This window comes from Colias philodice, chromosome 31 (genome assembly GCF_061535455.1).
Source record: "Colias philodice isolate Cphi_HAF_F1 chromosome 31, ilColPhil1 Martin Lab GWU primary, whole genome shotgun sequence".
NCBI lineage: Eukaryota > Metazoa > Arthropoda > Insecta > Lepidoptera > Pieridae > Colias > Colias philodice.
This window is the reverse complement of record NC_143116.1, coordinates 3056714-3175894: the sequence shown is the minus strand read 5'-3', so window position 1 is coordinate 3175894 and position 119181 is coordinate 3056714. Positions and strand designations below refer to the sequence as shown.

General features: G+C 33.8%; 7 protein-coding genes, 1 long non-coding RNA gene and 1 other non-coding gene across 18 annotated transcripts; 5 read left to right on the top strand and 4 right to left on the bottom strand.

Annotated features, from left to right (window-relative positions):
• Window positions 1–2435: 2435 nt before the first annotated feature.
• Window positions 2436–41309, bottom strand: LOC149475152 (tubulin beta-1 chain-like). Of its 5 annotated transcripts, none has more exons than XM_089713631.1 (13): window positions 41243–41309; window positions 29714–29906; window positions 25886–25997; window positions 23845–23967; window positions 22088–22189; window positions 17808–17935; window positions 16126–16293; window positions 15054–15168; window positions 14196–14266; window positions 6656–6795; window positions 3995–4154; window positions 3360–3461; window positions 2436–3215 (listed from the first exon to the last, which is right to left on the bottom strand). In XM_089713631.1, the coding sequence occupies exons 2-13, from the start codon at window positions 29768–29770 to the stop codon at window positions 3126–3128; spliced, it is 1368 nt and encodes a 455-aa protein (XP_089569757.1). In that variant the 5' UTR covers window positions 29771–29906; window positions 41243–41309; the 3' UTR covers window positions 2436–3125. The 5 variants fall into 5 exon arrangements, with proteins under 5 accessions (XP_089569757.1, XP_089569756.1, XP_089569758.1 ...); XM_089713630.1 differs by having other exon boundaries at window positions 29714–29954; window positions 41243–41303; XM_089713632.1 differs by having other exon boundaries at window positions 29714–29887; window positions 41243–41289.
• On the top strand, window positions 30571–34957 carry LOC149475153 (transmembrane protein 267). The gene is made up of 2 exons (XM_089713693.1): window positions 30571–31070; window positions 32502–34957. Exons 1-2 carry the CDS (start codon window positions 30792–30794, stop codon window positions 32829–32831), a joined length of 609 nt encoding a protein of 202 aa, XP_089569819.1. The 5' UTR covers window positions 30571–30791; the 3' UTR covers window positions 32832–34957.
• Window positions 41310–45672: 4363 nt separating the features above from the next.
• LOC149475151 (venom protease-like) lies at window positions 45673–63162 on the bottom strand. 4 transcript variants are annotated; one of them, XM_089713652.1, is made up of 11 exons: window positions 56126–56262; window positions 55718–55814; window positions 52605–52694; window positions 51942–52029; window positions 51340–51444; window positions 50821–50885; window positions 49559–49719; window positions 48358–48555; window positions 46977–47166; window positions 46479–46648; window positions 45673–45878 (listed from the first exon to the last, which is right to left on the bottom strand). In XM_089713652.1, exons 3-11 carry the CDS (start codon window positions 52657–52659, stop codon window positions 45705–45707), a joined length of 1206 nt encoding a protein of 401 aa, XP_089569778.1. In that variant the 5' UTR covers window positions 52660–52694; window positions 55718–55814; window positions 56126–56262; the 3' UTR covers window positions 45673–45704. The 4 variants fall into 4 exon arrangements, with proteins under 4 accessions (XP_089569778.1, XP_089569776.1, XP_089569779.1 ...); XM_089713650.1 differs by lacking the exons at window positions 55718–55814; window positions 56126–56262 and adding an exon at window positions 63047–63162; XM_089713653.1 differs by lacking the exon at window positions 55718–55814 and having other exon boundaries at window positions 56126–56261.
• LOC149475147 (uncharacterized) lies at window positions 56361–106709 on the top strand. The gene is made up of 3 exons (XR_016318107.1): window positions 56361–57028; window positions 105885–106263; window positions 106517–106709. It is a non-coding gene; the product is annotated as an uncharacterized LOC149475147 (long non-coding RNA).
• Window positions 63813–63885, bottom strand: TRNAV-UAC (transfer RNA valine (anticodon UAC)). The gene has a single exon. It is a non-coding gene; the product is annotated as a tRNA-Val (tRNA).
• LOC149475149 (uncharacterized) lies at window positions 66074–76458 on the top strand. Its single transcript, XM_089713596.1, has 14 exons — window positions 66074–66162; window positions 67690–67833; window positions 68254–68343; window positions 68815–69021; window positions 69528–69617; window positions 69934–70131; window positions 70998–71117; window positions 71571–71738; window positions 72408–72554; window positions 72951–73070; window positions 74203–74331; window positions 74958–75098; window positions 75533–75661; window positions 76320–76458. The coding sequence occupies exons 1-14, from the start codon at window positions 66135–66137 to the stop codon at window positions 76391–76393; spliced, it is 1785 nt and encodes a 594-aa protein (XP_089569722.1). The 5' UTR covers window positions 66074–66134; the 3' UTR covers window positions 76394–76458.
• On the top strand, window positions 84449–104593 carry sosie (oogenesis-related protein sosie). The gene is made up of 5 exons (XM_089713699.1): window positions 84449–84491; window positions 94606–94845; window positions 99386–99526; window positions 103787–103957; window positions 104371–104593. The coding sequence occupies exons 2-5, from the start codon at window positions 94677–94679 to the stop codon at window positions 104439–104441; spliced, it is 552 nt and encodes a 183-aa protein (XP_089569825.1). The 5' UTR covers window positions 84449–84491; window positions 94606–94676; the 3' UTR covers window positions 104442–104593.
• Window positions 106710–109963: 3254 nt separating the features above from the next.
• LOC149475146 (co-chaperone protein HGH1 homolog) lies at window positions 109964–112098 on the top strand. Its single transcript, XM_089713656.1, has one exon. It carries the CDS (start codon window positions 110043–110045, stop codon window positions 111132–111134), a length of 1092 nt encoding a protein of 363 aa, XP_089569782.1. The 5' UTR covers window positions 109964–110042; the 3' UTR covers window positions 111135–112098.
• A 1386-nt stretch (window positions 112099–113484) lies between these two features.
• On the bottom strand, window positions 113485–117820 carry LOC149475145 (uncharacterized). Of its 3 annotated transcripts, none has more exons than XM_089713707.1 (4): window positions 117662–117820; window positions 116517–116692; window positions 114787–114915; window positions 113485–113890 (listed from the first exon to the last, which is right to left on the bottom strand). In XM_089713707.1, the coding sequence occupies exons 2-4, from the start codon at window positions 116688–116690 to the stop codon at window positions 113753–113755; spliced, it is 441 nt and encodes a 146-aa protein (XP_089569833.1). In that variant the 5' UTR covers window positions 116691–116692; window positions 117662–117820; the 3' UTR covers window positions 113485–113752. The 3 variants fall into 3 exon arrangements, with proteins under 3 accessions (XP_089569833.1, XP_089569836.1, XP_089569835.1); XM_089713710.1 differs by lacking the exon at window positions 117662–117820 and adding an exon at window positions 117331–117457; XM_089713709.1 differs by lacking the exon at window positions 117662–117820 and adding an exon at window positions 117296–117444.
• Window positions 117821–119181: the final 1361 nt, after the last annotated feature.

The following is a 119181-nucleotide window of genomic DNA, read 5'->3' as shown; positions in this document are numbered from 1 at the left end:
GCGACGATTTTGTCAAATCTTGCCAAAGAAGTTTCACTTCTTACACGTGTGCTCGGCGCTCTTTTTCTACATTTGACACATAAAGGACATTGGTGATCGTATTCTTAGTTGAATTGCATTATATGTATATTATGTCACGGTTAATACTCATTATAGTCATTTATTTTGGTTATTATTACTATTAACTAACTGTTCTCCGCGGTTTTACCCGCAGTGCTCCGCTCCTGTTGGTCTTAGCGAGGTAATATATAGCCTATAGCCTTCCTCGATAAATGGACTATCTAACACCGAATTAATTTTTCAAATCGGACCAGTAGTTCCTGAGATTAGCGCGTTCATACAAACACACTCTTCGGCTTTATAATATTAGTATAGATATTGCAATTATCCGACTGTTTAATCAAATAAAAGTACCATGGGAATGAAATGTTTCACCGTGGTAAAAATATGCCTATATCGTTCCAGACACAAAAATAATATAAAATCGCTCCGTTGCGACTGGACAGAAAGACAAACAAACACACATTCGCATTTGTAATATCTATACTAATCTGCTGTATCATCACGTTAAGACCAACAGGAGCGAAGCCACGCGGGTGAAACCGCAGGGCGCAGCTAGTATTTTTGTATATAGTAAGGATGCCTCAAGCCTTTTTATAAAAAGTACATGACAGTGTTTCCTATTATACATAAAAGTTAGATATAGATTATTGCTATATTTTCACAAATTTTCACCAAAATCGATACAGCCGTTATGTAACTTTTAAGTAGACATGTAAGATGTATGCATAATGTATGAAAGATGCTGGATAAATTATTGTATGAATTTTAGTAAGTTTGTATTGAGTGAAATAAATAATTTTGTATTATTTAATTGTGGTTTTTATTTTCTTTACCACCCATATTACCAACTTCAAATCAGATAGCTAGTTGATTATGGGCTGAATAATGTCTTATATATAAAAATGAATCGCAAAATGTGTTGGTAAGCGCATAACTCGAGAACGGCTGAACCGATTTCGATAATTCTTTTTTTATTATATTCCTTGAAGTACGAGGATAGTTCTTATGTAGAGAAAACGTAAATATTATGTACCACGGGCGGACCGCTAGTAATGTATAAAACTACCATTTTAAAAACGTATTCTAATTGCCCGCATTTGACATTTTACGGGATATTTTAATATTATCGCGTACCTAATACTTTATTGGACGGATAAGTTTTAACCAAGCATTGAAAAATCGGCCCTAAAAAATATACTAATTCGAGTCATTGATTGTATCGGGCGCAAAACAAAACGATATATTTGACAATACATATATACAGGGTGTAATCGTTAAGTGTGCACAGGCGATTATTCCGTAACTATTGCAGATATCAAAAAACTTTAAACTGATATCGAAAGTACTTAACCTAATGAGTAAAATGGCCATAATAAATTTTTTAAAATAAAACGAGAAATGTCTAAAAAAATTATTAAAAACCTAACCTAACCAAAAACTTTGACAAAAACCTAACTTTTCAGAAACCTTACCTAAACTAAACTAACGTTTCCAGAAAGCTATACCTGACTAGTGCACACTGCACCATCGAGATCGTCTTGTTTTCCGTTAGAACTGTTATTAGGCTAGATAATAAAATAAAATAAAAATTAACGAAAGCGATGCAGGATCTTTCGCTGAGCTTTTAAAAATAGAGAAATTTTTCACAGTTCTGTAAACGATGTTATTTTATTAAAACCTGACTAGTGCATGACCGAGATCGCCTCGGTTTCTATTACAATTTACAACTGCTATTAGGCTAGATAATAATAATAGCTTAAAAAAACTAAAAAACACGCTTTTAGTTCGGTTTTCTATAAAAAGCGTGTTTTTTATTTTTTTAAACTATTATTTATTTTATCAAATTAGTGTATTGTCATCGGTCCTCAATAAATCTACAAAGTTTGAACGAAATCTGGCCGTTTAAAGTGGGTCAAAATCGCGCCCAAAGAAGTCGGTTACAAACATACAGGTGAAGCTTATATAAAGCGTGTAAAAATATAGACAAAATGATGCGCGATCTTTCGCTCAGAGCATAGGTGTATGCAAATAAAAATTTCTAGGTGCGTTAAAAATAACCGAATTCTAAAACTTAGTTAAAAAATAATACTTAAAGATTTTATATTAATTCTTTACTACCAGCTATTATTTAGATGTGCCATTTACTAAAATATAGGTTTGAGATTGATTCCAGGCCAATTTAATACTTACGTGTAAATTGTGTTTTTGACGAAAAATGTAATTTTAATATGGTTTTTAATGTGGTAATTGCTACAGTTTACCGTAACTTTAAATTAATTTAACAAAAATAGATATAGTAACAGCACAAAACAAAATACATAAGCATAAAAAATACTGTCCAGGTTATAAATAAAAAGAAATGAAACAACACATTAAGTATAACAAAAGGTTTATTAACAAAATGATTAAAATTAGTTCTACATTTCACTAATACTTCTTAAATTCAAGCATTATATCTTATATTATGTTTTTCAACAATAAAAATCATGTAATTACATCAACTAGCGTTCATAAAAAAAACTATTTATTTTTTAACACTTGGAAAAGGTTAGTCGAATAAATAATTTCTAAAAACTTATGTCTTTTGACACTCGATTTTTTTTTATAATGTACTTATAAAAAATAGGATTAGAAGCTTAGCTTTCTTGTATAAATAAAATTATTAATGAATAATTTTTTGGCTTATTTTTTAAGTTAATTTAAAGCAGTGTGAAAATGCAAAAGTGAATTTATTCTATAATATATGTAAGATTTGAAATATTTACTAAATTCCCGCCAAAAGGATAAAAAAAATAACTTTTTTATTATCAGCTGTCATTTATAAAATTTTGAGGGATCGTTGAATGGTCAACAAAAATTAACATTTAAACAAATTAAAATATTAAATTTGTTGTCGTTCATAAAATTATATAAAAAATACATACATAACGTAGTACCTACAGATAAAAAAGAAGTTTAGTCACAATTTTTTTTATTGATTAATTTATTTGTTTATGGTCTATTGTCAATATAAATTATAGTTATTTAACGGCAGTGATATTTGGAATGATTTTTAATATTATTTAGTCCATGTCGACCATGGCGCTAGTGTTGTGTGGTTGATCAATTTCTTCATCGTCCAATTCGATTTCTTCATCATCAACTTGGGCCTCCTGTGAAAAAAATTTTGAAAATATTATAATTATTTTAATTCATTACACAAATATTTGCCCCGGGTGGGAATCGAACCCACGACCTCTGGCTTGGTCACTACCAACCAAGCCAACCGGTCAAAAGTCAATTCATATAAAACGAACCTGATATTGTTGATATTCAGATATCAAATCGTTCATATTGCTAGATGCTTCTGTGAACTCCATTTCATCCATACCTTCGCCTGTATACCAGTGGAGGAAAGCCTGGAAATAAATATTAGTGTTATATTTTATTTATTTCTATTTAAAAACTAAGCAAATCAGTATTTAGCACACTAGTATCTATATCTATATATAGTTTCTATATATATAGTTGTATATAAAACTAGTGCAAACAAACTCTTCACCTTTATAATATTAAAATAGTAATTTATATATAGCTGAAGAGTTTGTTTGTTTGTTTTAACGCGCTAATCTCAGGAACTACTGGTGCGATTTGAAAAATTCTTTCGGTGTTAGATAGCCCATTTATCGAGGAAGGCTATAGGCTATAATATATCATCTCGCTAAGACCAGCAGGAGCGGAGCAGTGCGAGTGAAACCGCGGAGCACAGCTAGTAAATTATAATGCCACTAGCGGTCCGCCCCGGCTTCATTTACGTTTTCTCTACATAAGAACCATCCTCGTACTTCAAGGAATATTATGAAAAAAGAATTATCAAAATCGGTCCACCCGTTCACGCGTGACCAAGGAAAACGGGTTTCATTTTTATATACATAGATTGATTTTAACTTACCCGTCTCCTAAACATAGCTGTAAACTGTTCAGAAATACGTTTAAATATCTCTTGTATAGCTGTAGTATTGCCAATGAATGTGGCGGCCATCTTGAGTCCGGCCGGCGGGACATCGCATACAGAAACCTTGAGGTTATTTGGAATCCATTCTACGAAGTATCTGTAAGAAAAAAAAACACTACATAGTAAAATATAAATATTTCAGGACAATTTTCACACACGGCACGATCTGATTCCATACTGAGCTTTCGCTTGTGTTATGGAAACCAGATGGCTGATAAACATACATATATAATTTTAAATAAATATTTATATAGATAATTATTAACACTAAACAAAATTTTATTTTTCGTATTCCTTATGATTTAACATTAGTATAATAACTGAATAATTGAAGTAACAGTAGTATTTGTACATACAAGAAGATAGTCAATAGTCAAATAGTTAATACAGTCATATTGCAGTTAAAGAAAAACCCGCTTATTCCCGTTCCCGTGGGATTTCCGGGATTGGGTCATTTTCCCGGGATAAAAAGTGGCCTATGTCCTTTCTCGGGTATCAAAATATCTCCATACCAAATTTCATGAAATTGGTTCAGTAGTTTAGGCGTGATTGAGTAACAGACAGACAGACAGAGTTACTTTCGCATTTATAATATTACTAGCGGTCCGTCCCGGCTTCGCCCGTGGTACATAATATTTACGTTTTCTCTACATAAGAACCATCTTCGTACTTCAAGGAATATAATAAAAAAAGAATTATCGAAATCGGTTCAGCCGTTCTCGAGTTATGCGCTTACCAACACATTTTGCGATTCATCTTCTTATATATAATCTTATATATAAAATTCTCATGTCACAATGTTAGTCTGCATACTCCTCCGAAACGGGTGGACCGATTCTCATGAAATTTTCTGTGCATACCGGGTAAGTCTGAGAATCGGCCAACATCTATTTTTCATATGTACCACGGGCGAATCCGGGGCGGACCGCTAGTATTATACAGGGTGTCCCAAAAAGTAGTGATGAACGGAAGCTGGGAGGTAGAGGACCTAAAGGGCTATCCGAATCACCCCCATGTATATTATGCGATTTTTCGTATTTTCGGAGTTATGACGTTTTTTTCAATTTTTCATCTATCGCTGAGTACGATGAGATTTTTATTTATGGTGACGTGACTTATTGCGCTAGATGCTTGATTTTTTTTTGTGTGGTAAGCTGAAAGATAGGCCAATTCAGTATGGTAACATTTACTATCGTTAGATCTTCGAATGGAATAAAAAAAGAATTAAATGCCAAGAAAGATAAAATTACCCAGTATGTTCACAACTTCAAGGGCCCATAAAAAAATAAAATCACATAAAAAAAGTTTTCCATTTGGCTTTTAAAAACTCGCTCTATCTATCAGGTAGCTACCCTAAAAATTTCATTTTATTATTCAGAAGGCTTCAATCGAAAAATTGAAATCTAAATGTGGTAAGTGCAAAAATTTTATTAACATGATGATCATTAAAACCAAATTAAAACCCATAAATAGGTGTTTAATTACCAGAAATTTTTAAAATAACCCCGCTGTTGCTCAATGCAAGTGCGACATCACTGTAAAAAGTTGTCTTTTAAATGTCTGAATGCCCTTTTATCATTTTTAATGGTTTCTTCTGCTACTATGAATTTCCGGGTTATTTCGTCCAAATTGTAGCATTCTCTCAAGTAGCCGAGGTCTTTTTAGTATCCCCATTGAAACAAATCAATGGGGTTTAGGTCGAGGGACCGTGCAGGCCAGGCTTTAAGGCAGGCGTCACCGGCGCATGCGCAGGCTGCAACGACCAATCCATCTTTCAGGGTATCTTTGCCCTTTAGCCTGGCCTCGACGGTCCCCGGACATAAACCCTATTGATTTTTTTCCGTGGGGATACTACAAAGACGAGAGACTGCCACAATTTGAACGAAATAACCTGGAAATTCATAGTAGCAGAAGAAACCATTAAAAATGATAAAAGGGCATTCAGACATTTAAAAGACAACTTTTTACGGTGATGTCGCACTTGCATTGAGCAACAGCGGGGTTATTTTAAAAATTTCTGGTAATTAAACACCTATTTATGGGTTTTAATTTGGTTTTAATGATCATCATGTTAATAAAATTTTTGCACTTACCACATTTAGATTTCAATTTTTCGATTGAAGCCTTCTGAATAATAAAATGAAATTTTTAGGGTAGCTACCTGATAGATAGAGCGAGTTTTTAAAAGCCAAATGGAAAACTTTTTTTATGTGATTTTATTTTTTTATGGGCCCTTGAAGTTGTGAACATACTGGGTAATTTTATCTTTCTTGGCATTTAATTCTTTTTTTATTCCATTCGAAGATCTAACGATAGTAAATGTTACCATACTGAATTGGCCTATCTTTCAGCTTACCACACAAAAAAAAATCAAGCATCTAGCGCAATAAGTCACGTCACCATAAATAAAAATCTCATCGTACTCCGCGATAGATGAAAAATTGAAAAAAATGTCATAACTCCGAAAATACGAAAAATCGCATAACATACATGGGGGTGATTCGGATAGCTCTCTAGGTCCTCTACCTCCCAGCTTCCGTTCATCACTACTTTTTGGGACACCCTGTATATAAGAAGTATGGATGTATATCCACTCACCCGGAGTTCTTGTTCTGTATGGCCAGCACCTGTTCGTCCACGTCCCGCATGGACATGTGCCCACGGAACATGGTCGCCACGGTCAGGTAGCGCCCGTGACGGGGGTCGCACGCGGTCATCATGTTGCCCGGGTTGAACATCTTGACAAATTAATTAATTATTATAGACTAGCTTTCCGCCCGCGGCTTCGCCCGTGTTTTCAAAGAAAAACCCGTTCCCGTAAGATTTCCGGGATAAAACCTATCCTATATCCTTTCTCGGGTATCAAAATATCTCTATACCAAATTTCATGCAAATTGGTTCAGTAGTTAAGGCGTGATTGAGTAACAGACAGACAGACAGACAGAGTTACTTTCGCATTTATAATATTAGTATAGATGGGCCGAATATTCGTTTTATATTCGGTATTCGGCATACTTTACCGAATATTCGGCTGAATCACATTCGGCAAATTGATACTCAAAGTTTTTACTGTTAAGACCCGTATATTATCGTATTTTAGAGTGTAGCTTTCTGATTTCTGTCACTGAAGCTTTATTTTCAATTAAAGTTGGTTGGTAATAAGATAATAACTTAATGCAAAATATAGGTATCTAGCTGTACCGAATATTCGTATTCGGTGAAACCGATCCTTGATAAGTGTACAAAGTTTAATATGTCCGTTATAGTAGGTCAAAATATGTCCGTTATAGTAGGTCAAAATATGTCCGTTATAGTAGGTCAAAATATGTCCGTTATAGTAGGTCAAAATATGTCCGTTATAGTAGGTCAAAATATGTCCGTTATAGTAGGTCAAAATATGTCCGTTATAGTAGGTCAAAATCGAGTCTACAGGTGATCAAGGCGGTTCTAATAATCTATGACCTATGATCTATGAGAAATCCATACTGATACTATAAATGCGAATGTAACTATGTCTGTCTGTCTGTTACTCAATCACGCCTTAACTACTGAACCAATTTGCATGAAATTTGGTATAGAGATATTTTGATACCCGAGAAAGGACATAGGATAGGTTTTATCCCGGAAATCCTACGGGAACGGGTTTTTCTTTGAAAACGCGGGCGAAGCCGCGGGCGGAAAGCTAGTTACTAATTGGTAACGCCAATATAATTAAAATAGTAAATGTAGAAATTAAACGTTTATTGTTTGTGGTGTGTTCCTTCATCCTTCCCTACATACGAGCACAACCAATCATCGCGTGGTCACTAACCACGTGACACGTCCAATAAGACGTGAACGCGACGTGCTTGTCGCTGCAGTCAGTCGGGTTCGCTCCGTTCCTTCGCGAGGTTCGGGACTCGGCCACCGCCGGAGAGCTTCCACGAGGCTCTCTAGATCATCAGGCATTGTGCCCTTGTAACATCACCGGGGTGTCCCGTTACCCGGCCCTTGGTCGCGCTCACCGCCGCGTGTGTGTTTGTGTGGAGTGTGAGACTGGACGCCGTTCGTGCCCGCCGCGAGCTGGAGGACCCTGACCGCGTGGCGGCGCGTGTGTTCTGGACGCTACTCCCTCCGACGAGGTATGTGCCGTATGATCCTGTCTATCCCTCTTTGCTGACACCACGTAGATCTAAATACAGTCCACTTTCATATCGAGAATATATTTACGTATATTTTATATTGGCGCGACCATTGAGTGGTACCTTCGACCCGGATAGTAACCATTGTTTGGTCATTCCGTATAAATACCTGATGATTCCACCGCCCTTGTTAGGATACTCATTGTGTAGGCCCTAATAAGCGATTAGTAGTATCTTCAATGCGAAATACTATTTAATATACCGCATATAATAGAACGACAATGCGTCTTCTACTATTCATATAAAATATATTTTAAACCCGCCCTTATTAGGATACTCATTGTAGGCCCTAATAAGTGATTTAATAGTACATTCATTGTGAAATAACTATAACCGCATAGATCGACATTGCGTCATCTATTATTTTTGCTTAAAATATATTTTATTCCGCCCGTAACATTAAGTTACGCGTATATTATTATTAAAATAGTTAATTAAAACTATATTCATATCGTTTATCCGCAGTTATAACGCTAAAATCATTATAAATCGAACATATTTCATCATATTTATTTATCCGCTACCCGCGCTCGAAATTTATAACGTTAACTAGGTCATTCCGCGATCCGCTGTTATAATCCGACCATATTGAAAATTCATACTCGGTTCATATTACGCTTGCGTCGCTGACCTACTTTATTTAGTCGTATTACTTGTTATTGTAACTTGTATTGTAACATTCTCTGTTTGAATATATACTTTTGTTATTAAAAATGCCGCCTAAGAAAATGACTAAGTTACCTGATAGTGACGCTTCGGATGTTAATGATTCGGAAGATATAAATGATTCGCAGTTATCCATGTTATTAGCTAAACGCGAAATTCTATTCGAAATGGTGCAAAGAATTTATGATTTGTCTTTGAACATTCAAAACAACGCTGCGCTTATGGAAAGTTTCCTTGACGAGTCCGCGCAGGTAGAATCATTACGCGATGATTATAAACAGTGTTTAGACGAATACAATACTCGCTTATTATTATTAACACCTACCGCGAAACCTGATTATAAAAGCCTCGTTGCATTCGAGTCTTTATATAGCAGGATTAAAAGAATTAAATCGCAATATTCGCAACCAAGTCCGTCACACGGAGATATTAATAATTTGCATAAAAATAGGCCTAAATTACCGCCTATCGAATTAGTACCATTTTCGGGTGATATTCGCTCATTTCCGCTGTTTCTTTCGAATTTTGAATCAGTTGTTCATAACAATCCCGGCCTTACAGATGCCGAGCGTTTATATTATTTACTAGGTAAATTAACGGGGAAGGCCACAACTGTTATAGCTGGTATAACCCCCTCCGCTGAAAATTATAATTTAATTTTACAAACTTTAAAAAATAAATATATGATGATAAACGTATGTTGGTTTCCGCGTATTTAAATCAAATGTTTGATTTTAAACCTTTGCATTCTCCGTCCGCAACAAACTTTGATTTATTTACAGATAACTTTATTAGCGCAGTGCGCGCCTTACAGAATATAAAGTTAGATAATATTACAGATTTAATGATTGTTCATATCGCGTTGAAGAAGTTAGACTCAGATACTGTTCGCGCTTTCGAGACTAAGTTTGGTAGTGAAATGCCCACTTTTGATAACTTAGTTCAATTTATTCAAACTCGTGCGAAGGTATTAGAACGCATTCATCCTTCCACAAATTCGGGAATAAATAATCCGCCTCGAAAGAATAATAATTATAACCGCAGTTCAAATAATACTTCTTCCGCACCGCCTAAGACGTATCAGTCTTACGTAACAACCGCTGATTCCGCTAGTTGTCTTTGTACAAATATTACGCATCAACATTTATTTAAATGTTCAAGTTTTCATAAAATGAGTCCGCAGGAACGTTTAAAATACGTAAAGGATAGAAACGCGTGTATAAATTGTCTCAGTATTAAACATCGAGTTTCTAGTTGTTCGTCTAATTCTAATTGCCGCATTTGTAAATTAAAACATCATACGCTGTTACATTTGAAACGCGAATCGTCCATTCCCGCGCCTGCGTCTCACCCCCCGCCGCGCAGCACACCGCCGTTGCCTGCGCCGTCCGCGTCGGGCGAGTGCGTCCGCTCCGACATTGCGCTATGTACCGCTAGCTATACAGCTGATACTGATAACGCATTTCAATGCAACGCGCCCGCGAATAAACAATGTACTATTTTATTATCAACCGCTGAAGTCGTATCTTATAATTGTAAAGGCGAACGGCTTGTTATTCGCGCGCTTTTAGATTCCGCTTCGCAAAGTCACTTCATTACGAATGAATGTTGTGAACGTTTAGGTATTAAACCGCAGAAAACCGAACGTACTATTATTAAGGGGTTCGGTGGTTCAGAAAAAATTGTAAATAGCAATTCCGTAAATATAAAATTTTATTCGCGTCTTGACAACAACATATCTTTTAATATTTCACCGCTAGTTGTTGATCATGTTACGGATTTACTACCTACCGCTGTTATAGACACTTCTGTCTTATCGCATATTTCGCATTTACCGCTCGCAGATGAGAGTTTTGGTACGCCAAATAAAATCGATTTATTAATCGGTGCTTCTCTGTTCCCTCATCTGCTTCTCCCCGACGTAGTTCATGCATCTCATGACTCGTCGGCACCCGCTGCATTGCGCACGGTGTTAGGCTATGTAATAATGGGTTCAGTACCCACCATACCTAACATACATAAACCGCCCTTGACGTGTTGTCACGTTCAAGAGACCGCCGCTATTGACTCATTAGTCAGGCGTTTCTGGGAGCTCGAGGAGCTTCCTACCGCACCGCCCGTTCAACATCCCGATGATGTTGAATGTGAAGAATATTATAAATTAACTACAACCCGCGACCCCGTGAGTGGCAGATATATTGTTTCGTTTCCATTTAAGGATGATTTCTACACTCTCGGTGACTCATTTAATATTGCCCGCAAGCGTTTCATGTGCCTCGAAAGAAAGCTACAGGCTTCACCTAAATTAAGGTTGGCATATGATGACGTCATAAAAGATTATCTAACGAAAAATTATATTTCACCCGCGCCTCCGTATGATCCGCGTGACCCTACACCTATTTATATTATACCGCATCACGCTGTTCTGCGCGAGGATAAATCGTCGACTAAGCTGCGCATGGTTTTAGATGCTAGCATGCCAACTTCTGGAAGCCAGCGTTCGTTGAATGACCTTCTGCATGTTGGACCGAATTTACAAGGCAATTTGTTTACAATAATTTTAGGTTTTCGTCTCCACGCGATTGCCATGACCGCCGATTGCCGCCAACAGTTTCTGCAGATATTCGTGCGTGAGTTTGATCGTCGTTTTCAATGTTTTTTATATCGTTTCAGCCCGCAGGATCCGCTACTTCTTTATCAATTTAATCGAGTTTGCTTCGGCATCAAGTCTAGTCCTTATCATGCACTGCGCACGGTAAGACAGCTCGTAGAAGATGACGGCGCGAAATATCCGCTCGCGAGTGGCATTGCGTCTTCCTCGTTGTATGAGGATGATATCGCCTTCTCTATTCTCACGGAATGTGAAGCAGTTTCCGCGTCGCAGCCGCTCATCGATTTGTTTAAGGGAGCTCAGTGGGATCTAGTTAAATGGAATAGTAATAGTAAAAATGTGTTAGATAATCTTCCCGCTTCGCACAAACTTTTACCCTCCGCGGTGGAGTTTGATAAGACCGTGCAACATAAATTATTTTGTCTGCATTGGTCTACTGTTCATGATTGTTTTTATTTTAAAATTACCGCTCCCGCCGATGTGATGTGCACTAAGCACTCCATCTTGTCAATTACCGCCCGTCTGTGGGACATGATGGGCTTCGCTGCTCCCACAGTCGCGTATAACATCCCATCAGATAATTTCTACCATGTTTCTGGTATTGAAATTCCCGCTGTCATTCTTTCGCGTGGTATTACGCCACAAAATCTCGTACCGCACCCTCTGTGGTTCCACGGACCCCAGTGGGCTCGTTCGGACCCATCTGATTGGCCTCTTAGGAGTCTCGATGGTGAGTCTATTGCAGACATTCCCGAACGAAAATTATTAGTGCACACTGTGTGCCCGCCTATAAAGCATTGCGCTTTATACGATACCGCCCTTCGCGTCTCGTCGCGTCGTGTATTTTATATTTATAGGTTCCTTATATTATTAACCCGCCGCGGTGTTATGATGACCGTAGAGGAACCTAATTTCGCTGAGAATAAAATTATTCCCGCCCTGCAAAATAAATATTTTGCAGAGGAGTATTATAATATACTCTTTTATAAATTTTATTCACAGGCTTTCAACCGCTTGAAGCCTTTTATTCGCAACAGACTTATCCTTATCGGACGTCTAAGCGATTCCGCCCTGGAATATGCACATAAGCTTCCAGTGATATTACCGCGCAATGATCACATAATTATCATGATCATTGACTATTATCATATTAAATATATAAATATTATAACGCATTTGTTTCGTGTTATTTTAATTACCGCGCCTTTATTATCATTACCCGCGCCGCAAGTCAAATCTGATCACGTCAGTTTGCTTGATAGGCATTCGCTACTGGACAAGTTAGTTCAGTCGTTTTGGAAACGTTGGAGAATGGAAAACTTACACGGTTTGCAGGTTAGGCAGAAATGGAATACGCCTTCGACACCTATTACTCCTGGAACGGTCGTGGTTGTAATAAATGATAATGCACCGCCCCTAACCTGGCCTTTAGCCGTCGTAGAGAAAGTACATCATTCAAAGGACGACGTCGCGCGCGTTTGTACAGTTAGAACCGCCAAGGGAACTTACCTTCGCCCGGTCGTTCGTTTATGTCCGCTTCCAAGACAATAGTTATATCGCATTAGTATATTATCGCAGTTAGTTAAGTTTAATTTTAAGTTTTGCACCGCTTTCGTTTATAATTTCTTAGTTATAATACCGCCGTGACTTTAGGAATTTTTTATACCCCGCTCGCTTTACGCGATCCTAGAGTCATAGAATTTGTTAGTTGTAATACCGCCGTGACTTTAGGAATTTTATACACCGCTCGCATTACGCGATCCTAGAGTCATAGAATTAGTTAGTTATATTTCCGCCGTGACTTTTAGGATTTTTTATTATCCCGCTCGCATTTTGCGCTCCTAGAGCCATAGAACTTGTTATTTATATTACCGCCGTGGCTCTTAGGACCTTTATCAACCCGCGCGCATTATGCGATCCTAGAGTCATAGTTTTTCGCTGTATCTTATGATTGGTTTTAAATGGTGACCCATTTAGGGCGGGTGGATATGGTAACGCCAATATAATTAAAATAGTAAATGTAGAAATTAAACGTTTATTGTTTGTGGTGTGTTCCTTCATCCTTCCCTACATACGAGCACAACCAATCATCGCGTGGTCACTAACCACGTGACACGTCCAATAAGACGTGAACGCGACGTGCTTGTCGCTGCAGTCAGTCGGGTTCGCTCCGTTCCTTCGCGAGGTTCGGGACTCGGCCACCGCCGGAGAGCTTCCACGAGGCTCTCTAGATCATCAGGCATTGTGCCCTTGTAACATCACCGGGGTGTCCCGTTACCCGGCCCTTGGTCGCGCTCACCGCCGCGTGTGTGTTTGTGTGGAGTGTGAGACTGGACGCCGTTCGTGCCCGCCGCGAGCTGGAGGACCCTGACCGCGTGGCGGCGCGTGTGTTCTGGACGCTACTCCCTCCGACGAGGTATGTGCCGTATGATCCTGTCTATCCCTCTTTGCTGACACCACGTAGATCTAAATACAGTCCACTTTCATATCGAGAATATATTTACGTATATTTTATATTGGCGCGACCACTAATAAATGAATTAGAATTTGAATTAAATGACTCAGTTACACACAAGTGAAGCTAATACAAGCGCGTTTAAAGTGATTGAACAAACAAACCAACACAGGACTTTATATTTTTTTTTACATTTCTAAAAAAAATGAATATTATGTCACTTACTTGGCTCATTAGCTCCGACACGTTTTGAGGTCTGTAGTCGAAAGAGTTTCTTGCGGTCAATGGAGCGAATCCTGGAAAAGAAAATTGTTTCATAAAACTTATTTTAACCCTAAAAAGAAGTCTCAAGCAGCGCTGATTTCTTGCCCACGCATGCATTTCTAGCATGGGCTAGCATGCATGCATTTCTAGCATGGGCTAGCATGCATGCATTTCTAGCATGGGCTAGCATGCATGCATTTCTAGCATTGGCTAGCATGCATGCATTTCTAGCATGGGCTAGAATTCATGCATTTCTAGCATGGGCTAGCATGAATGCATTTCTAGTATGGGCTAGCATGAATGAATTTCTAGCATGGGCTAGCATGCATGCATTTCTAGCATTGGCTAGCATGCATGCATTTCTAGCATGGGCTAGAATTCATGCATTTCTAGCATGGGCTAGCATGAATGCATTTCTAGCATGGGCTAGCATGAATGCATTTCTAGCATGGGCTAGCATGAATGCATTTCTAGCATGGGCTAGCATGAATGCATTTCTAGCATGGGCTAGCATGAATGCATTTCTAGCATGGGCTAGCATGCATGGAATGGGGCATTTCTGTAGCCCATGCTAGAAATCATCGCATTTAAAGTAAAATTTTTATAAAGTTGAATTAACATGTTTGTTTGAACGCGCTAATCTCAGGAACTACTGGACCGATTTGGAAAATTCTGTGTTCGATAGCCCTTTATTTATCGAGGAAAGCTATAGGCTATATATCATTACGCTAAGACCAACAGGAGCGGAGCCATGCGGGTAAAACCGCACAGCACAGCTAGTGTTAATTATAAACAGAAGTTAAAGATAATAATAATTACCAGGCATAAAGAAGTGTAATCTCGGGAAGGGCACCATGTTAACAGCTAACTTGCGTAGATCTGCGTTCAATTGTCCCGGGAAGCGAAGACATGTTGTTACACCTGACATTGTCAACTGTAAATATGATATTATAAATATGTTATAAATGTTATTATGAAGTGAATAGTGTATAAAAAATATTAGAAAGAAAGAAAGAAAAACGTTTATTCAATAGTACATATCCCCACAAGGACATTACGAACACAATACCTATTAAAAATACTTAAATGGTATTAAAAAATACACATTGATGTGTGTGTGTGTAGTCTGTGAAGCATGATGCCATTAAAAGGGGAAATCACTCGGTGAACATCTGTGACGTAAAAAACGTCGCAGCACCGATTTTCGGTGATCATTGAACATAATATGTAATTGACCAATCGATCGAAGTTGTACTAATGGTAATGATTTACAATCCATCGAACTCATTGGTCTGGTAGAAACTATCGATCGACGTCAATATACCTTACCCTTCTGTTATCGGCCAAACCCGATTTCAGGACATACTAGTTTTGCCTAGGCTAAACTAGTTCGTCCTAAGACCAATAGGATAAATCAGTTTAGGCTAGGCCATACTAGTTCTTCATCCTGATATAAGTACGCACACATACAAAAATCTTAAAAAATTGCGTTACGCAATACTTGAACGATCCCTATAATATAATGTATTATAAGAAATTACACGCGAGGCCGGGTTAAATATTAGTTTGAATGTAATAAGAATATACTGCGATTCTACACAGCTACCTAAATGTAAATTGATGTAGGTAGTTGATAACAAATCGCAGCAAGTCAACGACTATTAGCAAAGTGAGGGTAGTTGGGTCGAACGTCGTATAAACAACGTCCGAGCCCCTAGACACGATTCGTACGAATGCGCCATGGATCAAATGTAGATCAGTATGGGATCAGATTGTGCCGTGTGTGAAAATTGTCCCGAAATATTTATATTTATTATTAAAAAAAAAGTTACGTCTAATAGTATAAATACGCTCACAACGAGTTGCGAGTAGTGAATTCAAATAAACTTACCGAAATCAAATGATTCAGATCGCCATACGTAGGGCTGGCCAGTCTCAACGTCCTGAAGCAGATATTATATAGCGCTTCGTTGTCTATACAAAATGTCATGTCCGTGTTTTCGACGAGTTGATGTACGGAGAGAGTTGCGTTGTATGGCTCTAAGACTACTTCTGATACCTGTAAATAAATTGTTATATATATAAGGGTGTCTTCCGTTATACACTGCAACCACTGCACAGTGCTATCACTGTAGAAAAATTCGTTCCGTTATGGACTGCCAGTATACTGCCGCAGTACCCTAGGGAAATTTATGACGTCATTAATCGCCGCCATATTCTACTGTGAGCACTGGCGTTTTCGAGGTAAGGTACTCGCAGTACTTTGATCACGTGATCAGTCCACAGAGCAAGTAATATGATCAGTCAAAACCACTCGAGTGCCTAACGTCTTATACAAAGCTACAGTATAATCAGAAAATTTTAAAGTTCTGTAATTAGTTTGGATTAATAAATAAAACAATGGAAGAATTGCAAAAATTAACTTTATTAGACTGTGTTGAAAATGTTCAATACGAGCTGAAAGTTCTTTTTTATTCTTTTTTATGAAAAAGTACTTACTTTTATTATATTATAAATTCAATTTACAATTAATATTAATTAAAATATTTTTAATTGGACAGTAACTACTCCAAAACAGTTTATTTTTATGTTCTAGAAAACTTTAATACACTCATTTGAATGCTGCGTCAAAAAATGCGGCTGACAGTATACTGGATTGCGTTCCGTTTTAAATCGTAACCAGTATAACTGGCTATAAAGGAACGGCTTCACAGTATACTGAATTGACGTCACACCTTACAGTGGTCGCAGTGCATAACGGAATACACCCTAAGTATTTTTGTTTTTTTTTTTTTGACGTGACAACGTCTTATAATTCGATAGAGCTGGCTGCACGCACGAAAAAACATGACTCATGCGGCGTTACCTCGCACTGAGGCGTTCCATGTAAGGCTTGAAGTGCAAGCGAGAGCGCGGAACGAGCGACAAAGAAGCACAATCGGACGTTGTCACGTTCAACTATCGTCAGTAAACCGACTTTACAGACAACCAATTTTTTCTTGGAACAAAGGTTTAAAATGAGTACATATTTATAATATGTATTATAAATGCGAAAGTAACTCTGTCTGTCTGTTACGCTTTCCCGCTTAAATCTCTCGACCGATTTTGATGAAATTTGGCACAGACAATCTTTAGACCCTGAGAAAGAACATAGGCTACCTTTTATCAAAACACCACGCGGGCGAAGCCGCGGGCGGAAGCTAGATTAGTATAAAAAAGTACGATAGTTTTGGGATTTTTATTGATAGAAAGGCTTTTTATGTGTTTTGATTAAACATAAAAAAGTAAAAAATAGTTCTTGTTGTATACTGTATAAAATTAAGTATGTTGTTAACAATCGAAATCAGTTTGTTGTTGTATAGAATTGTGTATCGATAACCATCGAAGTCAGGTTGTTGTTGTATAGAATTGTGTATCGAGTTGTTGTTAACCATCGAAGTCAGTTTGTTGATGTATAGGATTGTGTATCAAGTTATTGTTAACAATCAAATTCGGTTTTGTTTGCTTTGTTTTTTTTTTTGTTATCTTTTGCCCAAAACCCAATATACGAACCCCCAAACCCATCCTGCATACCTTGGGGGACGGCACCACACTGAAGGTAGTCATGATCCTGTCAGGGAATTCCTCTCGAATCTTGCTGAGAAGGAGTGTCCCCATACCAGAGCCTGTACCACCTCCAAGGGAGTGGGCTAGTTGGAATCCTGGAGATAATTTATGGTTATCATTATTATATTAGGTTATATTATATTAATTTTTACGTAGCTTTATGCCATTACAATGATATTCCGTTGGAATTATAAAAATTCTTAACATTTACGAGAAATTATTTCAATCTGACTTTACGTTCCTGGAAAACTTACATCGTTGGTATTTATCGACTAGTGCGGAAAGTATCGATAAACAAATGGCGATACTGGAAATGAGTACATATTTTTAAAACCGAAAAATCAAACCAAATAGTGAGACTATACCTGAAAAAATATCCATTTACCTATGACAACAATAGTTTTACAGACAAATTAAATGGAGACATCCATTTTCATAATAAAATATACACGAGCGCATACGTGTTTAACGGGTTAAAAATTACGAGAAAATGATAAGGTACATTTTTATGTTTTGGAAAACTTTCATTTTACTTACCTACTTAATCTATGCTAAAAAACTTAAATCAATACAACAACAACATAATAGACGTTAAAAATTTTAGTTTATAATTTGTAAAAAGTTGTTTACCGACGTGGCTGAATGCAAGCCACGCCTTTGCCTATAAAATAGTAAAGTATCGACACGACCCATTACACGAGCAATCACTAAGACGAACTGTCATAGGGATCAAGGTTCGCCGTGCCAAGTATAGGTATATTAAGAAGAGCTGGAACGTCAACACATTTACACATTGCACATGTTAGGCCGGGAGATACTGACACAAAATTTCGGGTCATTTGTAACAGGATGGCGGTCTAGATGGGTCTTAGTACGCAATGACAAAAAGAATAAAACCGGCCAAGTGCGAGTCGGGCTCGCGCACAAAGGGTTCCGTAGCAGCAAATATAATAAATTACAGTTAAATCAACCTATCTCAAAAACTATAAGAGATACTTTGATCAAACCAAAAATCGTTGAAAGAGTTAATTAGCATGCATCACCTCTATTTTTTTTAGAATTTTATACCCCGTAGTTATAAAAATAGAGGGGGGGGACATACTTTTTACGACTTTGAGAGCTGATATCTCAAAAACCGTTCACTTTAAGAAAAATGTTTTTTAGAAAACTTTATATCATTTTAAAAGACCTTTCCATTGATACCCCACACGGGTATGTACATCGAAAAAAAAAATTTCATCCCTCAGTTACATGTATGGGGGGCCCCACCCCCAATTCTTTTTTTTACTATTTAGTGTCATATTTTTGTAGCGGTTCATACAACACATATTCCCATCAAATTTCATCACTGTAGTACTTATAGTTTCCGAGTAAATCGGCTGTGACAGACGGACAGACGGACAGACGGACAGACGGACATGACGAAACTATAAGGGTTCCGTTTTTGCCATTTTGGCTACGGAACCCTAAAAATGATGGTCAGAACGCTGGTACCGGCGGACTAGTCGCGTGGGCGTTAGTCACACTCGTCGGATAAATAGCGAAAGTCCAACGATTTGAAACACAAAAATTTTAGAATTTACCGATAGCCCTTAAAAAAGATGTAGGCGGTAGTGTCATGCCATACAGTTACGATGTGACTTACAGTCCGCCATACCGACGTGAATGCGTTGATTTAAAAAAAACAATTCAACCATTTGTACCGGGCTCACTTTTGCACAGGTAACCATCGTCGTGCAGCCATTTACTAAAATCGCCATGCCATACTTTTCGGACGATTCCAAATGGTCGCCATACCGCGGAAAATCTGCAAATTTTTGAATTTTTTTTTCTCGCCAAACGATTTGTACCACCCTACATTTTTTTTTCAACAACTCCTGAATGATTATAAATAGAAGTGTGATAATGCCATACCTGTGGGAGGTGGCGAATGTGTATAAGATTTTTTTCTTATTGTAAGATTTTATTCGTAGTTTGAACGATTTGTAGCAGTATGGCACTAATTTTTCCCTCTATTAAAAGTATGGCAAATATAATAATGGTCACGTTGCATCATATACTTTCCAAAAATGCCGTACTGGTACAAATCGCCAATTCTTTTCATTTTTTTTTACGTCTTGGCTTAAGTCTTACAATCATCCGCCCCATGTTTGCAATCTGCGATATTTTTTTCTAGGTAGAATTGTATACAAACAAACAGAATATAATGACCCCATACTGTAAAAAAATATTTTACGTATTGTACAGTCGTATTTTTGAAACGTGACGAATAAATTAATTTTCAAGTATGGCAGCACTTTTTCCCCCTACTAGAAGTATGGCAAATATAATAATGGTCACATTTTATCAAATACTCTCCAAAAATCCAAATGCAATACTGGTACAAATTGTTTGGCGAAAAAAAATTTTTTTTTGCAGATTTTCGGCGGTATGGTGGCCATTTGGAATCGTCAAAAAAGTATGGCATGGCGTTTTTCGTAAATGTCTGCACGATGATGATTACCTGTGCAAAATTTAGCCTGGTACAAATGTTTGAATTGTTTTTTTTTTAATCAACGCATCGCGTCGGTATGGGGGGCTGTAAGTTACACCGGAAAAGTATGGCATGACACTACTGCCTACATCTTTTTTATGGGCTATCGGTGAATTCTAAAATTTTTGTGTTACAAATCGTTTGACTTTCGCTATTTATCCGACGAGTTCGACTAACACCCACGCGACTAGTCCGCCGGTACCAGCGTTCTGAGTTGTGACCATCATTTTTCTTTTAGTCATTGAGTAATAAGACCTCTGTAGAACCGCCATTCTGTTACAAATGACCCGAAATTTTGTGTCAGTATCTCCCGGCCTATGTATGTGTCATATTTTGCAATTGTTTATAAATACAGGGTGATGTAATTGGTGTAGTACGAATATCTAAAAATCTATGAAGAATTTTGTGATACAGTAAATGGAAGAATTATAGACTATTTTACAGTATTTAATAAAATCATTTAATTTTTTGTTCATTTTCATTAGAAATGTCAATTTTACTCTCCAAGGTGGAAATTTGGATGATAAGGATCTTGTTAGAAAAATATAAATTTTGACTAAAATCGGCATTTTTTTTTTCAAAAATCAAATTACTAATTAATAATCAGAGTTATCACATTATTAAAAAAAATAAGCCAAACTATACACAATTTTTACCTACTTGATGCAATCCTCAAAGATCATGGACATAGTGTATTGCGCCTTCCACCATACCATCCAGAACTCAACCCAATAGAGTTACTATGGGGCATAATTAAAGGGAAAGTAGCATCACAAAATGTGAACTTTAACTTGAAAACTGTGGAAGAATTATTTAGAAAGGAAGCAAATGCTATTAGTCTGGATATGTTTAGTGACGTTTGGAGAAAGACGCGAGAACATGAGGAAAAATATATTCAATTAAACCAAAAGTAGATAATTACACTGACTCATTTATAATAACATTAAGAAATTCCGACAACGAAACATCGAGTTCTTCGAGCGATGAAAGTTACAGTGAAGTAGAAGATTACGATTATGATTAAATAGATTCTTCTTCTTCTCTATAGATAGGTACTGCTTTCTGAATTGGTGGTAAATGTTAAAACTGCTAAACTGTTATGACGATTCAAAAGTGCTTCTAGAAGAAGTCTAATTGTATAAATGTTTGAGTTTGAGTTTAAAACCAATAGTGTGAAAATTATACAATAAACATGTAACACATATTTGTTAGCGCGTATTGGTAGGTATTACATGGTATTACGTACTTACTACAAATATAATATTTCTTAGATATCTTTACTCGACCAAAGTCAGGAATTTAATTATTATTTGATAATTGAATGATTATTAATACTTTTATCCAATTGATTATTATTAGAATAAATAATTAACTTCATCAATTGATTTACTTTTAAATTATAATTTTACAGGTAAATTATGAGAGCTTTCATAAGTAATTATATTTGCATATATATATCTACAACGCACCCATTTTACAATTCAAGTCTAAAATGAAACTAGAGTCGCATTTATTTTTGAACATACTGTAAGTGAAATTGCATAAGTGTGAGTACTGTGAACATGCCAGCTTTCCCTAATTGACCGATATAATATAAAATTAGTAATATCTAACACACTACAAAAATAACGTTTTTCAAAATGAACCTAAATCATTGAGTTACTATGTACTACGTAATAATACCTCAATGAACCTAAATACAATTTTATATTACCTTGTAAACAATCACATCCCTCAGCCTCTTTACGAATAACATCGAGCACTGCGTCGACCAATTCAGCGCCTTCTGTGTAGTGACCCTTGGCCCAGTTGTTACCTAGAGATAATATGATTATTTAAAATTATAGTTTTTTAAATGGTTATCATGTTTAATGAGTGTGAGTGAATCGAGTAGGTATATTACCTACAAATAAATGTTTTGAAAAGTTACGTAGGTACCATAGTACCATGCAGGTATTAAGTTACAGCTACGCTACGTAGTTTCTACGAGAATTAACTATAAGTAATTTTATCGATAGAGTCTGGCCAGCCAAAGCTGAACCCAGTAAAGGGCGGCAAATTTAAAAAAAAATATGGGCCTGGTAACATCGTCTTTAGTAGGAAAAAAACATTTTGATACCTACTTTTGATATTCATAAAGGTGATCATAGTATATAGGTACATTAGGTACACAACACAGCAGGATTTAAACGTTATTAAAGCAAATGATTTGAACCGTTTTCAACAAAACTGACAATTATACTACGCAGAAACGCCATGATGACATTCCATAGTGTGGCCGCTACAAAAAACACTGGGTTCAGCTTTGACTGGCCAGACTCTACCCTATAATGTTGTACTCAAATGCATGGAACTTTAAAAAAAAATACAATTTTATTTTCCGTTTGTTTCCGTCAGGTTCTTCCTCGTAACATTTATGATTTAACTAACTAGAAAGAAGAAAGAAAGAAAGAAAATACATTTATTTTAATGTCTTGCCACACAGGAAAAAAACAGAGAATAGTAAAATACAATAAAGTTTGGAGTACGAAGAAAACAGAAAATTATATTCAATACTGATTTTTAACATTAACACATAGGGTCTGTGCAGCATCAAACATTAAAAAAGGGAACCACTCGGTGATATTCTGTGATGCAGAGGCATCGCAGCACCGGTTTTCAGTGGGCCCTCCTCGACAGTCAAAGGAACAGTGTAAATTTTTAAATAATATATTTATATAGTTAAGAGAAAGCAATAGGTATACATAAATAATTAATATATTAAAAAAGAAAAACATATTACATAAATATACAATATACATAATTACATTATAATTTGTATGTTATAGAATTATAGAAACTTTACTACATATATATTGACTAGGTTGTAAGGGGAGCAAACAATGTGAAACATTTAGTTACGATGCAACTAAAGCTGGCCTACCTGCCTTATGATTAGATAATTTTTATATTTATTTTTAAAATTTGTCACAGATTGAATGTTACGATAAGGAGGAGGCAGGTTATTCCAACATTTAGTTGCATTGTACTTAAAACTGCCTCTGAATGCGTTTGTATGAAATTTTTGAAAATACATTATATACGGAGTTGCCCTAGTATTATACCGGCTGTTTATATTACGCCCCCAAGTTATTTTATTATGGAGATACTCAGGTTTAGTAGACTTTACTATTCCAAATAGTAAGGTGGCAAAATGCATGTGCCTTCGATTTTCCATATTTAATATTTTGGCTTTATTAAGATAAGGTGATATATGATGCCTAGAAGGTATGTTCCAACAAAATCGAGCACATGCATTTTGAACCCGCTGAATAGCAATGAACTATACATTTTCTCAAATATTTTATGTCTTTACATAATAAAAGCAGCCTGTTAATGTTTCACTAAAAAACTGACAAAGCATAATAAAATGAGCAAAATAAAAAAAGCGTAACTAACATATTTTACTCGTAAATTGATGGTATAACTTACCAGCCCCACTCTGTCCAAATACAAAGTTGTCCGGTCTAAACAGCCCTCCATAAGGGCCAGATCTCACGGAGTCCATGGTCCCAGGCTCCAAATCAACCAGAACAGCGCGGGGCACATATTTCCCTAGAAATATATAACATTAAATATTTCAGGACAATTTTCACACACGGCACGGCATCCCATACTAAGCTTTCGCTTGTGTTATGGAAACCAGATGGCTGATATATTATATAATACTAGCTTTCCACCCGCAGCTTCGCCCGCGCAGTCAAAGAAAAACCCGCATAGTTCCCGTTCCCGTGGGATTTCCGGGATAAAACCTATCCCATTTCCCGGGATAAAAAGTAGCCTATGTCCTTTCTCGGATATCAAAATATCTCTATACCAAATTTCATGCAAATTGGTTCAGTAGTTAAGGCGTAATTGAGTAACAGACAGACAGACAGAGTTACTTTCGCATTTATAATATTAGTATGGATATATGGCAGATATATAATTTTCAATGAATACTTACATATAGAGCAGGCTCCAAGGAGATGTTCGTTTGCAAAAATAGCGGACCTAAATCTGACTTCTAATATATATTGTATAGGTCCCAGACATCCTATAGACAGATGTTGCCAACCAGTTTTGTGGTCCCCCTGCCCGCACCCCGGTAATTAAATATGGCATACAAAGAAAAAAATAAAAATTTCCAAAACATGCCGTGTGGGGTATCAAATGAAAGAGCTTATTGAGTAGATCACGAATATATAGCATACTATATACATTTCTTACACTTTCTCTAAGATTTTTTAGAAAATTTACGAAAATGGTCCATTTTTGAGTTAACTTTAAACCACTATAGATTGAAAACTCATGAATATATTTTTTAAATTATTATTTTAAATAATTAACAATAGTCCATTGTTTATGATTCAATAGTTCGTAATATAATATAAGTGAGCTATGTGGTGGATTTGATGAAAATAACTATATACTATATGAACTTGAAAATATACTCGCCATCTTTGAATGCTCCCCCCACTCCCCCATGCAACTATTTCACTGTACGAAATATTGAATCGTAAACAATGGACTATTGTTAATTATTTAAAATAATAATTTAAAAAATATATTCATGAGTTTTCAATCTATAGTGGTTTAAAGTTAACTCAAAAATGGACCATTTTCGTAAATTTTCTAAAAAATCTTAGAGAAAGTGTAAGAAATGTATATAGTATGCTATATATTCGTGATCTACTCAATAAGCTCTTTCATTTGATACCCCACACGGCATGTTTTGGAAATTTTTATTTTTTTCTTTGTATGCCATATTTAATTACCGGGGTGCGGGCAGGGGGACCACAAAACTGGTTGGCAACATCTGTCTATAGGATGTCTGGGATCTATACAATATATATCAGAAGTCAGATTTAGGTCCGCGATTTTTGCAAACGAAACTCCACTGAGAGTCCGGTCTAATAGATAATTAACACCCAGACACAGAGCAAACATCTATGTTCATCACACAAAAATTTGCCCTGGGTGGGAATCGAACCCACGACCTCTGGCTTGGAAGGCAGGGTCACTACCAACCAAGCCAACCGGTCAGTCTATATTTTTCCATATTATTTATATTATGAAGTTTTATATACCGGGTGTAATCGTTTGTGCACAAGCGATTGTTCCGTAACTATTGCATATATCAAAAAACTTTAAATTGACATTGCAAGTTCTTAACCTAATGAGTAATGAGTAAAATGGCGATAGTATTTTTTTTTAATAAAACGAGAAATTTTAAAAGATGTTACAATAAACACTCCCATACATTTAGTATGAGATATGAATAGCCCATGCACATTTGATATGAAAGATTTTAAAGTTTTTTTTTGCTTTCTAATCCATTGAGCCCCGAACGACCCGATCGGTCCACGACACAATAGATTTTCTATTGTCTGTGATTCTAGGGCCTGAGTTATTACGAAATAAATGCACATTTGTGTCATAAATGAAATGAAAAAGTTTCTGAAAATAATGCAACTGGCAAAACAAATCTTACCACTAGAAGCTTCGGTGTAGTACACATTGAGTCTCTCTTGTAAAATGGGGTTCTTGCCCGCGTATATACCATCTGGGCCTATGGCATGTTCGTGGGAGATTACCTCCCAGAACTGTAAATAAAATAATAAATAAAATAACACATAAAATATAACTATAATTATAAATTTACTAGCGGTCCGCCCCGGCCTCGCCCGTGGTACATATTTACGTTTTCTCTACATAAGAACCATCCTCGTACTTCAAGGAATATAATAAAAAAATAATTATCGAAATCGGTCCACACGTTCACACGGGTTTCATTTTTATTTTTTATATATTACCACTACATAGTATATAAAACAAAGCGCTTTCTCTGTCCCTAATCCCTATGTATGCTTAAATCTTTAGAAGTACGCAACGTATTTTGATGCGTTTTTTTTTAATAGATAGAGTGATTCAAGAGGAAGGTTTTAGTATTTTATTTATTATGTTTTAGACAAAGCGGGCGAAGCCGCGGGCGGAATGCTAGTATAAGATAAAGAAAAATTCGATCATGAGATGGGATTCTAAACCGCGTCCTTCACCCCAATCCAGGGCGAAAGCTTGACCAATTCAGCCACCCGTGATCCCGATTCCCGCCAGAGCATTTTTATTCATCTCTTCACAATAAAATTAGTGTACATTTCTTGCAAATACATTGTGAGCTTCTATAATGCTCGATTTGCACACTAGTGCAATAATGCATATTCGTTACATGAGTAATGAAAAAAAAATGTTTGCGTGTACTAGACAAGTGTACACACGTAAGAAGTGAAACTTCTTTATCACCTTATTTTTCAAAAAATAATTTACTATATGCAACTTTACAGAAATACGTCGAATCACGCGTGGTAGTAATAAGAAAAAGATGGCGCGTAACGAAAAAATGTCACGCGTAACGAAAAAATGCTACACTACATTTTTTTCCAACCCCGATAAAGAAGTTTCACTTCAATAATACATAATATAATAAATTATGCCACAGTGACTGTCTATCTGTCTCTTCTTCACGCCTAAACGACGTAACCGATTGAAAAAAAGAGAATACATTTCCAAAACACACTTACTAGTCACTTGGATGACATTTAGTATTACAAATAAAACGTGAGGCCTGAGAAAGTACCTACATAGGATAGGTTTTATCCCCGAAATCCCACGGAGACTAGAGCTGTTCCTGTTTTTCTTTGACTAAACAGGCAAAGCCGCGGTCGGAAAGCTAGTAGGTATAATTAAAATATTTTAACGCTTATACATAATCGTGTTCTTTATTCGCCTCGATATTCGCACGAATGTGTAAATACGGCATAATATACTTAACGATTCGACTAAAAATAGGATTGATTTTACATCATTTTGTGACGTCACAGATCAATTCAAACGTAAATAATTAAATAATCTAAGTTAAAAATATCATTGATATTTATATTAATTTATGTAAGTCAGTGATAAATTAAAACTAATTGTTATTGAAATGTAAAAATGTAATTCTAAATAAATCGTACCGTTATCGAAGTTATCTAAATAATAAATTATATCCATTTAATAACGATACGACTTTATATCTTCTAGATTACATTATACATTATTTATTACATGTATGTTTTATTATAATTTGTCACACTATTAACGACTCTACACTCTATATTTAGATTTTAGATAAGTATGAAATAAGTGTGAAATTAAATAATTTACACTCATATACATATTTAAATTTTCCATCTACAATAGTAGAAATATGTTCGTACTACCTAGTATAGTATTACATTATCTATGGTACCACAAATCTGAAGAGTTTGTTGGTTTGAATGAACGCATCCCCGAAACTACTGCAGCAAATTGAAATAATTTGGAAAATCCAAAAGTGCACGCCTCATAATTTTTTTTAATAAATATTTATTAATTATTATTTTTGTTTATTTAATAACAATTAAACCACATCGAATCAGACCCTGAAAAATGAAAGGGTTCTATTCCTGAGCATACTCAAGCGTAAGAGAAAAAAAAAGACTCGATTAGTAAAGTATTTCGGTCGCTATCGTGTTAACAAGAAAAAGGATCCGCACATACAGACACACGGACGTCCAAGACAAAACTTTTTTAAACTGTTTTTTAACTAGTTTAAATAACAAAAATGACATCAAAAATATCATGAACGTTAAAAATAGTGTTTTTTCTTAATATGTGTGTGTATGTATTATCTTACAAGTGCAATGTATGATACATAAAGACATTTTAAGTTTGAAAAATCAGATGTTTTGCGCGAAGTGACAGTAGTACCCACCTCAACGCTTCGCTTATGAGGCGTGCAAAATTGATGAGTCATTGCGTGACATAAAGAAAAAGATAAAAGAAAGTCGTGTTAATTAATTACCGTATAACTCAAGAACGTAAGCAAGAACGGCTAAACTAATTTGAATGCTCTTATGCGGCGGTATTAATACTTTGCTTTCTTCAGAATAATTCGTGATTGAAAATTTTAATAATTTTAGAAAAAGGGGACCCGTGCGTAGCCGTCTTGATAAGCTAGTATCACACTAAAATTCTATCTATACTAATAAGTATAAGTAATATTATAAAGAGGAAAAGTTTGTATGTATGTATGTATGTATGGTTTTCACGCATAAACTACTGGACCGATTTTGATGAAATTTGGCACAGATAATCTTTAGACCCTGAGAAAGAACATAGGCTAACTTTTATTGCGAAATATGTACCACGGGCGAAGCCGGGGCGGACCGCTAGTATTATATAATACTAGCTGCTCCTCGCGGTTTCACCCCCGTGGCTTCGCTCCTGTTGGTCGTAGCGTGATGATATATAGCCTATAACCTTCCTCGATAAATGAGCTTTCTAACACCGAAAGAATTTTTTAAATCGGACCAGTAGTTCCCGAGATTAGCGCATTCAAACAAACAAACAAACAAACTCTTCAGCTTTATAATATTAGTATAGATGTACTTCTATACATTTAAATGGCTATGCATAAAGCTTTTGAACATTATTTTTTTCCAATTCATTGTCTTCTGTACAATTCTTTACAATAACAATTATAAATTGAAAAGTATGTAACTTTGTAAGTAGGTACCTACTAGATTTCCGCCCGCGGCTTTACCTACGCCACGTAGTAAATAATACTGAAAACCCGCGCAGTCCCAGTTCCCGAGGGATTTCTGGGATATAAAATCATCCAAATCGCATCAGTAGTTTAGGCGTGAAGAAGAGACAAACAGAAAGACACACGTAATACTTAGCACACAAACAAATGCAGAAAAGGTAACAAAAAATTACAAATTAACTAGAGAAGGCCTTAACCTGTCAGCGGTTCAAAGTTCAATGACCGAATGAATAACAATTTCGACGTGTACTAATCTAATAATTTAATAACTTCAACAGAACATTGATAATTCCACAGATAATTCAATACTATAATATTTGAATAGACTAAAAGGTTTTGCTTTGATTTTTATAACTACACAAGTTTTAAAGGGTTAGAATAGAGAGAGACAATATTCGTTAAAAATGAAAATATCTTTCGTCTCATTCGCACATCACGTCATAAATGATAACCTACTGAAATAATTAAAAATATGTTTTTGTTAATTCAGCTGTAATAAATTGGTTTTATTAAAACTGTACTTAATTAGTCACAATCGTATTCTACATTCTTTTATTCATTTACACAACAATTCAAAAAAACTTTATTTAATTAGCGGCCAAAAAGGTTTCACGATTTGCCGGCCGTCACTGCATACATTTACGTAACCTGATGCATCGATAAATTAAAAAAAAGAAACAAAAATATACCAACCTTCGATCCAATTTGGTTGCCACACTGGCCCGCCTGCACATGAACTATTTCACGCATTTTCACAAGAGACTAATAAAACACACTAATATACAAATAACACAAAAATACACTGCAATTCAGTACTTCCTACTACACAAAAATTCACTGGAATTTATTTCCTTGCACTATGACAAACTTGGAAATCGAATGTTATCTATATTGTGATAAGGAATGATAAGGATTATATCGAACCTGTAAAGACCTACGTGACAATACAAAAATAGGTCAGAATAAAATGGTTTAGGTGTGTATTTCTATCGATTAGATTCGACATTCGACCTTCGGTTGCAATAACATTGGGACTAATTTTGAAGTTTATTTCCTGAACGAATGTTAAGTAGATATTATATAAATTTAATGGTATTTAATTGTTAATATGATATTACTTGATCGTTTATTTATTTATTTAGATAAATTGTTGTTAAATAAAGATCATTGATATAATATATTATAGTATGAAAGAAAGCAGTGTTGTTGTAAAATAATATTTAATTTGTAGAAAGTCGCGTTATAAAAATTATAATATCTTTAAATTCCGTGATTATATTCGTAGTAGGTACCTATTCCTGTGGGATCCGGTTTTTTTAATATTTATAACATCATCATGACTGTCAAATATTCAGGATAAGATAGAGATAGTCAAAAATTAAAATAATTTGTTGAACATTTTCAGTATGGAAATTTCCATTATGAAAAAATTTTCAGTTAAAATTAATTTAATGATAGATACAATATAGTAGAGCGAATTTGGTTTTTAAACTAATATTTTTCTGTCAGCTGTCAAATGCCATCAATATTTTGACTGGTGATACATATCTTGTAGAGGCCAGAGCTGCAAATGTAAATATTAAAATAGAGCTCTCTAGTTGTATGAAAATTTATTGTTAAACATATGTTTTACAATAAAAAAAGAAAGTAAACGGAAAACAAAGAAATTCTAAACAAATCATGAAAGATATCACCTAACTCAGACAAGACAAGAAAATGTATAAAAAATCTTTATAAAAATTGAAATGAAACTGCGAAAACAAGCAAAAACATGAGGTTCATCAGTATATTCCTGTCGGTATCTATATTTGTTACAGCAATTATTGGTGATTATATAGTTTTTCATACAAGATACTCTGATGCCTTGATATTTAGAGCTCTAGCAGATAATTTCATACACGCAAGCATAGGATTTCTCTCAGCGCTGCTATTTTTCGAAAATATAGACGTGACGAGGCAAGCATGGTTGTACAACGTTATATTTTGTACCATTGTATCATCTTTTATTGATATAGACCATTTTATTGCTGCAAGATCTATACATTTTAAGGTAAGGTTGAATATTTATTTATTTAACTTAATTGTACCTAAGACACCATTAAATACTAAAATACATACTATAGGGTAGAAGTAACTATAGAAGTGTGAAGTTCTATGTCCCCGAGTGGGGTAAGGGGCAGATGCATTATACATCTGTTTCACTGATTGATTTTCTTTAAGGACAAGTAGGTGATCAGCCTTCTGTGTCTTGCCAGACAGAGACATTTTTTTTTTTTCGTCTCCACCGGGAATCGAACCTAGGACCCCTCGGTGTTACTATAGTAGTAACTATTTACTATTTCAAAATTAGTTAAGAATGAATTGTTCCGTTATTTTACATATTTAACACTAAAAACAAATATTTTGTTTTAATAAAGTCTTTACTATTATGTACTAAAATTGAAACTTTAATAAGGACATTTCTCAGATGTGACTATACAGGGTTACTTGTAAAACACCAGCAACCTCGCAGGACAAGATAGATAAAACATCATAAGTAACAACATTTGTTCTACGACTATTGGCATAACGCAATAAATTATTTTTAAATGATTTTTTTAAAGTTTTTATTGTACTCTCCTAACATTTGTAAGTCAATGTTCTATTCATTATCGATAGGACGACGCGACGCCTCCTTTCCCCTCTCGTTCGCTTCTTGTTTACGTAATTTTTGGGATTCGCGAAGAGTTTATAATATTCAAACGGAAAATTAAATGAATATTTATTTTTGTATGAAAATAAAATCTAACAAATTATCAAAAGTTGTAGAACAAATGTTGTTACTTATGATGTTAGCTATCTTGTCCTGCGAGGTTGCCGGTGTTTTACAAGTAACCCTGTATAATTAAAATGTACAGTTTTATCTATACTAATATTATAAACCTGAAGAGTTTGTTTGTTTGAACGCGCTTATCTCGGGAACTACTGGTCTGATTTGAAAAATTTTTAAGGTGTTAGATAGCTCATTTATCGAGGAAGGTTATAGGCTATATATCATCACGCTACAACCAACAGGAGTGGAGCCACGGGGGTGAAACCGCGCGGAGCAGCTAGTTTTTCAATAGAAAGACATTTATTACAATTTTCTTTTCTCTAAATTTCACTAAATAATATTATGTATTAAAATATTTTTCTTACTTGAATCCATACTATATGTATAATATTATAAATGCGAAAGTAACTCTGTCTGTCTGTCTGTTACTCAATCACGCCTTAACTACTGAACCAATTTGCATGAAATTTGGTATAGAGATATTTTGATACCCGAGAAAGGACATAGGCTACTTTTTATCCCGGGAATTAGGATAGGTTTTATCCCGGAAATCCCACGGGAACTGGAACTATACGGGTTTTTCTTTGACTGCGCGGGCGAAGCTGCGGGTGGAAAGCTAGTTTAAAATAAATGAGCCATTCATACTAACATAAAATATATTTTTTCCAGGATCTAACAAGCTTGAAACAACGGGGGTTCCTACACTGCACTACATTATGGTTAATAATCACATCAATTTTATTTATATACAGTTATATGTATAGAAAACTAAACATATACATTTTAACGTTCATGCTCACTATAGCATATACTAGTCATCACATTAGAGACGCTAATCGCAGAGGTTTATGGCTTTATCCGTACGGACATACACATCCTATACCTAAATATATTTATATATCTCTTCTTTCTGTATTACCAATGGTATTTGTATATATTTATCATTATTTCAAACCAGTGGGTAAAAATACAGTTGTGCAGTATTATTCTTTAGTCTAATATTTATTTTGAAACTATTGCATAGCTTCTATCGCGGGCCTTGAGCGAAGGGACCGAATCCAGAAATTCCGTAACGAAAAAACCTCAACGCTCCCCACTCCGACGGGCAAGGAGGTGTGGCTTGAAGGCATAGCATGCAATAGCTTTACCGCGTCAGTCCCCGAGTGACACACGTCTTTTTTTATACTGTGATTTATATATTAATTCAAACTCTTATTTATTTAGTCAATTAGACTACTTCTAGAAGCACTTTTGAATTGTCATAACATATTTTAACATTTACCACCGATTCGGAAAGCAGTATCTATGGAGAAGAACCGGCAAGAAACTCCATAGTTGCTCTTTTAAAATCATGTCAATATTACAATTTAATAAAAACTAGCTGTCCCTGCAAATGTTGTGCCATACTCTTATCACTTAGGGGTATGAAAAATGTTGGTTAGTCAGATCTAACTATTCAATAGACATACAAAATTTCATGTGAATTGGTCCAGCCGTTTCAGAGGGTTATGGTAACTAACATTGTGACATGGGAATTTTATATTAATAGAGAAGATATCTTATTTATATAGATATAGCCTAAAGTTATAGACAATATTTAACTAATGATATATTATGACAATAAATGCAATAATATTTATTAAAATATGTCAATATGACATCAATAGTTGTAAAGCCTGCTACTCACTTACCTGCAGCAGGGGCAATATTGGAATTGCACCCTTAATTGGCTCCTTAATTGTGATGTGTATAGGCAAGCAGGGGCAATTTAGAGAATAGCTGACATTGATGTAATTTGTGTGGAACCGAATTTGTTCCAATATTGCCCCTGCAGTAGCCGGCAGGTATGTGAGTAGCTGGCTTTCAGGATAGGCCTCTTATTTTGGAAGATTTCCCCACTTAAAAAAAAAGGATAGGCGTCTTATATGAATTTGAGTTATTATTGCCAGTTGGCAGATATCACATATTTATTTGTTTATAAAATTTTATTTATATTTATTACAGCCTTGGTTATGTTAATTTTTTGTATATTTATGTAAAATATCACAATGTTATAGAAATACTACTTATACCAGTAATAGAATAATATACATACTATAATTTTATGTAGGCCGTTTATATATGACTGAAAAAGTTATTGAAATTCATCACATTTTGTTTAAAATTAATTATTAATTATTTTTTTATATAAAAAACCGTTGTGGTGTGTAGGTATGTAACTGAAAAATTATTGTATTCGTAAATTTTGTTTTTAAGTTTTGTCGTTTTTATAGTTATAAAATTTTGTTTTTTTACGTTTGTGTTAACAAAAAAAAATGTTTTGTGTGAGTTTATCAGCTGTCAAGTTTTAATACTATTGAAGTTTACTAAATTTGGGACTACTAAATATTTTATACTTGTTTTAACTTATCAAGGACTGGTTTGGTTTTATAATAAGAAATGCATTGACATACTTGTAAATTTAGGGTACTTTCGAAAATTTCTGAATTTCTTTTAAGGTTTTTTTGGGTTTTAAGTACCGTATGAATATATGGCGGAAGATTTTTGCGTTGATTATTGCATTGGCATACTTAATCATATTATTTCATATATTTGTTATAAAACCATTACTTGATTTTACATTTTTATATAAGTTATATAATTAAATCAATATACTATTTACTCAACTATAATTATTTTAGTGGCTTTTAAATCCTCATATGAGACAGGATAGAAATTTCTATGGAGAACAGCCGGTAAATAACTATACTTGCTTCTTTCAATTCATATAATTATGTTAGTACCTAGACATTTCAAAAATAATCATCACATTTGATACTGTAATTCCCAAGAAATAGTCTACATAGAAAAAAGTATCTAATTGTAGAAATATGGTGATTGATATAACGGGTATATTCAATATTCATGGGACACAATATGTTTATTTATGAAAAATAATGCTTTAAATTTATATACATAATTATACGTAAAACCAAGTGATTTTATATTATTTTTTTTCATGGCTTGTTTTTTTGTGTTTATTATACCTACATAATTATTTTTGCTTTTTATTTTCCCAGTGATTTTATATTGTTATTGTAACTATAATGTTATGTTTTTATGAAATATATATATGCTTTATTGACTTATTAATTTACTGTTGTTTTATTTCAATATTCCAACGAAATATTTATAGAAATACTAGCGGTCCGCCCCGGCTTCGCCCGTGGTACATATGAAAAATAGATGTTGGCCGACTTACCCGATATGCACAGAAAATTTCATGAGAATCGGTCCACCCGTTTCGGAGGAGTATGCAGACTAACATTGTGACACGAGAATTTTATCTATACTTATAATAAATCTGTAGAGAGGCCAATTCTGTACATGAAATATATTTTTAAAAAAACTATGAAGGGGTGATAAGGGATCGCTACTGATGCCAAAAATGCAATCAGTAAAATTTTTGTCTGTCTGTCTGTCTGTCTGTCTGTCTGTCTGTCTGTCTGTATATTCGTTATAGAAACAAAAACTACACGACGGATTTTAACGAAATTTGGCACAATTATTCTTCATACTCCTGGGCAGGTTATAGTAAAAGAATCATGTAAATCGGTGTAGAAACACCAAAGTTATACATGAAATACGCTATAAGTCATCGCGCGTGAATTACATGCCATAAGGATTATTTTTGTGTATCAGTTGCCGCGTTCGACGCGCTTCGCGGCGGGAGCTATAAAAAGGCGGCGGGTCCGCACCCGTTTCGCGTTGTCACGGCATCACGTGTGAACGGCTGAACCGATTTCGATAATTCTTTTCTATTATATTCCTTGAAGTACGAGGATGGTTCTTATGTAGAGAAAACGTAAATATGTACCACGGGCGAAGCCGGGGCGGACCGCTAGTATAATATAAGAAGAGAAGATGAATGAATGATAGAAAATCCTTTATTGCTATAGAAATGAAAATATAATTTCATACAATAGTTACATTTAAAATAAAAGGCGGCCTTATCGCTCGAACACCGAAAACATTTTTCAAATCGGACCAGTAGTTCCTGAGATTAGCGCGTTCAAACAAACAAACTATTCAGCTTTAAGCTAGTAACAGCAAAAACAGCTATTCTTTAGTCATGAGCGGTAGCGTTAGCGATATAATTTTAATAAATTTAAATCTATACTTATATTATAAAGCTGAAGAGTTTGTTTGTTTGAACGCGCTAATCTCGGGAACTACTAGTATTAGTAAATATGTAATTATATAGGTTAAGAACCATATTAGCTGTGTATTTTTGAAAAAAAAAATATTTGTACCAAATAAGCTACGAAACTACTGAAACAAGTTTTTTCAATTTAAAATTATAGTTTATTCACAGTTAAATTAATGAATATTAATATTTCCGATAAAAACAGTATTTACGGAAAGTAGGTAATTGACTATGCTAGAATAGCGTGTAACCAAGTGTAGAATTAAATTTCACTTATTTATAATTTGCATGATTATTACAAAACAGTAATACAAACTTTTCAACCAAATTCAAACAATATTGTTAAAAAAACAGCTTGTCTGCCGAGCACACGTGTCAGAAGTGAAACTTCTTGGCAAGATTCATAGATACTAAAATCGTCGCCTTACCTACTCCATGATGTGACGGTATTGCTATGACGCGACTTTGGATTTAATGGATTTTTTAAATTATTTGCTTCATTATTCCTAAAATTAACTTCAGTGACATACGCTCGTATACCTGTACGTACGTTTTATAAAATAAGTACTTAACACCTACAGACTATCAATGAACAAACTACTGTGACCTAAGGTCTATAATTATTATATTATCTATAACTAGCGGCCCGCCCCGGCTTCGCCCGTGGTACATATGAAAAATAGATGTTGGCCGATTCTCAGACTTACCCGATATGCACAGAAAATTTCATGAGAATCGGTCCACCCGTTTCGGAGGAGTATGCAGACTAACATTGTGACACGAGAATTTTATATATAAGAATATTACCACAGTACCTTGGCTATTACACGAAGTAACTATTCTCTAATCTGTGCTATTACTTCAATTGACAGCGTTTATAAGTCTATTTCCTGAACAGTAAATTTTCATTAGACTGAAGTAACATCTTGATATAAAATGAAAATGGTCAATTACATCGTTATACACCTTCGCTAACTGTATCACTTGAAATGAGATTTTACATTTTTCGCCTTGGCGGTTTATGTAATAGTTATTTAAGTAATGAATGAATAAAATAAAGTGATAAATCCCTGTTTGACCTAGATTATAAAAATACTAATAAGCTAATAGCTTATTTTTTAATTTATTTTGTTTTCGCGACAAAATATAATATTATTTGTTCAAGTCATTGTTAGATAGTCCATTTATAAAGTAAGGCTATAGGTATAGGCTATAATATAACATCACCCTACGACCAACAGAAACGGAGCAATGCGGTAACCGCGGGGCACAGCTAGTAACTTCACTACATAGTAAAAACCAAAGTCGCTTTCTCTGTCCGTATATCCCTATGCGGTTTTTTTAATAGATAGAGTGATTCTCAAGGAAGGTTTTAGTAATTATTTATTAGGTTTTAGACAAAGCGGGCGAAGCCGCGGCAGAAATAAAGCTAGTAATATTATAAACTTTTCGCATGGGCCATAGATGGAGTTGTGCGTCTAAAAATATTTTTTTAATTAGTTCTACATTCCACTACAATAACTTCACACGTTCTTATTAATATGTTCACACGGTCACACGAGACTTACAGATGTATGTGTATTGTTTCGTACACATTGGAAACTTGGAAAGTATTCAATTTATATAAAAGTACTAGAGGTCCGCCCCGGCTTCGCCCGTGGTACATATTTCGCAATAAAAGGTAGCCTATGTCCTTTCTCGGGTATCAAAATATCTCCATACCAAATTTCATGCACATTGGTTTAGTAGTTTAGGGCTTAGGCGTGATTGAGTAACAGACAGACAGACAGAGTTACTTTCGCATTTATAATATTAGTGTGATATTAGTATGGATTTAGCTTCTACAGTTACTTTTAGCCACACCATACTAGATAATATTATTATCTATACTAATATTATAAAGCTGAAAAGTTTGTTTGTTTGAACACGCTAATCTCAGGAACTACTAGTCCGATTTGTAAAATTTATTTGGGTGGGATGTAAGATCACACACACAGATCGAGTATATACTGATAGACACTTATCGAGTATAGGCTATATAATATGATCACGCTAAGACCAACAGAAGCGGACTGCGGAGGCAAGCGGGTGAAACCGCGGAGCGCAGCTAGGTAGTTAGTAGGTTTAAGTTTTTTAGCATAGGTAGGTATATAGGTAAGTAAAACGAAAGTTTTCGGCATATCTTTATATGTATCACAATAAAACTCGTATTTAATTTCAAGCCATAATCTTTATGCCTCAGGTACTTGTAAGATATGGCCATTTAAATACCTACCTAACTACAGCGTAAGTAAAAACTTTATGTATTATTCTGAGAATTAACTTTTCCCAAACGTCCATAAGCAGGTTACGAGTCGACGGAGAAACAAACAAACAAAAAATTCTGATTACGCTTTCTCGGCATCTTATCTTATACTTCCTACCCACAGAATTCCTACCCATATTAAAATGCAGATAGGTAAGTACATATTTGTGAGGATGTATGTTTGTAACTCTTACACGCAAAAACTACCAGACGGATTTGGATGAAACTCTACAGTAATATAGGTCATACATCCGAATAACACATGAGCTATAGAAATACTTGATTTTGCCCGCGGGTGAAACCGTGCGGCACAGCTAGTACCTACCTATTACGCGAAAGTTTGTAAAAATGTTTGTTACTCTTTCACGCAAGCACTGCTCATCAGATATGTGTGAAATTTAGTACAGAGATAGATTATAGTCTGCATTAGCATTTAGCACACTTTTTTACCAGATACCATACGGATGATACGGGTGACGACCACCTCCTTGGTACAGACGTAGAACCAATCTTGGTTTCGACCCGGTAGAGACGATCGAAGAACAAAAATGTCCGTCTGGCAAGACACAGAAGGCAGCTGGTTACCTACTTGTCCCTAAAGAAAATCGACCAGTGAAACATAATGCATACTGCATCTGCCCCAGCCCCCATACCCCACAAGGGGACACGGGACTTCACTTTTTACGCGGATGACGCGGGTTCCAACTAGTTTATAATACTAGCTGTGCCCCGCGGTTTTACCCGCATTGCTCCGCTCCTGTTGGTCTTAGCGTGATGATATAATATAGCCTTGCTCGATAAATCGGCTATCTAACAACGAAAGAATTTTAAATTCGGACCAGTAGTTCCTGATATTAGCGCGTTCAAACAAACAAACTCTTCAGCTTTATAATATTAGTGTAGATTTAAACTGACGAAGCCTGCGACGAAAACATACAAATGGCCGACGAAATATTATACCATATATACCTATATCAAATTTCAGCCAAATCCGATTAGTAGTTTTGGAAGTTCGTGTGAATGAGCAACACATAAAAACAATATACTTACATATATTTTCATACATAGTATGATGCTTTGGATGCTACATACATTTTTATGCTATAAGAATTTATTTATCTGATACAATTACATAGACTAAAATAATGCACAGTGTTGACTTTTAATTTGTGTTATACATTTTAATTTTTTTTAACCTTAACTCTATTTTCTTACCAACCTGGTCAAAATGCACAGAAAACTACTATAAAATTTCTTGGTAAAGTTATATTTTTAAAGTGAAACTTTTATTACATCGTCTCAAACTTTTTGGTCTGTGTAGCGCATGTCGCGTGACGCTCGAACCGTACGATAATTATTATCGTACAAATACGATAATTTTGTGCCTAAGTTTCACTTTTACCGTGGTTTCATAAAACCACAAAACATTTTTTTTATTATGAGCATTTTTAATTAATTTTAAGATATGTAATTTCAATCTAACTATCTGTGTATAAAATTTCATCAACATTCTATCTCTAGTGATCTCTCGCGTGATTAAGTTACCAACTTCAAACTTTCGCTTTTTTAATAGCAGAAACAATTAAATTTTGCGACGTCAGCTGAGAAAATACTTAAAATAGGTACCTACCTTTCTTAATTCTTTTATAAACACACTTTTATTAGCTTCACCTGTATTTTTGTATGTACCTACTAGGTATGTAACCGACTTCTTTTGACTCGATTTTACCCCACTTTAAACGGACAGATTTAATTCAAACTTTGTACACTTAACAAGGATCATAGTGACAATACAATAATAATTTCTTATTATAAAGTTCATCCTCGAGTTCATCACAACAAAAAATAGTTATAAGCGTGTTTTTTTTTAAATATATTTTATTATTTCTTGTTATCTAGATTACTGAATATCACAGATTATTAAATCGTTATTAAAGTATACATAGTTATTATATTATCTGTATTATTAGCTGGCCCTAACGTTCCAAGACATTTTATAGGAGTATAAAAAATTTTAAAGACCAATTCTCAGACCTACCAAATTACACAAAAAAATATAATCAAACCGGTCAAGCGTTTTCGGAGGGTAAGAGCGTATACGCACTATGCGGGTAGCCGCATTGCGGGTAGCCGTCCGGCTGACCGCAAGCACAATTTATGTACCAGACCGCACAGTGCGCATAGAAATGAATATTACGTACATAATTGTGATTGCGGTCAGCCGGACGGCCACCCGCAATGCGGCTACCCGCATAGTGCGTATATGCTCTTAGAGTTACAAAGACTGCAAGCATTTTATTTGAACTAATTTTAAATGATATTAATAAGAACATTTGCGTTTTTGTATGTATGTTTGTAGTGTTTTGACATGAAACTACTGTACCGATTTCAATAATTCGTTCACAAGCAGAAAGCTACATTTTTGAGTCACTTATGGTATGTATGTATGTATTTTATTTATTTTTTATCTCTGGACAGCCCGGACGAAGCCGGGACGAGCAGTTAGAACATTAATAAAGTACTTAATATAGTTAGTATATAGTATTTTATGTTATGTTTAAAGATAGTATAATTAATATACCAATGAATAAAAATAATATTTATAATTTATATGTTTGTAATAGGTATAGAAATAACACCTCTTATCTCAATGAAGGTAGGTAGGTAGGTTACGATACAATCCTTACAACAAAATATGTAATCTGTTTGTTTATTTAATTACACCGGTATTATTTACGTTCGCATTTTAGTACAATTAGTATACTTCCGATATCACTTAATGGAGTAGCAATTACTTAATGATCTGAGTAGCAACTATTATTTAAAAAAACCATCACGTAAAACTATAAGAAAACCTCAAAAGTAGAAAACTACACTGTTACACGGTTTAATATTATATGAAATATTATTATATTACACTATTTTTGTCACACAAGCACAAAACACAACGCAACCTCAACAGAAAATCAACGCAACTGAACTCGAAGCAGTCGAGTGAGACTGAGACAAAAATGACAAAATGAAAGTTTGTGAACTAGGGTTCCGTAGAGAAATTAATTATTTTATTGGATTTAAATTGCGTTTTTTTACTAGGTAGAAGTCAAGTAAGACTTTGTACTATTAGAAATTATTGGTAAATTTAACCAAAGAAGTTTATTTATTAATAAAAATTAACCACAGTAAGTTTTTTTAATATGAATAGAAATTAATATATATGTATTTAAAAAACGGCTTATCGTTGTAGATACAAAAACTGTTTAATTAAATAACCCAGGGAAAGAAAATAAACTTAGCTTCAACCAAGTTAACCTAAACCCTAAAAACAATGTTATTTTTGTTGTTATGTTCTTCTTTAAAAATTAAAACTAAAAATCTGCTAGAAATTATTACCTATAACATCTGTATTAGGTACCATACATACCTACCTATTTTTTGGCAAATTCTCTTATGTTTAGAACCAAAAAAATGTGAACGGTAAAAGTGAAACTGTTCGAACGGTTCCGAACACTGCTTTATACCTACTCGGCAGCCGACCGTCACGCGACATGCGCTACACAGACCAAAAAGTTTGAGACGATGTAATAAAAGTTTCACTTTGAAAAAAATCTTAAAAACAAAATATTATACATTAAGAAATAAAATATATTGTACGGAACCCGCTCTAATACGTCGTTAACAATTGTCATGCATTCAAGATGATGATTGTTACCGTTTTTTCTAACTATACGCTGATAAACTACGTCTATGGTTTATTTATAGATTATCAACGATATTTTGTGCTTTGAACAGAAATAAAACATTCATTTCAAGGTTATGTAATGAAGACAAATTTAAATACCACTACTGTAGCAGTAGGTTAGGTACCTACTGCTTTTTTCCCATTAAAGGCTGGTTCACACTTTGATTAGTGCGAGTGCAGGTGATTAGTGCGAGTGCAGGTGTGTAGTGCGAGTAGTGTCCAATTCAACTGCGAGTGCAGGTGATTAGTGCGAGTGCAGGACAATGGTGAAATTCGCGACGCTACACACCACGCTAAACACTAAACACTAAACACTCCTGTCCAGACGTGTTTAGGCAGGCACACTGCGAGTGAGGGGGAAGGGAGGGCGCGCGGGACGTGGCTACTCGCAGTCCACTCGCAAAAAAATAGAACACGCTTCTATTCACTTTACTACACAGCCTACTAAACACTCGCACTAAACAGTCGCTGTCCACACGTAGTCCTACTCATCACCTGCACTCGCACTAATCAAAGTGTGAACCAGCCATAATACGTAGTATGTATCTTTCTTAGCTCTGTAGGGGGCAGGGGCTAGGGTAGAGCTTAATTGAGACACGTTATGAATTGTTATTTTGATCGGCTGGTAATTTTACTAAATAGGTACACGCGGTAAGTCTTGCCATGGAAAATTTTTGAACGCTTGTCTTAAGATTTGTGAGTCATATTGTTTACTGCGCTTCGCAGTTTCACCCGCATTGCTCCGCTCCTGTTGGTCTTAGCGTGATGATGTATAGCCTATAGCCTTCCTCGATAAATGGGCTATCTAACACCAATATAATTTTTGAAGTGAAACTTCTTTATCGGGGGTGGACAAAAATTTTGTGAGACATTTTTTGCGTTACGCCGCGCGCGTTACATTTTTTGCGTTACGCCGCGCGCGTTACATTTTTGCGTTACGCCGTACTCGTGACATTTTTTTTCTTATCCCTACCACGCGTGATTCGACGTATACTTTCTCCAGCGGAGTAGGGATATCGTATCGTTTTAACGTACGTCCTACCACTTTACTTGACCGTTTTTCTATTGCACTCGTATTTATTTCCAACGCTCTATGGTGACGTGATAATATTATATTAAAGTGATCAGCACAATCAAAGTGTTTATTTTAATTATTCTAATTCCAGTGAATTTAAAAAAAAAGTAAGTAATTACATATCTTTTTCTAATACTTAGGTGTAATTATGGTATTTATTTTTCTAAGTTATTTAAAATTAACCTCACTTTTTGATTGTATTTTTCAATTTTTTCAATTTTATTATAATATGTATAGATAATATGTATAGATACACTAGCACGTGGGTGGAATTATGTATAAATTTTTTCTAATACTTGAATGTTATTGTGGTACATATTTATTTTTCTAATTCTAAAATATTTACAGTTATTCTCAGTTTATGATTGAATTTTTTAAAACACCAACACGTGGGCGTGATCATGTTATTTATTTTTCAAGTTATTTAAGCTTAACCTCTGTCTTAATATGTATATATTATGTACTATGTGCGTCATTAATTTCTGACTGTTTCGAGATTTGATGCAAAATAAAACAGTGTGTAAATAAAATTAAACAAATGAGTAAAAGTATAATTTCATAGATAACACGTTGAGAAGTTCCCTGTATAAATATATATACATATCTTGTATAAATACATACATAATATGCCTATAGATCTTTACCCAATTGTTTTATTTTATTGCTTTTTTACAAATTTTATTTACGTACACACTATTTTATTTTGCACCAAATTTCGAAACAGTCAGAAATTAATGACGCACATATTATATATACGTTTTAATATAGAATATTTTTTATTTTACAACCTTTACAACTTGATCATTAGGAATTTATTACCTCTATTGTTCGAACAAAAATAAGTTACCGACTTTAAGAACGTGCCGACAATGTAAGTACACTATTGTTTCTTAGAAAACATTTTAGGAGTATACGATAATAAATCTATGACTCACGTAAACACGTGTTTGCTTGATTGGTGTCAGGTGTTCAATTATAATTTTATGAATTCAAAATTTATAAGAATAAACCTCAAACTCTCTGTCCAATCAAAATCCGCCTAAGTCGAAATCCTTTATAAGCTGAAAACGGCAGTGGCCGGCGTAAATATTCAAATAACTTTCATTTTCATTTTCAACTTTTTAACTTTCATTGCTTTGTTTTATTTATATATTTATTTACCAATTTAGTGGTTCTACTTAATGTATTATGCATTAAATTCTTTTATATGTAATATATTATAATACGTGTATGTGTGTATATATATTATAGTATATTATTATGTCTATATTTTACATTATACTATTAATATTGTATTTATTTTCTTTTCTTTAATTAAAATATATTATGACGAAGTATTGCTCTCGGGGCTCACTGAAAATCGGTGCTGTGACGTTTTTTTGTTTACGTCACAGATGTTCACCGAGTGACTTCCCCTTTTAATGGCATCATGCTTCACAGACTACACACTTCAATGTGTATTTTTAAGTATTGTAGTAAGTAAGTATTATAAGTATTGTATAAATTGCTTTGAATTATGTACGTGTGAGGCTATGTGCCATTAAATAAACGTTTTTTCTTTCTTTCTTTTTTCTTTCTTTCAAATAGGTAGCGAGGAGCGAAGCGACGAGCATCTGAGGTTAACTATTGAACTACCGCACGAGCCGAGCGAGCGAAGCGAGCGAGTTGCAGCAGCGGCCGGTGTAAATATTTAAATAGGTAGCGAGGAGCGAAGCGACGAGCATCTTAGGTTAACTTTTGAACTACCGCACGAGCCAAGCGAGCGAAGCGAGCGAGTCGCGGCAGTGGCCGGCGTAAATATTCAAATAGGTAGCGAGGAGCGAAGCGACGAGCATCTTAGGTTAACTTTTGAACTACCGCACGAGCCGAGCGAGCGAAGCGAGCGAGTTGCAGCAGCAGCCGGTGTAAATATGTAAATAGGTAGCGAGGAGCGAAGCGACGAGCATCTTAGGTTAACTTTTGAACTACCGCACGAGCCGAGCGAGCGAAGCGAGCGAGTTGCAGCAGCGGCCCGTGTAAATATTTAAGTAGGTAGCGACGAGCGTGTGACTAACGTATTTCTTTAATATTGTATATAGTAAATTATTTTTTGAAAAATAAGGACATAAAGAAGTTTCACTTCTTACGTGTGTACTCTAGTACACGCACACATTTTTTTTTAAATCGGATTATCGGACCAGTAGTTCCCGAGATTAGCGCATTCAAACAAACAGACAAACTCTTCAGCTTTATAATATTAGTAGGTATATATTGTATTAATTCTGAAACTTGATGTAGTGATAGGGTTATGATCAGAAGCGTAGCGTGCCTTGGCGGCGCCCCGTATAAAAATTGGTTTGGGGGCCCTTAGGAAGGGTAAAGATTTCTCACAAAAGCGCACGTTGGGGGCCACCTTGGCGCGGGGGCCCCGTATAATTGATACGGCAGATACGGCGGTAGCTACGCCCCTGGTTATGATGAGGTAGTTATGTCTTGTTTCTATATATAATATCATTGAGTTATGTAACTACATAAATAAAACAAACAAATAAGTAATAATAATAAAATCTTTATTATCCTAATTACATTTATTCACCAGGCCAAACAACACTCTCTATCCAGTCCAAATAGCTAGATACTCGTGTATATATCGCGGGTTTGCCCGACTGTGCGCATTTTCTGCCAAATGACGTCACTCCTATGACGTAGAATATGCATTGGTTGTCACGTGACGCCACTTGCAAGGGGGAACCGGAGTCGCCCTGGAAATTTAATGTGATTATTGTTATTATTTATAAAATAATACTGAATTATTTTCTTTTCGGAATATTTTCAAATGTAATGGTAAATTAAGAAAATATTTTTGATTTATTTATTGCATCAGAACATAAACCTAGAGGTTTTCATTAAGTCTTAAAGCAGTATTAATTCCAGTGTGAAAAAAGGACAGAGATAGATCGCCAACACTCTGGAAATAGTACTGTTTTAAGACGTCTTTGTTCAGTTGAATTTTATATAGCATTCATAATTAAATAGTGACGTTAAATTACACAGTGCATATTTATTGATATTTATTATTATTATAAAACATTTTATTTTAAAACGAATAAAAAAAATAGAAAAACACACGTTATTTTTAAAAAAAGAGCGCGTGTGCCGAGCACACGTGTCAGAAGTGAAACTTCCTTGGCAAGATTCAAAGATACCAAAATCGTCGACTTACTTGAAATGTTACTCTCAACGCGCCTAAAGAAGTTTCACTTCAAAAAATATCATCTATAATAATTTTCTCTTCTCCTCTGTTTAATCAAGCGCCTAGGCGTTTAATTAAAAAACCTATTTATTAATTTCCCTATTCATACCTGACAAGTATCCTTCCCCCCTCTCAACTCGCCGGCACACATCTGCGAATTGGCGAATCCTTGCCAATTTCGGTTCATATAATCAACCAATAGTTGATCACAGTATCTATTGTCTAGTAATGTTAGAGACACTTTCTGTAACTCTTTCGATGTCTCTGTTATTCGTGAGTCTGGAAAATAATAAAAAAATGTGTGCGTGTTAGTACGTGTGTACACACGTAAGAAGTGAAACTTCTTTATATGACTATATTTTTCAAAAAATAATTTACTACATATATGCAACTTTACAGAAATACGTCAATCACGCGTGTGGGATAAAAACAAGATGGCGTGTAACGGAAAAATGGCACGCGTAACGAAAAAATGTTACACTAAATTTTTTTCCAACCCCGATAAAGAAGTTTCACTTCAAAAAAAACCACAAAAAAGTACTAGTCATAAAAAAATCACATTAATTTTACAAAATATATCATTTTAAACAATCATTTTTATACTCACTTGGATCTGTAACCCCCCACCCCGTAGCCAAGGCGCTAGTATGTCCCTTGAAGTCAGGTTTTACCCATAAACAAGCAGGTCGGATGTTTGTACTAAAGTCTATATCTGTCATGAGTTCTATTAACGCTATATCGTTGTATTTGCTGGGAGAACGGTATTGTGGATGTGTTATTATGTTTTTTATGCCCACCTGTAAAATAAATAAATATTACTGCCAATATCCTACTAATCTATACTAATATTATAAAGCTGAAGAGTTTGTTTGTTTGAACGCGCTAATCTCAGGAACTACTGGTCCGATTTGAAAAATTCTCTCGGTAGATAGCCTATTTATCGAGGAAGGCTATAGGCTATTCACGCTGACCAACAGGAGCGGAGCACTGCGGGTAAAACGGTGGGTCGCAGCTAGTTTTAAATAAATGTTTATATAGATAACTAGCTGTGCTCCGCGATTTCACCCGCATGGCTCTGCTCTCGTTGGTCTTAGTGTGATGATGTATAAGAAAATGATACATGAACAAAATATTTTTTTCAAATCGGACCAGTAGTTCCTGAGATTTTCAAACGAACTCTTCAGTTTTATAATATTAGTATAGATTTGTTTGTACATAAATACATGTGTACATGGACGTATAAAAAAAGACGGACGGTATATCGCCTAAACATTGAGTGAAGCCTAGTAATGGCGGCGAAACATCCATGTGTGTGTGCCATGTTGCCATGGCAACAGCTGTGTTGATGACAATGGCGGCTGTATTTTTTTCTATAAATTTTGCCGTAATAATTTTGTCATTAAAACATAAAAGGAATAACTTGCTTCCCAGTGGAATGTAATCCCTTGTGTTTTGTTATTTAAAATTGTACTGTTGCGACACCATTTACCACGCAAGACGGCATTTTAAATATTTTTTGTGAAACAGTGACGCAGTTAATCAGTCGGTAGTTCACGACGTAATGGCGGCCGACTAGCTTACTATGGTGAGAGTGTGTGCGTGTTTATTGTCTTTACACGATCGCTAGCTTACTATGGTGGCTTCACGTTGTTTGTTCGTAATACGGTGTCCGTCTTTTTTTATACGTCCATGCATGTGTATATGTTTGTGTGATTAAATTGCATGTGTACGTGTACATATTTGTATGTATGTATGTATACTTTACATTGACCGCCTCCTTGGTACAGTGGTTGACGCGTGAGCGTAGAACCGAGAGGTCCTGGGTTCGATTCCCGGTGGAGACGAAGAAAAAAAAATGTCTCGGTCTGGCAGGACACAGAAGGCTGATCACCTACTTGTCCCTAAAGATCGATCAGTGAAACAGATGTATAATGCATCTGTCCCTTACCCCACTAGGGGACATGGGACTTCACTTTATGTATACTTACTTCAACCGGTTCAGCCCCATCCTGCACATTGGGGTCCAGATTCTGATCTCCAAGACGGACTATAGTCGGTGAGTTATTTATCCGTCTTGTTGTTTTAGTACAATGGCCGGCTGTAAGAACGAATCGAGAGCTGATAAGAGACCCTCCGCAGAGGAATATGTAGGATGTTTGGTCCTCGTCTAACCAGCCTATGGCTGCCTGTGAAATATAGAAATAATATCAATTAAAAGAGAGTGTGTGCCGAGCACACGTGTCAGGAGTGAAACTTATTGGGCTGGGGTAAAGATACCAAAATCGTCGCATTTTGGGGGCGTGACGGTATTGCCATGAAATTTTACTCTCAACGTGCCTAAAGAAGTTTTACTTCAGAAGTTGTGGGGTAATAAATGAAGATGGAACAGAAATGCAGTCGAATTGATTGATGCCTCCTCTTTTTTTTGTTAACGGCTACAAAGAAAGAAAGTACCTAATATCTTATAAGTAATGATATACTATAAGGGCCGATTTTTCAATGCTTGGATAAAACTTATCTTAAATAAAGTATTACACGATACTTTTAAAATGTCACGTAAACTGTCAAATACGGGCAATTCGAATACATTATTCGACGAATAAGTTTTATCCAAGCATTGAAAAATCGGCCCTAAGAAGTATATTATTCAGGAATAATAGCCTACAGTGTTTAATAAAGTGAGTATTGGATGATGATTGATGGATGGATGGATTGTTGATGGACAGAGGCGGCTCGCCCTAAGGAGCGCTGGTGCAGTGAAATCCCATAAATAATTATAATAAAATCATACTCCTTAATTTCATTATTAATATTAATTATTACTATTTAAAATCAATCGTAATCGTAAAAAACTACTGTCAATACCAATGAATTTATTCATCATTCCATCATTCCATACACCTGATGATGGATAGTTGTATGTTTTGTGACCACTATAACTTTTTTACACGCTTTATATTAGCTTCACCTGTATGTTTGTTTTTTGTAACCGACTTCTTTGGGCGCGATTTTGACCCACTTTAAACGGCCAGATTCGTTCAAACTTTGTAGATTTATTGAGGACCGATGACAATACACTAATTTGATAAAATTATTCCATTTTTTAGTTCGGTTTCTATAAAAAGCGTGTTTTTTAGTTTTTTTTTAACTATTATTATATTATTAACTTTATTAACTCCAAATATTTACCATATGCGGAAACTCCCCAGTACTAGCAGCCTCTCCCCCCACGATCAGTTCAACCCCATTATAATCACATTTAGCTGCAGATATGGATAGTGTATCCGGGTCTGGGACGAGGGGGATGAAATCAACCGTTTGTGTCACCCCCCGGCTGTATTCTTCGCATTCTGGGGGTAGATATAAAAAAAAATGTAAATTGTAGTCACAATATATATCTGGTTGTGCATAGGACAACTCATGTTTATAAAACTGTATTTAGCATAAGTACATATGAATTGTTTTGTCGCTGTATATATAAATTACTTAGTTAAGTATTTTTTACTGTTTTCCAATTTTTAGCACTAAATCTTTTTCAGCTCTCATTTGCTGGAATTTCAATCGCATTTGTGGAAGAAATTGTATAATTGTCATTATAAAAGAAATAAGACTCACAATCGCGCCTATTCAAAAGTAGTCAAAAATTGTTCAATTTTGCAACAGTAATGTTCAAGTCTATTGTATGTATCTACAATAATATTATAAAGAGGAAAACTTTGTTTGTTTGTTTGATTGTAATGAAATATGAATAGGCTCATAAACTACTGGACCGATTTTAAAAATTCTTCCACCGTTCGAAAGCTACATTATCCACGAGTAATATAGGCTACTAGCTTTCCGCCCGCGGCTTCGCCCGCGTTTTCAAAGAAAAACCCGCATAGACCCGTTCCCGTGGGATTTCCGGGATAAAACCTATCCTATGTGTTAATCTAAGCTACCATCTATATGTGTGCTAAATTTCATTGTAATCAGTTCAGTAGTTTTTACGTGAAAGAGTAACAAACATCCATACATCCATACTTACAAACTTTCGCCTTTATAATAGTAGTAGGATATATTATCACGCTAAGACCAACAGGAGCGGAGCCACGCGGGTGAAACCACGCGGCACAGCTAGTCGCTTATAAGAAAACTCTGCCTAGTGCACATGTAGGCAGAGTTATACTACCGGACAAATTTTGAGCGTGATTGTGAGTTAAGTTGTTTTTTGTATGTCAATGATTTGAAACTATGCTTTTATTTTATGAAATCTTACTACCTATATAAAAATAAGTCGGGTTTTCCTTCCTGACGCTATAACTCCAGAACACACGAACCGATTTCCACGGTTTTGCATTCGTTGGAAAGGTCTCGGGCTCCGTGAGGTTTATAGCAAAGAAAAAGTGTCTCTGGTGGCGAAACGGAGTTCGCCCGGTTTGCTAGTTGGCTATAAATTCATAGTTCATACTCACTTCGTTCGCTGAGTCTCAATTTTTTATTTTTATTTGCTGATTGATTCGACCAGACTGGCCTGCGACTGTAACGAAAAATTTAGTAAAATAACAAAATATGTAGTTACCTGAATTATATGTAATCACTACATAGTATAAAACAAAGTCGCTTTCTCTGTCCCTATGTCCCTTTGTATGCTTAAATCTTTAAAACTACGCAACGGATTTTGATGCGGTTTTTTTTTAATAGATAGAGTGATTCAAGAGGATGGTTTTAGTATATAATTTATTAGGTTTTAGACAAAGCGGGCGAAGCCGCGGGCGGTAAGCTAGTATTTATTATAAAGTTATGATACTAGTGGTTTGTCTTGACTTCGCCTGTGGTAAATGTACATATTAAAATCTATAGCACTCAGGGATCACGTAGTTATATATCCAACTATAAAATTATTTTTGATATCGGTCCATTAGTTTCTGAGATCAGCGCGTTCAAACAAACAAACTCTTCAGTTTTATAATATTACTATAGATATTACTTACTCGCTCTGCCGTGTGGCAGCTTGCAAAATGGACGAACCATCTCTACAGCAAACTATCACACCATCAAATGTGTAGGAGCATATAGATGGGTTTATACCGTTACGACTGAAAAATAAAACATATATTGTGTTATTTTACTATATAAAAATAAGTCGGGTTTTCCTTCCTGACGCGCTATAACTCCAGAATGCACGAACCGATTTCCACGGTTTTGCATTCGTTGGAAAGGTCTCGGGCTCCGTGAGGTTTATAGCAAAGAAAAAGTGTCTCTGGTAGCGAAACGCAGTTCGCCTAGTTATGTATAAATATAATAAAGATTTGGATATATAGAGGGGAAAGCACGAAAACTATCGTCAAATTCGTATCTTCCCAAAAAATAATTTTCAAATTCCCATTTGTACTGTATTGAAGGGATTTTGAAAAGCGCCTCTGCCGAGCGTAAAAGGAACTAATTTTTTTTTCGACAAGCCGGTATATATTATGTACGCTTATATTGCTAATTAAATAGGTAATTAATTTAACACTTAACACTTAACAAACAAACTAATAAAACTACTACTAAACTTTGTAATTGTTCAAAACAATATTAAATAAATACTTACGTATTATCCTCTCTAACAGAAACACACTGATTGGCAGGCACACATCTACCCACTATTTGAGTCGGCTGTACTATACATGGTTCACCAACTGAAAAATAATATTTTTACTCTATAATTAAGGCACATAATATTTCTTTAGACTTTTTTGTTAGGTACAGAAGTAAATTCGAATTCCAATTAAAAATAGTAAGTAAGTACGTTGATTTTAACCAAATCTTTTTTCCACAACAAATGTTGTTTTTTTTATATATAATTTTACAGTAGCTCCGTGGCTATACCGTATACGTATAGGCTAATTAAATATTTTAACGCCAAAATGAAGTGAAAACAAAAACAAGTTATCATTTTTAATCTACTTACAAAAAACTTAATTCTGACAATAATAATAATTGTTTGATAGGTACAATATACCTAGATTAAAAAAAATGGTGGGTAAAATCACGTAAAATTTAGATGTCGGAATAAATGCAATTTCCTATAAAAAAAATAAACATGTTTTCCTATACAACATACATTTCTTGACCTTTTTATAGGTATAGTTATAAGTTATAATGTCGATCCATAACTGAATTAATAGTCACCACATTAAATATTTTGTATATAGGTAGGTAGGTAATACAAGATGTTTCACATGACTGCGCTTGTAAAATAACAAAAACTTACTCCTCTGGGGTAATCCTCCGCTTGCGAAAACAAGGAAAATAAATAGTATTAACATTTTTAATTACTTTGTACGTTAGTCCATTGTTGTACCTGTAAATAAACATGTTTAGATATTAACTGGAAATTTATAAATCTATACCATAATCTTATATATAAAATTCTCGTGTCACAATGTTAGTCTGCATACTCCTCCGAAACGGGTGGACCGATTCTCATGAAATTTTCTGTGCATATCGGGTAAGTCTGAGAATCGGCCAACATCTATTTTTCATATGTACCACGGGCGAAGCCGGGGCGGACCGCTAGTAATATTATAAAGCTGAAGAGATTGTCTGTTTGTTTGAACGCGCTAATCTCGGGAACTACTGGTCCGATTTGAAAAATTCTTTCGGTGCCAGCTCATTTATCGAGGAAGGCTATACCTAATAGGCTATATTATATCATCAAGCTACGACCAACAGTAGTGGACTGTGGAGCCTCGGGGGTGAAACCGCGCGGAGCAGCTAGTATGTAGATAAAATTTTTATGTTCTTATCTACTATTTAAGGAAGGAATAGACAGTGGAATAGAAAACTTTAAAATCTGATTAACATTTTTTTAAATCTGTTTTTAATATTTTTAAAACCTTAGGCTGTGCCTTAGGCCGTATTCAGATTTCAGAAAGAAAGCTGGAAACTTATAAGCGCTTATCGGCGCTTGTCAGCGCTGGTTCGTTGGAAGGAAAGGAAGCAGGTTGAAGCAGACCAATACAAATTTTATATGGCAGCGCTTATAAGTTTTCAGCTTTCTTTCTGAATACGCCCTTAGAGTATATAGTTATTACAGTTTAAAACGTAAGTTAGTTTAAAGTACCTATCTTCTTATGGCCCTGCGCAGACGGCACACTTTTTGTGCGATCGAGTCTGCGGCGCACAAAAAGTCTGCATGGCGCGCAAAAAGTCGGTCGCGGATTTTTCACAGACTCAACGCACACGACGCACATCTTCGATCATTTTGTCGGCAGAGCTGTAGGGACGTAGACGCTATGGAAATCGTGCAGAGATCGCGAAGTATTATTTTGTACATGAAGTACAGAAAAAGAAAAAGAACTAGAGAATTTTGGGTACATCCTATACTTTCGGAAAGCCATGATAATAGATCGCGTGCGTTACGTCCACCCCTAGCAAATGCAGATTGCCGACTAAAGTGTGCGCCGTCTGCGTTAGCGCGCGTTGAAGCAAACGTTCAATTCTTTTCACACACTTTTTGTGCGGAGCGGCGCGCCGCGGCGCGGTGCGATCTGCCCGAATTACACGGATTTTTTGTGCGCCGGACTTTTTGCGCGTCGTGTGCGTTACTGCATATAATTTCATAGGTTCTATTTTCACAGACTAAAAAGTGCGTCACGGATAGTCTGTCGTCTGCGCAGGGCCTATATTTTACTTGATTTTACCACGAATTATTCAACAGATGACAATAATTTTATTGAAAAAAAATGCATGAAAATTAAAAAAAAGTTTGGAATGGAATTCTGTCATCGTTCTAAAATATTCTTTAGCTATTGTCACACAATATTATGTCCCTCAGCTTATTAATCTGAAGCTTATGTCATCCACTTAAGAAAGACCTTGGTAAAGTCCTAGATACTTAAAGTTAAAATATTTACTTATTTAATAGCACATCAAGATTTATTTTTTTATTTAATAGCACTTTTTAAGTAAGGCTGTATCAGCCTTACTTAAAAACGTCTCTTAAAGAGCCCCTCTTAGCTGTTGGTCAACGTTTTTTTCACTTAAACCCAAACCCGTGATATTCAGTCAATTCCAATTTCCCAATTCAGTGTTGAGAAGTGTATAGGCAACTGTTAACTAATAACTTGTCAAGTTTTAAATCTATTTGAGAGACATCATGGCGGATATTATTGTCAAACAGCTGTTGTCAATAGTTGCAAAGAATAAAGTTATATTAGTGTTTTTAAGCTATTGCATAGCTTCTATCGCGGACCTTGAGCGCGGGGACCGAATCCAGAAATTGCGCAGGGTCTCTCCAAGTGATCAAGACCACTATTGTTGCTTGTGCAGTTTTGCACAATTTAGCAATACTCTTTAATGAGTCTATTTTAAATCAAGGTATTTGTACAAACTACTATGTAAAGAAAGTGTATTTAATAATGCCAATATGTATGTACATAAAAAATAATCATATTTTAATTAATTATTTTGTATTTTTCTAGATCCTTGAAAAAAAAAATCAATTATTAATCGATCCAACTGTCCCTGATAATATAGAAGATGAAGACGAAAACATAAACAGGGCCATTTATATTGAAACTTATTTTAATCAATAAAACTATATTTTATTAACTATATCATTCTAATTTTATTTATTTTTTTGTAAATATTCTTCCTCTAATGTAAGTATTTGGAGCTTTTTCTCGTGAAGCTCCCTTTCTTGTTCCATTCTTAATAGGTGAAGCTCCCTCTCTTGTTCTATTCTAATGAGATGCAACTCTTGTTGCTGCTTCATTAATTCCTCCCTGCTTTTTTTTGCAAGGAGGAATAATTGATGCTCATAATCGGAATTTGAACCACTGTAAAAATAACATAAACATTATTTATATATATAAAACTCAAAGGTGACTGATATAGTGATCTATCAATGCACAGCCAAAACCAATGGACGTATCAGGCTGAAATTTGGCATGCAGGTAGATGTTAGGACGTAGGCATCCGCTAAGAAAGGATTTCCCGAAATTCTTGCGGGAACGGGGAAAAACGGGGATGCACGTACAAAGTCGTGGGCGGAAGATAGTTTCACATAAATCACAGCTGAACAATAATCACAGGAAATTTCATGACATTCTATTTTCAACATTACATACTTACGTTTTTTTTAGTTGAGCTTGGAAATTATGTGTAGATTTTGTTACTCGTGGCGATTCAGGCTAAAAATAAATAAAAAATATATTAAAATAATATAAATTCTATTTATAATACTGATATTTTTGTATAACATAACTGATAAAAATATTATACAAATTATTATATGTATAATATGATTACCTTTGCATGTGCAGTGCTTTCTAATGAATCATTAGCAGGACTTGGTGGTGGAGGGCCTGTCATGTTTCTTACCTTTCTAAAATTTGAAGCCTTAGCCCGATTCTTCATATTCCTCCACTGATTTTGTATTTGGTTCATGTCCCTTTTATGGAGTGAAATTATATTATAACTGAAATATAAAGACAATAATAATGTTATTACAGGCAACAATTTATTAATCACAAGAAATTGTTAGAATAAGCAAAACTAAAATAACCAAAACCAACCAAGACAAAAGATCTTCCCATGCAAGTTTTTTTGCTGTATTTGTGTTTGTCGACGTATCTTTATTCTCTAATATATGTGCTCGCTCGAGCACTAATTTTCGAAGCAGTTTCTAAAGAGAAATATATATTTATTAATAAGTAACTTTTAATTTGAGTTTGAGTTGAGTTAAGGAAATAAGTACATTCTATTAGATTTTGTGTGTACATTACGTACCTTATCCTCCTCACTCCAATTCGTCGAACGGGAACGTTTCTTGATCGTTGAGCTCATTTTAATTAAAACTGAATTTGAATTTATCAATAAATATCAATAATCTCAAATCTGTGTTAACGACAAATGTTTGAAATTATTAGAAAGTTTTTAATTTTCTGTCAGTTAAACGTCAATGTCATGCAAAATAAAGTCTATTGTCGTAGTCTATTGTCAAAAAGTACAATTAAATGTATCTACAGACGCTCCGATTTGGTTGGTGCCAACCATATCGGAACCGACAAGGCAACCATTCCAACATTGCTACAGATTGTCCGACGGTTGGCCTTCCAGCCGTCAGTTGACCATAGAGTAATATGTCAGTTGACCATAGTACGAAGAGAATGGGCTAAATTCTACTATAGAAATAGAGAAAATTACAGTCATATGCGGCTCTTACAACTTATTTTTTAAGGTTTTTAATGTAGCCGCACTGTCAATTTTTTTTAATACTTCTAACATAATAAAATACGCTTGATTTCTGGCATCTCTATTTGCGTAATCTTTGTTACTTAAGTCCCACAAACAGGGAAAGTCTTTATATAGTTCCAGCAATTTTATTAATATGTCACGTTCGGTGACCGTAACTCCCTCGGCGTTCATGTTGACGTCCTACACCGGCGGCGTTGCGAATGTGAATGAGCCAATTACCTATATTACTCTATGGAATGAGCCGATTTGGTCGGAACAAAGCTTCCAGACGTTCCAATTTGGTTGGATCGGATAGGAAGTTGGTTTGGTCGGTATCGCCGGCGCATCCGACCACGTCAAACCAATATTAATAATAATTATGTCGGACCGACCGCTCTCTACACTTTCCGATTTGGTCGTGGTCGGATGGTTGGCACCAACCAAATCGGAGCGTCTGTAGATGCATTTAGGTGAAGTTTTACGTGAATAGTGGGTTTTTATTTCAATAATGTTACTAGAAAAAAATATTTTGACGTTACTCAGTTGAGAGCAGTTGAGAGTGTGGTTGAGAGACTGCTGACTGCTGAGAGAGGTTTACGTATGTTTATTTATTTTATCCATTGATCAGGGCGCGCGAGCCGGTCCGGTAGTTGAGAGTTAGGTATATAGCTGAGATGTGTTTAAGCAACAGATCAGTCAGTTTTTACTTTTTACAAGTAAGGCTGTTACATAATAATTAGTCTGACCATAAATACTGTTACCTAAGTACATTAAAAAAATCCATATTATTTCAAATTTAGAATCAGTCGTTCTGATAATATTATCATTATCTATGTTTTCTAAAAAAATGTATATTAACTGCATATTTTGAATTTGGAATCAGTCATTCTGAATATTGCATTTAGCTTTTCGCGCCAGTCGGTAGTATTTTTTTTTTATTAAAATGCATTGTTGTAATAAATAAACAAATTGCTGTTATTAGTGATAGCATTATACCTATTATAAAGTTAGTAAATAATTTTTAAACTATTCGCTTGGTAATTGTCGTATTTTTATGAATATTAATACCTGTGTGATTGAAAAATATCTTACCATGGTAAGTAAGTACAATATATTTGCTTTAAAAACAATATATTTAAGTTTTCAATTTAAATTGATGGATTTACTAGGTACTGTGTCTGTGATTATAGGATCAATAATTATCAAGTAAGTTCACGCGACAGTCTCACCGCTCACGTGAGTATCTTTAACTAGGTCCTAACCTATTTTATTCTAAAAAGTAGCTTACCGCCCGCTGCTTCGTCCGCTTTTTCTAAAACCTAATAAATTATATACTAAAACCTTCCTCTTGAATCACTCTATCCATTAAAAACAGCCGCATCAAAATCCGTTGCGTACTACACACACAGGACAAGAAAAAGCGACTTTGTTTTATACTATGTAGGTAGTGACAATATTCAAATGTATGAAAAAAACTTAAAGAATGGTCAATAATTTGGAAAATCCAAAAGTGCACGCCTCATAATTTTTTTTTAATAAATATTTATTAATTATTATTTTTTTTTGTTTATTTAATAACAATTAAACCACATCGAATCAGACCCTGAAAAATGAAAGGGTTCTATTCCTGAGCATACTCAAGCGTAAGAGAAAAAAAAAGACTCGATTAGTAAAGTATTTCGGTCGCTATCGTGTTAACAAGAAAAAGGATCCGCACATACAGACACACGGACGTCCAAGACAGAACTTTTTTAAACTGTTTTTTAACTAGTTTAAATAACAAAAATGACATCAAAAATATCATGAACGTTAAAAATAGTGTTTTTTCTTAATATGTGTGTGTATGTATTATCTTACAAGTGCAATGTATGATACATAAAGACATTTTAAGTTTGAAAAATCAGATGTTTTGCGCGAAGTGACAGTAGTACCCACCTCAACGCTTCGCTTATGAGGCGTGCAATAGGGTTACACAAGAAATGTAAATAAGAGAAGTATAAAGACAAGAATAATTATTTATTATGACTAAATGATTCTTATATACAACTAAGTAAGTAGGTACTTAGTTGTTCTCCGCGGTTTTACGCGCAGTGCTCCGCTCGGTGATCTTAGCGAGATGATATAATATTATAGCCTATTCCCTATACTATAGCCTTCCTCGATATCATATCCTCGATATTGGGCTATCTAACACCGAAATAATTTTTCAAATCGGACCGGTAGTTGCTGAGATTAGCGCGTTCAAACAAACAAACAAACTCTTCAGTTTTAATAATATTAGTATAGACTACATATTATAGATATAGACTATAGATACATAAAAACTACAAATGAATTGATTTGTCATCTTCCTACTTGAAATCGTAACTACGCCATAGAACAAGGAAAATATTGTAAAATAAGTAATTTGCATGATTTATGAGCAGTTTGCTGTCACATTTTAATTAAAAATCTAGTTTTATTACTATCAATATTGTTTCAATGAAATCTATTTTTGAATGGCTTTTTTTACGCCTTCCATGGTGAAGAACACCCAAAATTTTATAAAAACAAAAACAAACATTACAATTTTATTTATTTGTAACTAGGCTTCCGCCCGTGGCTTCGCCCGCGCAGTCAATGAAAAACCCGCATAATTCCCTTTCCCGTGGGATTTCCGGGATTGCATATTGATATTGCATATTGATATTGTTACTGCCTTTAAGACGCTTAATCTTAAAAATACTTGTGATCTTTGGGGAATGTCCGTAAATTTAGTTTATAATATAATAGAAAATATTGCGAAAAATTTAGCTTCCATATTTAATAAGTGTTGTGACTATGGTACATTTCCTAATTTACTAAAGCTTAGTAAAGTTATACCTTTATTTAAGAAGGGCGATCAAGAAGACTGTAACAATTATAGACCTATCTCTATTTTACCAACATTAAGTAAGGTATTCGAGAAGTTAATATTAAACCAATTGAGTAGTCATTTTGCAAATAATAATTTACTGCACACCAAACAGTTTGGTTTCACAAAGGGGCGCTCAACCACAGATGCTGGAGTTGCACTTCTAACACATATATATAAGGCATGGGAAAACTCAAAAAATGCTCTAGGGATATTTTGTGACCTCTCCAAGGCATTTGACTGCGTTGAACATTGTACTTTGTTACGTAAACTTAATCACTATGGAATTAAAGGAAAAGCCCAGAACCTCATAGCGTCATACCTGCATGATAGGATACAGACTGTAGTTGTTAATGGAGACCGTTCTAGCGGTGCGTCAATTAACATTGGTGTTCCACAGGGGTCAATTTTAGGTCCCTTCTTGTTCTTGGTATATATATCAATGATCTTCCCTATTATTTGCAGGATAGGTGTGAAATAGTTCTGTTTGCAGATGATACCTCATTAATTTTTAATGTGGATAGGCATGACCCAAATGTTGACGAAGTGAACAGTGCTCTTTTACACATATCTGAATGGTTTACTGCCAATAATTTATTATTAAATGCCAAAAAAACCACTTGTGTTGAATTTTTACTTCCTAATGTAAAAAAGTTGAACAGAGATATTACCTTGAACGGGGAGGTATTGCATCCTACTGAGTCTACTGTATTTCTAGGGTTAACATTGGACGAGAAACTACAGTGGGGAGCCCATGTCAACACCGCTGCAGGTAAGCTCAGTTCTGCTGCATATGCAGTCCGAAAAATAAGGCATCTCACCGATGAAGATACGGCCAGATTGGTTTATTTCAGCTACTTTCATAGCATTATGTCCTATGGAATTCTACTGTGGGGCAGGGCTGCAGATATAGAAACTATATTTATCTTACAGAAAAGAGCCATTCGCTCTATATATAATTTACGTGCTCGGGACTCACTAAGAGATCATTTTAAGAATACTGGTATCCTTACTGTACCATCACAGTATATATTTAATAATATTTTGCATGTACACAAAAGCTCTGACTTACACACAAGAGTAGGAGATAGACACGATTATGGCACAAGGAACAAGAATAGAATTGAAATGCCATTTTTCCGATTAGCTAAAGTTAAAAATTCATTTATGGGTCAAGGTATACGCTTATACAATAGAATTCCTCATAATATTAAAGAGTTTAGTAGTACTAAATTTAAAACTTACATAAAAAATGTACTAGTTCAGAGAGCGTACTACAGTATTCAGGAATATATGGACGATAAAGACGCGTCGATGGAGGGTTGTCGCGTAAAAACCACAGGACAGTTCTTTGGCATATTATGTAGTTAGGTAGATATAAGTTACATATTATGTAAATTTATTGACATTATTTAAAAGAGCAACTATGGAGTTTCTTGCCGATTCTTCTCCATAGATACTGCTTTCCGAATCGGTGGTAAATGTTAAAATACTATGTAATGACGATTCGAAAGTGCTACTAAATAGTAGTCTAATTGAATAAATGAATGTTTGAGTTTGAGTTTGAGTTTGCATCATTTTCCCGGGATAAAAAGTACCTAGCCTATGTCCTTTCTCGGGTATCTAAATATCTCCATACCAAATTTCATGAAAATTGGTTCAGTAGTTAAGGCGTGATTGAGTAACAGACAGACAGACAGAGTTACTTTCGCATTTATAATATTAGTATGGATTGTCAATCTTCCTTTACTTAGATGCTTACTTCCATATCACTACATAGTATAAAACAAAGTCGCTTTCTCTGTCCCTATGTATGTTTAAATTTAATTATACCTACCTAGTACCTACTATATTATGTGTGATGCTAATTTGCTTATTAAACGAAATAGCACAAAAAATACTTCATGTTTGCATAGATATACCGTGTACCCATACGCATACCTTATATGCACTTGAAGTAGATTAAAAAAACAAGGAAAATAACAATAATTAAAACAGAAAAAATGCAACAGTCTCTGATTCACATTAAAACTGTAGTAATTTTCCTACATCTTAAAAAAAGGTTTAAAAGAATACGCATTTTATAGGTCTTCTTATAAATATATCTGCCTGGTTTCATATATTTATTACCTAATTATTATCAAAAAACAAAACACGGTCGCATTTAGAACCTCCTCCATTTTTTTAGTCGGTTGAAAATACAATAAACTTGAACACAGATAATGTGTAAAACTATACATGTGTGGAAAGTCCATTATAATCTTAAGTGTATTGGTGACAAAATATCAAATAAAAAGGAGTCGCAGTCAGGGATCGATAATCGATTTATTTGGTGACAGATCTACCATTCTGAGCACAGAGCTATTATTTAAGTAACAAAACTGTTATTATAAGAACAAAGTTTATATTCATGTAATGCAATATAATTTTATTGGTTATCGATCTCTTATTTACATTAATTTGATAATTATTGATACCTGGGAACAATTTTTGTTTATCTGAGAACGAAAATATTTCGTGGTGATAGATCTATTTATTAGGTGATACAACTTGATGACAAATATAAATTTTGGTGATAGAAAATATAGTTCCCATTGTTTTATACACTTGGTCTAAGATCCGAACATAAGGCGAAATTCAACGGCGTGATAATAGAATGAGACCAATTTTATAATTAATTTAGTCTATTAAAAAATGTATTAAAAATGGGTTGACTGGGAAAATCCTGGACAGGACATTTTTAATGAATTAATTTTTTTTTATTTTTTTTAATTTTTTATTAATTGCAGTTTCGAGATAATAAAACAATTTTGTAATAAAACAGTGCTGACATAATTTTTTTTTCATCATCCTATCAAGTGAAAGTAACTGGTACCGACATACCTGTTTATACCTGCCAACCTAACCGTTTGTCCCGGTAAATATTAGAAAACGACTATGACTGCACATTCTGTAGGTTTCATACTTTAAGTCTATTATATTTTTTTTTTATTATCTTGATACTGCAATTAATTAAAAAAAATGTTTTTTTTTTAATTCATTAAAATTGTCCTGTCCAGGATTTTCCCAGTCAACCCATTTTTAATACATTTTTTAATAGACTAAATTAATTATAAAATTGGTCTCATTCTATTATCACGCCGTTGAATTTCGCCTTATGTTCGGATCTTAGACCAACTAAAATAGAATTAATTTTGATGAAACTTGTTATTCAATTGAACATAAATAAATAAAACTTAGTAGGTATATATGGTGGAAATTTTTCATTGATAAAAATTAAGAATAGGTGGAAATTTTTGATGGACCCTAGAGGAGATAGGTAGCAAAATTTTCTAAAAACCATCATTCCTTGATTATACAAAATAAACTATACTGAATACAGTTATTACTACTCACTTATTCCATTTACATACCATACTTAGGTATTTTAAAACTAAACTACAAATCTACATAAAATGACTGCAGTATGATATCCTGTTTTGAAAAAAACTCAAAATCCATTTACCTACATACCTACTTGAAGGAATAAACAGAAACATACAAGATAAGTCGGATAATAAGAATAATAGTACAATCCTTACCTCGATTTTTCTCACGATTTTAAATACAATTTGAATTATTATTAATTTTTAAAACACGTCTGCAAGCTAACTTACAAGGACACAACTGATTGAATTCAAAGTATTGCATAGATTAATTATAAATAGAGGTGGTGAATCCATTATATTATTATAAACGTGTGTCTGTCTCTTACGCTTTCACGGCTAAAGAATAGCTCCAATTTCGTTGAAGGAATGAATGACAATAGTTGAAAACACACTACTGTGTTCATTTCGGTGTATCAGTTGCATTAAATTAATCTGATTTTTTATCATCCTCGTGACCCCAATAAGGTCGAAGTAATAAATTAAGATGTGTATTCTTATTTTTATCAAGAAGTGATACGTCATAGGAGTGCACTGTGCAAGTAATCAAGTAAAAACTTTATATCAATTTGATGGCGGAAATTAGATTGAAAATAACATAAAATTGACATATAACATTATCAAGCTTATACAAATACGCTAAAAAAACAGAACCATCGTTAATTATTTTCCTAAATAGAGTATTTTATAGTCATAATAAGCGAGTGGAACCGCAGGGTACAACTTGTATAAAATAAAATAGCTTTCTCTGTTTTATCATTACTCTGTGCACCTGTACTTGAGTTAATCCGGTTTGAAGACATGCATCAAGATTCAAGAGCAAGTTCAAAATAGCGCTACTTTTCCACGAAATATTGCTTTTTCTGTTCAAAAGCTATGTACTAGGAGGTAGAATAATAAAAAAGAAAAATAAAAAAAATTATGATTCCGGCCAGGATCGAACTGGCGGCCTTCTGCGTGTAAAGCAGATGTGATAACCACTACACCACGGAACCCGTTGTTAGTAAGTTGAAAATAAGTATTATATGGTTTTTAAAACTTGTTCTGATCGATAAAATTACAGTTTTTTAGAACTTTATTGTTTACAATAATTAATAAATTAATTATGCAAGAAATACGAAAAATACAAGAAAATAATGGTTGAAAACGTATTTTAAAATCTGGCGCTGATATTCGTACAATAATATTGAAAACACATTTATTTAATTAAAACCAAGGATTAGTAAATAATATTTTATCTTATTTGTATACGTAGTATATTATTATTAGTCTGTGATCTTATGGATATTAACACTTTTTTCGAAATAAAATTAATTCAAGAAACAGAAACTGGATTTCCAGGTAAATAATAAAGTTAAACTGTGTGATACATTTATATAAACATAGATGGCGCTGTTATTAATTTCTTGGCAAGTGTGGACTCGTTCTAGTTAGTAAAGTTTCCGCTAGATGGCGCTGAAATATATTCTGTAGTATTGCGTATTGAATGGTGCATTTTTGATTTGTGAACCATTTGTCTTCGCACTAATATTTACAGATATTTGTGAAAATTAAGCTTTTCCATAGAAAACTTAGTAATTATAATATTAGCTGTTCACCCCTGTTTTACCCGGGTTGTAATTTTTTTTTAAAATATTAGGACCGTAATATTCTATGCCCATCGCCTGGTTCTAAGCTATCTTCCTACCAATTTTCAGAAAAATCGGTTCAGCCGTTTTTGAGTTATGAATTATGTAACTAACACGTGCATTTATTTAAAAAATATAGATAGTTATTTAAAAAAATGTTGTGTGGTTTTGTGAAACTACGGTAAAAGTGAAACTGTTCGAACGGTTCCGAACACTGCTTTGTGTAGCGCATGTCGCGTGCCGAGTAGGTATACCTACTCGGCAGCCGCGATACACGCGACATGCGCTACACAGACCAAAAAGTTTGAGACGATGTAATAAAAGTTTCACTTTAATAGATAGATAGTTATAGATAACGGCGTGAATACCTACCAAACCAACTTAATAACTTTCATAGTCTTCAGGGATTGAGAAAATGTGATTTTCATACAAAGTCGCCTGATAATATCGTTATCAGATTATATTCACACCTGCATTGTATATGACGATTAAAGATACATAAATATTGATAATGTTCAAATTTGAGTATAATTTTAATAGGAATACTTACCTTTATCATTACAAACTATAAAACAAAGTTGATTTCTGATATCTGTCTGTCTCTATGCGTGCTTAGAACTTCAAAGCATGATTCATACCATAGACAAATATAACCTAGATTCTATTTGTCCATGTTCATACTACACCGTGACGGGTACGGTACGTGCTGGAGCCGGGAAACAAATGCCCTATCCCGTCCGTGCCCCGTCCGAGCTACGGTTAGGCATGAATCATATAAAAATTGGTTGTCTGTAAAGTCGGTTTACTGGCGATAGTTGAACGTGACAACGTCCGATTGTGCTTCTTTGTCGCTCGTTCCGCGCTCTCGCTTGCACTTCAAGCCTTACATGGAACGCCTCAGAGCGAGGTAACGCCGCACGAGTCATGTTTTTTCGAGCGAGCAGCCGGCTCTATCGAATTATAAGACGTTGTCACGTCAAAAAACGATACAATAATGTTTGACCGAACCCCGGACGGGACACGGTCCGGTCGCGAAACGGGGTAGCGTAAATCATCTTTGAAATTACCTACCTAGCGAATTTTGATGCGTTTCTTTTACTTGATCGAGTTGTTCAAGAAAAAGATAAACAAATTGTTAAGATTTAGACACGGACAGAGCCGTGGGTGGAAAGTTAGTTAAAAATAATAAACAATCTAATTGAATACTCCATCGACCTTCCCCTTTTTCACTTAACTGAGTTATTCTTCTTTTACTTCGCAGTCAGTTCTTCTTTTTCTTTGCAGTTTTTATATAGAAATTAAAATAAGATTAATAAAATAAGGTTTTGTATACTAAAACTACCTCCTAAACATTTCACCGCATATTATTACATGTACCTACGTATATACCTATTTGTATTTACATAAAAAATAATTAACATATTATATTTTGTAGAAATAATAATAAAAAGTGAACTGTCTAAACATCACTATCTACGTATTAATCACCAAATTATTGATAAATTATTATCAAATAATATCCTTCAGGTGTTTCGATATTTTTAATACACTGATAGTTGTGTCATAGTTTAGTAAGTTTAGTCCTATAGGCATAGTACTCTGTGTTAGGTAGTGAAATGTACGGAAAAATAGTTATAATTGTGGGTATGTATTTTTGTATTTTTATTTTATTGTTTATTAACCAATTGTGAACAGGGAGAGTTATGTTCTTCATGTTTATTTATACAGGGTGTCCCACTGGTATACTAAGCACAAAGGAGGTTATAGTTTTGCATACGCTGAGTTCGTAAAAAATACTTATAAAATTCCAGACGCATTTTTTTTTTCAAATAGAGGAATTCTTAAAACTCTATGTGTAGGTAGGTACACTCATAAAAAGCTCAACTTTGCCACCAGCACGTGAGCTATCGTTTAAGATTATGTTTTCAAAGACAAAATGCTCACATTAGCGAAGCGTTATAAATTATAATATGCCGTCTGCGCGAAACTAGAGAAGAAAACATGAATTTTCAGGAAAAATTTAGCAATTTTTTTTAACGTAATTTTGTTGTTCATGTATTTTTTACGTGATCAGTGTATGCAAAACTACAAGTCCCTTCGCGCTTAGTATACCAATAGAGGGACACCCTGTATACATATTTTCTTTCAGTATGTAGTCGATACTCGATAGATTCATCTTATTCATGTGAGAGTTTGCAATCGAACTATTTAAATACGTATAGTTACGTAGAAAACACTTAGAAGAAACAATTTCTTTTAAATTTTCAGCTTTTCAATTAATAAAATCGATGTTTCGTAATAGATACGTAGTATATTATTATTAGTCTGTGGTAATAGGTAAAAGGAGCTCCTTTTTTATAACCGACTTTAAAAAAGGAGGAGGTTCTCAATTCGACCGTCTAGATTCTCTACATTGTTTTGCTATTTTCATAATTATTATACTACTTTAAGCATTATTTATTTTTTCTTAACACTAATTTCAGTCATCCTTTAATAACCACACTATTATTAGCCCTAATTCATCTTAGGGCCGATTTTCAATGCTTGGATAAAACTTATCCGTCCAATAAAGTATTACACGATAGTATTAAAATGTCACGTAAACTGTCAAATACGGGCAATTAGAACATTGAGATAATATTACTACGTATGGAGGAGACACCACGAACAAAATCTGTGCGCCATTTTTTTGCTCTAACTAAGTTTTAAAAATTATTATTTAGTTAGGTACTTAACGATGAAAGTTATTCCTTTGCACTTTTCCGTATTATTTGTATTATTTGTGCAATATCGTAACACACACGAAGGCATGTTTGATGCGTTTCACTTTAAAACCATTAAAAAATACCGCTCAACATACGTCACATGACGTATATGTTGAGTGGAACATAAGTGATGTAGGCGGTGTCGTCTCCTATTAATATTATCTCAATGAATTAGAATACGTTTTTAAAATGGTAGTTTTATACATTATTCGACGAATAAGTTTTGTCGGTTTTATCCAAGCACTGAAAAATCGGCCCTTAATTATTCTCTATTTGGTATATTCGCGCGATTTACTTATTATCTCTTGAAAACCATGCCTTTTTTATTGTTTATCCTGATAATTCAAAGGTAAATAAATGTAATGACCAAGTAAGTCGCGTTTAAAATTCCTTATAATATTTTCAGCGCTCGTCCATACAGCATCAGCTCTATGGCAATGCACCAATGATAGTGATTGTTCGAGTCGAAATGGTAGTATATGTGTAGAAGGTACTTGCAAGTGTCCCACGGGACAAGAACCTGGGAGGGGAGGAACGGATTGTATTAGGGGTAAGTAAACCTTATTTAAATAAATAAATCATATATCCTACTTACTTCCTATCCTACTATCCTACTTCCTACTAATCCTATCCTTTCCTATCCTACTAATATTATAAATGCGAAATTTGTGAGGATGTGTGTGTGTTTGTTACTCTTTCACGCAAATAAAACTGATTACAATGAAATTTAGCACACGTATAGAGGGTAACTTGGATTATATATATTATTACACATAGGATAGATTTCATCCCGGAAATCCGACGGGAACGGGAACTACGCGGGTCTTTCTATCAAAATGCGGGCGAAGCCGCGGGCGGAAAGCTAGTAAAAAAAAGGAGGTTCTCAGTTCAGCTGCTTTTTTTTTCGTTACTTACGTTAATGTTATTCTATTTTCTTTAATTTTTATTATGCTAAATATTCATTTTCCAGTGGCACCGTATTATTCGTCGCCGTGCGTGGACACAACTCAATGTTCGAGATTATTTAGTAACTATGAATGTAGACAAGTAACTAATTCAAGTAAGTTATTTTTATGGTTTCGTAAGATAGAAGTTTTCTTCTTGTTTCTTTTGAACTTAAAGCTGATTTAACAAATTATTACAAAAATCTTTGATCTAGCTCTAAGATAACATTTTCTATTCTTTCAATAAAAAAATACATACTCAATAAATAAATAATAATTTTACAATTCAGTTCATAATCGTCATATTACCCATATTGTTAAACATTTTTTTTATTCTAAAATAATAATATGAGTTACACTTTCATAAGCAGTCTACATAAATCACAGTACACCTCAATATTTATTTGACCTATAACATAATGTAACATATTATATACTTAACACAATATAAACAATTTTTTTTTGGCAATTGTTGAATATTTCAATAACTATTGATAAATCTTCTAGATCCTCTTAATCTGTTCTAGATTCAACCATTCCCAAAGTAATTTACAAAATTTATAACATTTTTCTAATTTTTTTACTAGCAATTTCAATCTGCGCTTGTCTCCCCGGCACCCATTACTTCCTCGGTCGTTGTTGGAACACGAAGTCCTTTGGCGAATCTTGTACAAGGGATGAGGAATGTCTATCAACCCCCAGAGATCCGTTTAGTTTAAAATGTGATGGGGTGTGTGTGTGTTCTGATGGGTACTATGAACGGCAGAGGGGGGAGTGTAGGAAGATTGGAAGAGGTACGTTTTTTAGGATAAATTATTATTAAGGACTAAAAAATTGTTTATAGTATCAATGTATTAAAAAAATAATAATAAAACCACTTTTATTTCATCACACTTAGTTCTTTGTCATATGTATTGTTGTACCTATAAGGTAATATATTAAGATTTGAAAAAAAAAGAGAAACATAATCAAAACACATTTTTTTCGTCATACTACACCCCATTTATAATACACCATAATCTCTTGTCTTCGACTGTATTGCCTTGGTAACTGAAAAGTGAAAACATTTGAAAAAATATTCTTTTTTTTTTACACATATAAGTAATTAAAAGTGTACGTACGTAGTTAAAAGTGAACATTGCTTTACAAGTGCCTTACATAGACTTACATTATATGTCGTGTAAAACTCTGTCAATCTATAGTGAAGATGCGATTTATTTATTTTTTTAATTTAAGCAAAGATGAAGGGAAATTATCTCAAAAATGCGGGTAGTTATAAAAACTAATTTAACTTTTTCAGCGGTCGGCGATGGTTGTGTGGTAGACTCTGACTGTCAGTTTACTGGAGGCGCTTGCGATATTAACACGTTTTCTTGTATCGATAGTACTGGTAATTAATCATTATACATTCATTTATATGCTATATGCTATGCTATAGTGTCGGCAAGATCTTTGTATATCTGTAATTTTTACATTTAATTTTCATCATAAAAACCATCTTTTTAATTACTATCCCACTAGCGAACAATCTAGATTGTAGAATAATTGCGTGTCCGTCACCGCAGGTGTGCGTTGCGTTATAATAAGTTATTGCTACAAGCGCACTTAACAAGTGAACTCGAACATATATATAGTATTTTTCTAATAGCACAGATTAAAGATGTATCTCTTAGAAGCTGTTTATAAATGGAATCAATATCTTTCAGTACCCCAAATCGCAGCATCGAAGGTTCTAGAACAGCACTTGTTCGATATAGAACACTCGATGACAGACCGCACAGTACAAGCAGTACACGATACAGCGTGCAACGCAAGTGTTGCGTGTCCGTCACCGCAGTTGTGCGTTGATAGAACGTGCGTTTGTCCGGTTGGATTTTATATGTATGAAGATAAGTGTTATGCAGGTTAGTGTTTTATTTATTTATGATTTATATGTTTTAGTTTTTCAAATCAATCTCTAATGAGACTAACTAAAGTTATTTACTTAATAATATGTAGGTAGTAGTAGAAGCGATAGTAATTAGTATAAAGTATTAGTGGGTAGTTTGAAATTACTATTATTTTGTAGTAGTTTTATTTATTGGTCATAATTTTGAATTGTAGAACATATAAGTTGGTATTTTTTAATAAGTGTTGTTTTATGTAGTTTTTAATTTTAATAATTTTAATATTTTTTTATTTATTCATAATTATTTGGTGTGTTTTATAATTTACAATATTCCTTCACAGTGAAATATTTTTTGTTACAAACAAAATATATATTCGTAATTAAACTTATTTTATGTATGGAGGTGGGCGTTGGCATCCGTGCCACAGCTCTTATGCTTTTACGGATGTCATCGTAATTTAAGTTTATGTACAATTTGTTAGTATGTTCCAAATAAAGAATTTTTGAATTTTTGAATTTTGAATATAATGCTAATTTACATGTTAATTCAGGGCTTTTCAAGCACTTGTAATTTAATATACATATTTGTATTTAGTTTCAGTCGTATTCTTGTTATTTTTCAATCTACCCTCTCTTTTCAATAAATGAGTATTTTTATATTTTCTTCTCTCTATCTTTAAATAAATAAATATTTCAGGACAATTTTCACACACGGCACGATCTGATCCCATACTAAGCTTTCGCTTGTGTTATGGAAACCAGATGGCTGATAAACATATGTACATATATAATTTTAAATAAATACTTATATAGATAATAATTAACACCCAGACACAGAGCAAACATCTAATGTTTATCACACAAATATTTATATTATTTCAGAATTAGGAACGCCATCCACCCCTGAGCAATGTGGTGGTCTCTTAGCGACAGTTATAGATGGTGTATGTGCATGTCCCCCTAACTTCTTTTATAATGTTAATATGAGGGACTGTATTAAAGGTAAGAATTTATTTACACATAGCTTCCGCCCGCGACTTCGTCCGCGCGGAACAATTAAGATTTTTTTTAGGTATTTATCCAGGATAAAAAGTATCCCATTTTATGCCCAGAATAATAAGGTATAATTATACCAAGTTTCATCGAAATCGAACCGAATTTTCATGTGATGTCTGCACATACAGACAGACAGACAAATTTTTTTTTAATCACTTGTTTGTGTTTGGTGTTTATCCAGTAACACCCCCTGCTATTTATTTCTTCAATATTTTCAATGTACAGAATTGACTCTTCTACAGATTTATTATATGTATAGATTTGGGAACAAAAATGGGCATGGAATTTGTGTGGCAAGACCACAAATGTTTAGAAAAGAAAGCATTCAAATGCTTTTTGTAATTTTTAATGAATAGAAATAATTCGATTCGTTTTATAATTTTTTATATGACATTCCAGTAACACGCCGAATAACCGATTCTTGTGTTATCGACGCAAACTGCCACACATTCGGGGCGGAGTCCCGCTGTGGGGCGCCACGGGAGCCCTGGGGCTTCCGCACTTGCGAGTGTATCACTGAGAACGCGGTGTGGGACAGTAGTAGGAATATGTGCAGGCTGTTCGCTGGTAAGAAATTCAAACTCAAACTCATCTCAAACTCAAATCTAACTTAACTTAAAATTTTACCTAAAAGTTAAGTCAATCTCGACTCAAACTCAACTTAAAATAAAATTCAACTCAAACTGAAGTCAAACTTGACTCAAACTCGACTCAAACTCAACTTTAACTCAACTCATACTCCCTCCTTGACTATATCTTCCTATAGAATCTGAAATATCACCTCTGAAAATCAGCGCTGCATCTTATTTATAGACTAGCCACGCTCCGCGGTTTCACCCGCATTGCTCCGCTCCTGTTAGCGTGATGATATATAGCCTATAGCCTTCCTCGATAAATAAGCTATCTAACAGTGAAAGAATTGTTCAAATCGGACCAGTAGTTCCTGAGATTAGCGCGTTCAAACAAACAAACTCTTCAGCTTTATAATATTACTAGCTTACCGCCCGCGGATTCGCCCGCGCAGTCAAAGAAAAACCCGCATAGTTCCCGTTCCCGTGTGATTTCCGGGATAAAACCTATCCTATATGTCCTTTCCCGGGTATCAAAATATTTCTACACCAAATTTTATGCAAATTAGTTCAGTAGTTAAGGCGTGACTGAGTAACAGACAGACAGACAGAGTTACTTTCGCATCTATAATATAATAATAAAGTATGGATTATTTAATTTTTATAGGTGTTGGTGAAACATGTTCAATAGACAGTGACTGTATGGCCGGGGAGGTCGAAATCAACTGTGTTTTGAATGATGAGGGTGTTGGTTATTGTAGATGTCCAGCGCATTTGACTGAAATTAATGGATTGTGCTTGAATATGGGGCTTGGTGAGTATATAATAAAATATAATATAAATAATTATATTTATAAATATTATTTACATATACAGGGTGTCCCACTATCGGTATACTAAGCGCGAAGGGACTTGTAATTACAACTTGCGTACACTTATCACATAAAAAATACTTAAACAACAAAATTAGGCCAAAATTTTTTGCTAAATTTTTCCTTAAAATCCATGTTTTCTTCTCTAGCTTCGCGCAGCCCAAACTTATAACTAGTTAGCCTAAACTTATTTGGGACCTATTAGATATAGGTATTAGTTTTGTTGTAATATTAAATGTCTATTGTATTCAAATATGTATATTTATCACATTTACTTTCTTCACATTCAATAGAAATGGCCCTTAAATTTTTTAATTAATATTTTTCAATTATTACAGAATTGGGTGACAGCTGTCAATCGAGTCTAGAATGTACCGGAACAGCGAATACCGCTTGTGTTAGTGGTAAATGTGATTGCGCTGAAGGTTTCCAATTGGAGGGCGAACAGTGTGCGCCTGGTAAGTAAAAATATATCCCAAAAAGACATTGAGTTACTATGTACGTACGTACTAGAGAGGCCATCGCTACTACACTTTTTCTAACACGAGTTAGAGTCAATCGTCTGAAACCAATTTTTTTTTGTTACATTGATTGGTTTTAATTGATAAGTTTATTCATATTTTTTAATAAGATAAACAATATTTAATTGTTACATTGATTGGTTTTAATTTATAAGTAATAAAAGGCAGAATATTTGCAAAGTGTATGACTCACTAGCCGGCCCGCGCCGCCATCAGATTTTGTTCGTGTTGTCCTCTCTATAATAATACCTCAATGCAAAAAGAGTATAAAGTTGAAATATATCCCAAAAGAAGTGTAAAGGTCAAATTTTGAGTAAATCAAAGGCAAAATATTATATATCAAATGAAGTATAAAAGTCAAATTATGAGTGAATGCTTCTTCAAGTAAAATTTAAAATGTTTAAAATGTGACTGAGCTGACGGTTTCCATTTTGAAAGGCGGTCAGTGTGCGCCTAGTAAGTCAAAATAAAAGAAAAAAGACGTGTGTCACTCGGGGACTGCCGCGGTAAAGCTATTGCATGCTATGCCTTCAAACCACACCTCCGAGCCTGTCGGAGTGGGGAGCGTGAGGTTTTTTCGTTACGGAATTTCTCGATTCGGTCCCCGCGCTCAAGGCCCGCGATAGAAGCTATGCAATAGCTTAAAAGCTATGCAATAGCTTAATAAAATGATATCCCAAAAGAAGTATCTAAGACAAAGTGAGTCGTTTGACTAACTTTGACTATAAAATCTATAATAATAGCACAGATAATGTAATAGGTACGAGACTATATTAAATAATATAGATTATTTATTGAAGTGAAACTTTTTTATCGGGGTTGGAAAAAAATTTAGTGTAACATTTTTCGTTACGCGTGACATTTTTCCGTTACGCGCCATCTTTTTCTTATCCCTACCGCGCGTGATTCGACATATTTCTGTAAAGTTTCATATAGTAAATTATGTTTTGAAAAATAAGGTCATAAAGAAGTTTCACTTCTTACGTGTGTACACTAGAACACGCACACATTTTTTTTATTGAATTAAGTACCTGTAATATAAAAATCAATTTAAAATTCTTTTTTACAGTTATCGGAGGGCCCTGCACATACGATACAGACTGTGTTATAGATAACACAATTTGCAAGGACAATAATGGCGTCTCCACTTGTCAGTGTGATCAACAATATGTGGCTTATGATCAGCAGTGTTGGACAAGTGAGTTTCTTTATTTTAATTAAAATATATGTATAACAAATTACATTTTCGAACACTTTAGTCCATATTCTGAAAATAATTGAAAGGGAGAAAAATAGGTGCAGGTAGTTGAATAATAACAATTTTTTATCCACTTGAATACAGACGATTTCAACACTACAAAGTGTTGAAATCTATCTATCTATCTATCTTACTAGCATTGCCCCGCGGTTATACCCGCAGTGATCCGCTGCTGTTGGTCTTAGCGTGATGATATATAGCCTATAGCCTTTCTCGATAAATGAGCTATCTAACACCAAAGAATTTATCAAATCGGACCAGTAGTTCCTGAGATTAGCACGTTCAAACAAACTATTCAGCTTTTAGTATAGATTATTATAATGTTGATAGAGATATTAAAATGATAGAGAAATTAAAAACATTAATAAGGGCCGATTTTTCAATGCTTGGATAAAACTTATCCATCCAATAAAGTATTACACGATAATATTTAAATGTCATGTAAACTGTCAAATACGGGCAATTAGAATACGTTTTTAAAATGGTAGTTTTATATTATTCGACGAATAAGTTTTATCCAAGCATTGAAAAATCGGCCCTTAATAATACAAATATTTTATCCCCAGTATCCCCCGGCTTCAATTCGACATGTACTGTAACAGAACAATGTACAGCATCTATGGGAAATGCGGGTACTTGTGTGGATGGTTCTTGTGTGTGTTCTAGCGGGTACCACTTTAGGGATGGTCAGTGTTGGCAGATTACTGGTAAGTCATTTTTTATTAAATGATGATTTTTTTACTGTTTCTGTTCTTGTTGCAAATTGTTAACTAAATTTTTGTACACATACAGGGTGTCCTGCAGCTGTTCCTTTCTCGGGCATCAAAATATCTCCATACCAAATTTCATGCAAATTGGTTAGTTAAGGCGTGATTGAGTAACAGACAGACAGACAGAGTTACTTTCGCATTTATATTTTTACATTAATTATATATTAGTACTAGCGGTCCGCCCCGGCTTCGCCCGTGGTACCTACATGTTTAAACTATCCTATCTCTCAAGTTGGATCGAACTGCACATGGTGTGCGAATTTTATTATAATCGGTTAAGTGGTTTAGGAGTCCATTGAGGACAAACATTGTGACACGAGATTTATATATATTAAGATAAATGATTTACTAAGCATTTCTATTCATTTCAGGTCTATTCCAAACATGTTCTCGTTCAAGCCAATGTTATTTGCAAGGAATGAGCGATGTAGTTGTTTGTAGAAATGGCAGGTGTCAATGTGACTTTGACCATCCTTATTCTGATGAATTGCAGACTTGCAGTAAGTTGTTTGACTAACTTGACTATTTAAGGATAAGTTGACTATTTTATCGAAGTGAAACTTCTTTATCGGGGTTGGAAAAAAATTTAGTGTAACATTTTATCGTTACGCGTGACATTTTTCTGTTACGCGCCATCTTGATTCGACTTATTTCTGTAAAATTGCATATAATAAATTATTTTTTGAAAAATAAGGTCATAAAGAAGTTTCACTTCTTACGTGTGTACACTAGTACACGCACACATTTTTTTGTTAACTTTGAATATTTTGGTTAACGTTGACTATTTTGGTTAACGTTGACTATTATATTGTTAACGTTGACTATTTTATGGTTAACGTTGACTATTATATTATGGTTAACTTGACTATTTTATGGTTTACTTGACTAATTACGGTTTATTTGATTATTTAATAGTATAATTTAGATTAATTTGAACAGTTTTTGGACTAATATTAGTTAACCGTATCTCGTTATGTATTTTTAAAACTGTAAAACTTTTAGACTTGCTGTGCGTTATTTGACTATTTATGGTAAACTTGACTATTTATTGGTGAACTTGACTATTTTATTGTTTACTTGACTATTTACGAATAGTTATTTATTATGACTTATTTGTTAATTCTAACATCATATTAATTTATTTTTTTCATTCCACAGCATCATCTGCATCCAGTATTAGTGCTAGTGTCTTCATAATAGCTGCTGCTGTGTTTACTTTTATAAGAAATTAATGTATTTATTAAATAAATAAATTATTTTAAAATATGCTATTGTGATTATTTAATAAATTATTATCTGTACATAATTAAATAAATACTCAAATGTTGTAATGTTCGTTTTATTTATGAAGCCTTGTTAATAATTATATGGTAGTGTAATTGGGAACCATATGTACAAACTACCGTTTGCAATATATAAAACTACATAGTATAAAACAAAGTCGCTTTCTCTGTCCTTATGTCCCTATGTATGCTTAAATCTTTAAAACTACGCAACGGATTTTGTTGCAGTTTTTTTATAGATAGAGTGAGTCAAAAGAAAGGTTTTAGTATATAACTTATTAGTTATTATGTATTAGACAAAGCGGGCGAAGCCGCGGGTGGAAGGCTAATAATCCATACTAATATTATAAATGCGAAAGTAACTCTGTCTGTCTGTCTGTTACTCAATCACGCCTAAACTACTGAACCAATTTGCATGAAATTTGGTATGGAGATATTTTGATACCCGAGAAAGGACATAGGCTACCTTTTATTGCGAAATAATATGTACCAAGGGCGAAGCCGGGGCGGACCTCTAGTAAGTATATAAAGTTAAGGCCCGTGTGGAAGTGGGGTAAGGAGCAGATGCATTATGCATACATCTGTTTCACTGATCGATTTTCTTTAAGGACAAGTAGGTGAACAGCCTTCTGTGTCCTACCAGACCGAGACTTTTTCATTCGTCTCCACCGGGAATAAAACCCAAGATCCTTGATATTATTTTATAAAAAATACAACGCAAGCTTAAGTCGCTAAACATGTAGGTAGCTCTCTCAATAGTAAAAGAATTTTTAAAACGATCGAATACACAGTAATTCACATTTTATCTTACAAAGTTAATAAAAATCAATCACTTAATGAAACATTTTACATTTCAATAAAGTGTAAGAACAACAAACAACAATTTGTTCAATAAAGTGTATTGGGATTGTCCTTTAGTAAATCCTGAAATAAAGAAAAAACATGTTCTCTATAAGTAGGTAATATAAAAGGTAATATGTATATTATTCCAAACAAAACCAGACGTAATCGAACAATTCATTAAAATCGAATTAGCGAACGACACCGCCATTTTCGAATTAAAAATACATTATTATAATAACTTTATTATGTACTAGTTATGCCTGCGACTTCGCGTGTGAGTCGGTATAACTTTTTAATTTTGTTTCTTTAGTTTTATTGTGTTTATTTTGAAGTGAAAACTTCTTTAGCGGCGTTGAGCACTTTTTCTGTAATGGGTATAATAAAATCTTAAACTCGCGTCAGGACACGTGACCTGATCGAAAAAGCGTAAGACGGATGGATCAAACATGCTCAACGTTAATAATCAAGTTTTCACTTCAGCTGCCGGCACTCCCGGAGTGCAACCCGTCTTTTTTTTTAATAGATAGTGTGATTCAAGAAGAAGGTTTAATTTATGAGGTTTTAGACAAAGCGGGCGAAGCCGCGGGAGGAATGCTAGTTTTGTATAAAATACAAACCTCTATCTATTCCGAATCAGTATTAAATAGTTTCTATGTACGTACCTACCTAGTATCTATGAACTATTTAGTAATAGCCATACAAATACGCTTCTAGAAGAAGTCTATTTGAATAAATAAAAAATGTGTACGTACTAGTGTACTACACACGTAAGAAGTGAAACTTCTATATAACCTTATTTTTCAAAAAATAATTTACTATACCTATGCAACTTTACAGAAATACGTCGAATCACGCGTGGTAGGGATAAAAAAAAGATGGCGCGTAACGGAAAAATGTCACGCGTAACGAAAATATGTTACACTAAATTTTTTTTCCAACCCTGATAAATATGTTTCACTTCAAAAAATAGATTAAAAACAGAACAACAACCTTTAAAACACAAGGTGAATAACATCACACAATCAAGTTATCAACAAATCTCATATTAATTAGAACTATGATTAGAACATTATATTTAACGAAAATGGGAATTAAAAATTCTCTAACCAAAAGGGCAAACACGCATCGAAAATTCTGTACGTTAGTTGAATGTATGTAAAACCTTCAACATCCTTACAATAATTAAAACGTCTTTAATAAAAACCTTTTCACAATAAAATGACCTTTACGTCACTAAAAATAGAATTCAATTTGCTTGCACTTAACAATTCTTTGATATAAAATTCAAAATGGCGTACCCATATACGCAGTTAAGTGAAGTTGAATATTATGTGTAAGGCGATAGAGTTTATTTCAGAATGTAGTGTGTAAATGTTTTTATTTTTTAAACCAAAGCTCATGGCAGAGATGTCGTGTTATGCCAAAGGTCAAATTGTTAAACAGTACCCTTAAAAACCATTTATCGGCCAAGAAAAAACATCGATCCGAATTAAGTAGTAATTAATGACTTGAGGTATTTAAATACATTACTTTTTTGTATTATTATGTATTTTTTTTTTAAATTAACGTCCAAAAGTCCTACTAATATTATAAATGCGAAAGTTTGTGAGGATATGTGTGTGTGTGTGTTTGTTACTCTTTCACGCAAATATTACTGAACCGATTACCATGAAATTTAACACACATATAGAGGGTAACTTGGATTAACACATAGGATAGGTTTTATCCCAGAAATCTAACGGGAACGGGAACTATGCGAGTTTTACTTTGAAAACGCGGGCGAAGCCGCGGGCGGAAATCTAGTAATGTTATAAAGTTGTTGTTGAGTTGTTTGTTCGCGCTAATCTCAGGAACCACGCTTCCGATTTGTAAAATTATTTTACTGTTAGATAGTTCATCATTCGAGGAAGGCTACAGTAGAGTATAGGGTAGGTATATATCATCACGCTAAGACCAATAGGATCTCAGAAATGCGGGGAAAACCGTGGGGCAGCGTTGGTAATTAATATGGTAACTACATAATACAATGAATAAAATTGATGATAGTTTATAGAGGGGTGAAAAGAAAAGAAAATTATAGTATTATTCGTTTTACGGTGCATTTACAACAAAAGAGAGAATGCTCATTCTAACCCCACTACAAATTATTTTAGTGTAAACACGCATAGAGCATTTTTCGTTGTTCTTAGTGCGTTCAAAAAGATTCTGTGCAATGTTCTAATATCTACTGAACGACACTGAATACCTACGAGTTTTCGTATACACTTAAAAGAGCACGAAATAATGCTCTAGCTCTTGCTCTATGTTCGTTTGATCTAAAATGCGCAGTGATTACGTACATTTATATATTACTAGATTTCCGCCCGCGGCTTCGCCCGCGTTTTCAAAGGAAAACCCACATAGTTCCCGTTCCCGTGGGATTTCCGGGATAAAACCTATCCTATGTGTTATTCTGATGTGTAAGCTATATTGTGGTAAAGTTTCATTCAAATCCATTCAGTAGTTTTTACGTGAAAGAGTAACAAACATCCATACATCCATACAAACTTTCGCCTTTATAATATTAGTAGGATTTATTATGTAACAATTTATCATATAAACATAATTCACATAATACAACATACCCTAAAAAGTTTTTTTTCGTTTGTCGAACAGATAAAGTCAAACATTTTTTACACCTGCCTACATCAAAATTGTCGGCGTACAGTCCAATTTTGTCCAATTCTCCCAAATATGCGATAGTATAATGTATATAGTATAATATATTCAGGACAATTTTCACACACAGCACGTTCTGATCCCATACTAAGCTTTCGCTTGTGTTATGGAAACCAGATAAACTTACATAAGTATATAATTTTAAATAAATACTTATATAGATAATTAACACCCAGACACAGCGAACATCTATGTTCATCACACAAATATTTGCCCCGGGTGGGAATCGAACCCAGCCCCCCTTGGAAGGCAGGGCCACTAGATACCAACCAAGCCAACCGATCAGTCGAGTATAGCGACTGATATTTTATTATAGTGAGTTCATTCAATCTACTTTATTACTCAAAATGGATGTAACCTTGGCCTTGTTATTTTAGCAAATATGGCGCTCGGAGCTGTCAGGTTTCCCGCGTTTTAACATTTTGACAGGGTAATGGTGGAGTGTGGACTCTGTTTTTAATAAGACCTCGTTTTGTTTTCAAAGAGTATTATTTCTGCTTTCTTTTAGTTGATTATTATTCATATTATAGCGTAGTTTACAAAGGAGAATTTATTTATACCAAGTTCATGGTATTCAAATTGGAATGTAACGATTTAATCCTTATATTAAGTACTAGCTTCCGCCCGCGGCTTCGCCCGCGTGGTGTTTTGATAAAAAGTAGCCTATGTTCTTTCTCAGGGTCTAAAGATTATCTGTGCCAAATTTCATCAAAATCGGTTGAGAGGTTTAAGCGGGAAAGCGTAACAGACAGACAGAGTTACTTTCGCATTTATAATATTAGTAGGGATAACATCAATATTAGTAATTGAAAAATAATTGAAAAGTATAAAATCAGAGTTTTAAAAACTTTTCAAAATTAAACATGCTTTCCGTAGCGTATGAAGAAAGAGAATAGCAAGAAAAAAATTGATGTTTAATGTAATTAATAATAAGTATTGATTTAATAGTGTTTTGATTATGTATAAAATAATAAAAATCGATCACATGGCGGAATTCAAACCCTATTTTGGTTTCCCGTAGCGATGTACGTCCGTAGGTCGTAGGTCGTAGCCTACGTAAGTGCTACGGCCTACGACCATATTATAAATAATATTATGTTAGCTCGAATCAAATTTCATATATTTAAAAAGAATACAAAGTTCTTTGATTTCTCAAAATTAACCATTTACGTATTCGTATCCTTTACTGACTCTTCTCTAAATAATAATAGTTAAAAAAAACTAAAAAACACGCTTGTTATAGAAAACCGAACTAAAAAATAGAAAATTTTTATCAAATTAGTGTATTGTCATCGGTCCTCAATAAATCTACAAAATTTGAACGAAATCTGGCCGTTTAAAGTGGGTCAAAATCGCGCCCAAAGAAGTCGGTTACAAACATAGAAATCTAAATAACAAGACACATAGAAGGGCTATAATGTCATAATTCGTATGAAAACCGCTGTCGCCAAAATCAACACATTCAAACCGAAAGCTAAACAATACACACAAGTAAACTATGCCTTTTATTGGACAGCTTGATTTTAGTGAAAACTAACTTATCTAGTTACAAACATACAGGTGAAGCTAATAAAGCGTGTAAAAATGACAGAAAATATATCTTATTAATCTAAAAATCGAAATCTAATAAACTTTCAGTCGAACCAGTCTTTTTCTAATTCTTTGAATTACCTTTTATATTTTCCAAGAATGGTTGGACAAAGTACATCAACAATTATAAAAAAACCCCGAAAAATTAACCAATTTTATATGACGTCATTCAATTTTACATATCTCGATCAGGGATCAAGTTATATTGGTTTCCGTTGTCGTAGAATCATGCAATCTTGTTTGTAAGCATTTTGTATTATCATGTTTGCTATGTAAAAATAACTCAAAAGGGATGTGAAGAAAAATTTGGTACATTAAAAAATTGCCCAAAGAATGTGCATTATAATTTAAAAATAATTTGGAAAATCCAAAAGTGCACGCCTCATAATTTTTTTTTAATAAATATTTATTAATTATTATTTTTGTTTATTTAATAACAATTAAACCACATCGAATCAGACCCTGAAAAATGAAAGGGTTCTATTCCTGAGCATACTCAAGCGTAAGAGAAAAAAAAAGACTCGATTAGTAAAGTATTTCGGTCGCTATCGTGTTAACAAGAAAAAGGATCCGCACATACAGACACACGGACGTCCAAGACAGAACTTTTTTAAACTGTTTTTTAACTAGTTTAAATAACAAAAATGACATCAAAAATATCATGAACGTTAAAAATAGTGTTTTTTCTTAATATGTGTGTGTATGTATTATCTTACAAGTGCAATGTATGATACATAAAGACATTTTAAGTTTGAAAAATCAGATGTTTTGCGCGAAGTGACAGTAGTACCCACCTCAACGCTTCGCTTATGAGGCGTGCAATATTATAATAGACAGAATTAAATTACAGAATTCATAAATCAAGTTCTCTCACAACTTTATACAGGGTTACTTGTAAAACACCAGCAACCTCGCAGGACAAGATAGCTAACATCATAAGTAACAACATTTGTTCTTCGACTATTGGCATAACGGAATAAATTATTTTTAAATCATATTTTAAGCTTTTATTGTACGCTATATTAGTTTAACATTAGGCGAGATTCTGGTACCACCCAAAAAAAGTAGAGCCATTAATACCGTTTCTTGAATAGAGTTTTGTACATATTAAAGACAAATTAACGACTCGATAGAGCTTTTAAGATGTGAGATTTTTTTTTAATATACAGGCGGATATGTTTTCTACCATAGAATAGCACAGTTCCCGAAGAATGTTAGGGAAAAAGAAAGAAAGGCAAGGAATCACTACATATTATAAAATAAACTATAAAGTCGCTTTGCGCGGTCTGTATGTATGCTTTGATCTTTAAAATTACGAATCAGATTTTCATGGTGTTTTTAATAGATAGAGTCGAATCCGCATGCGGAAAGCTAGTTACTACTTATATTATAAATGCACAAGTTTGTATGTTTGTTACTATTCACGAAAAACTGCATAACCAATTTTCTTGAAATTTAAAGTATTGTTAAGTCTTAACAATATTGTATTATAACTATGGTTTTAGCCAATATAGGCGAATGCTTAATAGATATTATACAGATATTTAAAACACTTCATTCCATTTTATATCTGCAGCAAAACATTAACAGCAAGGTAAATTCGAATAGTTAGAATAATAACCAGCGAAGCCTACATAGAAATTCCGCCTAGCACCCTTGCATGTTGCGAGAGAGGTCACTTTATGTTGGTCGTACATTATACTACTGTGGGGCGGTTAATTTTATCGTTATACAGGGTGCTGGTGTTTTTTAATTACTTATTTATGGTAGCGTATGTATGTGTGACCGCCTCCTTGGTACAGTGGTTGGCGCTTGAGCGTAGAACCGAGGGGTCCTGGGTTCGATTCCCGGTGGAGACGAAGAAAAAAAAATGTCTCGGTCTGGCAGGACACATAAGGCTGATCACCTACTTGTCCCTAAAGAAAATCGATCAGTGAAACAGATGTATGAATAACTGCCCCTTACCCCACTACGGGGACACGGGACTTCACTTATGTATGTATGTGTTGTGAACAGGAAAAACCGGATTGTTTATATATTTAAAGTACTATATTCACTACTGTAAAATCTTGCAATTTTTTTTTTGTTCAGTGTTCGGATACTACAAGAAATAAAAGTGAATGAAAAAGTGATTTCTTCGGTGAAAAATTCTACAAAAAAGCTATGTAAAGTAAAACAAATACATCACTCAATTTTGGTTTAAAAATTTGATCATAAATACTGCAACGACGTAAATTTAATCTATACTAATATTATAAAGTTGAAGAGTTTGTTTGTTTGTTTGTTTGAACGCGCTAATCTCGGGGACTACTGGTCCGATTTGAAAATTAATGCTTTCGGTGTTAGATAGCTCATTTATCGAAGAAGGCTATAGGCTATGTACATATATCATCACGCTACGACCAACAGGAGCGGAGCCACGGGGATGAAACCGCGCGGAGCAGCTAGTATACTTATAAACTTACTTATAAATAACTAGCTTACCGCCCGCGGCTTCGCCCGCTTTGTCTAAAACATAATAAATTATATACTAAAACCTTCCTCTTGAATCACTCTAGCTATTAAAAAAAACCGCATCAAAATCCGTTACGTAGTTTTAAAGATTTAAGCATACAAAGGGACGGAGAAAGCGACTTTGTTTTATACTATGTAGTTATTAAAGAAATAAAACTCCATGGATAATTCAATGACTTTATTACTCATATTCGTTTATAATTAAAAAAACTTATAATTATGTGTAAGCTTACACACCACCTGAAAACACACAATAATAAAAATAAAAGAAACACCATTTCTAAGCATCCTGTATACCAAGAAAAGAACCTTCGTGTGCGGCTTAACTTAGTCCCGCGTCAACTACCGCCGCCAACGAACGAAGAAAGAAAACTCCAAAACTGTAACTAAAATATAATACCACAGTGAATAAAATTAAAAATAAAACTTAAAAAAGAAATAATAATAATAAAACCTCCTTCGTGTGTTCTAAACGCAATTTTAAATCGAATCTAATGCACGCGCTTTTTGCACGCATTTTTTTTAATCTGTTTGTAAAATTACCATAGTTAATGCATATTTTGTTTTAAATTCATTATTGTATAAAAAATGTGTGTTGTAATGCAAAAAAATTGTAACATTCTTCTATATATTTTTCAAGTATAAGACAGACAAATTATTTTTATAAAAACTCATTTTTGCAATCTTAAATTTTAAACACTTATTTTTATAAAGATTAATTATTTAATTCAAAATAGATTATGGTATTCTACAAACAGATAATTAATTAAATTTATTTTAAACGTTTTGCGTAATATTTTTGCACAGCGCAGCTTTTCACAGTATCATAATACGCTTTTTCACAATCATAGACAATATATACATAGAAACAAGCATAGAAATAGTTCACTGAGTGTGTTTATTACAAAATAAACAGTAATAATTATTACAACGTATTTAATTAACTCTTTTTTCTTTACACAACATTTTCTAAGTAGGTAATAAGTTACAGTAAGCTGTGGGATCATATTTTTCTTAATTTTTTTTTCATAATGGCATTTCCCGCCAAATAAAGGACGCTACAGATACGCAATACTTTTTTTTTTAATTCAAAAGAATTATTCTTTTTATATTACCATTTTTTAGGACGTAATCAAAAAGTTGATTTCTTCATAAAATTGGTACAAATATTAAGATATTTTTAGTATTATTAAATCTTAAATTAGCTAGTTTCTTTCACATTTTTAGATTTTTATACGCAACTCTATGTAACAATTCTTTCATTTTTTAAGTACTTTTACACTAAAAATAACGTCATAATGACTAACACTGAAACAAAATAACATATTTTTTTATAAATGACCTGCTACTTGCTGATCTAAAAGATAAGCGAGTCATAAATTCACATAATAAACATGGAGAGATGTTTGCGTGTTGGTATGTTACTGCTTATCAGTTATTAAGCCAACTTATTCCAAGTTATCGTTTGGTAGCTAAGTGATGATACTAAAAACTTAAGTTTAATAATTTTAAATACATGTCCTTTTTACGTAGGAACTGCTGAAACGATTTCAATGAAATTTTGAAGAGAGATAAGACACTTGTAGATAAATAGGATTTTTTATAATACATTATAATGTTATAAATGCGAAAATAACTCTGATGTTGCGATTTTACGCCAGAACCGCTGAAGGGATTTAGATAGATTGATTATGTAGAGATAGAGAGAGAGTAGAGATACCTAGCTAGTGTGGATATAGAATATTCATCTCAAAACTAAACTTGAAAGGAGTGAAATAATTGTGCAGTATGCGAGCGAAGCAAGGACGGAAAGCTTATACCTTTCCATAGAGCATTATTAAAATCAAAATTATGTTGCAATGTTTTATTTGATTTCGTTTATTTGTCAGACTGTTTCAATCGTCATAATATTATGAACATTGTCTTATAGTATACCTACCTGGGGCCTTAGACAAAGTAACAATTAAAAAACGATAACGAAGTTAGAAAAGGCAAAAATGTATGGGATTGACATACGCCGCGTTAGATCACGTGGTCTATCTAATGTCAATCCCATATATTTTTCCTTTTCTAACTTCGTTATCGTTTTTTAATTGTTACTTTGTCTAAGGCACCTGATGTGATTTTGATTAAATTGAAGTTTGATAATATTATCTTCTTCAATTCTATTTCATTTTACGGACTTGGCCGTAAAAAAAACAGATGCACGTCTTTCCCATACTAGGGGTTAGGGACTTAAAACTCTCCACAAGGCGCCCCTTACGTTTATTAAGCCTCAGGGCCTTATGTTTAATTCCGGCCCTGACCCATATTTAATCATTTACTATGGATTAACATTTTGTAATCGAAGGATTTTTTAAATAATTTCCTTGATTTATTAGCTTTAATTTTAGACTTGTTGTCTGTGTCCATAGGCAATGGAGCGTGTTTTTAGTATGATTTTTATGCTATTTAAACTGATAACTTCAAGCGACAAAATAATGTGTCAACAAGCGTAGGCGTTATTAAAATATAACAACGATTGGCAAGAAGCATTTAACCATTAAGGGCCGATTTTTCAATGCTTGGATAAAACTCATTCGTCGAATAATGTATAAAACTACCATTTTAAAAACGTATTCTAATTGCCCGTATTTGACAGTTTACGTGACATTTTAATAATATTATCATGTAATACTTTATTGGACGGATAAGTTTTATCCATGCATTGAAAAATCGGCCCTTATTCATTTATAGACAAAGTTACTTAAAACTTCAGCTATCTAGTATCTGCTACAAAAAACATCAAATTTGGTTCTCTTTCTGAAAATACCTGAAACAAATAAACACAAAAATGTAATTACATAATGTAGTTGTAAACAGGCACCATAATTGTAGGTACGTGGTATGGCTTTTATAATTAATGATGTACCTACCGTGTAGATATTGCCATTTAGAAAATATTATATTTAAATTTTATATCTATACTAATATACTTATAAAGAGGAAAGGTTTGTGTGTATGTATGTATGTATGTATGTATGTATGGTTTTCACGCATAAACTATACTGGACCGATTTTGATGAAATTTGGCACAGATAATCTTTAGACCCTGAGAAAGAACATAGGCTACCTTTTATTGCGAAATATGTACCACGGGCGAAGCCGGGGCGGACCGCTAGTCCTAAATAAATATAAAACGAACACCTTTCTAAGGCGTAGGTACCTTTTCTTTCAGTTAGGCACTAATTTTTTAAATAATTTTTAGTCGTATTAACACAATGACGTAGTATGTAGATGTTAAATGTATGTAGGATGAAATTATGTAGTTTATGAATATAAAGTAGACACCGCGATTTATTTTAGACCTATAATATGTACATATTAATTTATAGTATAAAAACATAAGTAGATTTGTAAACTGTATTCTATAGTTACAAAATTTATGTAAATATGTAAATAGACAACATAATTTAGCCAAAACCACGTAGTTCACAAAATTATAAAAGGGAACTATATTTTCTATCACCAAAATTTATATTTGTCATCAAGTTGTATCACCTAATAAATAGATCTATCACCACGAAATATTTTCGTTCTCAGATAAACAATAATTGTTCCCAGGTATGAATTATCAAATTAATGTTAATATATGTGTAAAATAAGAGATCGATAACCAATAAAATTATATTGCATTACATGAATATAAACTTCGTTCTTTTAATAACAGTTTTGTTACTTAAATAATAGCTCTGTGCTCAGAATGGTAGATCTGTCACCAAATAAATCGATTATCGATCCCTGACTGCGACTCCTTTTTATTTGATATTTTGTCACCAATACAGTAGTAACATTTTATTTCGTTCAGATATTAAATTAATAGTATTCGTTACCAATTTAATACATCAATTTATAATTTTAATGAAAAAATGATCAAAGGGGCGGAGACAAATTGGCGCGCTTTAAAAATTGATTATTTTAACTTTATCTACTATTCTGCTAGCCAAAAGCCAGCTTTTTTAAACCAGCGCTGATTGTTCAGTGGTAATTATTTTAAACAATAAATATTGATTATTTTGACTTTAACAATTGTTTTATTTACTACTCTGCTAAAAAATTTTTTTAAATATAATTTATACTACCATTGGCAATTTAGAACCTTGGGAGTCTAGTTATGTATGTAGCAGAATCTTTTGGTTGAAACGATGATACAACCCTAATTTTTTATTTGAACTTAATGCAATTTTCTAGTAACATAATATGATTTATTGGTGATCTCTTTAAATTAGTTTGCTTAAATACTTATTAGGACACACCTATTATAATACATACAAAAACATTTATTTGGTACTAGACCTTATATCTCAGGATTTTAGGTGATTTATTGTGGAACTGATTTTGCATTGTTTGGTGACTACATTTTGGTGACAGATCTACTATTTTGAGGACAAACCCTATTATTTAAGAAACACAAAACTAATTAAATTGGTGATAGCTTAAATGACACCCATTATAAAACCTTTTTAAAATTATTTTTAGTACTGGCAACCGAAGGCTAAAAAAAAAAGAAAAAATGTGGCTTCAATACAACGTGCTCCTCATACTATTGTTTCTATGCGGTCTCTCTGCGCTAAGCACTTTCGGGGTCTCGAATACGCGTCCACCGTTAATGCGACCAACGACAACGCAGGCACCTGGTAATTTTGAATCTGTGGAATTTTTTTATCTGTATTTCGTAAATGTCATGTATCAAAATTAGACAGCTTTTAGATTTGAGTTGCCAATATAGAAAAAAGTAGATGGAATTTGAATTCTGTAGATTGGTTGATGTTGTAAAGTATGTAGTTTTGGGAAATTTAGATAAAAGTAAGTATTTAATCTAATTGGTTTACTATTTAACTGTATGTTTTAATACAAAATTTATTTTAAAGCCTGAAGAATGATTTGCGTTATAGCTGATACTCTTTCTTTTTCCTCGTTTATCATAGGTCGATAGATATTTTAATTTACTTAAAAATAGTATAATTACACAATGCGGTTAAAATATCTCGTTACCTATATGTTTTATTTAAATAAAACATATATATCTACACTTACTGCCTCGTTCTTCAACCTGGATTTCGAATAAATTAAGACGACTTTTTATTGAAAGGGGTTGCAATGTTTATAAATATGAAACTTAAGGCCTATCCAAACCAGAGCGGTATTCGCTACCGCCGAGGGTAGCGGTATCTTGATGGCACGCGATTAAATCCCTTACGGAGTATGTTATAACGACTCTAATCGCGTACCGATCGGTATACTTATACCACGGCGGTAGCGGATACCGCTCTGGTTTAAATATGCCTTTATGTAGAGACTTTGTGATACAACTAAAAATTAGATAGATCCAGCGCCATACTGTGACGTCATAGCTGTTACTTCAAGCGACAACGTTTAAAATTTATGTCAGAGTGAGTCAAAATAAAATTAACTGTAAAAATAATTTGGAAAATCCAAAAGTGCACGCCTCATAATTTTTTTTTTAATAAATATTTATTAATTATTATTTTTGTTTATTTAATAACAATTAAACCACATCGAATCAGACCCTGAAAAATGAAAGGGTTCTATTCCTGAGCATACTCAAGCGTAAGAGAAAAAAAAAGACTCGATTAGTAAAGTATTTCGGTCGCTATCGTGTTAACAAGAAAAAGGATCCGCACATACAGACACACGGACGTCCAAGACAGAACTTTTTTAAACTGTTTTTTAACTAGTTTAAATAACAAAAATGACATCAAAAATATCATGAACGTTAAAAATAGTGTTTTTTCTTAATATGTGTGTGTATGTATTATCTTACAAGTGCAATGTATGATACATAAAGACATTTTAAGTTTGAAAAATCAGATGTTTTGCGCGAAGTGACAGTAGTACCCACCTCAACGCTTCGCTTATGAGGCGTGCAATAAAATGACATAATATAAAGGTGACTGACGTTCCTAATCTTAGTTGGATCGCATTTTACCTACATAAGATTACGTAAAATCGTAAACCATTGAATATTTAAGACTTTACGTGAGTTACTATAAGGAATAACAATTTATTTGATTGATTGATTGATTGATTGTTTAAGTTGTTGTATAAACGAATAATTGATTGTAATAATTAAATCGAAACATAGCAAACACGCAATGGGGTATTGTAAATTAAAATAATTTGAAGCATTAAACGGAATCTCATTTTAAAATTTTGTTAAATAATTACACATAGGTACTCAAATATTATACCGTAGTAGTAATAAGTATATTATCTATTATATGTATATTAAAGATAACATTGTATAATTATAATATTCTGAAAAAAGTATAAAAAACAGCGAAGAAACAGTAATTTTTAATGCAATATTTTGTTTTATTAAGACGCTTTTAAGACGTGTCGTAAATTTTGCTACCTATTTTTTTATATTGAAATACCTAATTGTTGTGTCTTCAACTACATAGTATAAACAATACAGTAACATAATATTAGATTTAAATAGTATTATAAAAACCAAGCTTTCGTACCTAGTAGTGGTTTCAATCGATACCTACATAAAATATACTTAATATTTTATACAATGTACTCATCATTATTTTAATTTGCAAGCTAAAGCCTAGCTTGATTCATATGCGTAATCAAGGCAAATACATAAAATATTTTTTAATAGGTACCTACATAACATGCTGACTATATCAAATATCAATACACTAAATATGCTACATAATGCTTCAAACGGTCAAACAGAAACGTATAAAAACCGTGACAGAACGCTTTTGCACAAACATTAATAAAAAAACAAATCATATCCTCAATCCTCAAAACAATTACTCATTGCCATCACACAAAATTGTCATCGAACACAAAAGAAAAAAAAAACATAGCTGTCAAAGAAATGTCAATGTCATAAATCATGAAATGGCGCTTTGACCGCCAACTGTCACGCACACAACTCTGATGAATGATGACAAAAGAAAATCAAAAGAATTGATGGAATGATGGAAATCAATTTATATAATGCTATTCTACATTTGCGTGATTGAAAAGCTGTCTTTTCATTGTTATCTGTTACCTACAGAAATTGAAATTAAAAAAAAATATTTGATTGGCAACATTTATATACCTTTTTAGCTTATTCTTCGGATATTATTAAATAAGTTATTAAAAATAGTACTTTATATTGATTAATGTTCAGTAAATATTAAAAACATTATTTCTATTGTTTACGGATTGCTGAATTTTGATGTAACTTGATAAAGTTATTTATAAATTCAACTACCCGTGAACTCACAAATCGTTCTATGATTACAAAAACCGTACCTACACAATTCGCTATAACAATAACTGTTCAACAACATTCAACTTTCTAGAATAAATCATTAAAACAAAAACAAAACACACGCGAAACAATACTATAACCAAACTATACGTTCTACAGCCTCCAGTGCAAAATGTATACAAAATCAATCCTTATAACTCTATCAATGTGTCTATTCGTAAAAACAACACACTCGTTCGGAATATCTTCGTTTGGAAGAGCGTACACAGAACCGCCGAAACCTACGTCCACAACACAAGCACCGGGTAAGAATTTTAATGTTGCCATGTTTTAAAATTTTATATTTAAAAAAAAAAATAGTGAAACTTTTTTTTTTGGAAGAAGCAAAGGCTTTGAAAATAATAGTAAGTAGTAAGTAAGTAGTGTATTTACAGTGTCTTTAATTATTATTAAACATGATTAGTAAATGTTGCCGTGTTTTGTAATTGATTTAAGAATAAATTTATATAGTCTTTAAAAATGTATACAAGTCCAGTCTGTGCTAAATTTTTAGAAGTAGTAGAAAATATATCAACGTATACATCTTTCGTATGCTTTACACAAATGACAAACTTAATAAATTGATTGTTGTTGGCACAGAATTAAGAATGAATAGTGAAGTCCCGTGTCCCCGTAGTGGGGTAAGGGGCAGATGTATTATTCATACATCTGTTTCACTGATCGATTTTTCTTTAGGGACAAGTAGGTGATCAGCCTTCTGTGTCCTGCCAGACCGAGACATTTTTTTTTTTCGTCTCCACCGGGAATCGAACCCAGGACCCCTCGGGGCTCGGTTCTACGCTCACGCGTCAACCACTGTACCGAGGAGGCGGTCATTTAAGAATGAATGGCTATGGATAATTCCCAATAAGTTCCCAATATAATGATCCTGGAAATTTCATTAAAATTGGTGCAGAGGTTTAGCCTTGCAAGAGTAACAAATATATAAACTTTCATGATAATTTTAGGATGGATTCACTCAAAATAAAATAATATTTTCGGAATTTTGAAGTAATCGAAGAAATAATGAACGTCATATTATCACCGTTGTAAATCGAATCCACTGACTATAGAGCTGCATTTGGTGCAAAAAAGAAAATAAAAACTATAAAATAAATGTGCTTATTTCTATCACAGTAGATTCTATTACAGGCAATAATACAGATACAGGCCAGAGGAGGAAAAAATAAAAGTTTGATATATCTTTGAATATTTAATTTCAAATAATCTTCGAGGTTCCTGGGTAAGAAGTAGGTAGGTACCTACCTATGTATTTACCTTACATAATTTTAGCTATGTTTTACATAGTATATTAATCCTACTTTATACGTAAAACTTTGTAAAAAAATAACAACCATCCCACATGCATTCATTCATATGCAGGAATAAAGATATTTCCTAAATAATCTTAACATTCAATATCATCGTATATGAATTTACAAATCTTTGTCGATAAACTGAAGTTGTTCTCAAAATATGATTTCATGAAAGGAATAAGAAAGACATCCAGTATTTTGGAAGGCTTACGTGGCATAGGTCCAACATGAACTTTGGAAAATTTTTATTGCGTTTTAAGAAACCAGCAGCATCCAGCCCCTGGCCTGGATTATAAAATCAATACTAAATTTAAACTAAAATTACTTAGTTCACTTTATCTTAAGTCACTTCTTAGCTTATCGAGATCATGATTCATGGTCGTGTGCTTCCTTGCTGATCAATAAAAAAATCTATCATAACTCAAGCGTAGTAATTTGCAGTTCAAATAAAAAATATAGAAGAATGGAAAAGACAGAAAGTTTCCCAGTGTCAGCGTATAGTGAATTTTTATACTCAAAGCCATAATATTACTAATGAATACAATAAATAAATATTTCAAAAATTATTAGGATTTTTTCATTCTTTTTGGCTTCGCTCGCTCGCTATCTGCCTTTTATTTACCTACTTCAAGAGAAGAAATTGATTGTAAACACTCCAGGTACATGTTATCATATTATTATCATTATTAAGTATAGGAAAATACATTGAATATATACCTACAATACTTGTGGGATATTTTTAATGCGCAAAATGGGTAGAAGGAAATCTGAAACTAAATGTGATTGATGTTGTTACAAAAACAATTACTATTTTAAATATATTCACCAGTAATCTAAGCCAAATTCGCTCACAAATAGCTGGGCAATCAATTGATGCATTATGCGATATTTTAGACTAATCTATCTTTCAGCGTTTTATTATATTATGATGGCGTGATAGAGTAACAAACATACATACTTTCGCATTTATAATATTATAATTATCTCTATTGTGCACCCACACATTCAAGTACAATAAACAACGAGACACACAATCACGCGCAAAATTGTCTGAAGCAAAACTCTGCCTACGTGTGTATATGGTCGAGTTTTCTTATGAGCGATACAATAGATTTTGAACATTACTGCTATGAAATAAAGTTTTAATTTCAACGAATGTTAATAACGTTACTTGAGATTTTTTGTAGAACTTTTATTAGGCCTTTGTAAGTTAAGTTGTTTATAGAAATTAATGCACCCAAATAAATGAAAATTTCATTCACAGATCACCACAAAATAATAATGCTTTGCTACAGATTAAAAAATAACATGAAACACTCTTTTCTGTATATAATCGACAGCGACGGCTATAAAATTTTACATAACTATATCACAGTGAATTAATTCTTGTTAATACAAATTCCGTTCGAAATTTACATTTATACAAATATTCTTGTAAATATATAGTTAGCTTCTAGTTTTTGGGCTGGCTTTACAATTTGCTGCCCACTTATTATGTCTTAAAGCAGTACTTAGTGTTATAGTGGAAAACTGATAGCGCTATATTATATGTCGTGTAGCGCCATCACTTTCTCACACTTGAAAAAATACTGCTATAAGACATCATGGTAACTCCCCTGAAAGCCTATTATATGTGATACGTTTCTATGTATATATTCTTAAGTAAATTTCGACATATACCTAGGCTTAAAAAAACCTATACAGAAACTGTGAAACTGGCCGTTAGACTTATAAAATTACAAGACTTAACAAACAGATTAGTAAAGCTTTCTTACTCAGTTTTCTATAACTGCCTCTAGTCTAAATGAACGCCGTCGCTACCGACACACGCTTCCACACACTGACATAACCCTCCATTATAGCACAAACGTCACAGAGTGACAGTGACAGTGACAGTGTTGCCATAGCAACGAAGCGTTAAGGCGCGTTCACAATGCATATATTTTTGGTGGTCAAGATGTGGTGCAGGAGACAGGCTGCGGCGGCTATATTGCCGCTGTTACTCGTTGGTTGGCTTACTGGGGAATCCTCTGAGGCTCTCACGACGTTCGGGAAGAGTAATACGCAAGCGCCTAAGGATGTTGCGCCGACACCGCCACCAGGTAAGTTTTGCTTGTCATTAGATTCATGTCACAGATAAAAAAGTGTAGAGTATAGAATAGATTATAGAGATTCATGGCATAGTTCGCCCATAGGGTAATCGGTAAGGCCATAGACAAAAAGAAGAAGAGATTTCCGAATTCTGGTCATTAAGTAAAATGCAGAGTAGGTAAGGTATAGACTATAGATGAATGATGAAAATCGAATTAAAAAAAATGGAATGGAAAAATTCGCCTTTCAAAACTACGAAGATTTTAAACCCTTTAAACCGGCAACTCTATTTTGGGCGTAGGTTTAAAGAATGATATAACATGTGAGTATTTTTAAAATCCAACACTATGTATTTGTTTTGGAAGAAAAACTGTTGGATCGAAATTAAACTTTCAGTAATTTAATAATTTCACACGCTTCAAGCAAAATCCATACAACCTTTTATGCTAGTGCTACAATGTGTATCAAAGAATGCTAAATATAATGCTCTGATACAAAATTAGATACATAAATCTCTCAGATATATACCACAATCCCTCCCATAAATAAAATCGCACATTTAATATAGTCTATTTCATAAAAGGTCACGAATTGCGTGCCCGCTATTTTTAATACGTCATCAATTTTATATGACAAGTGATTGATGAAAGGCTATTATTGTATATCGTGGCTTGCAAGGCAATTTTTGAATTAAATATAGTATGGTGTAAGACTTTGGCTGTTATGATTAATTTATAGTAGGTATACCTACTAGCTTTCCGCCCGCGTGGTCTATGTCATATCTATACACATAATAAAATCGATCTACAATAGATACCGGCGCATAAAATACATTTTTGAGAATTTTTGTCTGTTCGTTTGTATGTCTGCTTGTCTGTATGTATGTCCGGGCTAATCCTAAATCTAGCTAGCTAATCTAGCTAATCCCATAAAGTACTGCATGGATTTACTTCAAAACAGGTACAGGTAAAACAGGTTCAAACTTCAAACTTGGTACAGCGATAGCTTGAGACCTGAGAAAGGACAAAGGATATATATATATATATATGTTTTATCCTGGAAATCCAACGGGAACGGGAACTATGCGGGCTTCTCTTTGACTACGCGGTCGAAGCCGCTAGCGCAAAACTAGTTTTTAATATAGCGACATCTTTTGTAATTATTAAAATGAGGATCTTCCCGTGGTAATTTAGTGTTTCACTGCGCTGAAAATTCGCAATACAAATGGTCGAAGATGTCGAGAATCCGTAATCAGAAACTGGTTTGGAAAAGGAGGTGGGTTAGGTTAGGTTCTTGTTTTGTTTAACTACAGAAATAGGAGCTTCCGTCGATTAGCAACCATCTTTTTGTGGACGTTGAGAAAAAGTAAATCCTCAGCATATTACAAAATGACGAGCATTTGTAAACGGAGAAATTATACAATTTGCCTGCGAATATATTTTATTATAGATTTCCGCCCGCGGCTTCGCCAAAACCCGCATAGTTCCCGTTCCTGTGGGATTTCGGGGATAAAACCTATCCTATGTGTTAATCCAAGTTACCCTCTATATGTGTGCTAAATTTCATTGTAATCGGTTCAGTAGTTTTTACGTGAAAGAGTAACAAACATCCATACATCCATACGTACTTACAAACTTTCGCCTTTATAATAGTACATATTAAGAAAGATCTATATTTAAAGTCAAAGACATGTAACTTACCTTCAACCAAATGCTGTAAATTACGTAGGCAGTATTGATTGTATTATAGTTACACGCAAAACTACGCAATGCTATTCATATGTAAAACAAGTGTTACCAAAAACGACGCAGTTCTTAATTCGTAGATTTCACAGAATAAGTAATAATATAATGTAGCTATTTTTACATTATAATGTTACTAATAGAATAATAAAAATACTAAAAAGGGATATTATTATTATTTTATTTATTGTTATATTTTTCTGTAACTTTGTCCATGAAAATCACAGACTTAATACAATATATATATAATATATATATAATACTAGCTTTCCGCCCGCGGCTTCGCCCGCGTTTTCAAAGAAAAACCCGTTCCCGTAGGATAAAACCTATCCTATGTCCTTTCTCTTGTATCAAAATCTCTCTATACCAAATTTCATGCAAATTGGTTCAGTAGTTAAGGCGTGATTGAGTAACAGACAGACGGACAGAGTACTTTCGCATTTATAATATTAGTATGGATATATTCGCAAGGAATTATTCAAACGTTAGATACCTATTGCTTCTAAATTATCATTTTATACCCGTACCCTCTCGTACCGGCCATAATAATTTTACAACATACCTATATCTACTTTCGATTCTACGAATATAATACTCAATGTTGTATTTTGGTAAAGATCTTATCAAACGAATATAACTACTGACTAGAGCTTTGCTATTTCTGTTTTGTTTCTAGGAATAAGTTTTAACAACTGCACACACATAGAAATTCACACTTAAACTTAACTTAAACACGGACTTATTATAATGTTATTTTGGTGACCTATCTACGCCTTTTTCTTAACAATATCTTATTTTATTTATAATTACTTACTCTTCGATTTAACAATACATAAGGGATATAATGTTGTTACAATTTTACACAAAAACACAGTATATACCTACAGTTTATTAGGCGGCCTTATCACTTAGCAATGATCTCTTCTAGACAACCGGAATATCATTGGCCAATAAAAGCGTTTAAAAGGTAACAATCACACAGGCGATATTCTATTTTAGTAATTTGACATTTAACTCAATGTTGCGAGTGTGTATAATGGCAACACTAACAGCCACATTTCGAAATATGTATAATGGCAACACTAACAGCCACATTTCGTAACTTCCGTTTAGAAGTAGTTGATGGTTATCGCATTTTTTATACTGGTCACAAAATGGGTCCATTAATATCGGATTTACACTTGGCAATATTAATTTTTGTACTTTTTATGTAAGTAGTAGGACTGTATAATGTACACCTCTATAGATTGATTAATAAAAAGGGTGTTTGTTTCTATTGGATTCTTTGAAACCAAAATTAATAATCGAACTTCTTATTTTAAGTCTAGTAACTCGTACCTACTAAGAAATCTCTACGTTCTGTTTTCTTCAATCAAAATTTTAGAACAGTTTCGCTAATAATTTTTTAATGTAGTATGACCACAAAACATGAATAAAGTATGTATTATTCGTATATCAGAGCAGAATCGTAGTAAAGCAAAAAGCTAAGAGCGTTTTATTCTGCGTATAAAACGCTTTATAGGTCAGATAACGCGAGGGGTCAGCTTGTTTTGGTCGGCAACTTCCGCACGTCAAGTTAGAGGCCACTGTAGATATCTATAGACTACGTAATGAGGTAAATCGGCTTGACCTATGCAACGGTTGGTTGTCGTTTTTAATTGGTTTTGGAAAGGGTAAATAGTTAGTTGTACTGTCAAGGAGTAATACCATGGACGAATATTATTGGTCCATGGTAATACGACGATTTTGGTATCTTCCAATATTGCCAAAGAAGTTTCACTTCTGACACGTGTGCTCAGCACATACGCTCTTTTTATTTATTCCCCCATCTATCATACTTCTGTTGAATTAATGCCGAAACGTAAGCCTTCCAAATGATCTGGTTATTTTCTCTGTTCACCGGATGTTATCCGTATACCTTTTGTGCAGTAGTGCAGTAACAAGAAAACCAATCAAACTGACAAAAAAAAGACGTGTAGCACTCGGGGACTGCCGCGGTAAAGCTATTGCATAGCATGCCTTCAAGCCACACCTCCGTGTCCGTCGGAGTGGGGAGCGTGAGGATTTTTTCGTTACGGAATTTCTGGATTCGGTCCCCGCGCTCAAGGCCCGCGATAGAAGCTATGCAATAGCTTAAAAATACAATCTGAATTCTGAATCGCTAATCTGTAGTACACGTACTACGCGACTGTGTTCGCACTATCTAATTTTTCAAATGTATTAAATAAAATAAAATACCATTACAATTTATTAAATAATTTATAAATTAATTAATTAAATTATTTACAATTTATAAATTAATTATTTACAATTTATAAATTAATTAATTAAATTACAATTTGTCCAATGTGCATGAAATGCAAAAAATAACACAAATGCATACACTAAAATATGTACAACTTGTTTATGTTGTATATGTATATTATCATATTTTATGACTTGTATAACCTGTAGGTACTACCTATTTTACATGACTGTATAGAATATTATATATAGATCCACGAAGGGTTGTCTCATAAGATAGAATAAGAATCACTGGACGGTTCTTTGGTATATAAAATTATGTAGTTACATATTATAATGTAAAATTAAATTGTAATATTGAAATGATTTTAAAAGAGCAACTATGGAGTTCCTTGCTGGTTTTCTCCTTAGATACTGCTGGTAAATGTTAAAAATGTTATGAGTTATGACGATTCAAAAGTGCTTCTCGAAGAAGTCTAATTGAATAAATAAATGTTTGAGTTTGAGTATGAGTTTACCTTGTACATATAACAATTTACCACGTACTTATACTACGTACTTTCAGCACGCGCGTGTTCCCGGCAAGCAGAATGCGCGGGAATCACCAGCTCGTCATGCGTGAGGACGCACTATGACCCAGTCACACGATGCCTTTGCGGGGACAATCTGCCCCCTGTGAATGGGCAGTGTGAGGCACAGACGAAGAGTAAGTAACGTTTTATGTTAAAAAAGTTATGCTTTCCTATGAAAGGTCCTTGTATGATAATGTATAGGAATAATCCATTAATATTTTGTAAAAGATAGGAATTTTATGTTTAATGTGGTAGAACATTAGATGATTAATAATTTTTCTCGATTTGCGCGCTAGGCGTAAGCAGGGCGGAGAGTACAATTCGATTTGTCTTTTGATAGGGTTTTCATGTAGATAGTTGCTCTCTTGTGAAAGACAGGTATTTTGTGGAGTTAAATAAATGTTTAGACTTTCTTTACGTAACGTTAATATAACTAAGAAATGACAGATTCGTCCATCATTTATCTTATAAAAGCAAGATAGTGCAGCTTTCATGGCGTAGAATGTAAATGATAAGATATTGAATGATGGGTAAGATATTCGTTTCTAAGATTTCTTTCAAAAGTTTATAAATATTTTAAACGTTTTGCACTAATGTCGCAGTTACATATATACCAAAAAAATCTCTTTGTGAGTATGTATATGGTTGGTATATTATTATTTCTATTATAAAAGTATGAAAAACTGCCTACTTACAGCTATATAATTTCTTTTCACTAAATATTTCGTCACTTATTTCGGCAGGAAATTACGTTTCTGTCCAATTTTCGTTGTAGAATACGGTAACATTAATAGCTTTGCGAATAAATTATGATTTCAAATGTCATACAAGCCAGGTGGTAATAATTATTTTAGGTCATAGATGTTATAGGCTAGCCGCTAGATTCTAATACATGTATGAAAGAAAGAATGAAACCATTTATTCCAATACACACAACAAACATATCAAATAGCATTGTAAATCTAAACTAATATTATAAAGCTGAAGAGTTTGTTTGTTTGTTTGAACGCGCTAATCTCGGAGACTACTGGTCCGATTCGAAAAATTCTTTCGGTGTTAGATAGCTCATTTATCGAGGAAGGCTATCCATACTAATATTATAAATGCGAAAGTAACTCTGTCTGTTTGTCTGTTACTCAATCACGCCTTAACTACTGAACCAATTTGCATGAAATTTGGTATAGAGATATTTTGATACCCGAGAAAGGACATAGGATAGGTTTTATCCCGGAAATCCTACGGGAACGGGTTTTTCTTTGAAAACGCGGGCGAAGCCGCGGGCGGAAAGCTAGTAGGCTATATATCATCACAGCCACGGGGGTGAAACCGCGCGGAGCAGCTATTTATAAATAATAGGTAATAGAAAACATAAATTTATGTGTGGTTGCGTGCTAAAAAAGGAAGCCACTCAGGATACCTGAGACATAATACCTCAGCACTGATTTTCAATTTGAATTTTTTTTAGGTAGGTACCTAGATAATAGCCGACTTGGCACGTACTCGACAACCAAAAAAGTCATTTGTTTTAGTGTAACTTCTTTAACCACGTTGTGAGTACCTAAATTTCAAGGTCGCGTCATGGCTATACTGTCACATCATGGAGTATGGCGACGAATTTGGTATCTTTGAAAGAAGAAGTTTCACTTCTGACACGTGTGCTCGGCACATACGATCTTTTTAACAGAACAAAAAAATAAATATTATTATTCAGGAAATATCTTTATAAGTTAACTTCTTACTTAAAAGTTAAAAATAATTCTAAATTAAAATTAACACATACATTTATGTACCTTTATGTACATTTATGTAGTTTCGTGTTATCATTGCGTTTATTATACCTAACTAGTACTTTCATGAGGTGGAATTTTCAATAGAATAATTCGTTTTTAAATATATTTCGTACACACAAACAAAAAATATTCTCTTTATTTTTACTAGAGTATACTAGATTTCCGCTATTTGAAATAAATCGATACGAATATTCACTTATAATACCACAAGAGCTTCAAAATTATCGGGTATTTTCCGATAGGTTCGTTGCAAACAAATGAAGGAGTCAAGTTTTTAGTCAAGGTTAAAAAATCACGAGCGCGAAGCGCGAGTGATTTTTCCTGAAAAACTTGACGACTTTATTTGTTTGCAGGGAACCTTGAGGGAAATGCCAGATAATTTTGAAGCTCGTGTGGTATTCGGGGGATTATTTTTCTGTCCCAAATGTCGGCCGCCAATAATTTCACAATTGAATACAACCTGTCAGTTTGACGTCAACGACCAGAGAAAATTTTCAAAAAATTATCAGTATAATACCATGTAGGTTGTACCACGTGACGTCGAATGGTGCAATTCTATTGGTCGATATTTGGGTCGGAAAAATAATCATAAAAATAAAATGCAATATTAACCATTTAAGTTTTCACTTTTCACCTACACGTAGGTACAGACTACAGAATTACCTCATTTCCTGAAGTTGGTTAAAGCTATTGTTCCTCGATTCCCTTACAACCCTGAAATTGTAATATTACTTATTCAGTAAAAATAAGGTCATGTAAGGGGTCAAGGATTTTTATATCAACACAGTTGTTTCCGAATTAGAGTGGTTTGCAGCTTTTCCTGGTGGTAAAATGCATTGCAATCTAGGTATACATACTAATATTATTTACTTGCTGCGCTTCGCGGTTTTACCCGCGTGGCGGGCTAATCCCAGGAGCTACTGGTCCGATTTGAAATTTTCTTTCGGTGTGAGATAACTCATTTATCGAGGAAGGCTATAGGCTATATATCATCATTCATCACGCTACTACCAATAGGAGCGGAGCAATGCGGGTAAAACCGCGTTAGTTATCCATTCGTTAATGAAAAATAAAAACGTTAATTAGCGAAATGATAACCTTAATGAAACAGAGCTCTTTTACTTAGTTATGTTAAATACTTTTACTTAGTTAATCTTTGATCTTAAGTTAAGTTAAGCACGAACTTAACAATGGCCAATGTCACAACGCCTTATTATATTTAATCACGATATTATAATCGTGGTAATGGTGAGCTTTTCATGTAAATCGCAATTAATTTCTTTTGCCAAGGTCAAGAATAACAAAGGGAATTGTTTTTTACATTTGTTGGAAGTTTGTTTAGTTTCTTTCAATGTTTTAATTTATTTAAATACTAGCTGTGCCCCGCGGTTTCACCCGCATGGCTCTGCTCCTGTTGGTTTTAGCGTAATGAAATAATATAGCCTATAGCCTTCCTCGATAAATGGGCTATCTAACACAGAAAGAATTTTGCAAATCGGACCATTAGTTCTTGAGATTAGCGCGTTCAAACAAACAAACTCTTCAGCTTTATAATATTAGTATAGATTAAACATCGTCATTTATTAAATTTTATTTTAATGGATGACTAATTGGTTGATTAAAACATTTTGTAAATTAAGCTGGCTACTCACGTACCTGCCACAGGGGCAATATTGGAACAATTTCGGTTGCACGGCGGTCGGAGCAATTTCAGCTGTTCTCTAAATTGCCCCTGCTTGCCTACACACATCACAATTAAGTAGCCAATTCCAATATTGCCCCTGCTGCAAGTGAGTTAACTGCAACCGGCTTAATTACAACTATACCTACATAATAATCTCAATATGATGAAAAAATTTCAAAAGACAGATCAAAACTAATTAATTCCTTGAAAAATTTGCCTATTTTCATCATTTAAATTTTCATAGTATGTAGGTACTGTCATTTAGACGTGATAGTTTCACAGATTTGCATTCATAGTACCTATTGGTTTATTGGAATGATAGCGCTTGATGACTTTATTGTAGAGCGCTTTAATATTTCCACCCTGGAAATAATACTGCTATAAAACATCATGAAACAGGGGCGTTTTCGTTTCGTTTTTCATCTTATTAAAGCTCGTCTTTCCAGTTTAATTTTTTAGAGATTATCTTAATAAATCGTGTTTTAGTTTATTTTATCCTACTTCCTACTAATATTATAAATTAGAAAGTTTGTGAGGATGTGTATGTGTGTGTTTGTTGCTCTTTCACGCAAATACTACAGAACCGATTACAATGAAATTTAGCACACATATAGAAGGTAACTTGGATTAACACATAGGATAGATTTTATCCCGGAAATCCCACGGTAACGGGAACTATGCTGGTTTTTCTTTGAAAACGCGGGCGAATCCGCGGGCGTAAATTATAATTTTACACTCCACATTTAACTATTAATATTTATTTATAAACAGTTTATTTTTTTTCATGTAGATAACCTATTTTAAGTTAAGGAAGAGCGGGTCCTCCTGACACAGGTTTTCTCTTAAACTTACGCTACTACTTCATATTGTGTAAAATTTAGAAACGAAATAAACTATTTTTATTTTTTATTAACTTTCAGCGCTCTACCACGTCTGCGCGAACAGCGACGAATGCAACGACGGTCTCATATGCCTATCGCCTAACATCACTGGCGCTGCTCCCGCGCACATGCGCGTGTTCATGCCGCAGGATAAAATCTGCCTGTGTGATACTGAGAATGGATATAAGGAGAAGGAACACACTTGCAATGGTAAGGGAAATCTATACTAATATTATAAAGCTGAAGAGTTTGTTTGTTTGAACGCGCTAATCTCAGGAACTACTGGTCCTATTTGAAAAAATATTTCTGTGTTAGATAGCCCATTTATCGAGGAAGGCTAAAGGCTATATATCATCACGCTAATATCATCAGGGGTGGAGCACTGCGGGAAAAACCGGAGGGCACAGCTAGTTTAAAATAATTGCTTAGTTAATTTATGAAAAATCTAACTGCAACGACTCAAAAGTGTCAAAAATAACCCTTAAAGGATACCCCACCAAGATGCGTTTTCCAGTCAAAAGCGAACATCTAAAAAAAATTAAGTTGAATTTAGAACGCTCTCAGTTTTTTCGAAATCAGTTGATAATATACAAAAAACTTAAGGCTCTTTTTGTTTATTTCAGACGCAGACATCTTGAACACGTCTCTCTTCGCAATTCTCTTCGTGTCTTGTTTAAGAAAAATTGTATTGTAAATAATTTATAGTTGAACTGCACTTTTTAGAAGTTTCTGTGTGATTTGTTGCAACGCAAGCTCTTTTGTTAAATTTTAATCACATTAGTATCGATATAAAATATATTGTATTCATTCTATGAATATTATACTACTAGTTACGAATCAAGAGTTGCCGCCATTAGTACTAACAAACACACACACATGCTAATTACATAACATACCTACATGAAACATGCACATTTTGATGAACCTAGGCAATGCTAATAACATATAAGCATTTTTAATGTTAAATTGTTTTATCTATCAAAATATCTGTATTTACCTTAGATTAAAACAAAAAGAAGTTAATTAACTTAATTCTGCAATATTTTAAAATAAATATTAATTGAAAAAGAAAAATATATCGTCACGTTCAATTTAAAATTAATTAAATATAAAACTGATGTTCCTTTCACATACAAGGATACGCTTTACATTGCTTTAAATAAAAATTACCATATTACTATGTACTTGTTAATAATATACTAAAACACCACCTTATAGTAGATTTAATAATCTTTACTGTAAATAATTTCATAAACAGAAAGAAATATCTGTATTTATCATTTTAAATTATATTTTTATTATATTATATGCCAAAATTTTAATCACGTATTTTTAATAAATATTTTTCAAGCTCAATTCAAATTACAATAACTATTTACATGCATTAGAGTGCCTGATACGTCATACGTAATATTATCTTAACCGTCCATTAATTTTGTATTTTATAAAATAGGTAATACAATAATATGTTATTATTTTAGTTAAAATTGTTTTTAAAAAAATCATGCAAATTTATTTATATACTAAGTGCTAAGACCCGATAAGTTAACTCTTAAACCGGCTACTCACCTACCTGCAGCAGGGGCAATATTGGCATTAATTAATTAGCTCTTTATCTGTGATGTGTACAGTCAAGCAGGGGCAATTTAGAGAATAGCTGAAATTGCTCCGACCGCCGAGCAACCGAGATTGTACCAATATTGCCCCTGGGGCAGGTACGTGAGTAACCGGCTTTATTGATATTTTTTTAAGATTTTGTAAATACAAAATATTCACACAATTTTATTATCTTGCACCTCGTTTAAAAAGTCACTTTATAATCACTGTTTAAAAATTTACAGTCTATCAGTCAAAATAAATGTAAAATTGTTACTGAATAAATATTTTATTAATATTAGATAATATAGCCATAAGAGATTTTAAAGTTTATCAATTACTTAATGAACTAAAATTTGTGATTGCTTTTTTAGCGATAGAATAATATTGATTGTACTTAGATAAGTGTCGTGTTAGTTTGTGTTTTCAATAAAATATTATATTACTGCACGCTTTTTGTGTGTTTATTTTTTAACCTTCGTAGACATATGTTCATATGCTGTGTTCATATTATGTATTCATCATGGACGTATAAAAAAAGACGGACGGTATATCGCGTAGACAGAGAAACCAATAGACAAATTGATAGTTTATGTCGCATTCACACAAGAAAAAGAGCAACTTATGCCGGTGTTGTGTAAAGAAATGAGAGAGAACGATAAAATTTTTTGTTTCACCCAGCGTGCCACTTTTTTCAAGAAAAGAAACCTACTTTGCTAAACAAAGTTTGACAGCTAACTATCGTCTTCCCTAAAAATATAGTTTTTACATGTTCTAAGTTACGTAATTCATGGTATGTTTGGTTTTTAATGATTTAGACTTACTGTTAATACCTTATAAAATAATACCATGGTGCGGTGTAGCGTTAAAGGGTGTTAAAGTGATAGTGGAACGAAAATGCCTGGATTGTCTTTTCACTCGTAAGTATACAACTCTTTATCAGTTTATAGGCCTTCATGATATTTCAGCGTGTTAATATATTGTGTATCACGTGCTGTTGACTTGAATACATTGTTTAAAAACCACAAAAATAACAATTATAAATTTTAACCTAAAAAATTTTGTGTTGCCAACTTTTCTACAAATTGTTACCCACTATTATGGGAAATAATAATATATATTCTGCAGTGTGTATTTAATTAAATATCTGAAATATTCAATGGCTTGTTCCAGTTTTCCTGAACCGGATAATTTACGACAAATTTGGATTGTAGCTACAGGATGAACAGATTGGAAACCAAAACCGAAGGTTAGAAAGTATTACGGCAATCACCACCACCGCGACGCTGCCCCGCCGAAGACAATGGACACTCTTGGTTCCAACTTCCAACATTGAACCGGAGGGACGTAGTTAATTAAGTTAGAGATAATTTAAATTTAATTTTTTTATTACAATAAATTATTATTAAGTAAATTTCGTTTTTTTGCGCGTTCGCGGGTCGGTCAATATAATAGGCATGACGACAGTATCCATAAATGATCGTATTAGTGTTTTTAAGGGAAAATGTACAAAAAATAAATTCAATATAGTGACTTAGAAATCTTAAAACCATTAAGATTAATGAGATTATCAATAAAATAAAACATTGAAATTCTGCAGTTAGCCATTTTGACTAAAACACGCGTGACGTCACGCTTAAGTAAACAACTCGCGTCAGATGTGTTTTGTTGTTATGAATATGTTGAGAATACGCATTTTTATTTATTTTCTATTGTTTCACGTATGCTTTATCGACTCAGAACAGAAATACAATTGCGAATTCACGAATACGTGGTTCGGGGTTCTCCGCACCAACTTTATACAATCATTTCTCGCTTGAAATAATTACTAACACATTTTTGAGCATTATTTTTATGTGGATTCATACTGCAATACTGCACACCACTCATAAACTTTGAAATTCGTTTCTATAACACATATTAAATAAAGACTTTTTTAATTTTCTTCGCAATGCGTACAAATAATTACGTATTTACCAAAGTTTGACGTCACGCCTACGCCATGACACCTGCGAGCTGTTTTGGCACAGATATTAAATATTTTTTGAAAAATGGCTTTAATCTTCGTTAAATTTAAGTATATTACCGAAATATAGGGTTTTTCTTGTATAGTAAACGTATACACACATTATGGAAGAGGATTTCAAAATCTTTCGTCATGCCTATTAACGTGTGTATCTGTTAATACTTACGAAAATAAACATTCTTTTATTTTTTTTATTTTATTTTATAAAAAATAATGAACAATCGAGTTTTCATCTACATTATCATTACATACACATTTTTATATGGGATTATGATAATGATATATATTATACATACTAGTGGTCCACCCCGGCTTCGCCCGTGGTACATATTTCGCAATAAAAGGTAGCCTATGTCCTTTCTCAGGTATCAAAATATCTACATACCAAATTTCATGCAAATTGTTTTAGTAGTTTAGGTGTGATTGAGTAACAGACAGACAGACAGAGTTACTTTCGCATTTATAATATTATATAGTATGGATTATATAATATATAGGTATGTGTATATACATAATATGTATTACCCATCTAAAAGTAATATGTTTATTATATACTAGCTGCGCTCCGAAAACCATACATACATATGTACATACATAATTACAAACATTTTCTCTTTATAATATTAGTATAAACATGTAAGTATGTAATGTGGATATCTCATTATTATCCACTTATGTTATGTGAATAATGATATTGAGAGATTTGTATCTTACAAATTGCGGGGTAAATTTTCCCTCACATGGTAACCCTAAATATTGTGACGTATTCTTTTTTATCTCTTTCTGCGACACGCATTGCCGGTGTCTATTGGATTCTCTGTCTACGGTATATCGCCTAAACATTGAGTGAAGCCTAGTAATGGCGGCGAAACATCCATGTGTGTGTGCCATGTTGCCATGGCAACAGCTGTCCTGATGACAATGGCGGCTGTATTTTTTTCTATAAATTTTGCCGTAATAATTTTGTCATTAAAACATAAAAGAAATAACTTGCTTCCCTGTGGAATGTAATCCCTTGTGTTTTGTTATTTAAAATTGTACTGTTGCGACACCATTTAACCACGCAAGACGGCATTTCAAATATTTTTTGTGAAACAGTGACGCAGTTAATCAGTCGGTAGTTCACGACGTAATGGCGGCCGACTAGCTTACTATGGTGAGAGTGTGTGCGTGTTTATTGTCTTTACACGATCGCTAGCTTACTATGGTGGCTTCACGTTGTTTGTTCGTAATACGGTGTCCGTCTTTTTTTATACGTCCATGGTATTCATATTAAATCTATTCCAATAGTATGAAACGCTAGTCTCAAGATCTACCTACTAAAAAATCCAGTAGATCTTTTTCAATAATTCTTCCACAGTTGTGTTTGTACGCGATCCTTGAGTGCTATAGGCCAATTATATGTGCTGCGGGCCTGCGGGCGAAGCATGGATCGACCGCTTGTTAACATAAAATACTCTCTTTTTCTTATGTAGAAAACATGTAATTATAAAACAATAAGTTATAATATAACCCTTATTAAAACGCTGGGAGCTATACTTCCCACGTCTCAGATTGAAGTAAATCGTGTTTTATTTTTATATGCTTAAACCTAATGCAGTGTAATATTTATCTACGCAATCTTAACATTTCAGAGAACTTTTTTCATGGAAACACTTTTCAGAGAATTATTACATGTCATGGTAAACACACGTCAAAGTTAGGTGACGTGATTTTGCAGCCGAAAACGACCGTTATTTTTTAGTTTTTGGTGTAGTGCTCAAAAAGAATTAGATAAGTAGATTTGAGTTCTAGCTATGTAAACTAGACTATATTACGGTTGCGTGAAACGTAAAAATATGCCCAGAATCTTTCGTATATACCTTGGTAGAGTCGATTGAAATTAAGTCTTTAAGTGGGAAGATATCATCCCAGTGTTCGTCACTGCACACGACATTCGGAAATTCTATATATAAAATCTGTGTGTCTAAAAAATCTTTTTTAGTTGGTATAAGCTACTTATTTATTGTTATTCGTTATTTCCTGATCAGATAATTAGAAATCTTAACTCAATACATTAGTATTTACCTATTGTTTTTATTTTGTTTTAGAAAAATGCCATTTTTATGTTGAAGTCATTCATTTTTCAATTCCCGAATTCTTCCCTCAGTAAAAGAAACTTGCATTGATGAGTACTTTCACCTCCTTTATAAAAAAACTTGAACTTTATAATTTTTTACGATAACATTAAATTCACAAGTAGAGTCAGGGCAACTAACTAGTGTTTTAAAATATTGATGTCTGGAGTGGACACTGGGAGCTATAGTTCCCACCTTTCCAAACTTTTTACAAAAGAGAACAGATGACGGGATATATACTTCCCACCGAAAAAAAGGTACTTCCCCCCCACTAACCCCTTTTTTGTGTGTATTTTTGAAATCTACGACCCAAAATTACCCAGGAACGTATATTACTTTTTTGTTAGCTCCTCCACAGGCTCGCGTTTGAATAAGGGATAAATCAATTCATGAAGCATTAGATTACCATAGACATTCAACAATCATGACAAATGACACTAACAAATGTCAACTATAAGCAATGACTATAAGCTGTCGCCTGTCATACAAATTGTAAACATTCAACATTGCATTTCTGTGTTTTACATTGCACATGTTTCACAAATAAACATTAATAATGGCTAAAGATCCACTGGATGAACTAACTGAATTTCTTAAACCGGAATCAAGAATCGACCTGAAACACATTTCTTTAGACCACCTATTAGGAGTATCGGGAACCGACGAAGGAATCAAGGTTTTACTCGGAAAGGAGCAAATTATCAAAAACATTATCGATTTAACGAACGATAGAATAGAAGAAATAAGCAAAAATGCTCTTCTATTACTAGTTAACGTGACAGCGAACGCGGAAGGTGCATTGGAGCTACTTAAATACAAGCCAGACACGAAGAAAAATATAGTCGAATTATTTATAGGTTATGTCATGGATCCCCAAAAAAAGAACGCAGATGCAGTATGTATGATCATATCGAACATCACACGGGTGGAAGAAGCATTGGACATATGTACAGAGACTTTTCTGCCGCATCTAAACGATATTCTTAACATATTCGCTAACATAGATTACAACAAAGTTGGTTCCAATTTGAACTACCTCGGACCGATGTTTAGCAACCTAAGCTGTAGTCCACGTATACGCAAATGGTTGACGGAAGAAAACCCGCACATTCCTTTGATAAAGCTCCTCCCGTTTTGCAATTACAACCAATCGAACATACGACGTGGCGGCGCTATCGGTGTTTTACGAAATATATCCTTCGACACATCATACCACAACTTTCTACTATCAAGCGATTTAGATCTACTAACATACTTACTGACGCCTATAATCGGCAATGAAGACTACCCAGATGACGAAATGGACGCACTACCGATAGCGTTACAATACTTACCGAAAGAAAAAGAGCGTGACATCGACATTGATATTCGCAAAATGGTTTTGGAGACGCTAAACAAGTTATGTGCTATGAAGCATGGAAGGGAGGTACTACGAAATAATGGCGTATATTACATATTACGAGAATATCATAAATGGGAAAAAGATCCAAAAGTTTTGCTCGCTTGTGAGAATGTGGTAGATATATTAATACAAAAGGAGGAGGAAGTAGGGGCAGATGATTTATCTAAAGTGGATGTACCGGAGGAAATGAAGGAAAAATTTGTAAATATGGATGAAGATTATATTAAAGATGTGCAGTCTAGTTAGTATAGGAGAATTTTAATAAAGGACTAGCAGTCTGCCCCAGCTTCGCCCGTGGTACCTACATGTTTAAACTATCCTATCTCTCAAGTTGGATCGAACTGCACATGGTGTGCGAATTTTATTATAATCAGTTAAGTGGTTTAGGAGTCCATTGAGGACAAACATTGTGACACAAGATTTATATATATTAAGATAATACAGATGATGTATTTTAAAGTTTATACTATTGCTTCTCTAGTAGGGTTGTAAACTTTGTTATCAATGAGGAAAGAAGTCTATAATTAAGTAAAATACATCCTAATCACTACATAGTATAAAACAAAGTCGCTTTCTCTGTCCCTATGTATGCTTAAATCTTTAAAACTACGCAACGGATTTTGATGCGGTTTTTTATATTGATAAAGTGATTCAAGAGGGAGGTTTAAGTATATTATAATTTATTAGGATTTAGACAAAACGGGCGAAGCCGCGGGCGGTAAGCTAGTAATATTATAAATGCGGTTTGTGAGGATGTGTATGTGTGTGTTTGTTACTCTTTCACTCAAATACTACTGAACCAATTACAATGAAATTTAGCAAACATATAGGGTAACTTTGATTAACACATAGGATAAGTTTTATCCCAGAAATCCCACGGGAACGGGAACTATGCAGGTTTTCCTTTGATAACGCGGGCGAAAATCTAGTTATAAATAAATATTAAATAACTATCAAAAATCATTCAAATGTATTTTTTTACCCTGGAATTGATTTGAACATAATTTTGCCTATTTATAGATTAAAAGCTATTTTATATATTGTATGTTTAGATAAAAGACATTTATCAAATGTTTTATTTACACTTTATTTTTTATTTTTACAAAAGCAACACAGATAATATACATGTGGCAGTAAACTCAAAGGTTTTTTCTTAACAAAAATTTACAATAAAACAAAAAAATATTCATAATTAACACTAAGACAATTCTAACCATTTAATAGTTATGGTGGAATAGACATACATTTTGATAACATTACATTATTTTTGACAGTTGAGTACGAAAATAGATAGTCTATTCTTAATGAAAGTACATACTTATGTACTAACTATGTACATTACATAATACCTAATTACCTTGGATTGTCACAACAACACTAAAAAAAATAGCAACCCTAACTTAGGCCCATATTAATAAACCGAACTCAGATTTGAGTATGCTCTTACGTTAAGAGCTAGCGCACAAGAACAACTTTTGTCTCGGCAACTATTTAGTCTCTCCCATCAACTCTATGGGGAGTTGCGTCGCTACGTGCGCGCACTTTCATACTAGCCCATGGGTGGAGACAAAATAGTGGCGGAGACAAAGTTGCTCGTGCGCGCTGGCTCTTAGTTAGGCAGATATTAATAAACCGAACTCAGATTTGAGTATGTTCTTACGTTAAGAGCTAGCGTGCAAGAGCAACATTTGTCTCCTTCACTATTTAGTCTCTCCCAACAAACTCTATGGGGAGTTGCGTCGCTACGTGCGCACACTTTCTTACTAGCCCATAGAGTTGATGGGAGAGACAAAATTAATGTATACTAACACAAATATGGATAAATATCTGGAAATAAAATATTATTATTATGCACTCTTGCACGCTAGCTCTAAAACTTGAGTTGCTACACTGTACTATAACCAAAACTTTTTCACTTGGGGTTGCGTTATCAGGTAAGGGTAAAGAAGACAAATCGTAACAATATAGTCCATTCATCTATACTTATATTATAAAGAAGAGTTTGTTTGTTTGTTTGAACGCGCTAATCTCGGGAACAACTGGTCTGATTTGAAAAATTATTTCGGTGTTAGATAGCCCATTTATCGAAGAACGCTACAGGCTATATATCTCATCACACTAAGACCAACAGGAGCTGTGTGAGCTTACTCTTCAGTTATAATATTAAGTATAGATTATGTTAACATTTAACATTACAATAGAAAATTAATTTGCTAAATCTACCAAAATTTAAAAAAATATATTTTTTTTTGAAGATACGTCTTTTTTAAATGTGTTTTAAAATGAAACAAACAATTATTATAATTGATATTGTCATTTTACACACTTTTACAGGTAATTATAAAAAGTCCAGGGTTGTCACATAACATAAAATTAGAAAAAAAAAGCTTTTTTTGTCATATTACTACTTATACCAAAAACCGTGCTACACATAAAAACAATTCAACCCAAAGGTTGTCTGGTAGAGATTACTCATTTCCGTTAAGTCTATCTTACAAATAGCTTTTTTTCTCTTTTGTTTTTTGTGTTAAAAATAGCACATTTATACTTTTTATATTATTTTTTTTGAGTTTTTTGTTGGTAGTAACAGTAGGTAGTAGGCAATAAACAAAGATTGTCTGGTAGAGATTACTAATTACAGTTAAGTTTACCTTACAAATTATTTTTTTTTGAAACAGCACAATTATATTCTTTCTTTGTAATTATTTCTTTTTTTAACAGCAATTATACTTTTATTTTTGATGTTAAACATAGCACAATTACATTATTTTTATTTATTTTTTATTTTTTTGTTGGAACCAAATCAGAATTATAATGAAAAAAATAGTTTTTTTACAGAATCTTACCCTTAAAATATAAATCTTTTAATTAGTAGGTGGTTTGTATGTCTGTATCGCTATTTTCCTGGCCATTCGTCTCTCCGAAGGAGTCGCACCTTTCACTTTCATTATGATATGAGGAGCTTTCGCCGCTACATCTGGCTTGTATGTTGTTGTTGCGTCCTGAAATTTTAATTATTTATTAATTTTTACATATATTAATTATACATAATATTATATATATTAATTATAGACATTAGTTAGAGCTATTTGTTATAAGAATACAAGAGGTCCGCCCCGGCTTCGCCCATGGTACATACTACATATTTCGCAATAAAAGGTAGCCTATGTCCTTTCTCGGGTATCAAAATATCTCCATACCAAATTTCATGCAAATTGGTTCAGCAGTTTAGGCGTGATTGAGTAACAGACAGACAGACAGAGTTACTTTCGCATTTAAGTATAATATTAGTATGGATTTGTAATAATTTTGTTTATAATTTATAAATAAACAATCCATGTACCTATAAATAATAAATAAATAAAAATAAAAAATCTATACTAATATGTAATATAATAAAGCTGAGTTTGTATGTTTGTTTGAACATACTAATCTCAGGAACTACTGGTCCGATTAGAAAATTCTTTCGGTGTTAGATAGCTCATTCATCGAGGAAGGCTATAGGCTATATATCATCACGCTAAGACCAACAGGAGCGGAGCAATGTGGGTGAAACGGCGGAGTACTGCCAGTAAGCGTGCTGTGTCTCGATCATATGACATACTAGAGGTTCGCCCCGGCTTCGCCCGTGGTACATATTTCGCAATAAAAGGTAGCCTATGTCCTTTCTCGGGTATCAAAATATCTCCATACTAAATTTCATGCAAATTGGTTCAGTAGTTTAGGCGTGATTGAGTAACAGACAGAGTTACTTTCTCATTTATAATATTAGTATGGATTTTTGCCTGTGATATTTTACTAAATCAGGTGATCAGTTTAACATGCGCCTATTTAAAATAAATAAAACAAAAATAATACAAGCGAAGCCCGGATTTACTTATAATATTACTATACTCACACATTCCCAAGTCTCCTCACAAGGTGCTATAGGTTGTGTCTTCAATTCAACAACTGGCTTGTATTCATCGTCCATAACATATATCTGTGTGTCTAGCATCTCTCGTTTCGGACACACACTGACATGGTACTGTAAAGACATTTTTATATCACTATCACTACATAGTATAATTTATTTTAAGATTTATTAGATACTAGAGGTTCGCCCCGGCTTCGCCCGTGGTACCTACATGTTTAAATTATCCATCTCTCAAGTTGGATTGAACTGCACATGGTGTGCGAATTTTATTATAATCGGTTACGTGGTTTAGAAGTCCATTGAGGACAAACATTCTGACACGAGATTTATATATTATTTATTAGATATAAGTTATATATTATGTAAATATAAATTGTAATATTGACATGATTTTAAAAGAGCAACTACGGAGTTTCTTGCCGGTTCTTCTCCATAGATACTGCTTTCCGAATCGGTGGTAAATGTTAAAAATATGTAATGACGATTTAAAAGTGCTTCTAAAAGTAGTCTAATTGAATAAATAAATGTTTGAGTCTGAGTTTAGTATTAAAAACTAAGTCGCTTTCTCTGTCCCTATGTCCTGTCATTGTATGCTAAAATCTTTAAAACTATGCAACGGATTTTAATGTTTTTTTTTATATAGAGATATTGAAGAAGACATATATGTATTTTATTTATTGATTCTTCATTTTATACATAGTGAAGTAATATTAGTAGTTAGATTTTTGTATACAATTGACTGCCTCACGGTTAAGTTTTTATATTATGACAATTATTATTATTTAATTATGACAATTAGGTAGAAGTTCTATATACAGATCAAAGACCCTCATAATTGACAATTGCAGCTGTGCGAAACCAGGGTAAGTCACTAGTTTATGTAAAAAAAATCTATTGTTCTTTGTATCACTAAAACGAGAAAATGGACATTCGCAAATTATAAGATTAAAAACTTAATATATTTGTGGAAGGTAAGATTTAAAGGACGAGAAACATAAATAAGGGGCAACGAAAATATTTTTTTAATTTCGCTGGGCATCTAGTGCATAAAAATATTACTAGTAATAAGTAAATCACTACATAGTATAAAACAAAGTCGCTTTCTCTGTCCCTATGTCCCTATGTATGCTTAAATCTTTAAAACTACGCAACGGATTTCGATGCGGTTTTTTTTAATAGATAAAGTGATTCATGAGGAAGGTTTTAGTATATAATTTATTAGGTTTTAGACAAAGCGGGCGAAGCCGCGGGCGGAAAGCTAGTTTTTTGTGTAAGTACTATTTATAGTAGTACACATGATTAAATGAAATATTAGATTGTGTTAAAATAAATAGGCTCTGAAACAAATGTAATGATTTGAAACAATTCTTTTAACAGTAGAAAGTTACATTATTGAGTAACATAGAAGATTTTTAAATTCCTGTTTCTTTAATACAGCTAATATAGATATAGATCTATACTAATATTATAAAGCTGAAGAGTTTGTTTGTTTGAACGCGCTAATCTCGGGAACTACTGGTCCGATTTGAAAAATTCTTTCAGTGTTAGATAGCTCATTTATCGAGGAAGGCTATAGGCTATATATCATCACGTTAAGACAAACAGGAGCGGAGCACTGCGGGTAAAACCGCAGGGAGCAGCTAGTACTTAACAAAAATGTGTTGCTAATTGTAACACAAAAAGGGACGATAGGGCAGATTAACAATACTTACATCAAGTTCCACATCATTAACCACGTGCGTCGAATCAAACGGACAATTCAATTTCTTACAATTCGGATGCTGTTTCCTACACTTCTGTAGGTGTACATGCATCCTGTAGTGTTCCACTTGGTGTGCCTTGTTGTAGGGGCAGGTTGTCATTTGGTGGGGGTTAGGTTCTGCCATTACTAAAACAAAACATAATATTTATCAATTTTTTATCATCACATTTGACCGCCTCCTTTGTATAGTGGTTGACGCATGAGCATAAAAACGAGGTGTCCTGGGTTTGATTCCCGGTGGAGACGAAGAAAAAAAAATGGCTCGGTCTGGCAGGACACAGAAGGCTGATCACCTACTTGTCCCTAAAGAAAATCAATCAGTGAAACAGATGTATGCATAATGCATCTGCCCCCTTACCCCACTAGGGGACATGGGACTTTACTTTTTTTTTATTTTTACATATTATGGTCAATCTGGGCAATAGCGAACAGGGGTGATTGGAAACAACTCTACTTACATTTTTAATACAGTATTCTAAATAACTTATCTTTTACAACTATAATATTTCATTTTATAGATCTGATATGAACAATATATAGTGTAAGTACCTAATCGTTTTTATAAAATGAATCTTTTCATATGCTGATATTTCTAAGAAAGATACCTGAAGCCTGTTGTCATTGTTAATTGTGCCACTATTCTTAAAATACTTTGTCTGTAGGGCATTACTATCTTATGACAGGCACAAAATACTTCTTATTACCTAGTATTATAAATTTAAAAGTTACTTTGTCAGTCTGTCTCTTCTTCAAGCCTTACTCACTTCTTTGGATGAAATTTGATACAAATATAGTTTGAGATTTGAGAAAAGACACAGGATGGGGATTTATCAAATCCCACGGGATGAGGTACTATGCGGATTTTACTTTGACAACGCGGGCGAAGCCGCGGCCGGAAAGCTAGTTCAAAATAAAAACTACCACGACAGTCGTGGCACGACTAAAAAAATCTCTGTGTAAAGTTTAATCACAAGTCTGACTACCTTATTCACGTACAAGTAAAAGTGTATTCAGAGTCGGTATTTAAAAAAAGCTGACGTAAAATAACAGTCAATAAATTACAAATGAAAAACATATTTCAAAATGTATACTTACTGGTTTTAAATACAGAAGATCTGGGACTTTTGAAAATGTTATCCTCACAATTTGGACTAAGTTTTTATTTGCTTAACTTCTGTTTCTACGTCACCAAAATAGAATAATATGATTGAATCTGGACACAACAAAGGACCAACGGCGCAGCTCAAAATCTCAAATGACCACACAAATGACATTAATCCATGATCGTATTGCTCCGAGATGATCGTCGATCGAACATGACACAGATGACAGAACAATCACAGATAAAAATCATCACATGCAACTTCCAAGTTCCATGTTTTGGGATTGGCCCAAGCATAGAGGTCTGTTTAGCTTGTGTTTCTATACCTCTAGGTCTCTGCAGACTGCATCGACTTGCGACAGATCTCGGTGGGTATCGGTCTAATTTCGTATATCGCCCGTACGCTTAGAGTATATATACTATCTATTGTAATATATACTCTAAGCCCGTACGGCTTTTGATATTGTTTATTTGAAAATAACGAGTCAATGACAAAGTCGTGAATGCTCTCGTGAAGAAACTATACATTCAATAGGATTTTATGAGAACTTAAGATGGAATAATGATTATTTTTATTATTTTTTTCTAAATATATTTGTTTTTATTGACCATCTTCCAGTTGTATTTCGCGTAATAAATTATGGTAAGCACCAGCTTCACGTCTCCTAGAAATCCAGTCTCGAACCCACAGTTTTTACTGTTCTGTGCTCGAACCCAAATTGATCTTTTTTTCTTTTTCAACAATAAAATTGTGTAGCTGCTACACGTTTGCATATTGACATAAGATCTTGACGGCATTATTTCACAGAGAATAGAAAAATTGTGACAGTAATTATTCCTATCTCGGCACTCGTAAGATGCCGAGATAGGAATAGGAGGATCTCGTGTGTAAATACCTCCGCGATAAGTTGCGGTAGTATGTGGTAGTATGATCTGCGAGCTTCTCGCAGGACATTTATTGCAGAAATAAATTTCAGGACATGTAAACGATATTGCAAAGAACTCATGCAAAACTTCCGCGAGTTTACTTGCAGGTGGAAACACTGCCATACAAAGAGAATACAAATACGACGTAAGAGAATACATACTCTAAGCTCTAGGTGCTCTAGCCCGAGGAAAAAAAATGTGTGCGTGTACTAGTGTACACACGTAAGAAGTGAAACTTCTTTATGACCTTATTTTCCAAAAAATAATTTACTATATGCAACTTTACAGAAATACGTCGAATCACGCGTGGTAGGGATAAGAAAAATGTCACGCGTAACGAAAAAATGTTACGTTAAAGTTTCACTTCAATAACCTGTGACAATAACCGACTAGAGACATTGACATCGTCGATGTATACCAAGAAGCTTATATCTAATACACTGGAGATTGCACTATGACCAATAACTTGCATTGTAACAAGAAAATATGACGTTTAATGACGCCTGTAGGTATGCTTTTTCCTCCCTTTCACACCAACTTGCCAAGTTAGGTGTGAAAGGGATAAAAAAAACATACAGGCGCGTAG

Excerpts from the sequence above, each read along its gene's own strand:
- LOC149475152 (XM_089713631.1), bottom strand. The coding sequence starts at position 29,770 with ATGCGTGAAATAGTTCATGTGCAGGCGGGCCAGTGTGGCAACCAAATT. Across the intron at positions 6,796-14,195 it reads TGTCGGAGCTAATGAGCCAA|ATGTTCAACCCGGGCAACAT; the intron begins GTAAGTGACATA and ends TAATTTGTCAAG. Across the intron at positions 3,462-3,994 it reads CAGCTATGTTTAGGAGACGG|GCTTTCCTCCACTGGTATAC; the intron begins GTAAGTTAAAAT and ends ATTTATTTCCAG.
- LOC149475153 (XM_089713693.1), top strand. The coding sequence starts at position 30,792 with ATGAGGTTCATCAGTATATTCCTGTCGGTATCTATATTTGTTACAGCA. Across the intron at positions 31,071-32,501 it reads CAAGATCTATACATTTTAAG|GATCTAACAAGCTTGAAACA; the intron begins GTAAGGTTGAAT and ends TATTTTTTCCAG.
- LOC149475151 (XM_089713650.1), bottom strand. The coding sequence starts at position 52,659 with ATGTTAATACTATTTATTTTCCTTGTTTTCGCAAGCGGAGGATTACCC. Across the intron at positions 52,030-52,604 it reads CGGAGGATTACCCCAGAGGA|TTGGTGAACCATGTATAGTA; the intron begins GTAAGTTTTTGT and ends ATTATTTTTCAG. Across the intron at positions 47,167-48,357 it reads ATGGGGCTGAACCGGTTGAA|GTGGGCATAAAAAACATAAT; the intron begins GTAAGTATACAT and ends TTTATTTTACAG.
- LOC149475149 (XM_089713596.1), top strand. The coding sequence starts at position 66,135 with ATGTACGGAAAAATAGTTATAATTGTGG. Across the intron at positions 73,071-74,202 it reads GGGCGAACAGTGTGCGCCTG|TTATCGGAGGGCCCTGCACA; the intron begins GTAAGTAAAAAT and ends TCTTTTTTACAG. Across the intron at positions 75,099-75,532 it reads TCAGTGTTGGCAGATTACTG|GTCTATTCCAAACATGTTCT; the intron begins GTAAGTCATTTT and ends TATTCATTTCAG.
- sosie (XM_089713699.1), top strand. The coding sequence starts at position 94,677 with ATGCATATATTTTTGGTGGTCAAGATGTGGTGCAGGAGACAGGCTGCG. Across the intron at positions 99,527-103,786 it reads GTGTGAGGCACAGACGAAGA|CGCTCTACCACGTCTGCGCG; the intron begins GTAAGTAACGTT and ends ATTAACTTTCAG. Across the intron at positions 103,958-104,370 it reads GAAGGAACACACTTGCAATG|ACGCAGACATCTTGAACACG; the intron begins GTAAGGGAAATC and ends TGTTTATTTCAG.
- LOC149475146 (XM_089713656.1), top strand. The coding sequence starts at position 110,043 with ATGGCTAAAGATCCACTGGATGAACTAACTGAATTTCTTAAACCGGAA.
- LOC149475145 (XM_089713707.1), bottom strand. The coding sequence starts at position 116,690 with ATGGCAGAACCTAACCCCCACCAAATGACAACCTGCCCCTACAACAAG. Across the intron at positions 114,916-116,516 it reads TTAATGATGTGGAACTTGAT|TACCATGTCAGTGTGTGTCC; the intron begins GTAAGTATTGTT and ends ATGTCTTTACAG. Across the intron at positions 113,891-114,786 it reads GTGAGGAGACTTGGGAATGT|GACGCAACAACAACATACAA; the intron begins GTGAGTATAGTA and ends TTAAAATTTCAG.